This window comes from Medicago truncatula, chromosome 6, assembly GCF_003473485.1.
Source record: "Medicago truncatula cultivar Jemalong A17 chromosome 6, MtrunA17r5.0-ANR, whole genome shotgun sequence".
NCBI lineage: Eukaryota > Viridiplantae > Streptophyta > Magnoliopsida > Fabales > Fabaceae > Medicago > Medicago truncatula.
Window position 1 is genome coordinate 37,785,084 of NC_053047.1, and position 144,179 is coordinate 37,929,262.

The following is a 144,179-nucleotide window of genomic DNA, read 5'->3' on the forward strand; positions in this document are numbered from 1 at the left end:
GTACAGGAATTTGTTATTAATAAATTTTTATTGTTATAAAATCAAAAACAAAATATTTCCTATTTCCTGAACAATTAATTCTCTTTCATAAACATTTCAAAAAATAATAAAATTATCTCTCATAATTGTTAAGCACATTGATTTTTTTGTCTTTCGAAACAGTATGGAGAGAGAAGAAAAAAACACCAATTGATTGACAATCCGATAGCCACATTCAACCATATGGTGGATCCGTCCCTGAATATGGTGCTAATAGAAAGTTGCCTTTAACAATTGCTCACTTCTTTAAAAAAAAATCAATTGCTCACTTAAAACCTCCATAAGCAAAAATTAGTTAAAGACATACCTGTAACTTTTTAAAATATTTCAATCATAACTATTCAATTTATCCAATATAATACAAAGTTTCGATTATTATACTTTATTAAATGCACCACTCATTGAAATTCTAGGTCAAAGATTACAGAGTTTCATCACCAAGTACTGTATTGGTGGATTATATACTATGGAGTACTTATTATTTAGCTGAGTTTTGTTTCCACTTTCCACATAAAATTCTAATGGAGGGATTTAAACTACGGAGCAGAAACATTTTGGTCATGTGGATGTGCATTAACTTGGACTCCATTGCCTCGTACTCTTATTGCAGCCTTCTTTGCCTGAACAATGAAGATAATGTTGTTAAGAGCCATATAATTTATAGCAAAACTTATCTATTTGGTCCCATAAATATGCAAGTTTTTGTTTCTAGTACATGTAAATTTTTGTTGTTTTTATCCTAGCAAATACACCACATTTTTTTTTTAAACTTTGTCCTTATTGTTATGATTTAGTATTTGTGAAATTTGTTTATATTGGAATTGATTTCAGTAATATGTAGAATATTCGATTTGCAATCCCTCCAATATGATTGAGGTAAATGACTAAAATAAATATTGCTCACATATTATGTGGATCAATTTGATATTAACAAACTTTGCAAGGGTTAAAACGAAAAATAGTGACCAAGTAAAATTGAACATATTTACTGCGAGAATTTTTTTAAAATATTTTATATAAACAAAAAAAGGTATATTTTCAAGGACCAAATGCATATTTAAATCTAAAAAAAAAAGTATTTAAAGTATAAGGGAAGGGACATACTTCTTTTTCCCAATTGGTGCACAAGGTGACAAGAAGATAACACACCACTTGCACAACAAGTGCTATCACAAGTCCTAAATATAGCCCCTGTAATTATGAAGAATCAAGATAATATCAAATATAGTATCTCTAAATCAAATAGTTAACCACTTAGCAACAAACGAACATGATTAAAAATTGGTTAACTTTTACCTGTCCCTTCATGTGGAAGACAAAAGCAAATACAACAGAAATGGGAATGCCAACAAGATAATAAGCTCCTAAATTAACAAATGCACCAAGCTTCTGCCAACCACATCCTCTAGCAACACCTACAAGAATCAAACAATTAGCAAAGAGAAGGTTTATATATTTTTGGTCTATGTAATTTTTGGTCTATTAATAATACAAGAACTAACCTTGTAACTTTAAGGTGTTGAGTTTGAATATCCTCAGAGAAGATCGTAAAATGACTATTGATATCAAAAGCTACAATATTGTAGATTTTGCAAATGCAAAACCAAACATGGACTAAGATCTATTAAATCACATTATCTTATTATAGATATCATTAATAGAAGAAAATTTGATTTTTTTTCTTCTGATCAATAGAAGCTTTTAATCATTACCTTGGAGTGGAGTTTGAAATGAATCTACAAAGGCAGATATTGCAACAACCGGTGTCATTGAATTCACATATGTGACTACTTCATGCACATGGCTAAAAGCCTTTCCCCAAACTTTCCATAGTGACATAATGAAAGCAAACTCTAGAACTCCACAAGCAAATGACATGAATAAGGTTACTATTACAGCTAAATAAGCAGCATTTGGACATCCAGCTCCTAGTTCATTTGAGATTCTTGTACTGTTACATGAAAACATGTCAAATGAGACTCATTGTAGTCAATACTTATGAAACATGAACACTTCTCGAATTAGATGTGTTCCGATGTCGGACACGTATCGAGTATGACCGTCACATGATTACACTAAATTATGTCACACATTGCATTAGATATTAATACATTATAAATAGGCTATGTTTGAGTTACAAGTGTTGAGAGATATGAGTATATCATAGAAGCTAGTTTTGTATGGTTGAGTTAGATCAAACTCAAATATTAAGAGTTTTTTCGTCCTCATTTTTTTAATGTGTTATGATTTGTTATTGTTTTATTTTAGCATATATGATATGATTTACTTTTGCTTATGTTAGATGATGTAATAATCTTTTTAGAAGGTGTTTTTTCACAACAAAATTTAATAATATTAAGTCTCTAGACAAGACGAACAGGGACTGGCAAACATAAACTACAAACAAAGCCAATTTAAATAGGCGAAACACTCAAAAGAAAACCATAACAACACCAATACATAGACCACCTAAATTGAGGGCTATAACCAACATTAATAAGAAATCTAACCACCAAAATTAAACTAAACACCTAAATCAAAGTTAAACCTCCAACAGTTACTCCCAAGTGACCACGTACAAAATACCGTCACCTGTCGTCTGCTTCTCACGATGACCCCTCCAAAAAAACCCTTAAAACATAACCTTAACTTCTCACACCACAATTGAGCCCAATTAAACACCCAAACAATGACGTCTTCCAATGCACCTTCGGATTCCACCCCCACTTGACCCCTAGTTTTCTAGATAAGACACATTAGCAAGCCCACAAACTTGAGTCAAGAAACTGACTCTCAACCTCGAATCAAAAGGATTGACCCACCAAACTCTAGAAATAAATAAGTAAGGTACCCCTTAACTTCCGGTATATCGGAGAAAATGTCATAACAAACCCAAAAAGTTGGAATTAAACACTAACTCTCGATCTCGAATCAAAAGCGATCGACGCCACCTAACAGAAAACAAATCCCTAAGGCATTCTACAAATGGAGCAGTAGCTAGCGCAAACAAAGCATATCGGAAAAGGGCTTAGCTCGAAAACATTGCAAAACTAAGAAAAACCCAAAATCACTGTGAGCAGACAACGGCATAAGCTAGCGACAACGGATATGAACTCGTATCTAAGATCACTGTGAGCAGACAACAGAAGAAAAGCAAGAAACACCACACACTCTTCCTCATTATCACCACATCCAAAACCTCACTTCCATGCAAACAACTCCGTTAACAAACGAGTTATCCTTCTAGCACGCTTCAACCTTCTTCAACTACCCATTAATTAAAATCACACCTTCAACCCCATTCTTCACCATATCGATGCTTGAAAAGATCACAACATCCTCCACAACTAATATATTGTACGGAGACACACGAAAGACGCTAGAATCAAAACATTCAGCAAGCCCAACGACTGGCGAACACCTAACCTGCACCTCCGCCAAAGAAGCAACCATGAAGATGCAAAATTAGAACTGTGAGATATTAAATCACACGACCAATTTGACGAGAACTGAGCACAGACCAAACCCACACAGTTCTGAACATCGAGCGTGAACCACAAGACGAGGAGAACACCGGGAAACGAACATTGCTTAGCCGGTTGAAAGACATACACCAAGCCCCACTCGCACTACACATAAGACAAAATGCGACAACAGCCAAGACACATTAGAACACACACAAAGCCACACGCGACAGACCTAAAATAACACCTCCGCACCACCGCAATACTACATGAACCAACACAAAAACACCACCAGACCCGAACATGCGAGCAGACCTTAATCCTAATTAGTTGAAAACTAAAAACATAATTAAACAAAATAAATGTGTCACCATTTTTAATTTTAGTGATAGCATGTACATTATTTTGGTGTCTATTTTTTATTCTGATACAATATAAATTAATAGAGTTTAGCATGCACTACTAACCTTGCAGAAACACTAATTCCAAACGGTACCATCCAAAGCATACCGGATATATTAACACTGTAGATGAAAAAGTAAATTTAGCCACAGATAATAAAGCAATAATGGTTGTATCTGAGTTAGAAATAAGAACATAAAGTTTCTACAACAAATAGTGGGAATAATCCTCAGAACAATGACTAAAAAGAAACTAACCATATAGAAAGGACTGAAGTTTGCAACTGTGGATTGGGAAGAGCACCAGACAGGAGCACCATTATTTGAAATGTCCATGATTCTAAGCTGTAAAATGTTAGTGATACAATAGAGATGCAATTAGAAATTCTCAGTGGATAAATAACATAGTCTCATATTTGTATAACATTATATTGACATGGCACGATTCCTGTTTCAAAAGGTATATCTGCTAAATCATATTTAACGGTATTGTTATGTTGTAGTATTACATCTCAAAATTAATTCACACTATTAATAATAAAATTTGAGTAGACATTTATGAAAAACTTTTTCATACTATTGGGGTATAACGACTAAACATAAAAAAAAAGTATCATCTTTATCCTTATTCTTATTCTTATTCTTATTATTTAATCCTAGCAGACATGCAACCCTAATTACGAAACCCTTGACCCTAAACAATTGTTGGGAACACACATTAAATGGCCAGCTGATGAACACACATAGTAACGCACATGAAATGACTAGCTACTATGCTTCATTTGAAATTCAGCGTTAAGACACCTTTCCATCTTCCATACACGTTAACTTCTATTCTATTTCCCATGTAGAAAATTTTCTACGCACCTTCCATTTTCAACGATGACCTTTCCCTATTCCAACAAACATTAATAACATACACTACACTTTCCAATACATAAATATCTCAAGAAATGCTTTACTTTTTGTCCAATTTTATAGAAAACAAAGAGGCAAGCATTATTCAAACCTACTACCTCCGTTCCTTTTTAATTATCATATGTTGACATTTTACATAAACCAAGACAATCAATAATTGTTACTACTTTTGATACAATAAGTTATACTTTTACTATAATAACCTTATTCATTTAATATTCTGTTTCATATATTTCTCTCTCCGCCATAAATAACTAAGGGTAATATTGATAAAACATCATTTAATGTTGCATTGAACTTTGAAAGTAACAGTTAAATAGAAACAAAAAAATTTCTCTCTCTCTCTCTCTCTCTCTCTCTCTCTCTCTCTCTCTCTCTCTCTCTCTCTCTCTCTCTCTCTCTCTCTCTCTCTCTCTCTCTCTCTATATATATATATATATATATATATAGGGTTTTGCTAGAAGACACCCTTTAATATTTATGAAGATGTCTTTTAGCAGTCCACACACACTTCAAGGTGTGATTATCCACTTTTTAGTTGGTGTCTTTTAGCAAATACCTATAGGACAACTTGTTAAAAAGCACCTTCATAAAGAGTATCTTCTAGCAAAACTGATATATATATATATATATATATATATATATATATATATATATATCACAATCAAACCCTTCATCACTGCTTCTTTCTTTCATTCCTTCTCTTAATTCCGATCTTCAATCCCTTTCCTACATGACTTTCCTCCTTTACCCTACATCACCTCCACCACCACTGAAGACAAATCCCCCATCTTCAGCCTGATTTCATTTTTGCAGACTTCCTATCGTCGTAGTTCAATATCCTCCACACAAGCAGATAATTGGAGATCCTTCGTAGCTTCCAAAACTTCAAATTTAGGACCATTTCTTTCATGTTTTTTCTTCTTTTGATTTAAGTATTTTGTTAACCGTGACAAATTTCTTTTTTATTTATGAAATCTGTGTAGTGGTTTTACTTACTCCCTCCGTCCCTATATGTAAGAACTCTTTGCCTCTAATAAAAGGATGCTTACATATAGGGGCGGAGGGAGTGTTTTAGAGATCATGGTGTGGCTATATTTGAATTTGTATGTTGATGATGATGGTGAGACTCCGCATAAATATTCACCACAAACCATTTATTTTTATCAACACCCCACTTAAAACAAACATCTATGTATCCCTTTGCCAATAAAAGAAAAAAGCAAAGTTGAATTCGCGTTTCTCTTAATAGATAAGATACCTCCATTAGTTCCTTTCGATGGTCTAAAGGGCCAATCACAATCCGTGTCTCCCCAAAGGCTAAGACAAAACTCATCCGACTCCAATTCATTTTGTAGTTTCTTGTAGCACCAAAATATCAAGTTTGTGAGCACTCTACAATTCTTTTATTCTTCTCATTTTTATACTACTCCCCAACCATCATAGAATTAAAAGAGAGAACTAGCAAGGGTTCACTATAGTTCTCTCCTTTGTTAACTTATTAACATTTATCTCCTCCATAATAACCAATTCTGATACATTTTCCCCATTTTTCTATATAAATGACAATCCAACTATTTTTTGTAAACCTAGAAATTTTGACGAGTCTAAAGATTTTTTTGTGACCCCATCCATTGGGCTTTAAACAAATGTGGGACCTCTTAACATTTGTCTCTATTTATCAAGAGAAGTCTCGAGTCAGGTACAAGTATTTGGTAACACAACTACCAACTCAAAATTGGGATCTTTACTATCCGATGCCACAACCTCCACATCCACACTATTCCATAAGCATCGATTTCACCAAAAACTTCTTTACTTCTTCGCCTTCATCCATCTTCTTTCATTGAATTTACCAGATTGACAGACTTTGACGAATCCAGCATATTCCTTACTTCAACGAACATGCTTCTATTTTTCTTTTTCCTCAATTTTGTATCCCTTTTCCCAGCCAGTGTAACAAAAGTGCCCTTTGAATAACATATACTCTAAAACATCTATCTTCGCACAATTTCATTTACTACACCCCATCTGTTGTATCATCTAGTGTATTTTCACTAGAAAATAGTTGGGTCGACCATAATTCTTCTTGAGAAACCTGATTATTACTTTCACACCACAACACATGAGTTGGGTCCAACCCGTTATGTAACTAATCTGCATCGTCCTATTGACTATTAGCGCCCCCATACAACTGTTAGCCACCTCATTGTCTTTCTCTCTCCAAAATGTCTTACCTACCCCATCCTTAGCCATCCACTATTATATCCCGTCAGCCACCTTTCTCGTAACAACATACCTGATTCCCCTTTGACCCACATTGTCAACCAATGGGTCTTAGTCAGTTGTCACACCATCCTTTTATACACCAAATGAAGCTAAATGATTTTGGAATCGTGTGTATGTACCATTAGCCTTTCCTTAAAAAACATTCATCCTTATCCCTTGACCTAGTACTCCTACTAACATCACATGATATATCATTATCATAGAGTCACTCACCATCCAAACCCCCCAACCTCCACACACGCCACCTTATTTGGAACTTTCCGACTGAGGTACCAGAAATTTCAAAATCAAACCGTTTTTCTAGATCCTAGCACTCCCTCCTTCCGTTGCCCTTTTCAACCACCCACGAGTCAAAATTGATCCGCTTTACCACTAGATGCCGATGAAGAGTGGTCCTCCTTACCAAAGATGTGATGATATTGATTCTCGCCACCATCACACTATTTCCAGCCACCGTCTCTTCATCAAAATCTGAAAATGTCAAGTTGTTCTGCCACCTTTTAAAAACTCCCTATCCTACATATTCAAATTCCATGACCCCTTATCTTTAATCATCTTCCTCCCCACCACAAATTCACCATTTCCGTGCAACAAAAGTAAACCACCACTCATCTCTACCATTATGATGTTTGGCCCTCCTTGGATCCAATAACTAGTTTTCACTATCAAGAAATCTTCTTCATGGACTAGGGTGCTCACATAAGTTTTTTGCAGGTTGTTGAAAATGGATGATTCATCTATACCTCAAAGACCTCCGCCGACTGTATCCTTCCCACCACCTACTACCTCATCGACCCACCATCACTTCCATCTCAGATGAAACCTCCTTATTCACAAACACTGTCAGAAAAGACTTACCTTGTTGGACCTTCCTCTCCTTCCCTGTAAAGCCTCGCCATTCGTTATTTCCTTTATGTTTGCCACAGTCCTGTCCTAACCCCCAATCATTCTTATCAAGCCTTGAGAGGTTGACCTTGCGATTGAAACACCTACACCATACCGATTTCAGTTTCTTACTCCACACATCTACTTCCTTTACATCCCTAAATTTCAGTTTCTTATCAAGCTTTTTTGAAATATACACCTCTCGCACTCTCCTGAATTTAGAAAGAAAAAAAACCCTCAAAGATCCACCACTCTATCACCATCTGAGAAGTTTGTGAAGAAAAATAATGTGGTAATATGAGAAAGATGATTGATGTAACCTATCACCGTCCCCTAACCTCCGCTTTGTGTGAACTCTCTCTCTTCTTTCTCCTCTCTCGTATTGAAATTTACTCACATCTTATAAAGACTAGTTTCAATATGAACAAAGTTAGAAGAACTAAAACAACAAAACAAGGAGCAAAAGCAAAAATAATATATTTGTATAAGGACTGACAAAAAAAAATATTGGACTAAATGCAAATATTTGTAGAGAACAAAATATATTTAAACCTTCTTATATAATCATCTATATTCTATCAAAGTAAATTTTAGTTTAGTAGAAATTATCTTACCAAACCATGACTGCCGAAGGAAATGCGAGTTTGAGAAATTGAGGGATGTTGTGCAAGGATTCCATTGACAAACCAACCCAAGTCTTTTTACATGAAGATGAGAACTTCATGTAAATTGCCAACATTGCCACATTAAGCCAATTTGAGATACAGATTGCAATAGCAGCTCCTTTAATACCAAATCCAAATTTTATAACCAAAGCCCAACATAGAAAAACATGTATCAAGCTAGTGACTCCATTAGCAAGCACCATTGGAAAAATTATATTTTGTGTTTGTAGGAATTTAACAAGGCACCTAAGAAGGGCATTGGCTGAAAGGCTTGGAATTGAGTAACGAGCAAATAGTTGAGCTTGTGCTGCAATAGTTTTGTCTTGACGTAAAATTATCAAAATCGGTTTTAAGTATGCCAAAATAAATGATAAAGGTATACTAACAAGGGTGGTTGCCAACATTGCTCTTTGTGTATATATTCCAACCATATGATATTGTTGTGCTCCATATGCTTGCCCACAAAATGTGTCTAATGCACTTGACATACCCATCTAAATAAACATAAATTTGAGTTAATTAAGAATATAGTTTGATATTTTGACAAAAGAAGATACATATATAAACAAAATCATAAACTTGTAAGTCCCATTAAATCTCATGGGTATATAACTACCCATTCTTGTATGAATTTGTGCAATGTTATGTAATGAGTGTGTTATAGTGCTCGTTTTGCTACTCGTGTACAAAAAGAGCTATATCCATTTTTATTTTTTTACCTTTATGCTTTTATGAGAAAACATTACATAATGTATTTTAATCCAGATTTTATTTTCTTATTTAATTTTAAAAAAATATAAAAATATTTGGTGCATGAAGTAAGTTTTATAGCGAACTGTTCACAAAAAAAAATATAGAGGAAAATGATATCAATTTTACAATCCCAATTTGAGTAATTTGTATATATTGGTTTAAAAATACAAGATCTTAACTAGTTTTCTTAGACTTGTTAAGAAATTAAATCGTGAGAAATTCTGCTGTCATGGAATAAAAACATTGAACCAATTATGTCATAGTGAGCTTAAATCAGTTGGCAGAAATATTGTATATAATATACAGGGGTTAGAGTTCGAACCCCAGACATCCATATTTTGTTGTTCTTGGAAGCACTCTGAATTTTATTTTATTTTAATTTGTTGTGAATATTGTAACTAAATACATGGCCACTTTTTTTCGGAAAATTAAATATAGAGAAATTAAAGTGTGTAATAATTGAAATTTTGTATTTAACATCTTAAATACTACTCCATATGTATCTGGTCAAGTAATGTAGATATGTTCTTTGTTGTAAGAGATAATTTATTTTTTAAATTTGTTGAATAACAGATGCATCTGGTTAAGTAATTTACTTGTTAAATTCATTGAATAACTTATGTATATGGTTTTTATTATTGATCAGTTATTCAATGAACTTAAACAGTGAATTGTCTCTTATAACATGAATTATTCATTGAATAACTAATATTTATGAAAATATATAAGTTTCTAATTATTTTTTAATAAAATATCATAAAAAAAATTGTAGGTGATTTCAAGACTTTCATGCATGCATAGACAACTGAAAATCAATAAAATTAATGGAAATTAAAAGTGGTTTTCATAAAAGCTAATACTAGTTGTATAGTGAAGATTTCTATATGTCTTTCATACATGCATAGATAACTAGAAATCAATAAAATTGATGGAAACTAAAATGAAGAAAACTCAAAACATACCAATACATTGAAGCCAGTAACATTGACAAATGAAATAGCCAAAGAAGCACCAGCAAGAAGCAACTCATCTAAACGTCCAACAAACATGAGAGATATAATTTGTAAGCTGTTTTGAAACACACACACAAATATCAATGGCCCTGCTAGCCATAGCTGCTTCTTTGATTCTTCAATAATCTCCCTTCTCCCTATTTTCATTGTGCCCTCTCTTTTTCTCTCTCTCAAGTTTCCAAGACAAAAACACAAGCCTTGACCAAAATGATGTCAACTTCCCGTAAAGACCCTCTTTGAATGTGTCACTATTAATTACACCAAAGTACTATCTTCAATTCTTATTATTATAAGAGATTTTTGGGAAATATTTTGGGTCCTATCTACCTACTACGTACTAATATACAAAAATTAATTATTTATCATACTAAATTCTTTTATTTTTTTGACAAATTATCATACTACATTCTTATCCTTCATTCAAATAGCTTAAAACAACTTTCATTAGGGGTAATTTGGTATTTGCTACATTTTTCTTTTTCATTCTTTTGTTTTTCTTTTTCTATTTTTCTTCTCTTTCACATTTTGCAATTTTTTATTACTTTTTTTTTTGTCAAGTAGCCTAGTGGCCAGAGAAATTCACCTTAAAAATAAATAAATGTGGTGTCCGGAGTTCGAACCCGGACCCCTACACATATTGTACATTATCCCTTACCAAATGAGTTAAGCTCATGGGACTACTATTATTTCTCATAACATTTTCATTCTTTATTACGTTTTCATTCATTATTTATTATTTTTCATTTTGACTCTCTGTCTTTCTTAAAATTTCATCATATTGAGTTTATTTATCAATTACACCATCTGGTCACTATTATAAGCAAAAATTCATTTTCTAGGTTCATTCATTAAATGTTGTATGTGGTCTATATTTAGGCTACATCAACATTTAATGAATGAACCTAAAATATGGTTTTTTACTTATAATAGTGACAGGAGGGTGTACATATCAACGGGACATAAAAATTTGTGTTTCCTAGATTTTTTTTTTTATAGGGAAATTTGTGTTTTCTAGATATTAACACATAAAATCCACAATGGGACTCAAGTGCAAATATTTGACAGAATTTTACATATAAAATAAACAAATATTTTAGAAAAATACCACATTAATGTTTTAAAATGACTAATGAATTTATTCCAATCTATAATATTGACCTTAAATATCAAGTACAAATCTCTCAAAAAAAAAAAATCAAGTACAAATAAATAGATCTATGCAAACGAAAGAAACTATTACTAGTTTTATGACAAATTAAAGTAAAAAACAAACTACCCTCCTTTAATTTTTTTTTTGTCTTTTTAATATTAATGGGCCATTATTTAATTATATTCATTGACTTTACTATTGAATATTTTGACACCTTACAATTAAGTTCAAATTTCAAAGTTGTCATTAAAAGTGTAAGTGCAGCCTACTTAAAAAAGATGTAGGTGTACTCCATTTTTACTTTCCATTTTTACTAATGGGCCAGGTATAGGGGGACTACTACTTGTCTCTTGGATACCCATTTGTATACCTTTGCCTATATATAGCATTGCATACCTAAATGTTTGATTTCCAGGTATAGGGGGACTACATAAATGTTCAAAGGGGTATCTTAAGAAGAGTGAGGCAAAAGTGATGAGTGTTTTCATAAATTTTCCTAATGTATTATTCAATGTTGGGTAGTTGTATTTTAGTAATTGTATGAAATTGAAAGACTAATTTTGATCGGTCTATGGAGTGCCTTGTAATATATGAATCATTTGTTTTCTTTATATTATTTGGTAGTTCATGTATTTGATGCAAACTCGATAATTCAAGAATATTCTACCATATAAGGTAGTAATTACATATTGTTTGCTTGTTTGGTTATAACTTTCATTTTTGAGAAAATCTCAATCTTTATACCTTGGTTTTGTTTAGATTTGTGTTATTTGAACATCTATTTATGTGATAACTTTTGATACAATCAAAGCTTTATAAAGAAAATGAGGTATTGATACAAAATTCAAAGCAATATATATATATATATATATATACACACACACACACAGAGAGAGAGAGAGAGTAAAAAGATAGATAATGTGAATATGATAGAGAAAGTTGTTACAAAAGCTGTCAAAAAATAATTGTTCAAATATCATTTCTCTTTTTTTTATTATGCATTTATTTTATGGTAGGTAAAATTGTGATTTAGATCATTGAATATAATGATTTTGTAATATTTATTAGCACTAGAAATATGATTTTATGTTTGGATAATCACCTTCGATTAGAAGTTTTACTTGTAAAACCATGTGATTTAGAGACAATAATGTCTTTAAACCACATGTATCTTGAGAAAAGGAACAAGATTTTGAGGCGCAAAAAATAAAGAAAGGTAGATGACTAATAAGATAAGAAAGAAAATTGATGTACACACACTAAACAAGGCTAATACATACATGTAAAAGATGGAAATACCCTTCAACAGTTAACTGCCGTCGGCTGTTTCTTCCTCGGCAGATAGTTTTCGTCGGATCTTATAATTCATCGATGGTTAATTGACGATGCGCGTTGATACCTCTGCATTGGCAGAAGTTTCATTTTCTGAACCTGTTATGTGTTTAAAACATCAATTATAATAACTACATTCATTTATCAATTCCTAAACTATACATGCAATCATCAAAATGTCAATTCATACATAAACTCTAACCACATGCACACTAACAAAATTAACAAAAATAAACCTACACAAACTAACATTATGATTACAAATGATTAACACTACTTACTTGTGTTTTTGAGGAGATGATTGAGTTGATTTTCGTCAAAATGGAATTGGGAGGAATTTTAGAAACTGACGCTTCTGTTATGCAGTTTCTGGATATGTGCAGTACGCATCGGTCGTTAAATGCCGATGAAACCAGCGGTGTCGAGGAAACTTCGATAGTTAACTACCGATGGGGTATTTGCTTCTTTTACATGTGTTTTTAGCCTTCTTTCATGTGTCAAGAGCAATTTTCAATAAGATAAGGGTTGGTTTTTCAAAAGTAAATACATTGGCCCGTTTTTTTAGTTTACAATATTTTCGGCCCATCATACTATCATAGGTTCGTTATCCTTTCTTTTAAAAAACTATTATTTTACTTTTCAGTAAAAATTTTTTAGTACTAACCTTAATTATTTACTGTATTTCTTTGTGAATTTTATGAATTTCACTCTATAAATTATGATTTGTATATTAAATATTATTCTTATTTATAATTTCAAATTCTGGCGCGTTAACTTTCAGATATTCTATGTGACGTTCCAACACCAGACACAAAATACGAAGGTTGAATGTAATGTTTAGAACATCGTGCTAACAGAAATAAATAAAACAATGCAAACGTAAAAGACAAGAAAGTAAAATACACAGGAAGATTGTTGAACCAGTTCGGTGACAAACACACCTACTCTAGGGGCTACCAAGCCAAGAAGGAAATCCATTAGTGTAATTCTTATTCTAAGTTCTCAGCAAACTCCAAGTTTACAACTCTAGACCTAGGACCTACTTGTATTGACTTCAACCTAGGAACTTCTAGATCTGAGATCCTATCTCACTTCCACTCAATCAATCACAACCCCTGTGATTATCAAATTACAACTCAATAAGATGAAGTTACCTTCAAACACAAACTACCTCCGTGCTTCAAAGCTTAGGAGTAGTACAACTTACAACTCAATAAAACACAGTTCTTAACATGTGTCAAGGTGATACAAGAAAGGCTCATCAATAACAATGACTCAAAACCCTAAAAAGCTATTTCTTCAATGACGGCTTGAATGATGAATTAAGTCTTGCAGTCTTGTATATATACTAAAGCAATACGGGCTAAATAGTCTTGTTGGGCTCCAGAACAATGTAGATCCACGAGCTGATCCACTTTACACAAATCAGTAACAAATAAAGCAATTTTTAAAAAGTCGGAACATCTTTAGGAACTACCAATACACCACCAAATATTCCTAAAATATTGACAATACTTTAGGAACAAATCATCTAGTTGATTCTGGACAAAAAACATGCTACTTGGCCAAGAACTAATAAGGCGTGAATTCCTTTTAATAAGATAAAGCGCGCGCAAACCAAGGCACAAGAACATGACACATTGAACTGTGCCAAGATGTTGGAACATCATATCCAACACCATACAAGATGTCAAGATGTTGGAACAACATATTCAATAAATATTTATTTTAGCAATAATGAAGTCAATACACAAATATCTAACATAATTTGTTTATTTTTTAATTTCTTTCAATCGTGGTTGAACCCATTCTATTGATTAAACAATAAAAAGTGGCTCTCACATGTTTGGTCTTTTTGGTTTAGTTTTAAATATATACATTTTACATAAGGTGGTTACTTAACGTGTCTCTCGACTTCATATCTCCCAATCCCATACACTAAAACGGGCTTTAGGCAATTAACATCTTATTCCAAACATTAGTTGATTTAGATTATATTCTTGTATAAATAAAAACTAAGCTAAGGTTATATGAGATATAAAATTCAAGAGCACGTAAATGAATTTATCAAAAAACTTCATTAAACATTTTAGATCAAAACGCATCAAAATCAAACATCATTCTAAGAGGAATCATATTAATACAAAGGAATCATTAGTAGAAGATCGTTTTGATTTCATTAAAGAAAAATTACATATTATTCTTGTTTGTAGATCATTCTTAAACAGAAAACTTGAGGCTCATGATTGCCTCTCATATCTTGAACTTTTTTTCTTAAAAAAAATGTATATAGTCAGTTGTAAACATAGTTTTAAAATTCGGCTCGGTCATCGACTCGGACAGGGTACTGGATCAATAAGTTAATGGTCGAACCACTAAGTCACTGGTTGAACCGCATGATTGAATCAGATTAAACCAAATAACTCGGATAGATGACTCAGTCTCATAATTAAATTTTTATAAATATTTACCCTTATTAAATCAGATCGAACCGACGACTCTATCACTTAAAAATTAAAAAACTGACAAATTAAAAGTATATAGCAAACTAAATTTATTTTTTAAAGCCATAGAATATCTAGAATTAACAATTATTCAATTAGAAATAACAAGTTATTTTATAATTTTTTCTTGAAAAAAAAATTGCTATAATATTATTTTATTTTTAAAAGATGCTTTATAATTTTTTTTTTTAAATAGGCTTTGTAATTGGTCGTATGTGAATTGGGCTTATTTCACAAGCCCACCAACCAAAAGTGAAAACCCTAGTTATCGTATTGTTGTAACTTGTAACAACAGCATCACAAATAACAGCCGCCGCTCATAAGTTTAGTTTTTTTTTTTTCTTTTTCTGTTAGTTTTTCTAGTTTAAGTTTTAAATGTAGTTTCAATTGGAGTTTCAATTGAAAGCATGCAGATTCTGCTTCCTCTTCACATCTTTCTTCTTTCTGTTTCCGTTTTTTTCTTCTTCTCCAGACTTTTCTTCTTTCTGTTTCGTTTTTTTTTTAAAGCTAAGCATTGGACCGGCTGTTCCGTAAATCGGCCGAGTCACCGATTTTAACCAAGCCGTTCCGATTTTCATCGATCTAATTACATAACCGATCCATTAAGTTGTTCATGATCCAATCGGTCCGACCGGCCGGTCCGATCCGGTTTTTAAAACTCTGGTTGTAAAAAGTCATTTCTTTTTCCTAGACAAAAGTTCACTTAATTACCCCATCAGTCTAGAAAACTCATCATTAACACTCTCCATCAAATCTCACTTTTTTTTCTATCTTTCCAAAAACCATTTTCGCTCTTATCTCTTTGAAAAACACAATCTTCTACATCTTCCATAAAACCGACGATTTCTTCATAAATATAGATTAATTACCCCATTAATCTAGAAAACTCTTCATTAAACCACTCTCTATCAAATCTCACTTTTTTCTCTCTTCCCAAAAACCATTTTTGCTCTTATCTCTTTGAAAAACACAATCTTCTACATCTTCCATAAAACCAACGATCTCCTAATCAATCTAGATTAATTACCCCATCAATCTAGAAAACTCTTCATTAAACCACTCTCCATCAAATCTCACTTTTTTTTCTCTCTTTCCAAAAACCGTTTTCCGCTCTTATCTCTTTGAAAAACACAATCTTCTGCATCTTCCATAAAACCAACGATCTCTTCATCTTCTTCCTCTCAAATCACTACCACACTCCACCACAAAAAAAAAAAAATGACCAGAACCAAATGCTACGGGAAGAAATGTCCCTCAGTCCGACCAACTTCCCCTTCCCCTTCTCCATCTACACCATATGCTCTCCCTCTCCTCCTTCAGCGCCTCTAAGAAGAACACTTTTTCCTCCCTCTCTTTCAAGAAAAAGAACCCATACATCCATCCCCTCACCTATCGATTCACTTAAACAAACACCCTTTTAAAATTCTCTAGATGTTTTACCTTCACCTCCAAAACCTTCAAAACACTCTGATGAACCACAACTCTCTTTTAAATCATTAAAAATAACACAAACTCAACCACCTCCATCTTCACCAAAACTAAACCCACCTTGTTCATCATGCCCCTGGAACAAACCATTACGTGACCCTGGCATTGACTCCTGATGGAACTTAATTACCCTTACATGACCTTGACATTGACCCCATCTACTTTAATACTCTCGCCAGGATTCCATACACTTTTTATCAAATTACTCCTCCAAATCTTAACCAAATGGCCCCCACCTCAACAAAACCTAAACCAAAAAGAGTCAAATCAACCCAAACCACACGAGCGAGAAGATCCCAAAGGATTATTGTTGAGATTGGAATTCAAAAAACCAAGATTGAAATTTCAGATTCAGATGATGAACCAAAAACAAAACAACCCAAGAAAACATAACCTCCCGAAAACAAACCAAAAGCTTTTGAAATAAAAAAAGGCTTCAACAAACAAAACACTCACTCCAAAGAAGCCTGACCCAAAGTCACCCCTAAAAGAAAAGGGATAACAAAAGGAAACGGCTCAACCATAATGTTTACTAGAACATTCTCCAACCTCTAAAAAAATCTTCCAAAAAACCACTCTAACAAAATATATCAACTTTTCAAACAAAAAGAATATTCCCTTTTTCAATCTAAAAAAGGAATTCAAGGAAAAACGGTCTTCTAGATTTGTAGGAGTTGCGAGATATTTCGACTTTGAGAAATTAGAAAAAGATAATATCATCTTGAAAGAATCTTTGACGCTCTAGGTTGAACAAAGTTCTTGAATTTTTTTGAAAGACACTGCCCAAAAGTCGTCCAAATTTTCTATTTTATGGTAGAATTCTTCCCAGGGAAGAGTTTGATCATGTCAAGGATCAAAGATGTCGAGATTTGTCTCACATAAGAGGTAATATGTGAAATCTTTGATATTCCTCTCGAAGGCCATATTGTATTTGGTGATGATCGGTTCACTAAATAAGTGCATTTTTAGAACACTTTAGGAATGATATATAGTACACTTTACCTCTAACAAAGATCAATCTCGGGCTCCGGCTCCGGCGCAGTACAATCGGGGTGGTGGGGTGGTGCTAATAGAAAGTTGCCGTCTTAGAAAGTTGTATATTAACTTATTTAAATTCCAATTCAGAAGATAACATAGTTCTGCATTGGTGGATAATTATATTTATATGCTAAGGAATAGTTATGGTCTTGCAATGAGTACATGATGCTGAATTTTGTTTCCACGTACATAAAGTTTCTACAAATAAAATTCCAATGAAGGTTTTTAGATCTATGGAGTAGCAGCATTTTGGTCAAGTGAAAGTGCATTCACTTGGACTCCACTGCCTGCAACTCTTATTGCAGCCTTATTAGCCTGAAGAATGAAGATAATGTTGTTAAGAGCAGTACAATTTATAAATAGGATGTATTTGTTCCTTTCAAATATACAGTTTCTTATTTTGAATGCATGTAAAATATCCTTTCTTTTGTTTTTTATTGTAGCAAATGTACCACATTTTATTACAAGAGGTAAAAACAAACCTATGTTAAATGAAGAAATCTTTATTTTTTATTTCTTTTACTGGTTTAGGGTTTATCCCTCCAAAAAAAATTGTTTATTTTTTCTATATAATAGTTTTTGGCTATATATATACAAAAACACCACATTTTGTCTTTGTATTGAAATTGGTCTCTCCAATATATAGAATATTTGATTTTAATTAGAGAAATGACTAAAATAAATATGGCACACATACTACATATGTATCAATTCTTATATTAGAAAATTTTGTAAGGACTAAAACAAAGCAAAAAGGACTAAAAGAAAAACCTAAAATATTTACCATGACCATAATTAAAAAATATTTATAAAAACACAAAAAAATATAATAGATTGCAGAGACCAAAAACATATTTAATCCTAACAAAAAAAATGATATTGAAAAATTATGGACTTACTTCTTTCTCCCAGTTGGTGCGCAATGTGACAATAAGAAAACACATCACTTGAACAATAAGCGCTGTTAAAAGCCCCAAAAGTAACCCCTGTGTTTAGGAAGAATCAAGATAATCTCAAACACAGTAGCTCTATACCAAGCAACGTAGAAACATGATTAAAACATGGTTACGTCTTACTTGTCCCTTCATGTTGAAGACAAAAGCTAATACAACAGAAATAGGAATGCCAACAAGATAATAAGCTCCTAAATTAACAAATGCACCAAGCTTCTGCCAACCGCATCCTCTAGCAACACCTATCAAAATCAAACGGTTAACCAAGAGAAGGCTTAAAAAAAAACTACTAATAAGGGCTGTAAATAAAATTTTCTGATTTTAAGGTCTAAAATCAAAATATTTTGCTGTGAAGAAGAAAACCGAAAAAATATTGAATGTTATTGAGACTATACATTATTTAATCGGTAAATAAACATGTATGCATGTTTCTTAAAAAAAAAATGGATGCAAGCCTTGACCGAAAAATTAAAATAAATAATGCATGCATAGAAAATGACTTATAAAGAAGGAGGTGTGCCTGCCCCGATTTCCCGGATGCGATTGCCATGCATTAAGTCTTTATAGTGGTTTGATATTCTCTAAGGTGGAGATGGTGGAGGCTCAACTGTTTATTGTGCGTGTGTATATATATTGTTGGTAACATTGAAATCCTAATTCATCACATAAATAAAGTTGCTCTATATTTGCCGAGATAGGCATCATTGGCCAAATTATGTGAACAATGATCACGTCTCATTGTCTAGTGGTTGATATTCTAACATTGATTCATAACACGATTCATTTTGCATTTAGGATCTTTCAAAACATTGTTTTGACAAAAGCAAAGTAAAATTGATTGTTTTTAGAGCACATTAATGCTTTTAATCATTACCTTGGAGTGGTGTTTGAAATGAATCTACAAAAGCAGAGGTTGCGACAATCGGAATCATTGAAGTAACATATGTGACTACTTCATGTACATTACTAAAAGCCTTGCCCCAAAGTTTCCATGCAGACATAATAAAAGAAAACTCTAGAATTCCACAGGTGAATGCCATGAACAAGGTTACTATAACAGCTAAATAAGCAGCATTTGGACATCCAGCGCCAAGCTCGTTCGAGATTCTTGTACTATTGTGCAGAAACATGTAAAATTAAATTCATTTTAGTCAATGATATCAACATAAATAGTTATTTATATTTATTTTTAATTTCACAATGTAACATAAATGTCGTTTTAGTTTATCAGCTTTGAAAAGTAGTTTTTGTTATGAGTTCCACATTAGATGACATATATCATATAAAAATGTTTATAAGTAAAAAATATATATCACCTTATTAAAAGTCAGTTTGGTATATGATTGAATAAGGTTGAGTTCAAATTTTGATATAGTATTAAAATCTTTTCAAGATTCATTTGACCACTCCTTACGCGAGAGAAATCAACAGGATGGAAAAAGAATGAGTCATTTATTTTCTTATGATTGATAGTCCTTGCAATAATCTTTGTACAAATGAACATAAATCAAATATGACCAAACAAATGATATGGTAGGGATTAAAATTATGAATTAGGATCAATTATAAAATATTTTAGAAATTGGACAATGAAAAACTTATTTTAATGTTTAGGGCCTAAAACTGACAACGATCCTAAGTTGAAGATTACATACAATTAAACCAAATAAATGTATGTCGCCAATATTTTTAGTGATATCATTCACATTTTTGTGGTATATAGTATATATTAATAGAGCTCAGCATGCAAGACTAACCTTCCAGCAACACTGACCCCAAATGGTATCATCCAAAACATACCAGATACATTAATACTGAGGATGAAAATGTAAATTTGGTCATATATAACAAAACAATAAATGTTGTATCTGAATATGAAATAAAATATAGTATCCGCAACATAGAGTAGGCATTAATCACTATGGCCATGACTAGAAAGAAACTAACCATATAGAAAGGACTGAAGTTTGCAATTTTGGGTTGGGAAGAGCACCAGAAAGGAGCACCATTATTTCAAATGTCCATGATTCTAAGCTGTAAAACGTTAGTGATACAAATAGAGATGCAGTTAGAATTTCTCAATGGATAAAATAGTCTCATATATGTATAACACTATTAAAATAGAACAATTCCATTTCAATGTAAATGTGCCAAATAAAAAGAATTTAATTTAAAGACAATGTATATTTAAAACAAATTTCACATTACACGTATATTGGGTGTGTGTCAATGGCACCTTAACAAAATTTAGAATAGTTATGTGCCATTGAAGGTCTAAATTTTCTCTTGGCAACTCATCCTTAGAAGGTTACCAACATGCGGCAATCTATCTAAAAGGGGAGTGTTGTTAGAAGAAGTGAATTCAAATTGTGTGTGGTGCCTTGGGAACCTAGAGGTCAAGGACAATTTATTTTGTAGACGTGATTTTGCCGGAAAGGTGTGGTGCTTGATCTTTAAGTAGATTGGTACGAGAGCGATCCTACCTGAAAATGAGGTTTAATTTCTCTCTTTGATAATTTCATAACTTCATCTTGGAATAAAATCCATTGAAAAGTGTTAAATCTTATTTCGCACGGTACAATTTGAAAGATATGAGAGGCTAGGAATAAGGTTATTTTTTCTTCAAAGAACTATGAAGCGGAAGAGATCATAGATGTTATAAAATTAACTTATTGGTGGTAGTTACTAGCTAGGAATGGGGGATTTTGGAATCCGCTTCATTGTCTTAAGATTTAACTAGACTCTTGACCCGCGCGACTCGCGTGAGCGCGGGTCTGTCAAAGATAGCCTATTTCAACATGTGTATTGATATGTTCAATTCATTGAACCACGCATCCCAACATTTAATGCAATTGTCCTACCCCTATATTTAGTTGGTTGCTTTGAGGAAATAAAACATATTAATGAAGTTGTTATCCTAAGAGACAAAGATAGTAAATGACAATCTAGTTTGTCCCTATAGTTAATTGAAACCACCAACTATTAATTCACACCATATTGGAATTAAAATGTGTGGATTCATATAGTAGGTGTAGGACTACTTAGACTCCCATGAACATACTTTATATTTTGCCCCTATAGTTATTTTGATTCTTTGAGGAACTAAAAGACTTATATTTAACTGTTATTGCAAAAGACAAATATAGCAAATAGTAGTATAGTTTGTCCTTATATTTTCTTGAGATACACAAGCAGTAATTGTCGAAGAGGGAAATGTTATAGTTGGAATAACGGAAAAACAAATAATTCATCGCCAACGGATAATGCAAATCTTGCTGCAAATATCCATGATATGTGCAAATCTGCATTTTAACATCAATTATATGCGCATATGTTGTTCCTTTGACAGATAAAAATAGATGAGTTTTACAATGTTAAGTATATAAGTTCAATTACAATCCAACAACTAATATATAAGTTTTAGCATGTTAAAAACTTAGATCAATACAAATGTAAAAAATAGATGAGTTTTAGCATGTTAAAAACCAATGAAAACAGATAAAAACATATGAGTTTTAGCATGTTAAAAACAGATGCATAGATATCTTCAATTATAATCCAAATGCCGGTATATAATTTTTAGCATGTTCAATCCGCTACTTGCACAAAATTTAGAATCGAACATGGACTCACACCATTAAGTTAGAACTGATTGTTGTTCATAATCTAGATGATACTTGAGTGGAATGAGTTCCTTCGATTTCTTAGATACAAATAATATACTAAACTCAGTTTATGTACAAATCAGTGAGATAATTCAATCTAAATTTATAAGGTAATGATTTATGGACAACTTAATGAGTAATAGCTCATTGCCTTATATGATAATGGAACTATTAAGAAACACACTATTAGGAATGCTATAAGGAGTTATGATTTAATTAGAACTTCAACTGGTTATCTATAAGCTCAAGTATTTTATCCAAACAAACTAAGCAAGGACATTACCGCATATAATACAAAATGCCTTCAATGAAAAAATACATTTCTGTAAAGAATTTACTCAGATAGCTTAACGAATTAACACAACACTGATCAGATTCAAGTAACCTATAAAATACACTAACAATATCGAATGAAGGAAGACGATGTAAAATAGAATGCATCTATCAAATATGGTAGATATAAACCAACACCATTGAAATTAAATAAAACATTACACAACGTTGCTAAATCCATAAGGCAATCCAAAACATTCCATATCCAAAAAAGCCAAAATTACATGCGATATAAGGCATGTTTAATTCAAAGAACAACAAAACAGATGAAAAAAGCAACTAAAGATGAACTGAAATTAAGCTGAAAACATCAAAAAACGAACATAGGAATGACATGCTTTTTGAATCTTCGAAAAAACTACTTTTCTGAGTCCTCCACCAAAAGCTTCAAGACAACTCCAACAGTTATGGGATATCAAAGGAAATCATGGTTCCTCAAACTAAAGTTTGTTATTTATATAGCAGAAGCATGGGTCCCGGGAGATAAAAGGCTGATAAAGGCATGGTTTATGGTTCTATTTAATGAACTTCGTTTTTGAAGATATTTGAAGTATACCAAGGAAGAAAACTGCTGTATTGGAGCAGCTCAATGCAAACTTACGGCTGTGGGGTGATTAGGGTTGTAAGCTTAGCGCCAAAATGCATTACGTGGGGTAGGGCTTCAATTAGGGTTAAGGATTACGGGAAATCAGACCACCTTTGATTAATAAGAAGTAAGATAAGATTGGTAGCTTTGTCTTAAGATTTAATTGGAGCTTTTTTCTTTTTTGGGTTGACTACCCCTTGTACTTTTTTGTACTTCTCTCCTTTTCTAATAATATTTTTTTTCCACTAGAAACAAAACAATGATAAAAAAGAAAAACATATATATTTGTAAGGGCTGAAAAGAAATAAATAAATTTATAGGAATAAATTCATGTGATTGCATATTTGTACTTTTGTAGAGAACAAAATAAATTTATACCTTCTTATATATTCATCTATATTCTATCAAAGTAAAGATTAGTTTTGTAGAAAATATCATACCAAACCATGACGGTCGAAGGTAGAGCAAGTTTGAGAAATTGAGGAATGTCGTGCAATGATTCCATTGATAAACCAACCCAAGTCCTTTTAAATGAAGATGAGAACTTGATGTAAAGTGCCAATATTACCACATTAAGCCAATTTGAGATGCAAATTGCAATAGCAGCTCCTTTAATACCAAGTCCAAATTTTATAACCAAAGCCCAGTGTCGCGTCATTTTTTGGAGATCAAGGCTATTTGATTAGCTTTTGACTCACTAATTTATTTCACGACTGAACATTTAATTTTATTATGAAAAGGGGAAAAAAGTTCAAACTACCCCATTTTGAAAAGATTTAGGGTTCGGGGGTTAGTTACATAAAGGGAAGGTATTAGCACCCTTTATGTCCGTAGTACTCTACGGGAACCTCTTGGTTTTATTTAATTCAATGTGCTATAACTTGCTTGCTTTTGGAAAGAAGGAATTAATGTGATGAAAAAGAAAATAAAGTGAGACCTAATTTATCTACATTTTTTATTGTTTGAAAGGACATGGTCCTCTGCCTACGTACCCGTGAGGGATCAAAACCTCGTAGTTCGGGGTAGAAATTGACGTTTGATTGGTGGTGTGTTTTTTATTAGTTTTGAAAAAAGGTTTTAAAGATAAAAGCCAAGTGGCAAATAAGAATTTGTTTGTGTTTTTTATTTTAAAAAAAGATAACTCGAAGTATGATTAAATTGATTGATATTTGATTAAGAAAATAAAATGAAAAAAAGGACGATCGCTTGATTTAGGATCAAGGTTTATTATGAAAAATGTTTTTTGTGATTTTTGGTTATTTGCATGTTTTGTGATTTTTGAATATATAAACTAACGGAGCATAAAGAATAAAAGCGCGGCTACCCTAAGTTAGAAATATAAAATCTATGACTATTACATAAAAGCCTATTTACATTCTAAGGTCTGCAATAAAAATTAAAATGCTAAAAATAAATAAACAAATACGAAAAGGAATAAATAAAAAAAAAATAAAAAAAAAGGGTCCAAACACAAGGTGGGGTGCAATAGTAAGCAGGGGTGTGCAGAAAGCAAAAAAAAAAGAATTGGGCTTTAAGTAAACGAACCGGGTCGCGGGTCATGGGTCATGGGTTGACCCGTTTGGGGGATATATAAGGGTTGTAAACCCTAAATTTCTCATTTTTCTTCTCCCTCCTTCTCTCTCTTCCGTCTCTTTCTCTCTCTTGTCCTCTCCCTTCTCTCTCTAAACTCTCTGTTCTCTCTCTTCTTCTCCGGTTGGAGATGGGTGGCTGGGGGAATTCCGGCGCGGTGGCCGGCGAGCCATCGCGGCTGCGCCGCCGCGCCGGAGCTAAAAAACTCCCTTTTTTTTTATTTTTCTTTGCTCTTTCTCTTCTACTTCCTTCCCTCCGTTCACTTCTAAACCTAGATGTTCAAAAACATACACACAGAGACCTAGATCTAAAGGTAAAGAAAATACTACCTCTTTTTGTTTTTTGCGAATCCGGTTTTGTTACGGTGTGCTTGCGGTTCCCTTTTGTGCGTGCGTTACCGTTTGTGTGTGTGCCCGGTTCCCTTTTGTGCGTGCGCGCCTCTGTGTGTGTGCCCGGTTCCCTTTTGTGCGTGCGCGCCTCTGTGTGTGCGTGTGTGTGTTGTGTTGCGCGTGCGTTTGTTGTGCTTTGCTGCCTTTGTTTTTCGTGTGCTCTGCTCTGTGTTGCTTGCTGCGTGTTCTGCTGTGCTCTGTTGTTCTGTTGTGTTGCCGTGTTGTTGGTGTCGCGGTTCTGTGCGATGTGTTTGTTGTATTGCCGTACTGCGGTTCTGTGCGATGCCTCTGTTTTTTGTTGTTCCCGTGTTCTGTTGTCGTTTTCTTTGTTATGCAGGTTATGTATTTATAGTGCTGTTTGGGGACAAGGATTTGTTACAAAAATTGCAGATTTTAGGAGATTGAGACGGAGATAGGCGCGTAACAGACTGGATGAGGATGAGGATGATGGTTTGTAATTTGTTACGCATGAACCTGGACTGTTCTTGGGACTCATGGACATTTTTGGGACTTAATAAAAAAGAAAAATTAATAATAAAAGGATTATATCTATATTTTTTGGTTTTAAATAAAATAAATAAAAAAGAAAAATTTAATCTAATCTTGGACTAAAATTAAAATTAGAATTCTAAAATAAAATAAATAAATAAAAAATAAAAGATGGAAATAAATAATTAAAGACTGAGAGAAGAGGGTCCGATTCGGAACTTTATGAGGTATTTCAAAATACCTCCCTGCCGAATTTTTCACTGAAATGTGAGTCTGATCCGAGTTCGGAGACGTGTGTCGGTGGGACCTTAGGTCAAAATTTGGGGTATGACAGATGCCCCTATTTAAGTTTCTTCGCTCAGTGATTCGAAGGTAAAATCTTTGACTCGACGAGCCGAAGAGACTTAAATACAAAAAGTGCACCAATTTTGACCTAAGATGTTTATGAATGCTCATGATTTAATTATGAATGCATGATGACAAAGACGGCTCGACTGGAATGAAAAGACACTGGGATACCCAAATTCTTCGAAGAAAGGGATCCGACTTTACTGGGGAATCTGGTTTCACTGGGGAAAATGGTTGTTCCTCATCGTCTCGATATCTCGAAACAAAGTGCAATGGTTCGGACTCCAATGTCCATTTGTGGACTTGGTTTTGAAAATGAAATAATAGAAGGATACAAGTTATTTGTTGGTTGAAATTGGCCACTTGTCACAGGCTGTTCGTTGGTTGGAACTGTTTGCTGAGCATAAAGATAAAAGATTGACATGAGTTGTTCGTTTGTTGGAACTAGTTGCTCGAAAAGTTGGATTGGTGACATCTCTGGAACAGCTATGCTGGGGATGATACTTAAAGTTGAAGTTGACATCGAGATTAACTAGCGCCATGACTAGTACGGCTTTCCGCCGGGGATGACATTTCGAAACTAAAGTTGAAATTGACGTTGATTAGTGACATGACCTAGCACGGTTTTTCACCGGGCATGACACCTTTGAAATTTGAAATGGAAGACGCTTTACTCGTAGAAACTTGCGGCTTGATGCCATGGTAAACTAAGACTGAACCGAAGTGACATGACCGAATCGATTGATGAGTTTATGTATGAATTGATGTCGTGCACATGTTGTGTACGCACGAATGCATGATTATCAGTAAATGCATGATTGTTATGAGTTTGTGGTTGTATGAGTGCATGGAAGCGTTGATGTGATGAATGCAAGATGATTTGACTCGAATGAGAAATGATAACGGATATCCAAATTCTTTGAGAAAGGGATCCGACTCTGCTAGGGGAATATTGTAGTTTTACTGGGGGAAAAAGGTTGTCTACTATCTGTATGGTAGATGTAAGAAAACAAGAGTTGTATTACCTTACTACCCGTATGATAGTTGTATGAAGGCAAGATGAAAGAAAACATTGTCCACTATCTGTAAGATAGCCGTATAAAGACGAATAAATGAGATTACCTACCACCCGTAAGATAGTCGTATGAAGGTAAGACACAGAAGACATTGTCTACTATCCGTAACATAGTCGTATGAAGACAAATGACATAGATTACCTACTACCCGTATGGTAGTCGTATGAAGGTAAGACGAAACAAGACATTGTCTACTATCCGTAAGATAGTCGTAGGAAGACAAATGACATAGATTACCTACTACTCGTATGGTAGTCGTAAAAAGGTAAGACGAAACCAGACGTTGTCTACTATCCGTAAGATAGTCGTACGAAGACAAATGGAAAAAACAAGATAAAAGGGTAACCTCAAGCGGTCCGTTGGTGGACTTTGATAGTTTGAAACGAGATAAAAGGGTGAACTCAAGCATCCGCTGGTGGACTTGGTGACTTGTTATAAGGTAAAGAGATAAATGCAAGCTGTTCGTTGGTTGGAACTTGTCACTTGTCATAAAGTAAAGAGATAAATGCAAGCTGTTCGTTGGTTGGGACTTGCCACTTGAAATAAGGTAAAAGTGAGATGCAAGTTGTCCGTTGGTTGGGACTTGCCACTTGAAATGTTTGATTGGTGACATCTCTGGAACAGCTACGCTGGGGATGACACTTTTGATAAAGAAAGTAAAACAAGACGTTCATTTGTTAGAAACTTGCGGGTTCACAAAACGATAAGTTAAGACCGAACTGAAGAGACACGACCAAAACGAAATTCTGGATGATTGATGCAATTATGTGTGAATTGATGTTGTGCATATGCTATGTACGTATAAACGTATGAATATGTGAGAAGATTGATGAATGCGTGATTGTATGATTGTATGGATGTGTGACTACATGACTGTATAGACTGTATAACTGCATGACTCGATGAACCGAGACAAGACAGGTAAGATGGGAGGTGGACTAACATCGCAGTACAAACACTCGGCAAACATCCTTGGAGATGATACTATTGTGAACAAATCGAGCCGTTGACGGTGTAAGATCTGGCACAGGGTAGCAACTGATGCCTCTTGGGGGTAAAGCCCATTGTTAATAAAAGATATGGAAGAAGTCGCCATTTGTGAACCGGCACAGAGTGTCTTTCCATTGGTATGCTTCAGTAGTCGTGCTTTTTCTGTTCTATTTTCTTTGAGAATCCCTAACTTTTGCCTGGACCGCCCTTTCGGGTTTTCAGTCCACCAGGGCGCTCTCTATTGCCTAAGTCGCCTTTTCAGGTTTTCGACTTAGCGAGCTTTGATTTTTTTGCATTTATATTTTTTGTATTTTTATTTTTGGACTGCGACAGCATTTTGCTCAAGACAGAGGTCCTCTCCACAATGCTTAGCCATGATTCTCTTTCAGAATATAATCGTTCTCGAGACGGATGCTGATGTATGCTCCATCTACTCACGAGTTCAAAGAGAATGTGTTTGTTGTTCACACTTTTCAAGAGATGTAAAAAAAGTTTTGTATTTTGAAATTTTTTTTGCTTTAAGAAGAAATTATGCAAATAGAATAAATGAGAGTTCCAAATAAATGGGCACAGGCTCAAGTTTGATGAATTGAGTGGTGACCTGCCAAGGGCATGGCTCCACGGATTTTTTTTGAAAATTTTGGAAAAATGGTAAATGTAATGGGGAGGGTACATTGAACACAGTAACCATTATTCTCCCTAACAACTTTGAATGCCCCTGTTCCGAGTCTTTGATCTGCAGATGCTTCGAGTCGGAGGTCTTTTGATAGCTGGACGCCCCAAGTGGATTGTTCCTGACCGAATGCATTTACTTTGTCTTTTGATCCTTAACTTTTGCATAGATCGCCCTTTCGGGTTTTCGATCTATCAGGATAATTTTTTGTTTATGTCTCTAATTTTTGCCTGGACCGCCCTTTCGGGTTTTCAGTCCACCGAGACGCTTATTTTTGCCTAAGCCGCCTTTTCAGGTTTGCGACTTATCGAGCTTTTATGTTTGACAGAGTATTTCTTGACTGCACCGGCATTCATAGGAAGTGCAAGTTTGTCACCATCCATAGTTGTAAAAGTCCCTGCACATGAGCCTTCATGGTTAGGCATCCACTTGCCCCTGGAGTCTAGTTGGAAATGTAGTACCTTTTTGGGCACAAAGTCTTCTTCTTGAAAGTCATGGGGACGAACCTTATTGTTGGAAGTTTGTTTCGACCTCTTGAGATTTTAAGTTCGTTCAAGCTTGGATTTCAGCAGAACTCCTATTGTTGGGACTTCGACCTCCACGAGAAGCACGACCTTCATGTTGTATACTTGAGGGAAGGAGGGGGGATGCCCCTGTTGAAATGTGTACTGAAGTAGGATATCTGAGCAAAGAAAATGATAGCACCTCGAGCTAGTCTTTGTAAGCGATTGCCATCCTCTGAACTATCTTCATGATTTTTTTTGTAGCTTTGACGGCTTATGATGCCCCAGTGTGCGAGAGATCTCATCGGGAGCCTCTTCACTTTCCTCTTCTTCAGCTTCGGATTCAAGGAACTCAAAGTTGGTAGAGAGTACATGGTTATTGTGTTCAACGGGTTTATTAATGCATGATTTAATTATTGATTTTGACAAGTAAGTATAAGTTATGATTATGCAGATATTTGAGAATGATTAAAGAAAGATTTTTTGGTTTTTTGTATTACCATTTTCCAAGAAAAAGCACAAAATAAAAGCAAAGTCGGGATCAAAACGACCTTTTTATTAATGATGACAATTTCTTAAAGCAAAAAGCCCTACACCAGTTCACTTTCATCTCGGGCGGGACGAAAGGATGTTTTTTTGAAAAGATAGTAAACAAACAAACATATTACCGGAAACAAGTTGAGTAGCAGGAGAGGACATAAATATCAACCCAATTGCAGTTACACACTCGGATTCAAATTCTTGAAAGGCAAGACATTATCGTCAATCAGTTTCTGGACTTCAATCTTCAAGGAGAAACAATGCTCAACGTCATGACCTTGTGCCCCTTGATGGAAGGCACAAAAGAGGTCAGGTCTCCACCTAGCCGGTAATTTCTTAGGTATCGGCGGAGGTGGTCTGGTCTGGACAAGGTTTCTTTCAAGCAATGAAGGAAGCAGCTCCGCATATTTCATAGGAATCGGATCATACTGCGGTGTTTTCTGAGCCTGATGAGGTGGATTTAATTGCGGATGAGCCTGTCGTCGAGGATGACCTTTCGCCATATTCACTTCTTGGTCTTTCTTTTTTGAACTGCCTGCGGGGACACTTTCGTTGACCAATCGTCCTTCTCGGACCCCTTCTTCCAACTGTACACCCATACCAACCATCTCAGCAAAATTCTTGGGCGTACTTCCGACCATCTTCTTGTAGTAGAACTGATTGAGAGTTTTTAAGAAAAGCTTGGTCATCTCTTTCTCTTCTACACGCGGGATGACTTGGGCAGCGGTATCCCTCCATCGCTGGGCATACTCCTTGAATGTTTCCTTGTCTCCCTGAGTCATTGCCTGAAGATCGCTTCGGTCTGGAGCCATATCCACATTATAACTGTATTGTTCCACAAAAGCTTCACATAGATCCCGAAAAGTTTGGATTTTTGCTTTGTCTAGATTCGTGTACCATTTTGAGGCGGGGCCAGTCAAGCTTTCTTGGAAGTAGAAAATTAGGACCTGATCGTCCCGAGCATATGCATACATCCTTCTTACATACATTTTCAGATGTTCCTCAGGGCAGGAGTTCCCTTTATACTTCTCAAAATCTGGAATCTTGAACTTGTGAGGTATCTGGACATTCGGCACCAAACAGAGATCATAAGCGGTCTTTCCAAATTTTTCTTTCCCGAGGAGAGCCCTCACTTCTCGATGCATTTCATCATATTTTTCCCGCAAGTCATTCACTCTATCATCGGGCTCCATGTTCCCTGAATGGAAGATGGGTTCTTCATTTTGTGGGATGGAAGTCATGGCAGCTAGAGGAGCTCTCACGGGAGGCGGAGGAACACAAGCTGTATATTGATGAGTAGGCATCCGAGTTTCAGAAGCAATAGGCTGGAATACTTCACTGAGACAAATAGGGACACCCCAAGGACGACTTTCTGGCATAGAATTTGGTGGAATACTGACAGGTATCGCCCATTCAGGGGCAATAGAGACAATTGCTTCGGCCTGAGTGCTGATAGGGGGAGGAGGTGGTGGCTGATTATGTGCAGCCGTCAATGCTTTCATCAATTCAGTCATTTCATCTATCTTAGTTCGCATGGCTGCCACTTCCTCACGGAGCAAATGATTTTCTTGTTCGAGAAACTCCATCTTTTCCTCATGATTGTTCGAGTGTTGTAAATGCGAGTGGGTTCCAGACGAGGACGCCATGACTCTTTTGAGATGGATTGACCTTTAGTAGAAGAGACACAGTGTAAGACTCAGACTTGAAATTATGAATGCAAAATGATGCATGATAAAAAATAGACATTTTTTATTTGAAGGACTTGTCAAAGTAATTGTAAACTTGATAAGGAACATTGTTTTATTTGAAAATTGTGAAGATGTTGCAGTTGGTTCCCTTTTCAAAAGTAAGAACGAAACCAAGGAAAAGTTCTTAACAAAAGCTAAAGCTTAGTTAAGATTTTTGAAGTTGTATTTCTTGGTGTTCCTTCTTATAAGGACCATATCTTTGATGTTTACAAGAACCTATCTAAGTCCTTCGATATTAGTGAGAAAAAGTTTTTATGAATGAATGCATGTATGCATGATTATGCTACACAAACGGTGAAAACACGGTGATGTTAGGTCCACAATGTCGGAGCTTAAGGGTAACAACGCCATTTGGTAGGGACTATGGTTTCAAATGTACCTGTATCACGGGTTCTACCAAGTTCCCAAAGTCTTTAACCACTTTCAAATATTTATCAGGTGACGGGACTACTCCCATTCCAATAATATTCGTAGGAAAGTCTCGTTTGGTGTAGTATCGCGTATCAACCAATTCAAGACTACTCTTGATTAGCCACCGCACTACGTCCTAAAAGGCCAAGATGGGTTAATGGTAACTAAAGGTCCTCAACATCGACGGTCACTTGAAAATATAATGCCAACACGACTACTCATGCCAACATAAATTACTTCCAAGATCCCTCCATTGAGTGGGGTTATACCACATGAACCAAAACACGAGACTTGACTCTCGGAAAGGCACTTTGGTTATACCACCATCCTATCTTATGTTTCCCTCAAGCCCGGGTGTAGGACTTATCTCACCACTCCCGTTTAGAAAGAAAAAAGAAGAAGGAAGAACATATATACACGTATTTCCATCTTTTATTTTTGTTTTAAGCAAGTTATAGCACAAAGAATTAGATAAAGCCAAGTTAGGCTCAACCCTCTTAGGGGGGGGTCCCCAGTGAAGTCGCCATTTCTGTCGCGTCATTTTTTGGAGATCAAGGCTATTTGATTAGCTTTTGACTCACTAATTTATTTCACGACTGAACATTTAATTTTATTATGAAAAGGGGAAAAAAGTTCAAACTACCCCATTTTGAAAAGATTTAGGGTTCGGGGGTTAGTTACATAAAGGGAAGGTATTAGCACCCTTTATGTCCGTAGTACTCTACGGGAACCTCTTGGTTTTATTTAATTCAATGTGCTATAACTTGCTTGCTTTTGGAAAGAAGGAATTAATGTGATGAAAAAGAAAATAAAGTGAGACCTAATTTATCTACATTTTTTATTGTTTGAAAGGACATGGTCCTCTGCCTACGTACCCGTGAGGGATCAAAACCTCGTAGTTCGGGGTAGAAATTGACGTTTGATTGGTGGTGTGTTTTTTATTAGTTTTGAAAAAAGGTTTTAAAGATAAAAGCCAAGTGGCAAATAAGAATTTGTTTGTGTTTTTTATTTTAAAAAAAGATAACTCGAAGTATGATTAAATTGATTGATATTTGATTAAGAAAATAAAATGAAAAAAAGGACGATCGCTTGATTTAGGATCAAGGTTTATTATGAAAAATGTTTTTTGTGATTTTTGGTTATTTGCATGTTTTGTGATTTTTGAATATATAAACTAACGGAGCATAAAGAATAAAAGCGCGGCTACCCTAAGTTAGAAATATAAAATCTATGACTATTACATAAAAGCCTATTTACATTCTAAGGTCTGCAATAAAAATTAAAATGCTAAAAATAAATAAACAAATACGAAAAGGAATAAATAAAAAAAAAATAAAAAAAAGGGTCCAAACACAAGGTGGGGTGCAATAGTAAGCAGGGGTGTGCAGAAAGCAAAAAAAAAAAAGAATTGGGCTTTAAGTAAACGAACCGGGTCGCGGGTCATGGGTCATGGGTTGACCCGTTTGGGGGATATATAAGGGTTGTAAACCCTAAATTTCTCATTTTTCTTCTCCCTCCTTCTCTCTCTTCCGTCTCTTTCTCTCTCTTGTCCTCTCCCTTCTCTCTCTAAACTCTCTGTTCTCTCTCTTCTTCTCCGGTTGGAGATGGGTGGCTGGGGGAATTCCGGCGCGGTGGCCGGCGAGCCATCGCGGCTGCGCCGCCGCGCCGGAGCTAAAAAACTCCCTTTTTTTTTTATTTTTCTTTGCTCTTTCTCTTCTACTTCCTTCCCTCCGTTCACTTCTAAACCTAGATGTTCAAAAACATACACACAGAGACCTAGATCTAAAGGTAAAGAAAATACTACCTCTTTTTGTTTTTTGCGAATCCGGTTTTGTTACGGTGTGCTTGCGGTTCCCTTTTGTGCGTGCGTTACCGTTTGTGTGTGTGCCCGGTTCCCTTTTGTGCGTGCGCGCCTCTGTGTGTGTGCCCGGTTCCCTTTTGTGCGTGCGCGCCTCTGTGTGTGCGTGTGTGTGTTGTGTTGCGCGTGCGTTTGTTGTGCTTTGCTGCCTTTGTTTTTCGTGTGCTCTGCTCTGTGTTGCTTGCTGCGTGTTCTGCTGTGCTCTGTTGTTCTGTTGTGTTGCCGTGTTGTTGGTGTCGCGGTTCTGTGCGATGTGTTTGTTGTATTGCCGTACTGCGGTTCTGTGTGATGCCTCTGTTTTTTGTTGTTCCCGTGTTCTGTTGTCGTTTTCTTTGTTATGCAGGTTATGTATTTATAGTGCTGTTTGGGGACAAGGATTTGTTACAAAAATTGCAGATTTTAGGAGATTGAGACGGAGATAGGCGCGTAACAGACTGGATGAGGATGAGGATGATGGTTTGTAATTTGTTACGCATGAACCTGGACTGTTCTTGGGACTCATGGACATTTTTGGGACTTAATAAAAAAGAAAAATTAATAATAAAAGGATTATATCTATATTTTTTGGTTTTAAATAAAATAAATAAAAAAGAAAAATTTAATCTAATCTTGGACTAAAATTAAAATTAGAATTCTAAAATAAAATAAATAAATAAAAAATAAAAGATGGAAATAAATAATTAAAGACTGAGAGAAGAGGGTCCGATTCGGAACTTTATGAGGTATTTCAAAATACCTCCCTGCCGAATTTTTCACTGAAATGTGAGTCTGATCCGAGTTCGGAGACGTGTGTCGGTGGGACCTTAGGTCAAAATTTGGGGTATGACACCCAGCATAAAATAACATGTATTAAGCTAATGAATCCATTAGCAAGCACCATAGGAAAAACAATGTTTTGTGTCTGTAGGAATTTAATAATGCATCGAAGAAGACCATTGGCAGAAAGACTTGGAATTGAATAACGAGCAAATAGTTGAGCTTGTGTTGCAATAGTTTTGTCTTGATGTAAAATTATCAAAATGGGTTTTAAGTATGCCCAAATAAATGATAAGGGTATACTAACAATGGTGGTAGCCAACATTGCCCTTTGTGTATATATTCCAACCATATGATACTGTTGAGCTCCATATGCTTGACCACAAAATGTGTCTAGTGCACTTGACATACCCATCTAAATAAAACAGAAATGAATTAATTAAGATAATATAATCTTCTACCCTTAAAACAAAAAGAGTAGTATGATATTTTGAAAAAAAAACAGAGAAATCCTATCAAGTGTCTTTGGGGTATTGTTTAAACAATCAATGAGATATGTGTGATTAGAGAAATAATTATTGGAACACAAATAAAACAATGATTAGGCGCACACACATAAGTTGAAAAAATTAAAAGAGAAAATAATCGAATGATGTGACTAAATTCTTTTTCATTTATTTTTCTTCATTTATGTGAGTGTGTCTAAATATTTTTTATTTGTATCTGTGTCTAAGCAGGAGTTGCTGATTATTACTTTTTCATATGTTTGATTTATGTTTCAAGAAAATATTTCTTTTTATGGTTCCCTGGAACAATGTCGTTAAGTTGTTAGCAAAACCCTTTTTCTTTTTCTGTGTCAACATTGCTCCTTGTAAAAAAACTAATTAAGAGAAGTAAAAAACATACTAATATCTATTTACTTTCTTTTTGCTACATTATCTCTATTTATATTCTTGACTTCTCTTAATTGTTTTTTGAATTCGGTAGTGAATTAATTTTTTGGGTTATGCTAACTTGTGTCCTAAGTACACATGTTAAGGAACCTAAAAAGAATAACTTTGTATTGAAAAATATAATACTAATATTTAAACTTTTAAGAAGTTGAATGTACGACTATTGATACGTATATTTTTATAAAGAGTTCCGTAACATGTGCCCTTGAGGGTACAAGTTAGCATTTGCCTAATTTTTTTCATCATTGAACACTATTTTTAGAATCAACTCTTATTTGACTACAGTTTTTATAAAACAGTTTGACTACATTTATGTAAAATATTATACAAAAAAAATAAAAAACTACTCGTTCCGTCTTACAAAATTAGTCATTTAAAGTTTGTGCACGATTATTAAGGATGAAATTGAATAAATAAGGGTATAATAGTGGAAAATAATACTCCCTTCGATCCTTATTATAAGAAAAAGTTGACTTTTTAGATTCATAGAATAATTAATGTATTTTATTGTAAATATAGACTAGATACATCACTTATACAATAAACCAAAAAAGTTAATTATTTCTTATAATAAGGATCGGAGGGAGTAGTAAATGTTGCATTGGTTTATTAATTATTTTGAGAAAAAAAAAATGTTAAAAGACAATAATTGTAAAGTGTAAATAGTCAACAAGGGGCTTGAAAATGTTCCTTGTTTTCCCCAAAACAAAGTCAATCAGTTGAACGACGACTGAAAATTCAACTGCAAGTAATTTACAGTTTCAAAAGAATAAGCAATATTTTTTTTTAACAAAAAGAATAAGAAATATTAATAGCATGATGTAAGTTTTATAGTGCATAAAGATATTAATTTTACAATCTAAAATATTATTTTGCATAAAAATAATAGATGAACAATGAACATTTCATCATGACATTCATACATGCATGATGCATAGACAATTAGAAATATCAATGAAGAAAATCATGAGACATACCAATACATTGAAGCCAGTAACATTGACAAATGAAATAGCCAAAGAAGCACCAGCAAGAAGCAACTCATGATCTAAATGTCCAACAAACATGAGAGATATAATTTGCAAGCTGTTTTGAAACACACACACAAATATCATTGGCCCTGCTAACCATAGTTGTTTCTTTGATTCTTCTATAATCTCCTTTTTCCCTATTTTCATTGTGCCCTCTTTTTATCTTTTTCTCTCTCTCTTTGAAATCTCCAAAACAAAAACACAAGTCTTTTATTAAATTGCAAAACATTACTCCTTCAGTCTCTTTTTATAGGACTATCTAAACAAAAAACACGGGTATTATGAAAAATTGTTAAATTAATAACTAGTGTGAAATGTTTGTGACTTACCAAATTATTCTTACATTCTTTTTTTTTGAGAGAAATTTACTCTTGCATTCTTTTAATATTATTTTCTTTATTTCAAAATAAATTGATAGTATAAAAATAATAAATATATTTAACAAGACAGTAATAACCTTTCAAAGTTGTCATTTATAGTGATGGTGTGACTCTATTCACTTTTCATTGATTTTCACAATAAAAAACACTATGGTGATTAACAGATTTATAAGCTCTCAAGAGAAGTAAGGGATATAAGAAACTCTCAGACCTTGTCCTATACATATATATGAATGAGATTCGGTCAAAAATTATATAAGAAAAAAATAAAACTATGAGTCTCTCTGGTCTACCTCATGTTGTCGTTTGGAAGGAAGAAAAAAAAAAATATGAAGAAAAAACTATATCAAATCTCAAATAAGTCTTTAATGTTACTAATGATTTATGAATATAATTGACAACTTAATAAGACCCTAAATTTTTAAAATATATCAAATCATAAATAAGTCTTTTTTACTTAAGATACAAAGTAAATTATCAAACTAACATAATTTAAAAAAAAAAAACTAATTGACAAATAAACAAAATTAAAGGTTATTTTCTCGAAATAAGCTAAATTCCTAATTTTATTCCACAATATAAAACCGAACCCAATAAAAAAAAAAACTCAATTCATCTTTTTTTTTTTGTTGTTGTCCTTTGAGGATTTATCACCAACTTGCTCGTTTTATGTGTGGAGGGACTGACTTCCAGTTGAAACCATATCAGCTTGCATAGCAGCAGCTTGCTTTAAATATTTCATCCTTTCCTCTGTGCTCATAGGCGATATTCTTTCTGCAATTAAAGAATAGAGTGACAAGTTAATCACAATGAATATATTTTAACTTGAATGCATTAAAGAACTTACGAATATAATTTTCTAGATAAATTTCTCTATCTAGGAGATCTTTAATAGTCTGCCATTTGATCTAACAAAGCGACAGCAGCTTTTTCATACTTCAAAAGCAGAGCGAAGTCATATCCTATCATGGATGCGAGCTCATCGTTCCAATAAAAGGGACAACCTCATACGCGAAATAAACTCTTTTTCCAAGATTTATAGTTAGAGCGAAAGAGAGGAAAAAACCTTTGTCTGGGTGCGCTGTGATAGACACCCAGGTCCCTTTATCTACCCCTTTTGTTCTATAGAAGCTGCAAAACTCACCTACAGTTCGCTAAAACCTTATTTCCTTTGCTAGAATTTCAAAACCCCGAATGAAAGCCCAACTATTTGGGTGTATCTGAGTAGGGGTGACATTCAGAAATTTCAATATCTCACATTCAAAATTCTTGAATGGAATCTTAACATTAAGCTCCTCTAGAACGCGAGAGTACGTATAAAATATGTGAGAGGGAACCCCATCCGGAAGTAAAATACATACTTTTCTCCTTTCCTACATGGTTCTATTATCACATCCTCTTCTCTCCCACTTGAGGACAACTTAACTTTATTTCTAAACCATAGAATTTTTTCCGAACTTGTGTTTAAAGAATCCAATCTCGACACTACAGGTGCGAAGTTACATAACCCACGATCATGATCCATTAATAAAGCGGTATCCTTCTTTGAGAGGTTCCTGGTACATAATACAATAAAACACAGTCGTTACTATCATCACTATCGCTACTGTAACACCTTATTTTCTTATGATAATTATTAAATAATGATAATTAGTAAAAAATTTTGATGGGTATAACACCTTATGTGGCAATACCTCTTGTACACCCCTTTAATTTAATTTAAAATAATGCAAACTCAATTCTCTCTCATCTTGTCACTCCCTCACTCCCAATTCACCTGTCTCTCCCAATTCACCGTCCACACTTTTCCTTCATTCACCCTCATTGGCCGCCGCCGCCACCACCACCGTCGCATATTGTCACTGTATTTTCGTACTTTCTGCTCCTTTTTCTTTTTCTTTTAATTTCTCTTTTCTCTTATCTCTCTGTGTGTGTGTAATCGCTTCCTTTCCGATGAGAAGGGACGGCGATGCGGTTGCTGATTTGGATTGCGACGGGAGTGAAACAGTGTAATCCCGGTGGGGTGATGCGAATTGGTGAGGATTGAATTCCGGTAAGATTCGAATCCTGTAAATCGACTCGGAAAATGCTCCACCAACCATCATCGGCGATTCTGTGAAAGAACACCGTTGAATTGCCTAACCACGTCGGCCAGCCACCGCATTCAGCAACCACAACACGATTCTTCGGGGGTGTATATTGGAGGTGTACCAAAAAGGATGTCCATGAATAATTTCCCTTAAAATTGTGACATTTGGCAATAATTTTAACAGTCATTTTCTTTCATTTAAACTTCTGACCATTGGATGGGAAGCCTAGAGATAAAAACGAGGAATAATGTTAGATTATATTTTATCCAACTAGCGAAATTACATTTCTTTTTTCAATCCAAGGAAAATATCACACTCATTGTGGTTTTGAACAAACAAATTACATATCTTCATCACTTCGTCTAAACTTGTTTAGCCTCGTGCTTGGGGGTTGTGGACCCTCAGATCTAGAATAGCACCATATTCCCATCCTAAATAATGAGTTGTCTCAATCACTTCGCCTAAACTAGTTTAGCCTCGTGCTTGAAGGGTTGTGGACCCTCAGAGGTAAAATGGCACCATATTCCCCTCCTAAAACATATCATAACATGGATCACATGCTCCACATGGGCAACTTAAGTGAAGAGGCTACATACTATCGAAGGGTAGAAGACTGAAGGAAAATCAAAGATAGAGTGGGGGAAGTTATAGGTCCCACGAAGGCATAGAGGTTAGGGATGTTTATAGGACGAGGGAAAGGATAAAAGGAAAAGGTAACCACTAACCCAAGGATCATACATTCATTTCAACGAAGAAACACACTTGTACACAAAATACAGACAACATCACCCTTCTTGGAGTTATAGCAGACATGTTAGGGATGATCGTACTCCTCACAAGTACAGTGATGAATGAACATTGTAGGTATTATGTAGGACATTTCTTCTTGAAACTTATTTGGTTGATTCACATCCTTATTAGGAGATTATGTTCGAAGTTTAGTTGAAAAGTTCTAAGTATTGAAGGAGCTAGGCTAGTCGTGGTTAAATCATACAACATATAAAGAGATTTGGCCACAACTCAAGAAGAAAGAAAAAATCATGAAATGGAGATATAGAGAGGAACATATATGGTGAGCGGGAGAAGATATAACAAAGAAGAGAGTGGGAGAAAGAAAGAATAAATTAAGAAAAAAGAAGGAAGAAGAAAGAAGAGAGAAGGAAGAGAAGAGAAAGAAATTAAACGAGAAAGAGAGGATGAAAAATGAGTGTTGAAATTGACTCAAAATTTATGATGGATGAAGAATATTGTTGTTAAAAATATAAGAGATTTGTTTCAAATATATTTTTTGCTTCCAGAAGATTGTTGCTGAAAATATATTTATGGACAAAATATATGTTTGTACCGTATAAAGGAAGATTTGATGCAAATGTATTTTTAAAAGAAATATTTGATACAAATATATTTTGCGCTGAAGAAGGAAAAAAAAGAAACATATCTTCAGCGTAATATCCAAAATTTTTGAGTTATATTTCTCTATCAATACATATATTGTATCAGATGAAATTTGAGAGAGAGGTAGAGAGCCAAAAAAACAAGGGTTTAGAAGCCAACATCAAAACTATGATTTGTAGAGAATTCTGTTGGCAACAAACACTAGGGTTGATATTGATTCACCTTGAAGAAACACTATTAGGATAGTCTTCTGGTCACGGGAAGAGATTCAGGACTTTGGGTAGATTCGGGACTTTGGGTAGAATTCGGGACTTTAATTAGATAGTCTTCTAATCATTATAGTGTAACGGAGAGCTGCTCTCTCCCCGAGACTAGGTAAGTATTGGACCGAACTGGGTAAACAAATTTTTGTGTGTTTTCTCTCTTTCTTTCTTTCGTTGTTTTCTATTTTTGCTTGTGTTTAAAATTGTTACCCACTTTGATATTGGTTTCTTGATTATTTTTCTCAACACATAAAGTATTTTTTTGGTATGATTTTTCAACGAATTCACAACAGTTGGCGCCCACTGTGGGGAATGATCAAATGGATAATCATGTATCATCGGTTCGAAGTGGGATATTGAGAAGTTTACCGGAAATAATGATTTTGGGTTATGGAAGGTAAAGATGGAAACGGTGTAGCTTTGAAGGGTTGAGGTGCATTACCGGTAACCATGTCACAAGCGGAGAAGAGCAAGATGGTGGACAAGGCCAGAAGTGTTTTTGTCTTATGGTTCGGGGACAAAATTTTGAGAGATATAGCGAAGGAACCAACCACGGCATCGATGTGGTCAAAGTTGGAGTCGTTGTATATGACCAAGTCTTTGGCTCATAGACAATTTCTAAAGCCACAACTCTACTCATTTAAGATGATGGATTTATACACCATCATGGAGCAACTTACGAAGTTCAACAAAATCCTTTATAATTTGGAGAACATTGAGGTGTATCTTGAGCATGAAGATAAAGTTATACTCTACTTGTGTGCTCTACCGAGATCTTTTGAATTTGTCAACGATACCATGCTCTATGGCAAAGAAGGCACTGTCACCTAGGAAGAAGTTCAAGTGGCTTTGAGAACCAAGGAGTTGACCAAGTCCAAGGGCTTGAGAGCCGATGAAAACGGTGAAGGCCTAAGTGTTTTATGAGGGAATGGTAGAGGTAGAGGTAACTGAGGAAAGAGCGGTAACAAGTTTAAGTGCTTTAACTGTCACAAGATAGGTCGCTTCAAGAAGGATTGCCTGGAGAACAATGGTAACTCCGTGCAAATTGTCTCTGAGGGGTTATGAGGATGCGAGTGTTTTAGTGGTGTCTCGTTGGGGAGATGAAGAAGGTGATGATTCTTGCCTTGGGAGTGATGCTTTGTAGAGCGGTGGTCGTCTGGAGAGACATTAAACACTCAACATCAGCATGGAGAGGCGGTGGGAAGAATATTCATGGTCAGTCTGAAGAGGCGGAGGTAAGAATACTCATGATCAATCTTTGAGGTGGAGTTTCAAGGTGAAAGTCATAGTGGATATACATATTTGGAACTTGAGGTAGAGAAAGGTCAGCTTGAGGTGGAGTTGATGACGCTGATAGTGGTACGACTATGGAGACATTGGGTGCTAGTCTCTAGTTGTGAGCAAGAGAATTCTTCAAGAGGACAGAAGGCATTCAGGGGTTTGAAGAATGTATGGCATGACTTGTGGGATTACCAAAAAAGAACAAGAGTAATTGGATGCAGGTGAATCTTCAAGAGGACGGATTTGATCACTCTATGAGCTGAAGAGGTTTATGTTGTAGAATTGTGGAACTACAAAAAAAATCCTAGTGTAGTTACATACAAGGAACTTCAAGAAGGCGGAAGGCATTCCGATGGTTGAAGAGGCAAGGATTGAAGCTTGTGGAACTACATGGTGTAGTTGGAAGCATCGAAAGAGCAGCAAAGTGATTGATGGTTAATTGACTTCATCACTAATTTAGAGTCAAGGTGGAAAAATGTTGAAATTGACTCAAAATCTATGATGGATGAAGAATATTGTTGCTAGAAATATAAAATATTTGTTTCAAATATATTTTGTGCTTCCAGAATATTGTTGCTGAAAATATATTTATGAACAATAAATATATTTTTGTACCATATGAAGGAAGATTTGATGCAAATATATTTTAAAAAGGAATATTTGATGCCTATATATTTTGCGCTGAAGGAGGAAAAAAAAAAACATATCTTCAGCGTAATATCCATTCCAAATTTACGAGTAATATTTTTCTATCGATACAGAACTTGTATAAGATGAAATATGAGAGAGAGAGAGAGGTGGAGAGCCAGAAAACAATGGTTTAGAAGCCAACATTAAAACTAGGGTTTGTAGATAATTCTCTTGGCAACAAACACTACGGTTGAGATTGATTCACCTTGGAGAAACACTATTAGGATATTCTCTATTCTCTCTTGGTCATGTGAAGAGATCCAAGACTTTGGGTAGAATTAGGTTTGAAGACTAATTCTTGTAACCCTTTGATATCTCTTTTGTAAAGTTACTCATCATTATAGTGGAACGGAGAACTGCTCTCTCCACCATACTAGGTCAGTATTGGACTGAACTGGATAATCTTTTTTTTTTGCTCTCTCTCTCTCTCTCTCTCTCTCTCTCTCTCTCTCTTAATTGTTACCCACGTTGATATTGGTTGCTTGATTATTTTGCTCCACACATAAAATATTTTATTGGTGTTATTTTTTAACGAATTCACAACAATGAGAGGATGTGAACTTTGTTGATTGTTCACTTATATAAAGACAACCACGACAATTTCTTTCCCTTAGATCAAAGTGCAAACATGTTGATTACATCTTAGCCTTTCTCTCAATCTTGGTCACCCGGCCATATTTCTTATTAAAGAAAATATGATGATTAAATATAAGCCATTAGATTGAAATAGTAAATACATGTGCTATAAATCTTAGCCATTCATTCTTAGACCATTTACAATGGTAAAACAAATTCAACAACCCTCAACACCCATTTTTTCAATTCCTAACACTCCACATCATTTTCTCTCTCTTAATTCAACACCCATTCAATTTTTACCTCTCCAATGATTTTTTCATTCAACACTCTACCCCACCACCTTTTATTTCTTATTCTTATTTAATTTTATATTTTTGTTTTTATAATTACATAAAATCACAATTATCGATTATAATTAAATTAAAATGAAGAAACACTTAACAATTTTATTTTTTTTGTAAAAACAAAATTTATTTAAATAATTTATTTTTATTTTCTTAACTTAAATTTGGGGTGTTGAATTAATTGTTAGTGAGATCCATTTCATTAAATAAAGACTAAAACTTCAAAAGAAAAGTTAATAGATAGCTAATAATAAGATTAAGAGAGTGAAAAACTTGATTTTTTTTTTTCTGTGTCAAAATCAAATGATCCAAGTCTCTATTTATAGAGAAAAAAAAATCACGAATTTTGGTTAAAAAAAAAATGTATTTGCAATGAAATAATTGAGTCCAAAATATTAAGATGATAAAAATTCAAGCAGCCAATCGAAACCAGCCCGCGTCAGAATTCAACATGTTTAATTCTTTCATCTACTCTCACCTCCACATCATTTTTTTACCATTTTCAACACCCACATGCAATGATTTCAACATGTTGAAGCTTGGTTTCAACAAGCCATTGCACTTGGTCTTACGTGGTCACCAAGTTAATTGTCGTTGTGAATAGACGTAGTTGTTAGTGATCTATGATAATGATAAAAATGTCTGAAATCATTTTTTGCCGATAAGAAAACTTTTTATTTGGGTATTTTATATATACGACGTGTTTTGATGAGAAAATATCTGACGGAGAAATTATTTTTATTGCATTAATATATCGTAAATAATTTTGTGAGTCTATACAAAATATTTCTCAGTAAACGGGGTTCTTTTCAAAAATTAAGTGCGGCAAAATTTTCCTTTATTGAAGAGACTGAAAATCGTGCTTCTAAAAAATAACCTAAAATATTTGAGTGGGGACTAAAAATGATCGTGGAATGTATCAATATTTTTATTTGATCATAAATAAAAATAGAATTGGGAACATAATATCATATTATGAATATTTATTTATTTTCAAAATTACGGGTCTTACAACAAAAAAATGTAAAAATTGTTACTTTAGGCTGAAGATGGAGGAGATTGTAGATGGTGTTTTGAGGTACAATGGGGAGGGATGAGCTTATATTTTAAGACAGTGGTAGGAGAGAAGTGATAGTGCGTTGATCATATTTTTTTTTTAGTTGAAGAAGGATGAATATGGAGTTGAGGAGATGAATATGGTTGAAGCGATGAAGAAGATCGAACTCTATTTTTTTATAACACATTTACTCGCAACATTTTATTTATGATTTTGGTTATTAAAAATTTAAAATATATTGATCAGCATAATTTTTCCTCATCCTTAAAATATATCCATGTAAAAATGAATAGTCAACAAAAGTATATGTCGACTTCAGCTCTAGGTAAGTGATATGGTGCCCTCATAGAGTAGTTTTAAAGGAATGCCAAGTGGCAAGGGAGGAATTTTTTAAAAAAGAACCAACGGACTAAAATCAAAACTTGCCCAAATATTTAAGCGCAAAAATGACAAAAACACATTGAAGTTTTAATACTGAGAATTTTTGTTAAGAAAATTTAATTCAATACATCGAGTTTATTTGTTAGTCTTATTCCAAGGAAAGCAAATAGGGTCCCCTTTTTCCGGAGTTCTACATGGTCCTGATTCGAATACATTCCAATTGCAATAATCACAATTATCTAGTTTTTCAACACCCTGTACGTATATATCAAAATGATGAAATTCACCGGTCCATGCAAAGGAACAGAAGTATAGTGTTTGGAAAAAAATTGGAGGAAATCTAGGACTAAATTTCCAACTAAAGCTTTGTCCATGATGCAGAAGTTGTTTTCCGAGATCATCATCTTTGGATTGGCAACGAAGGGTTAAGTCCAAATTTCCTTCCAACATATTGTTAACATTCACATGAACTCCAACTATATTGTTCACAAATAACAACGGTAAGACACATATCAAGACAACTTTATGAAGAAAGGGAGACATTGCACTCTTATTTGAAGGTGAATCGTATTTGATATATGCAAGAAGGAGAACATATATTTATACGAAAAATTGGTGACTAAAGATATTAAAAAAAATTAATTTAAATATTTCTTAAGTTTTGTTTAATTGAATTAGTTTTTTTTTTTCAATTATATCCTCAAATTAATATTATATCTATCACATTGAAATTTATATATATTTTCTTATTTTGAGTTTGACGAGATAATAATAATAATAATAATAATAAAAGTTGGTCAAATGCATTTTGAATTAATATTATATCTATCACTTTAAATTAATATTATATCTATCACTATGAAATTTAATAATAACTTTTATATATATATATATATATATATATATGCATTTAAGAAAATATGTTGTAACTTTGACTTTTTCAAAATAGTACATTAAAGTTGGTCAAACAAACATAAATATTAAAGTGTTAAATGTTGACTGTGGTTATTTTGTCATAATAAAAATATCGACTATGATTATGCATTTAAAATAATATATTTAAGAATCATATGTGAACTGTGGTCATACTTTTAAAATAATATCGACTTTAGTAGGCAAGGATGTGGTTGGTGTTTTGTAAATTTGACTTTTTTGAAACAATACATTAATGTTGGTGGAAAAACGATACATTAAAGTCAAAAGTGGATTTTAGTCATTCTTTTAATAGAGCTGTTAATGATGAATCGGGATGATGGGTCAGCCTGTTGGCCCATATTTTTAGACGGACTAGGCCTAAAAAAAAGATAGCTCACATACAATTTGGTTTTTATACCCTATCCCATTTAACTCATGCAAAATTGGGGTTGGGCAAGACTCTCCCTCGGGCTTCGGTCCAACCCACTCTATTCATCTACATTTACTTTTGTTAGAAATAAAATAATTTTAACTAATTTAAAAACCATCAATAAAACATATTTAAACATGTAAAATTAATTAAATGTATAAATTTAGCTATCAATTTTTAATTTTTAAAGTTTATAAATTATAAATTATAAATTTGATTCAATAAAAAGAATAAATTTAGAGTTTAAATAATATTTAACTTTTTTTTTTTAAAAGAAAAATGCTTATAGCATTTCCTTACTAATAAGTTGTTCAATACGACGAGGTATAATATAATAAGCAGTGGGACTAGTTGATAATGTGGCAACCCCTGCTAAAGTGTGAGCTACCTCATTTGCTTGTTGCATATTAAACTCAACCTTCGAGTTTGTGAAGTGTGATGTAAACAAACGTCGACACACAGAGATTATGTGACCAGTCTCCGTAACTCAACCCGTTCCTGATTGAAAGCATCTATAATAACTTTGGAATTAGATGTGAAGTCCACATTATCGAAGGACATGTCACTTAGGCATTCCAAAGCATAGTATAACACCAAGGCATCCCCCATTGGAATTGAACACAACAAATTGATAGGAACAATTTTTCCAATACAAAGGTACCTTCATCATCACAGAGACAAATTCATATCCATGTTTAATTAAATTGATCAGAAAAGGAGGCGTCAACATTCTATTTCACTCGACCCGTCGTGGCGGATGCCAACATAATTGCCTTGTCTCCAGACTATTAGTAGAAACAAGATCAACATGAGAGGTTGTGGTGGCATGAACCGTGCCCAAGATTCTAGACGGCACAACATATATACATTAGCTAATTTCCAATCCTCCAATAAACGAAGCACATGGTGGATTACCTAAGAAACGATTTCTGATATTTCTTGCTAAAAATCAAGGTTTCTATGCTTCCAAAGGCTCCAAATAGTAGCAGCAAAACATTGGGAATCTTCATGTGACACCTGATGCAAAAGTTGAAAGATAGATAATTGTAAAATAGATAATTGTGAGGAACTAATAGATCAAAGAGGCATAAAACACGTTAATAAATAAAAAATAATAATATAATGGGGCAAGCCGGGATATCCCATGGCCCATATGGATCAGACCAGAGTCGTTAATATGTGGCCGATTATGAATTGGTCTGATATACTTAGCCCATTTATGTAGTCAAGCCTCTCGGATCGAGTTAGCCTATTTGACAGTTGGAAGTGGGAGTATGCAAATTTGAATAGGGAAATTCAATTTCATCAAATTATAAGATATGGAGAATAAGAAGACACATGGATATCCTAAGAAAACACATGGGGTTAAACGCGGTTGGAGCTTATTTATCATAATGGAAGTAAATAAAGGATAATATAAGCAACCAAAAACACACAAGTGACCTAAACGATCATACCAAATCGAAAGAGACAAAGCTATTGATGTTAGGATATAGTTCGGCTTGGATCTGACGTCTCATTATAGGTATCTCCTCTGAAAGTCCTTCACAACAAAAGCAAATAGGTAAAATTCTACATAAACTTTGTCATCTATAGTACATAAATAAGGTTTTTGATTCACTAAGGGGCACGAAGTACATTTTCTAACACTAATGATGGGTGGGTTAGGGGGTGTAGAAACTCTCCAGTGATGTTGCTCCTTTTTCCATGTACCAAGACAAATATGGGAGATCAATATTCAGAGTGTGCATCACCTGTTATATGTCTGTTGGACTTGGTGATGCAGCTGCATTGAGCCAACTTTTGTAGAGGACTTGAGACAAGAAGGCCTAGTTGTTGAGTCATGTTTTCAACATTAGGTCTTACCTAATTTTATGAAGGATATGGGAACAAAATCATGTTCCATGGGCACTCACGCTTGTCGAAGAAGAACTGGCCTCCACTGCCAGAGTTACCTGTACCATTCCAGTCGCCTTTATCGTTGTTGTTATACATAGTGTGCTGGTTTTGGTAACTTGAGGAGGATGGTTGGGTATGTTGGAAAAAAAGTGTTTAACATTTCCTTTAAGTTTTGATGATAACAAGGTATTAAAAAATGACAATTAGATATGCTAATATTTGCTCAAGTGTTCAGGATCATAGACAAAAATTTGAATGTCTTTAAATGAAGCATAGGTTCTGAAGAACAAATGAGAGCAATGGAATCTATAAAAAGGAAGCTTTCATAGCAAGAAAGCATATGAAGAAAAGAGGTTCTGAAGACAAGATGTTCTGAAGATCACCAGAAGCTGAAGTCATCAGAAGCACTCTCATCAAAGCTGTTCACCAAAAGCTGAAGATCATCAGAAGCTGGAAGATTGGAAGCTTCAAAGTTTGTTAAATGTTGTTATTCTCATTCTTTTGTATGCATAAGGAATGGAAGCCTGAAGTAACGGTTATTTCATAGAAATTTGAAGGCATTGGATGCTTATCCACTGAAGAGCGCAGAAAAAGAACAATAGTACAATTATACAACCAGTACTCCACTACTCCACTCACCATGTCTGCTATTGTACAAGAATACAATTGCACCTACGCTGGTTTTTCTCTATACATGGAATGGATTTGAAATTGTTCCTTCATAGGACAATAATCAAATCAAGAAACAGATCATTGGTGATTGATCAAGCTTCTACAACGACTTTAATTTAATGTGCTGGCATGTTTCCAACGTATCAAGTTCTGAACAGTGACTTCAGTTTTAGGAGAAGAAAAATTAACCACAATTCAACCCCCCTTCTTGTGTTTTTCTCACCTTCAGAGTAATCACTTCATCAGAGGAGGTTGAAGTTTTGGCAACAAAGGCTCTTGATGACAAGTTGGATTCACGAGCAACTAGTTGGATCATTGTTTTAACCTTTAGATTGAATCAACAACCAATTCTTATCATGGTCCGTCCACACCAAATACAACCCATCAATACATAATAAAATGTAAAGACATAAAAGAACATTCGTAATTCATAATAAAATGTAAATCAATTAATATTTAAGATATTTAATAATTTAAATTAATCAATTATATATATATATATTTTACATATTAATAAATTAATTTTTTATTTTTTTGGTCAAAATACTTAATTAATTTATTTTGATTAAATTATATTTTTATTTAATTCATTTCAATTTTTATATTTCATTTCAATTAAATAAATTATTTTCAGTTTTTTTTATAATATTTCAGTTTTAAGATTTATTTTACGTGTATCATATTTTTTTCATTAATGTTTAAGTATACAATTTTATTTTAAAACAAAATAAAAAATAAGAAACCCATAAGATTAAAAACAAAAATATTAAAGAAAGAACAACAACAACAAAAACAATTCAAAAAGAAGTTATTTAATAACATAAGCAACAACAACTAGATTTTTTTTCGTAAAAAAAAAACCAATTGAATACTTATTTAATTCATGTTACTTATTTTTTTAAGAAATTTAATTCATATGCCTTCAAAATAAAATTAATTAATTCATATATTACTTAAAAACTCGATCAATACAAAGTGTCGTAAGAAAAAGACTACTTGTATGGCTAAATGAAAAAAAAAAAATGTGACAAAAAAAAAGTAGAGAGATTAAATGAAAGTTATAGAGAAGATGGGTGAAATTTGGTGTTTATAGACCATGATAAAATTTAATGGGTTCATATGATCTAATGGTACAAAAAATTGGTCCATCATAGACCAATATTATTATAGGTTTATTTTATACTTCACCCTGAAACAAATGCAGAGAGGTTGGCACACCTTAATATTATTAAGTTATTTTATATCTCGAAGGTTGCTTAATTAATTAGAATTATTGAAGTGCTTTTAGAAAATATAAACAACTTCACCACGAAAAAAAGAAAATATTAATAACTTATTCATCGTGTTTCTATAGTTCACATTAATCTTTAAAATTAATAAATTTTTGAATTAAAGTAAAAAAACTTTCTACACATGTGCGCTCAATTCAATCAAAAATGAATTCACTGGATTTAGCGCACATGTGTATAAAGTTTTTTGTCTAGAAGGTCATAAATTTATTAATTTTTGAGATTAATGTGAACAATAGAAACACAATGAATAAGTTATTTATATTTTTGAAACACAATGTGAACTTTTTTCTTTCAAAAAAAATATATTTTATCCATGCTAGCCGGTATGACAACTAAATCATAACTAATTGGTAGGTAAATGAGTTTCGCTAGAAATTAGCTACGATTTGTTTTGTAGCAAATCAATGATTTTCTTACATAAAATATTTTAAGTCGGTTTTTCGAATGATTTAGTTATTGTTGACTTAGTATGTCAAAACTCTAATAAATTTGTGATTTCAATTATAAACAAATTTAGCAGCGTCGAGCCGCCAACACAAGGACCAAAGACCATCATCATTAGCAAATCATCGTTCTAACACCAACCGATACTCAATTTTCGAGATAGTCTTACATAGATACAAATACAAACAAAATTATTTAGGCACACACAATAATGAAAAAAACTAAAAGATAAATAAATTAGTCAAATCATTCAATATCATTAAACTATTTTATCTTTAAAAATAAATAATTTTTGTGAAAGTGCCCAAAATTTTAAATTTGAGTTTGTCCTTATGCAAGAAATTGTCCTGAATTTTCAAAGAATTGAGAACAAGTGTATCATCAAACAAACACAAGAAGAAAACCAACCACAGAAGCAAAACGCACCCCCAAAAAAAGTAAATAATAAAACACAAATTAAAATCATATTAGATCAAACATCACTAGTCATCTGAAATGTAACACATGAGCCAACCACCAATATAAAAAGATAATCTCTGAGATTTTATTTCTAGGTTTTAAGATTAAAACGATAATTCAATTGCCTTCAAAAAAATAATGAAATGATAATTTTATGACCCACAATTTCCAGCAACATTAAAATTGATGAAAAACACAAATTTTAATCCAAAAATTGAATATTTTCAGAGAAAATAGGGATGGGTATTAGATGGTGGGAAACTCACCTTAACCTCAAGTATTGCCTTAACGTTTTCCACGTATATCACATTAACGTTTTCCTCATTACAAAATCAATGATAATTAAGAAAAGATTAAAATCCAATGAGGGAATATAATAATTACTTTATGGGTCTTGTTAACAAGTGGGCTACAGAACTGTGAGTATCTCATCCTTAAGGTGGATTTTGAGAAAGCCTACGACTCGGTGGATTGGGGTTTTTCGGAATACATGCTTAGGAGGGTGGGCTTTGAGGTTAAGTGGATAGCTTGGATGAAGGTATGTGTCTTTGGGGGTAGTATGTCTATCCTTGTAAACGGGAGCCCAACCGAAGAGATTGACATAAAGAGAGGTCTCAAGCAAGGAGACCCGTTAGCACCCTTTCTCTTTCTCTTGGTGGCAAAGGGTTTTAGTGGTCTTATGGAGAATGCGGTAAATCGCAATCTTTTTCAGGAATTTGAAGTTAAGAGGGGGGAAAAGTCATCTCTCATCTTCAATACGCGGATGATACTTTGTGCATAGGTGAAGCTTCTATTGAGAATTTATGGACTCTTAAGGCGTTGTTGAGGGGGTTCGAGATGGTGTCGGGGTTAAAAGTGAACTTTCACAAAAGTTGTCTTTTAGGTGTGAATGTGTCGGCGGAGTTTTTGGATATGGCGTCAACTTTCCTCAATTCTAGGGTGGGAGTGGTTCCTTTTATGTATTTGGGGCTAGCGGTTGGTGCAAATCCTAAGAAGATGTCAACGTGGGAGCCGGTCTTGGAGCGGATGAGTGCTAAGCTTAGTGCTTGGGGAAATAGGTACATTAGTTTGGGAGGTCGAATTGTCCTCTTAAACTCGGTGCTTAATTCTATTCATATTTTCTACTTATCTTTTTTAAAGATGCAAGCGAAGGTTATTAAAAAGGTGGAAGGCATTCAAATTAAATTCCTTTGGGGAGGAGTGGGAGCGCATAAGAAGATTTCTTGGGTTAAGTGGAGGAAGGTTTGCCAACCGAGAAGTAAAGGGGGTCTTGGGGTGAGAGATGTCAAGTGTTAACTCTAGCCTCCTAGCTAAATGGAAGTGGCGTCTTCTTGATGATGAGCCGGTGTTGTGGAAGGAAGTTCTAGAGGACATTTATGGGCCGTTGGTAAGCTATAGAAGTAGAAGGGAGGGAGAGGTGTGGGGGTCTCACTCTTCGCGTTGGTGGAAAGATTTAATGGGGTTCGAGGCGGTAGGGGAGGTACGTTGGTTTAGTAGGGAGTTGGAGAGGAAGGTGGGGAATGGTATGAAAACGTACTTTTGGAAGGATGTGTGGGTGTCTAATTTTCCTTTGGTGGAGGTCTTTCCTCGTCTTTATTCTTTAATACTCATCCAAGAGGAGTTGGTGGGGGATTTGTGTTTGATGGAAGATCGAGGGGTGAGGTGGAGGTTATTTTAGAGGAGGGAGTTGTTTGAGTGGGAAAAGGAGCATGCGGTAGATCTTTTGGTTAGGTTGGAGGGGAGGGCGATGGGGTTTGGTTCGGATGTGTGGGTTTGGAAACTGGACATAGTTGGTGGATTCTCCGTAAAGTCTTGTTACAAGTTACTCCTCAATTCTATTCATGTTGCGACTCCTTTGGATGAGGTGGAAAGGGTGATTTTCCGGGAAATTTGGAGGTCTAAGGCTCTGGCTAAGGTGTTGGGTTTCTCTTGGACTATGTTGCTTGATCGGATTCCGACAAAAATCAATCTTGCTAAGAAAAATCTTTTGGGGGTGGAGGAATCTAAAAGGTGTGTGTTTTGTGAGGGTGGTGATGAATCGATGACTCATCTCTTTCTTCATTGTGAGTGGGTTTCGAAAGTTTGGTCGGAGGTGATAAGGTGGTTGGATTTTACTTTTATCATGCCGTCGAATTTATTTGTCCATGCTTTATGTTGGACTAGAGAAGTGGGCTCGAAGAAATTACGAAGAGCGGCGTGGTTGATTTGGCATGCGGTGGTGTGAGGGGTTTGGAAGTCTAGGAATGATAGAATTTTCAATAGCAAGACTTCAGAGACGCAAGAGGTGGTGGATCAAATCAAAGTTCTAGCGTGGCAATGGAGTTTGGATAGATTGAAGATAGAGACTTGTTTATTTTACGAATGGTGTTGGAATCCGCATTTTTGTTTGCGTGGCTAATCCAGAATATCGTTCCTTGGGTGTGTTAGAGAGCTGTCAGCTGTAGGGTGCTCAGGTTGTGTTTGGTTGCGGTTAGACAGGTCGGCTGAGGGAGCTGGTGCAGGGGTACAGTTGCTGCGCTGATGGGTTGCTGGTTGTTGGTTTGAGTGTGGTGGAAAGGCAGTTTTGACACTGTCTGCTGCTGTTTTTTATGCGGTTCTTTTTTTTGGTGGAAGGCAGGTCTGCTGCTGTTTTTCTAGGAGGTTCTGTTGCCAGTTTTGTTATAGCTTAGGGAGCCGGTTGTTTTTATCTCCTTTTTCGTGTTGGTTGGTTGTTTTTAGGGGTTTTTTTTTATCGAGAGTATCTTGAGGGGTAGCTATTGTTATAAGGCTACCTCTTTGTATCTCTTTTTCCTCTTTTGCCGGTTGGTGCTCCTCGTGCTATCTTTGCCTGATTAATATATTGTTGTTTAAAAAAAAAACAAGTGCCCTTAAGGCACTTGTTAAGGATACAAAAATGGAAATAATTGATAAATTTTTAGTATAAAAAGTTACTTTTTAAAATTTCAATATATTGAATGCACAATTTTAAGAATAAATTTTCTTCTTTATAGTCTTCTTAACAAGTGTCCTTAGACACTTGTTAACATTTCCCTTACTTTTTTCATCCTATTTTTTAATTGAGGAGGGAGAGAGTCTTCTCATACCAGTACGTACCCGATTCCTGATGCGAGTCTTCTCTTTAGGCAAATGCTCCATCTCTTTAGGGTTCAATAAATTTATGGGTTATGGTTTCAATCAATTTGTAGGGTTCCAATAGATTTTTAGAATTTCTGAATAATGGGTTGGATTGATATTTGTTTTTGCCTTTTAGGGTTCAATGAGGGCAACAAACGATAGTGATTTCTTGAAGGATGGTGTTTGACGGAGGGAAAAGGAGGTCCGTCAGTAAAGGGCGAGGTTCGACGGAAGAGGGTTGGGTTCGAGTGAGTTGCGAGAGAATGGAGAAGAAGTTTCCCCTGAGTATTGTGTTAAAGCGTGAACGTGAAAAAGAAATATACTACATTGCGCTTTATCTACTTTTATTTTGGAAACAGGCATACTGCAACACTTTCACGAAAGTGCTAACAAAGGCATACCTTTTAGAGAAATGATATTTGAACAACTATTTTTTGACAAGGTTTGTGATACCTTTTGAAACTTAAAGGACCACTTTGGGAAAAACGAAAAACTTAAAGGACCTTTAGATGCATTTGACCAATTCTTTTTCATACCCACAATATTTGTTTTTACTTTCTCTCTTTGTTGTTTTGGTTTTTGTGTCAATACCTCATTTTCTATGTGAAATTTTGGTTATCTCAAAAGTTGTCATATAAATGGATGTTGAATTAACACAACTCTACCTTTTGTGGAAAGCAACTAATTCTAGAGAGCTATCATTCAAGGATGCTTTCATCTTTAAATCCAAAATTGGTCAGCAGCTACATTGGTCTAAAACTATTTGGTCACCTTATACCCCGCCTTCAAAATATATGTTAGCTTGGAGAATAATGCATGCATGATAGAGTACCTACATGATTGATTTCAAAGTGAAAGTATTTAATGGAGATCAACAATCAACCTAATAATCTCAAATGCTTCTCTATCAGTCAACAAGACCAAATTAGCTTCATCCGTAAATATCACATAATTTGTTATCTTCAAAGCTCTCAAACTAATAATTATTCATCCCCTAGGGCTCCCTTGATCAAAGAAGTTTTTATGTAACCCTCCCCTTAATCAATAGACTAGATTAAAGTTAATATTGATGGAGATGTGGCGAAGAACCCTACCAAAGCTTCGTGTAGACGAATATTCAGAGCTGCACTTGGTGTCTACCAAGATTTCTTTGTTCAAAATATTCCCTATTGTAATTCTGTTTTCACTGCTGAGATCTTGGCTATTATGCTAGCCATTAAGATTGCTGCTTCTAAACATTTGAACAATATTTGGATTGAAACTGATTCTCAGTTAGTCCAGCTGGTTTTCAATGATAAATTAATGTTTTTTTTTGTTAGGTGATGGTGTGGTTGGTGTTTTTAAAACTTCATTTAGTTACTGGGACATTTTTGTCATTGAGATTGTTCTGTTTAATATGTGTCTTTGACTTTGAGATGGTGTAACTAGAAAAAATCATTACTTTCTTATGGTGTTTTTTAAAACTATATTTCAATTTAAAAAAAAAAAAAAAAAAAAAAAAAAAAAAAAAAGAGAAAAAGTATCTGATATAGAAATGAAGAAAAGGGAGAGGAAAAGTGGTAGGAGAGAAGTGATAGTGCTCTGAAAAGTTTTTTTTAGTTGAAGAATTATATTTCTGTAGGTTGAAGAAGGATGAATATGGAGTTGAAGAGATATATGTTTGAAGCGATGAAGAAGATCACACTATTTTTTTTATAACACATTTACTCCCAAACATATTATTTAGGATTTTGATTATTAAAAATATGAAATATATTAATCAGCATAATTTTGCCACGTCATTAAAACATATGCATGAGGAAATGGATAGTCAGCAAAAGTATACATTGACTTTAGCTTTTGGTAAGTGATATGGTGATCTCATAATAGTTTTAAGGATAAATACATCTTTTCGTCCCTGTAATATTAGTGAATTTCGGTTTTAGTTCCCGTAAAAAAAAAAGATTTAGATTATGTCACTGTAATTTCAGATTCTTCAACTTTTAGTCTCTCATTTCACCACGTCAGCAGAATCTGCATACATGACACGTAAAATGAGAGATCAAAAGTGAAATAATCTGAAATTACAAGGACCAAAAGTGGGAGGAATTTGAAATTATAGGGACGTAATTTATGGAGATTATGCTAACGTGATGAAAGGAGAGACCAAAAGTGAAAGAATCTGAAATTACAATGACATAATCAATCTTTTTTTTTACGGAGATTAAAACCGAAATTCGCTAATATTACAGGAACGAAAAGAGATTTTACCCTAGTTTTAAAGGGATGTCAAGTTGCAAGGGAGGAAAATTAAAGAAAAAATCAAGGGAATAAAATCCAAGGTTGCCCAAATGTTGAAGCACAATAAGAACAAAATATGCATAGAAGATCTAATATTGAGAAATTATACTAATAAAGATTTAAGATAATAAATCAAGTTCTCCCTAAATTGAGAACAACATTTATTGATTTGAAAATAAGTACTTATTATATTATTTCTTACTTATCCCAATGAAAGCAAATAGGGTCCCCATGTTCCTGAAGTCTACATGGTCCTGATTTAAATACATTCCAATTGCAATAATCACAATTATCTAAATTGCGAACACCCTGTATGTATATATCAAAATGATGGGATTCACTGGTCCATGCAAAGGAACAAAAGTAAAGTGTTTGGAACAAAATCGGAGGAAATCTAGGACTAAATTTCCAACTAAAGCTTTGACCATGATGCAGAAGTTGAACTCCAAGATCATCCTCTTTGGATTTGCAATGAAGGGTTAAGTCCAAATTTCCTTCCAACATGTTGTTAACATTCACACGAACTCCAACTATATTGTTCACAAATAACAGCATTAACACACATACCAGGATAACTTTATGAAAAAATGGAGACATTGCACCTTCAATTAATTTCTTATTTGAAAGGGAATAGTATTTGATATATGCTGGAAGGAGAACACATATTTATAGGTAAAACTGGTGACTAAAGATATTAAAAAAAGTTAATATAAATATTTCTTAAGTATTGTTTAATTGAATTAGTTTTTTTTACAATTATATCCTTGAATTAATATTGTATATATCACTTTGAAATTTAGATAAATTTTCTTATATTTTGTTTGACATGATAATAATAATAATAATAATAATAACCATTTTGAAGAGATAGATATAGTATACTCGGTCAAAAAAATTAGCCAAAAAATTAAAACTGTTTTTTTTTTAAGAAAACAAAAACATTCAAACTGTTATTAAAAAAACTATGCCTAATTACAGTTTTTGTCCCCTTAATAGTCACTCAGTCATGGAATTGAATTGACCCCCCATTTGATAGTCACATTGTTTTGATGCCTTCATAATTTTGTAAATAAAAATAATGATCTAAAATATTTTAAATGGTAGTTGATAAAAAACTCTAGAAGCAATTATAGCACACTTTTATTTATGAAAATTAATAGGTAACTCATTGCTCGACACGCAAAATATGTGTATCTAAAGGGTTAAGATCCTCTCAATTTATAAAAATAAATGGAAGATGTAATTTGGAGAGAGATATATACAAAAAATAGATGGTGAGTCCTGAGTAAAAATTCTCTCCATTTACATCATCCGGTCAATAATATAAGCAAAAATCCACTTTGTAGATATATTCAATCAATGATGTATGTGATATATAATAAAGACCACATACATCATTAATTGAATCTATCTAAAAAGTAAATTTTTGCTTATATTAGTGACTGGAGGGTGTCTGTCTTTCTTCATTTCTTCTATTTGGAGAGATAAAGACACATAAAATCTTGAAAAAAGTAAAATATAATTAATAACGGCGGGACTCATTTAATGGTAGGATGGATCCATCAACTACTTTTTGTGTCTATCTTTCTCCAAATTGCAAACTCCATTTATTTTGTCAAATGGAGATGATGTTAACCCGTGGATCCTATCATTAAGTAGGTCCTACCATCATTAATGATTTTTATTTTGTTTTTTGTGTCTTTATCACTCTAAATGGAGGAAATGGAGAAGGAAATAAATGGAGATGATCTTGACTCCTAACTAAAATGAATATCAGCTTCAATTTTCAATTCAATATTAATTAGGATGTTCAATTGTATACTTTAATTTATAGGGTCATGTTAACCTGTGCCCTTAAGAAACTAAAATTGAATTAAAAGATAACTTTTGTATTAAAAATATAAAATTTTAAACTTTTAATACAATGAATGTACAATTTTCAAGAAATTTATTTTATGTTTAGTTTTTAAACTTATATCCCAAGAACACAAATTAGTATTTCTCTAATTTATATTATACCGTCACTTCAGAATTATTGAACCATCCAGAACAAAATATAAGTAAAAAAAATCCAAATTCATTATGAGTCATATGTGGAATGTGGTTATGCATTTGTAACAATATATTGAAGAGTAAATAACACTTCCCTCCCCTCAAAGATGCTTGATTTACACTTCCCTCCCCTCTTATGTTAAAATATACACTTCTCTCCCTTGAAAAGTAATATGTATACTCCCTTCCCTTATAAGATACTTGAATTACAACCTCCTCCCTTAATAATTAAATATGCACTACACTTTAATCTATTTTAACATAAATAAATATTTTTATGGTATATGTTAATTTTAATCCACCATTTAAGAAAAATTAATTCATTTCTTTATAATTTAAACGTCAATGGTAATTAAATTCAAATATTTTTCTATTGATTTTATAATTTAGAGTATAAAATTAACTTTTAAATAACCATGCTTTATTGTCTTTAGTAGTTTTTCACATATTTTAATTTTATTTTGGGTTGTTTCATATTTTATAATAGGGTTTAAAACTATATGTTAAAGAAACTGTGAATAAAATATAGTGAAAAATATGCATTCAATTTTTTATTATATTAAAATAGACCCGAAATACTATTTTTTTTTTTAAGTGAGTTTGATTATTTTTTTTTTGCTATATTTTTAGAAATAAAAAAAAAAAATATATTGATGGAGTAAAGTGTAGATTTTAACATAAGAGGGGAGGGGAAAGTAATTCAAACTTCTCTTAGGAGAGGGGAGTGAAAAGTTTTCTAATATGCTTTGAATAAGAGGGGATGAGAGTGTATATTTTAATATAAGAGGGGAGAGAAATGTAACTCAAGCATCTTTGAGGGGAGGAAAGTGTAATTTACTCTATATTGTAACTTTGCCGTTTAAAAAAATACATTAAAGTTTGTCAAAGAAACACAAACATTAAAGGGTTATGCGTGGACGGTGGTTATTTTGTCAAAAAAAAAAAATGTGGACTGTGGTTATGCATTTAAAATTACATTTAAGAATTATATGTGGACTGTGGTCATGCTTTTAAAATTATGTTGACTTTTTTAAGGAGGGTGTGGTTGGTGTTTTGTAAATTTGACTTTTTTTTTAGACAATACATTAAAGTAGGTGGAAAAACGATAAATTAAAGAGTCATATATGAATTGTGCTCATTAAACGATAATAGATCCATTAATGATGAGTCTGGAAGATAGGTCAGCCCACTGACCCATATTTTTTGGATGGGCTGGGCCTAACAAATATAACTCATTGACTAATTCTATTCATTTCCATTTCTTTTCTTAAAAAAATAAAAATAATTTCAACTAATTTAAAAACTATAAATAAAAAAATATTTAAAAAGTAAACTTAATCAAATGGATAAATTTAGCTAACACTTTTTAAATTTTAAAGTTTATGAATTATAAATTATTAATTTGATTCAATAGAAAGAATATATTTAGAGTTTAAAAAATATTTTCACTTCTATGTCCTTCCAATCATAAATCATAAAATATATAATTGTGAGGAAGCAATATATCAAAGTGACATAAAACACGTTAACAAATAAAATAAAATAAAATAAAATGGACCGGGCGGTGATATCGCATGGCCCATATGGATCAGACCAGACTCATTTATATGTGACCGATTATGAATAGGTCTGATTGGCTTAGCCTATTTATGTAGTCGAGCCTCTCGGATCGAGTCGGACTATTTGACAATTGGTAGAGGGAGTATGCAACTTGAGAAGGGAAATTCAATTTCATCAAATAAGACATGATGATAAATGATAATTTTTATCTGAGGATATATAAGAATATATAACCACAATGATTTGATGGATATCATAAGAAGACACATGGGGTTGGAGCTTATTTGTCGTAATGGAAGTGAATAAAGGATAACATAAGCAACCTAAAACACATAAGTGAGAGTATGATTAGTCTTTTTAATATAGTACTTTCAGAGGTGAGTGGTAGTAAATATTTTTACATTGGATCTATTTATTTCTCCTAAGGATATAGATTGACTTTTGTTATCTGTAATACATAAATAAGGTTTTTGATTAATTTATGGGCATGAAGTACATTTTCTAACACTAATGGTGGGAGGGTAGCAGGGTAGGGGGGTAGGGGGGGGGGGGGGGGGTGTGTTATTTCGCACCACCAAGACCATGAATTGGAATAGAGTGACCATTGCAAGAAATTATAAGATGAGAGATTACTTGGTGAATGTCATATGTGATGTTTCTCCTTTGTCCATGTACCAAGACGAATAAGGCTGATCAATACTAAGAGTGTGCATCGCGTGTTCTATGTCTGTTGGACTTGGCGCTGCAGTTGCTGTGAAAGTGACTTTTTTTTAAGGCCTTGAGAGAAGAAGACCTGGTTGCTGAGTTTTGTTTGCAACATTGGCTCTTGCCCAATTATGTGAAGGATATGGGCACGAAGCCATGTTCCATGGAGCCCATTGTTTCCACAGGTTGAATTGCTGCCAAGTTAGTTTCGGACTATGACCACCGTTGCTGGAGTAGAACTGACCTCTGCCGCCATAGTTACCAGCACCATCCGGTTGCTGTTGTTTTACAGAGTGTGCTGATTTTGGCAACCCAAGGAGGATGGTTGGGTAATCATTTCATCATGTAAATATTTTTACTTGGTAAAATGTTTAAGAGATATGTGGCTATTTGTAAAGCATGATGCCAAAAGGATGATGCAGTGATACATGAATTAATAATGTTCGAATGACATTGTTAATGGAACGAAACTTTATTTTGACCTTACCGTTTTGTGGCAATGTATGAGGACACAATAATCGAAAAGAAATTCCTTTTAATTCACAAAGATATTGAAATTTACCATTCACATATTCTCCACCATTGTCACATTGAATATGTTTGACTTCCCATTGAAATTGAGTTTTGTTATAGGCTCTTATTTTTTGAAATGTTGAATAGACTTGATATTTGTTTGAAATCACAAATTTCCATAAAATATTTGTGTAATCATCTAAAAATAATAATATTTGTGACCCAAGAATAACGGGAGAAGTTCACACATCATTATGTAAAATGTCAAATAACATATTTGTAGAATTATGGAAACTAATAAATGGTAATTTATCATTTTTTACCAATAGGACAAGAATGGCTAAAAGATGAATTTAGATGTGGAATTTTATTGCATTGGATCTATTTGTTTCTCCTAAGGGTGTTTATAACATATGCTCCTTGATGACTTGCACGATCATGCCAAGACAAACCTAGTGTTATTAGGATATAGTCCGACTAGTCATCTATAGTACATAAATAAGGTTTTTGATTAATTTAGAGGCATGATGTACATTTTCTAACACTAATGGTGGGTGGGTGTAACATCCTGAAATTTCATGATTAAATATTTATTATTATTATTATTAGAGCAGTGCTAGACGGTGCGAATTGTTTTTCGCGTAAAAGGCACGACCGTGTAATTGATTATTGAATGCATAATCCAACCAACACGTGTGTGTTAAAGCATTCTTGATTAAAAAATTATATTCAAAACCGTCAAAAAAAAATTTCACGCTTGTTGCATCTTATCTTTTGCTCGACAGCATATTCAAAGTAAAACCAAACTCCAATTACAATCCTTAAACCATAAGAACAATTCTTATCTCTTGCTTGATTACATAAACAAAGTACAAAGTCATAACTTTTGCCAATGTATAAACAGACTTTGAGCACATTATAGATAAATTCATGAGTTAAATATGTTTTTAATCTTTATAAAATTACAAATTTTCAAGTTTAATCTCTATAAAACATTTATTCACTCTTAGTCCCTACTTACATCTTATAGACACTATTTTCGAGGACTAAAATTATAATTTTTTTGTCAAAATTTTTTAAAATAGGGACTATTCTTACAAACTTCAATATTATGGAAAACTAAAATTACCATTAAAATTTTATAGGATCTAAAGTTGAAAACTCTTAATTTTATAGGGACTAAAAAATATTTAACACTAAATTTATTTTTAGTCCTTATAAAATTACAAACTTTCAAGTTTAGTCTCTATAAAAAATTTATTCACTTCTAATCCCTACTTACATCTTATAGACACTATTTTGGAGGATTAAAATTATAATTTTTTTGTCAAAAGTTTTTAAAATAGGGACTATTACTTCAATATTATAGAAGACTAAATAAAATTATATAGGAACTAAGTTGAAAACTCTTAATTTTATTAGGACTAAAAAATATTTAACACTAAATTTATTGATATTTCTCAATGCCAAAATATAGTTCAGTATAGTTAAAGTAATCAAAGAGCTGCACCATAAAATTAAAAAAATAGTCAAAGGCTTGTTTAGTGTGAATCATAGTTATTTGACTAGTTCGTGTGATTCCCGCGAATTAATTGTCGTACCAAACATCATTTTGCTTATTATTATTATTATTATTATTATTATTATTACACGTTTTCAATGCATGCCTATTTATATTGTTAACAAAATCCTACTTCCTTCCTCCCTATATCTAAACATCTATTTGACTTTATTTTTGTTCATAAATGTAAACTTCTTTTCAAATTACTAGATGCATTTATTATTTTTTTCCTAAACATCCCCTTAATTAATACTACTAACTTATCTTGAAATATGAAAAGTCAAATTTAATACACATACAAACAAAAGATAATTTGGTAATATTAACACACAAAACAAACATATTAATTACACCGACAACTTTTGTTAAGAAATGTAAAAAAAGAAACAAAAAAAAAAAAACTTACATACAGGGACGAAGGTAGTATACAGGGACGATGGTTACGACATCATTTCATCAGTGAAGGTTGAAGTTTCGGCAACAAAGGCTCTTGATGATGTGTTGGAGTCACAAGCAATCGTTAGATCATTTTTAACTCAGTGAATCAACATTTTTTTTTTTTGTAGTGATATTATCTGGATAATCTTAAGGGAATATATAAACCGAATTGCAAAACCACTAAAATCCCTATAGAGGTGTAAATTTGGTGAGCATGGATGTTAGTTGTAGATATGAGATCCACATCATAAATTGTATATTCCTAGATGGAAATCTGGTGTCATGGAGAAGAAGAAGTAAAATGTAGTTGCAAGGTCAAGTCTAAAGGCGGAGTTTTAAGCTATGACTCAAGGGGTTTGCGAGTTTATATAGATTAAAATTATTTTGCAAGTCGCAACTATAAGTCAATCATTATAATTGGACATTATCCAATTTAACATTGCGTGAAAAAAAACATGGAAATAATTTCCCACAGTTCATTAAAAAAAATTCAGACATTATTGGTCTCATAGGTTATAGCTACAACATCGAGTACATCCTTTCAAGGCTTCATTTTCCACATGTATTCCCCAAGGAAATTCTCGTTGAGTGATTTCAAGATCCCAATTACACGCAAGTCAAGAATGATCAATATTTATGCACCTACTTGAATAAGAGTTTTGTATAATATGATTAATGATCTAAAATCATTAGGAAATATTTGTTTCATAATTTGGACATATATAACCTTAATTAGGTGATCAATAGTCTACATATTAGATATTATAATCTTTGAAATGATCTAATGAGAAATATTTGGAGATATGTTATTTTCTACTGTTATATTAGAAAATCTCTTATTTCATTCGCTTGTATTTTAGATATGACATTACAAAGCTGATATATAAATAAACTCGCATATTTTAATCCATTTTTACTTGGTCATTTGTAGCTTTGTTTAATCGGACATTAGGATTTGTTTGCTATGTGTGTTAAACTTGGATGTACGAACTATTGAGTGCACTGATTTCCATCCACTTAATATTGCCAAATATCAACATTGTGATTTTTTGTTACTATGGGTAGTTAAATTTAATATTGAAACAAATACAGAGAGGTCAGCACACCTTAATATTTTATAAGTGTTTTTATATCTTGAAGGGTTGCTTGGAATTCTTGAAGTGCTTTTAGAAAATAAAAATAACTTCAATACCAAAAAGAAAATATAAATATCTTATTCATTGTGTTTCTATAGTTCACATAAATATCAAAAATTAATAAATTTATGACTTTTAAAGCGAAAAACTTTCTACACATATGCGATTGATCCAGTCAAGAATAATCCAAGTTTAACACAAATACACTACTGCAGAAAAGACATTTTAAGTCGGGTTTTCGAATGATTTAGTTATTGTTGACTTGGTACGTCAAAACTCTAAAGTAAATTCGTGATTTCAATAATATACAAATTGAAAAGCCAGCAACATAGAGTTATGATAATTCTTTTAGGAGAAAACACTACATGTTAGAAAGAAAACAAAAACACATTAGCCACATAAGCACATGTTTAAGTGGTATCCATGAACTATCTTGACCCCACCAACAAATTGCTCATTTTCATTGATTGGTGGGTAAATTACCCACCATTCTTCAAAGGTAATCTAGAAAAAACCAAACAAAAAAGGAAAACGCTAATGAGCAAGCAATGTCTATTCCCAAAATACATTTTTATAAAAATCATTACATTAAAAGATATCCCAATTCCCATGTAAGTACATTAATTAAGGAAATAAAAGTAAAAAGTCATATATTCTTCATGAGACTAAACTCTCTGGTGTTATACATTTATAAACTCTATCTTTAGCCTTGTTTGCCTGAAAATAAAATAAAGGCATGTCAGTATCAAACAATGCATCACATGATTTAGTACATGTTTAGATCGCGGCTACTTGGACAAAATCGTGATGGCACATGATTCTCGTGAAGTCGTGAACAATTTATTTATTTTTTGGTTAGGAAGTCGCAGACAATCTTAACATGCACTTGATGAAAGCTGAGGATGCATTAGATCAATTAACAAAAAACCAGAAGTTAACCTCTTTCTCCCAATCAGTGCGTAATGTAATGATCATTAGAGAAAAGGCTTGAGCAATGAGTGCACATATGATCCCAAACCATAGCCCCTACGTGCAGCATTTATTTGAATTAGCAAGTTGAATGAAATGAAATCATATGATAATTATTATTTTTTTGCAAAAGAATGCACCATTTTTTAATTACCTTAACACCAGTATGCAGTACAAAAGCAAATATTATGGCTGCTGGAATCCCAACTAAATAGCATGACCCCAAATAGACAATCGCACCAGCTTTTTGCCAACCAGATCCTCTAGCAATGCCTGAATTTGTAGCCAAGAAAGAAAATCATTTGAACTGATTGTGTTGTTGCCATGATACAACAAAAGATGAAATTATGATTGAAGTTCGCATAGAGAAAATACTAAAATGTTAGCAAGCACCATTGTTGGAGCTCTTGTCATTATTTTCAAAGGACCAACCAACAATATTGTAGTGGTAAGCAAAGGAGATTGAGAATGAGGATTAGAAGCAATGGATCTAGTCTTGCGCCACAAAAGGTTCTACTATTCTCTTGGAAATTGATTTTAGGAAGACTTCCTACCCATGATAACTTATTAAGACGAGGTGTGTTATTGGAACGAACGAACTTGTATTGTGAGGTGTAATGCGAATCTGAAGTAGAGGACCATTTATTTTGTCGATGTAGTTTTGTTGGAAGGGAATGGTATTTGATTTTTAAGTGAATCAGAATGGGTGTGATTTTACCTGGAAATGTAGTGTCTATCCAAGAATGCTTCTCATCCTCATCTTGGTCGAAAAAACACACAAAAGGTTAATCCTTATTTGGCACACTACAATTTGGGAGTTTTGAGAGTCTGTAATGAGATTATTTTTACCTCAAAGAACCCAGAGGTGGAAGAAATTGTGGAAGCCATCAAATATACTTCTTGGAGGTGGTTTCTTATAAGGTTAAAAGGGGGTCTTGTATGTATTTTGAATGGTTTTCAAACAGCTTCCTTTGTCGTAATTCTTGATTGGAGGGTTTGTTTTTTGCGGGTCGGGTGCCCTTTGTACTTTTCTAAAATTGTGAGTTAAGTACTCTTTATACTTCGTTCCTATTTCTAATAAAATTTTGCAGTTAATTAAAAAAAAAAAAAAAACTATATGGATCTAATTAAGCTTTGCAAACTGTAGGTACCATGATAGAGTTTAATAACATAAATAAAATGAAAGAAAACCAAAAATGATTTTTTGAATTGTAAATGATATATTCTTTTAATTTTATGCTTTGTAAATGATATCCGTAATTTTTATCATTCTGTTCCTCATAGATACTTTGGTCGGTGAGAAGAGACATTGTACGAGTTCTGAACACAAATGTCATGTGTTTCATCTTAAAAACTAAGATAAACATTAACTTACTAATATTTACCTATGAAATAAATAATTTATTAAGCAAGCACATGTAGCTGGATTCTATGTTACTCAAGCACATCAAAAACATTCCATCATTGTATTGGTGCTTTTAAATCAAAGAAATGGTGATTAAGAGAAATTAACCTGCAAGAACACTTTGTAGTGCATCAATGAGGTTGCCAGCTGCAAGAATTGGAAGCATAATTGCTATTTGTTTAACCACTTCAACTTTACTGGTATAAGCATACCCCCAAATATTGCGTAACAGTATCATCACTGTTCCGACTAAGATTGCTTGGGTAACAACAATCACTACAACAACACACACTGCCAAACGTGCAGCCCTAGCATTACCTGCTCCAAGTTCATTTGAAACACGAACGCTGCAAGAAGAACATACGCAATTATGAAACTACTACACTAAAATAAGGAAAATTTGTCCGCGAAGATAGTAAAAGACTATAGTTGTATTTGATGTGTGAGGATGTGGGTTTGAACCTACAATTTCTCTTTTCTGTTAGGCTCTTTATAAGAAAGAAAAAACAAAAGAAAGTTGTGAGGTTGCATTGTACTAAAAATATTTAATACTGACCTTGCAGCTCCACTTAGTCCAAAGGAAATCATCCACACAACTGCTGCTATACTCATGCTGACGAAAGAAAGCCACCAACAATAGTTTAACAAAACAAAAAAAAAAAAAAACAACAACAAACACAATGGTGTATTGCTTAGATCTGAACTAAAAAACTTACCATAAAGAAAGTACCGATGTTTGCAATTTTGGATTAGGAAGAGTACCGGATAGGAGCACCATTATTTCATACATCCATGATTCTAAGCTGCAAAAGTATAACACACAACACAATTAGAACTTATGAACTTTGGCTGTTTCTTTATGTCAAGTGTCACAAGTAGTTTAGAAACTAACTTTTTATTGGTAAAAACTTAACTCCACAGTGAAAAAAGATAAAGTCTGAAAATAATTTATAAAGAATGAATCTATTCATATCACTACTTGATTTTGTAAAATTCTGTTAGTTCCAATATATAAAAAATTTATTTTCCCTTTTTTTTAGAGCCCTTTGAATTTTCATGTTAGTTAATTATTTCTTTTAGGCTTTGATAGAGAGTTCGAAAGGGAAAGGAGGGGAGGACTTTGGAAAATATGAAGGGATATATAGATGAAATAGATGGCTTTATAAGGGAAGGGGTTTGGGGGGTTCAGTTTCCTTCATAATACAAAATCCTCTTAGTTTGGGAAAACTTATAAATTGTATTGCAGAAAGTTCTAGGGGGCTTTTTAGGGTTTATATGAATTTTTCAAATATCAAAAGTGATGTAGTTACAAAAGCCAAGGACAAACAATATGATATTCTTTAGGGTTATTACCCTTTTATATTACTACTTTTGTAACTATATATATGATATTGTTTGTCCTTGGCTTTTGTAACTATATCACTTACAAAAGGAGTAATAAATTAATGCATCTAGAAATTTGCAAATGAACTTATATTTTGGGACAAACAAATGTTCTTGAGAAGACTCTAGTCTCACAATTAAAATAGATAAAGTCTGAAAAAAGTTTAAAACTCTTCCCGCACCTTATAATAAGTCGATTTTGTAAGGATAAGTCAGATCAAATTTTAAAATTAAATTCTTGCAAGTTTTCATCCATATCGATATAAAAGCCAATTTTGGTTCAGTAACAAATATCATACCAGACCATGATTGCTGAAGGAAAAGCAATCCTGAGGAATTGAGGGATGTTATGCAATGACTCCCTTGAGAAACCAGTCCAAGTACTTCTGCAAGAAGATGAGAATTTTATGTAAAGTACTAGTAGCACTGTGTAAAGCCAATTTGAAATGCAAGTTGCAATTGCAGCTCCTTTGATTCCATGCCTTAATTTTATAATCCAAATCCAACAGTTGAGAAAGTGTACCAAGCTAGTAATTCCAGAAGCTAGCAACATAGGAACTACTATGTTCTGAGTTTGTAGAAATTTTACTATACAACTAAAAATAGCATTTGCAAAAACGTTTGGGATCAAATATCTTCCATAGAATCCAGCTTCTGCAGCTATATTTGGGTCTTGATATAAAAAAATTAGAATAGGCCTTAGGTTTGCCAAAATAATGGACTGAGGTATAGTAAGAAGCATGTTTATCAATATGGCTCTCTGCAAGTGTATTCCCACCATATGGTATTTTTGTGCTCCATATGATTGACCACAAAATGTTTCTAGTGCACATGAGAAACCTACCTAAATGAGAGATGATCATAAGTTATCCCAAGGATCAATATAAATATATAAAAAGATTTTTGGTCCCATTGTGATTATAAATTATTAATGAAGTTAAAAATTTACATTCCTGCCTTTTATGATGCACGGACGCTCTTCGGATTAGGCGTATCCCGATGTTGGACACGCACCGGTATTCGGCACCGACATGACACTGACACATATGATTCCATTGATTTATGTGATTTTTTAAAGTTATTATCGGTTTTAGCGTGTCAGTGTTCGTGTCATGTTTGTTGTCCGTATATGTATCCGTGCTTCATAATACTCCATTACTAAAATATAATGACAATATTGATCAAAGCAAAATTTTCTATTTAGCAAGAACTAAAAACAACAAACATTTTAGAGGAAATACTTCAATGACAGAAAATATGACATACCAATACACTATAACCAAAAACACTCGTAACTGAATTTGCCAAAGCAGCACCAGCTAGAAGCACCTCATCATTCATATGGCCTATAAACATGAGAGATATCATTTGTAAGCTGTATTGAAACACACTTGCAAATATCATTGGCACTGCAAGCCATAGCTGCTTCTTCACCTCTTCTGTGATATCTTTTCTGCATAAGCCAATTATCATATCTTTCTCTTATTGGCTATGCCCTAGCTAGCTACCTCCCTCTGCTAATAGCTCTCTTTTGTAAACCCACATATATAACTATCAATATATAAATAAATACAAGTGAGACCTTATAACACTAAATAGCTGCATATATGTATACAAGTTGGAGACTTGTACCAATTATTTTAAAACTGAATGCTACAAATTTTAAACACAAAATAATAATTCCTAGCTAGAAAATTATTATACTAATGCTGGATGAAAGCCCCTTAACACTCCCCCAAATGTCACTTCTAGTAGAAAATAACAAAAAAATATGCCTCGGTTACAATACTATTTTTCTTTAATGGATGGTTCTGTTAAAAAAATCCGAAGTCATCATCATTGGTTTGCTGTCCAATCGTGAAATTCAAATATACAATAATTTTATGATTGATATTTTACGATTAGTTAGCTAAATGATGGCGACGTTGAAATTCTTTTTAACAGATTTCTTTCATATGAAACACAAAGTATTGCAATTGTGAAGTTTTTATTTATTTATTTGTTATTAATGATTTTTATATTGCAAATGGCATTGTAGAAACTGCTGGGAGTTTTAATTCCACATGACAGGTTATGGGATAAAATAAAGATTGGTAAAAGACATAGTTTAAAAGGTTTTTTGTAACTTAATAGGGTGATTGTAATAGCTGAGATCATGACAATATGTCATTTTTTGTATCATGATTTTTGTATTATAATTTATGAATAGGTTGTCAGGGATGAACAATGTAGGTTTATTGTTAAAAAAAAAAAACAGAGAAACAATATAGCTACATTTTTTCAATAGAATAAAAATATTTTAGATATGATAAGCAAACCATAATCATATAAGAACATTTGTTCATACTCTTTTACGGTCTGCAATGATGTAGACCTCAAGGCTTCTTAAGAAAATGAGAAGATTTGAATCAATTTTACCAAATGTATATTTATTTGCTTGTTTGTAATTTTCTTGTAACAAATGAAACACTTGTAGGTGTGTAGCTTTCTTTTGTATAATTTCCTTTTATTTGCAATTTAGGTCAAAACTTTGTCAAAATAAAATTTGTTTTAATTTATTTTCATTTTCTCTCACTTCCTCACTCGTGTGTGTTACTCTCATAATTTGTTACTTGCTCTCAAAGAACTCACTCTCACAAAAGAACTCTTCACCCATTTTCTCTCACACTCACAATCGCTCGAAACACTCCTCTTCCTAATCTCGAATCCTTCCTTTAGACAATCGATTGCATCTTCCTTTTGAGAATCAATCATGAGCATGTCAGAACACAACTCAGTTTTCCTCTCCCAAATCTCTTGAATTCAAAATCAATTTACAACTGCTTCACACCAAGGAATTAGGGTTCTCGACGCTTTCAAAGCATTTAACTATCGCTTCACACCAAGGAACTAGGGTTCATAAATCACTTAACAACTAGGAACTAGGGTTTCAAATTGTAACTGAAGTCACAAATCACTTTTAAAAACCATCTGTCCCTATTAATCTCGTTCAGTCAACTATTACCACTTATCGCTTCGGTGAGTTTTTTATTTTTTTTTTGTATAAAAAAAAGGGTTTTATTATTTTCTTAAAGCACTTTAAGAATCCTAACCAATTCTAAGCTATATGCTTTAACTTTACTTCCCTTCAAAAAAATACAAACTTCCAGTGATTTTTTTCATTCAAATCCAATGAAAAACAAAGTTAAATTGATAAGTCAACAGAGACTCAAACACTCACAATCACAAATGAGATTACACTTCGAGATCATAAATACATAACACTTGAAACACAAACTAAAGCACACATCTAATAGCACTTTTAACACTAAAAGCATGATGAAAGGAAACATGGATGCATATTTTAAGATATGCGCTATATGATATCATATTTCATTCAGCCGAGCAGTAAAGTACTTACACATGATTTTTCAGGTCCCCTATTCAAACCCCTGTGTTATAACGGGATGCAAGAATAATGACAATAAATATACATTTTGTAAAATTGATCAAACTAATTGGATAATGGGCTCGAATATCTATCACTTGTGCCACATTGATTTCTAGAATTAACATAATTATTTTTTGGAAAAAAACACTACACAAGAAACAAAAAAACACTTCATAAGAAAAGAGAGAAGAAAATTATAATGAGTACCAAATATAATTCATCAAAACATCAAGAGCCTGTATTTCCTAACAAATTTGTTTTATAAAAATCATAACATTAATAGATATCCCATTCATTTTTTTGGTAGAAAAAAGATATCCTATTCTAGTACATTAAGAAGCTAAAATATAAGTAATATTCTTCATGTGACTAAGCTCTCTGGTGTTATAGATTTATAGACTCTATCTCTAGCCTTGTTTGCCTGACAAAAATATAAAGATATGTTAAACACACAATTATCAAAAGGGTCAAAAATATCAATTAAGAAAAATTCATAAGTTAACCTCTTTCTCCCAATCTAGTCGTAATGTAATCAACATTAGAGAAAACGCTTGAGCAATGACTGCACATAGGATCCCCAACCATAGCCCCTAGATGAAACATATATTTAGCATGAATGAGGTGAAATCATATGAGAACAATATGTTACAAAATAATTCACTATTTTTTATGAGAAATAATATTGACATCAAATTTTTTTGATGTCAAATTCCATCAATTGGTTTTTACGTATAATTTTGAAATAAGTGTAAGTTGTAAAAGATAAAAAGTAAGAGATATAGAGATAAACAGTATCACATACGAGGTATCCATGTTCACAATTCATTTTTTAATTACCTTCACACCGATATGCAATACAAAAGCAAATATTATGGCTGCTGGAATCCCAACTAAATAGCATGACCCCAAATTGACAACTGCACCAGCTTTTTGCAAACCAGATCCTCTAGCAATGCCTGGATATAGCCATGAAAGAAAATTGTTTCAACTAATTGAGTTGTCGTCATACACCGTCGAACTTGGAACATTAAAGTATGTCTAAAGTTCAATAACGGAGAAAAAAAAAACAGTAAAATTAGCATGTATCACGACGTTACAATTATAGAGTTTTAATCCAGGACAATGTCTTGAAATTGGGATTGAGTTTGCCCCTATGTAGACAATGAATCAAAGAAACTGGGATTGAGAGAAATTAACCTCCAAGAACACTTTGTAGTGAATCCAGAAAGTAGGATACTGCAAGAATTGGTAACATAATTGCTATTTGTTTGACAACTTCAATGTCTTTGGTATATGCATAGCCCCATATATTTCGTAACAATATCATCACAGTTCCAACGAAGAAGGCCTCAGTAATATTAAGCACCACAACGACACACACGGCCAAATGTGCAGCTCTTGGATTACCAGCTCCTAATTCATTTGAAACACGAATGCTGCAAGAATGGCGCAAACACTAATGGAACTACGGACTAACACGCACTGAAGCAAAGGAAAATTGTGAGGTTATGATTGAACTCAAAGCTGTATAATAAATACTAACCTTGCAGCACCAGTGAATCCAGAGGAAAGCATCCACACAACTGATGCTATATTCATGCTGACAAGTCCAAGTGACCAAAAAATTGATGATGATCATAATAGTAGTAGTTATAATGACGAAGGAAACAACAATAACAGTATGATTTAATTGCCCTTTTGGTTCTCTATTTTGTAACAACAACAATAATAGATTGATGTTTCAATTATGGTCTCAACTTAGATTTTTGGCCACGAAAAACTGGTGACATGAAAAAAAAGTTAGCGGACATTACAAAAATATGAAGTTAAGAACTTTAATTTTCAAATCTCATGAGTCAAAGAACCCTAAATGCTTTCAAAAGGAAATGAAGAAAAAGAATCAGAGAAAAAGGGAGTGCTTCAATTTTTTTTTTCACACAAAAGCTTATAAAGTAGATACTTTAGGGACCAAAAAACTTGATACACCACCAATTTTGGGACGAAAAATCTAGGTTGGGACCAAAATTTCTACAAGTGTGATACTCGATGGACCAAAAAATGCAATTTTAAAAGGAGATATTATTTCCATGACTGCCATAAGCGTGGTAATATAAGGGAGTAAAAATTCAATTAAATTCCATCATCTAGTAATAAGGATGGCATGGTGTCATGATATTCAAACAAATAAATATCAATGTGATTATGCCATGCTATATATCACAATCATAACACACAATGGGACATTCCTTATATCTTAAATAAAAAAACTAACCATATAGCAAGCACTGAAGTTTGCAATTTTGGATTAGGAAGAGTACCAGAGAGGAGAACCATTATTTCATACATCCAAGATTCTAAGCTGTAAAAGGGAATACATTGAACAATTAGAACATACGAACTTTGGTTGTTTATTAATGTACTGTCACAATTAAGTGTATAGTGTAATTTTTTTCACAGTATCCAATCAACTCACACTATAATTACACTTTTTTAGGCTTGTTTCTAAAATATCTTTGCAAACAGACATAATGATTTTGTTTGTTGTGTGTGTAAAAAAGTATTACATTTTCGATGTATACAAATTAAATTTTTATGATATGCCTCTAGCACACTTCGAAAAATGAAGTTGGTGTCTCACACTTGCTGATATCCAACACACACACTCTCCTCTATATACTTCTCATTGTTGAGGTCATATACTCGGTTTTCTAATTATGTAAATTGAAAGTAATACAAAAACTTACATTAAGTTTGATTTTGTTTAGTAAAAGTGGCATGGAAAATCATTATTAACGGTCAAATAGAGATGCATCTAATTTATTTGAGAAATTGTATTAAAATTTCATGATTCTAATATTTATGCATTTAATTTTTTAAAAATATATGACTATATATTATTAATTAAAGGTAAATAGTATGCACTCAAGATTCTGGATACGCCACTACATTCAATCACTTTCATTTTTGAAGAAGAATATTAACTACTTCCGGTAACAAATATCATACCAGACCATGATTGCTGAAGGAAAAGCAATCCTGAGGAATTGAGGGATGTTATGCAATGACTCTCTTGAAAAACCAGTCCATGTACTTTTGCAAGAAGATGAGAATTTGATGTAAAATACTAATAACACTGTGTATGTCCAATTTGACATGCAAGTTGCAATTGCTGCTCCTTTGATTCCATGCCTTAGTTTTACAATCCAAATCCAACAGTTGAGACAATGTAACAAGCTAGTAATTCCAGAAGCTACCAACAAAGGAAATACTATGTTTTGAGTTTGTAGGAATTTAACAATGCATTTTAGAATACCACTTGCAAGAATGTTTGGAATCAAATATCTTCCGTATAATTCAGCTTCTGTTGCTATCTTTGGGTCTTGATGTAAAAAAATTAGAATAGGCTTTAAGTTTAGCATAATAATGGACTGAGGTATAGTAAGAAGCATGTTTATCAGTATCGCTCTTTGCAAGTGTATGCCCACCATATGATACTTTTGTGCTCCAAAGGACTGACCACAAAAAGTTTCCAGTGCACATGCGAAACCTATCTAAATGAGTGGTAAGTACAAGTTAGCACAAGGAGAAAAATAGATATAAAAGAATGATTTTCTGAAACCAATATAAATCTAACACATGTGGATTGATGGTAAGTTTGACAAAACCACTGTATTTTACCGTTATTTTAGGCAAACAGCACTTTAGAGCTTCAACAAAATCATGGGGTCTCTGTGACTTCGCCAAATTCAGTGTCAATTCAAACATAAACTAAGTAAATGAATCGTTTAGAGAGAAAAAGTAAATAATTTTAGTGTTCAAAGATAATTTCATTGATTGATTTGAAAGAGATACATGTAGAAAGAACAACTTAGCTAAGCTTCTAAAGAAATGTTCCATGTGTTCTCCTCACGAGAAGAAATTAGTAGGGTAGCAAGTCAAAAACTCTTTAGCTTAAATTGTTTCTCACAGGGAGATGCTTTTTCTATTTTTAATTTGTTAAGTCATGTTGGAATGTTTGTCAAAATTGATTTTGATTCAAGTGCTACAGTATTTGGTGCTGAAAGGGTACTCATTCTGTGCAGAAGTATATCTTTGGTGCTAGCTTTACATGATAATTCTCTGTTTAGTATTTTGTAGGTGCATGTTATTTTTTTTTTCATTTTATCATATGATTGGTGTACAAATTGTTGCATATTTGTAATTGCAATTCGAATGCCTCTATTATAGAATGTATAGGGAGGAGTACTATGTTATGACTCTTCCAACATTAGTATATAATATTAGACGAATCTTGAGTTATGATGACTCTTCCAAATGCTAAACTACTGAGGTTTTAAAACATGCATAAAAATGAGTGTGACATATCATATTATGTTGATAATAGTTCAAAAAATAACAAAATAAATCTTTTAAGTGAACAATTTAAATCACAATCACGACTTTTAGACATAGTTGAGAGAATAATATTATTATATGGTCTTGAGAAAAAAAATAAAATTATAGTATGGTATTCTATGACGGATTCAGAAATCTATTGAACTGAGACAATAAATTTTGTTTAATAATATAGATAGTATATAAAATTTTATCACATATTTTTTTATAGGCTAAAATATGGTTTTGGTCCCTGTAAATATGTCCCGTTTTGGTTGTCCCTGTAATTTTTTTTGTTGCTTTTGGTCCCTGCAAATATATCTCGTTTTAGTTTTGGTCCCTGGCCCCACTTTTGTGATAATTTGCGCACGTGACACATGATGACTGAACCCATTTATTAGAAATATAGTCCCTGCAAAATCTTGATTTTTAAAAAGGTCCCTACAAAATATTTTACTTTTGAAAATAGTCCCTGGAGAGACTATTTTCAAAAACAAAATATTTTGCAAGGACCAAAAACAACAAAAAAAATTTACAGGGACTAAAACCAAAACGAGGCATATTTGCATGAACCAAAACCATATTTTAGCTTTTTTTATAAGAACATAAAATAAAATAGTCACAAGTTTTTGGTTTTTGAAGGGAAACAATGTATATATATACTTGTGTGTGTGAGGTTGTTTATTTATAACCGATCAAAATGATGAAGGTGTAGGTTAGCAGTGCACACCTTCTTTATTTGGACAAAATAAAGATTCTATACTATTTAAAACACGTTAAATTGGAGGGTTAATTGTGAAAGTTTCATCAAACCATTCCAAAAAAAAAAAATATAAAACAAACGAAGGAAGAGAATTACTTTTACCCCAAACAACTTCCTGAAAAGCAAACACGTTTACAAAAACATTTAGACAAAAAAAAAAAAAAAAACAGTTTTCTCTAGATGCAATCATTTGGATGCCATCATTTTTTTTCTTTTTTCCCTATCCGAATGTGTACGTCGAGACGAAATCAATTTGTAAGAAGGAAATCTTAGAAACACTATCTTTCTAGAACTCTCTTTAACATTCATTCTCCTATTGAGTAAAACATATGTGGGTCTTACCACTTTATGTGGGATCCAGTATCAAAAGTGTGATACCCACATGAATATTACCAAATAAAAGAGTAAGTATTAGAAAGAGAGCGTAAATAACACTCCTCTTTGTGAGAATCATCGACAAGGAGGAAGTAGCTCTCCTGATGAACAATAAAAAATAATTAAATAAAATGCACACAAACACAAGAATGTTTAAAGATTTTGTTAGTTTTTAGTAATTGCATATGATTCATACATATATCAGTGATGGAAATACACATAATCCACATAATATAGGAGACTAACTTTAAAACAAATAATAGTCAAGATCAAAGCAAAATTTCCTATATTTCAAGAACAAGCAAAAAATTGCAGTGAAATTTATACTTGTTGGGAAATATAACTAAAGAAAATCTGAACGTACCAATACACTTATACCAATGACGTTCATAAATGAATTTGCCAAAGAAGCACCAGCTAGAAGCACCTCATCATCTAAATGGCCTATAAACATGAGAGATATCATTTGTAAGCTGTATTGAAACACACTTGCAAATACCATTGGCACTGCCAGCCATAGCTGTTTCTTTACTTCTTCTGTAATATCCTTTCTGCATATGCCAATCATCATCTCTCTCATTTGTTGCCTAGGTGCCCTAGCTACCTTCCTCTTCCAATTGCTATGTTTAGAAAACCCACATATATAAACTATCAACATATAAATACACTAGTGAGGCCTTATAACAATAAACAGCTGTAAGAATATAATTAATATATTATATAAGGATCAAAGGAAACTAACAAATCTGACAGTTGTATTCAAAGTTATTATAAAATAAATCAAACATATAAAATTTCATGTAAATGAAAAACTAATTGTCTCTTCTTCTAATATGCAATTTATTATAAATAAATGTTTCATTTTAGATAACAAGTGAAGAGTATCCGAGTTATTTGAATATACGAAGATAATGTTAACTTAGATTAGTTAGTTTTATATAGTTTTTAATTTTCCTGTATGCAACAAAAAAACAGCAACGCCTTAGACTATCACGGAGAGAAAAGCATTGCTGAAAGCTAACGCAACGCTTTTAGCAACTAAGGGTACGGTTTTCATCCGTAGTTTTAGACCAAAAATGTTGTAGTGAAATGATGTCTAAGAGAAGTTAAATATGGTTAATTCACAAATTTTTAGTCTAGACAACTTTGCAACACTTTTTACCATTTCTCAAAAATTACAAATATGTGACAATTTTTTAACGTTACTACTACTAGTGATACAAAAATATAAAAGCAACATTTTTTAATGTTATTGAAGCTCTTTAGTAACATGATCTTTATCTAAAATTTGTTCAATTGTTACTAGATTTAATTAGCAACATTTTTCTTGATTTAGTAACAATTTCGAATATTGTACATCTGGTTGAATGATATCATGACTAGACCCAACCACAAAAGTATCAGACACATTACCTACCCGCTGCATATAATACACCTGGTTTGATCTAAATGAGATGTGACACCTCGCTGGAACAAGTTTATCTTGGTTTGAATTATGTCAAGTTACAATTGCCAAGAGAAAATACAAACTTATGATGGAGACAGACTTTTCCAAATCTGTTAGAAAACATAGGACTCAAGATGTGACATTACTAGTTGGGGTAATTGCAAACTTACATGAAATGAGTACAACTACTTACTTGTATAAACCCCTCCACTGTTTCTATATTCCACAGCTACGTCTCATGTTCAGTGGACAACGTTGCCTCTGAAAGCAATAACATCAACTCTTGGACTAATGTTTCCACCCATAGAAAAAAAACACCTAATTAAGCCACCTCGATATGCAATGGCAAAATTACCTTCCCATCTACCAACCTTTCCTACCTTACACTCCTTCTGCTTCAATATCCAACGCCAGACACTACCTTCCCCTCAACATCCAACGCCAAATATTAAAAGAATGACTTAAATACACTTTTGATCTCCTAATTTTACCGATTCATGGTTTTAGTAATCACATTTTTAAATATGAAAAATTAGTTTCATATTTTTAAAATTTCAGAAAAAATTCAGCGATTGAATTTACGACTTATTTTTGTTGATATGTCAATTTGAATAATGAACAGGCAAGTCACTTAGTGATACGACATTGCATATTTTTTGAGAAAATCAATTTATTATGGCTTTTCATTTTCTTCATTTTATTTAAGTTTTATTACATTTCAAAGCAATGCTTTAATGAGAGAGAGAGAATAAATGATAAAATTTAATCCACATGTGACCTGCCAACCCATTATAAACTTGACACATTGGTAAAAATAGCCCTCAAATTTAGCGGCAGGAATTTTTTTTTCAAATAAACGTTCCAAGTTACAGATTTTCAATAACATATCACAATCTCATTTAGTAACTTTCATAACCAGCACATATTATTTTCCTTCAACATTTCATTAAAAGATATACCCCCTTCCAAATACTCTGAGAAAACAAAAAAAAAAAATTAATTTTCTTCAGGAGACTAAGCTCTCTGTTGTTATTGCATTATGAACTCTATCAGTAGCCTTGTTTGCCTGAACAAAATGAATAGGAAAAAATAAAGTCATGTTAACACCCCAGAATGCATCACATAAATATTTAATGAAAGGATGAAACACATTATAAATAAAAATGAATAACTTCACCTCTTTCTCCCAATCAGTGCGTATTGTAATGATCATTAGACAAAGCGCTTGAACGATGAGGGCACATATAATCCCCAACCACAACCCCTACATTATAAATATTTATTAGTAGGTTGAACCAAATCATATGATCGCAATTTTCATGAAAGAATGGACCATTTATTTTTACCTTCCCGCCAATATGTAGTACAAAAGCGAATACAACAGCGGCTGGAATCCCAATTAAATAATATGATCCAAGATTAACAAATGCGCCAATTTTCTGCCAACCACATCCTCTAGCAGTGCCTGAATTATAGTGAAGGAGATCATTTAAAGAAAAAAAGGCTACAAAACAAGCTAACCCTGTTTGAGTAGCTCGTATGTTAATCAAAGTGAAAAAAAAAAAAAAAAAAAAAAAAAAAAAGACAAATCACATAATAGTTTAACTATTTTATTTGTTAAAACTAAATATCATTGAAGAAGAAAAGTTCCTTAAGATTTTATTTGTATATTAACTTCTCCTATCACATTTAATTGCGTAAATAGGGTGGCCTTCTCTTTTTTACCCACTTAGTAGCTAGATGTGGCTCATAGTTGCTGGTGTTGTTCAGCGATAATGTTCTAATATGAACCATAGTATTTAAATACACAAGTTATATATCGGAAAATCAAAGTTTGAAATAATGGGAAGAAACCACAAACATTTTTAGTCTGGAGACATAGGCACAAATAGTCTAACGTTGTTATCAAATACGTGTATTAATTGTTTCCGTTTTTTGTATCTTTATTCTTTTGCACCGGTTGATTTTCCAAACAAAATGATTCATATAACCAAACTATCTCAAATTATTTGATTAGTATCCAAAATTAGTAGCCTTTTTGTATCATATATATTAGAAGTTCCCATATGTCTTGGTCTGTTTTTAACTAAAATCTTGTGAAGACGATCAAATCAAAAGTTGTTTGAAATAAAAACCTGAAAGAACAGCTTGCATGCCATCTAGTAAGTGGGATACGGCAAGAATTGGCATCATAGTTGCTACATAATTTACCACTTCTTCTTCATTGCTATAAGCGTAGCCCCATAAATTACGAACTAGTATAATCACTCCGCCAACTAAGATGCTCTCAATAACGGCAATCACTACAACGACGCAAACTGCCAAACGCGCAGCCTGTGGATGACCAGCACCAAGTTCATTTGAAACACGAATGCTGCAATAATCATTCAAGCACTACCGTATTCAAAAACTAAACAAAGAGAGTAAAAAATAACATGAAAACAACAAATAGAAAAAAGTTTTAGAGAGTCTATGTTTAAGTAAAATAGTAAGGCTGCTACTGTATTCGAAATTGAATAAGAATTGAGAAATACTAACCTTACAGCTCCACTAAGTCCAAAGGGGATCATAAAAACTGCTGCTGTTGTATTTAAACTGACAGAACCAAGTTAACAACAAAAGGTTAAGAAAATAATGACAACAGTAGTAGTAGAAATAATAATAATAATAATAATAATAATAATAATAAAAATAAAAACAATAATGATAATAATTAATAATAATAATAATAATAATAATAATAATAATAATAATAATAATAATGTAACAATAATGTCGAAGAGGGTCTCAAATATGCAACCAACCAGATAGAAAGCACAGATGTTTCCAACTTTGGATTTGGAAGAACACCAGAAAGGAGAACCATCAATTCAAATGACCACATTTCCATGCTGCTTGCCGCGACGAGGAAAAAAAAAGGAAACAACATTAGATTCTCTAAAAAGAAATGAAATTTTAATAATGTTCAATAAAGTAACAAAACAATAAATAAAATTCTATTATAATATGTTCCGTTAAACATTACTCAAGTATTAGAGAAGGTGATTACCAAACCATTACAGCTGAAGGAATGGCAAGCTTCAGGAAAATTGGGATATTGTTTAGCGCAAGTGCTTCCTTGGAAAAACCATTCCATGTTTTTTTACATGAAGGAGAAAACTTGACATAGAGTGCGAGTATGATAACATTCAGCCAATAGGATATAGAACTTGCTATGGCAGCGCCTCCACTACCTAATCCAGATTTGTATACCATAAACCAACATAGAGGAAGATGAAGTAATGTTGTAACAGCGGAGCTAAACATCATTGGAAATACAATATTTTGAGTCTGTAAGAATCTGTTGAGACATTGTAGAAGACCGTAAGCAAAAAGGCAGGGAACCATTAACTTAGCATAGCTTCCAGCTTCAGTAGATATTTCAAGATCTTGGCCAAGTAAAATCAGAATGGATCTTGTGTTTGCCCAGATAATCGCGAGGGGAATGGCGACGATCATGAGAATGAACATTGCTCTTTGCATGTGTATGCCTAACATGCGGTACTGCTTTGCGCCATATGATTGTCCACATAATGTATCTAAGGCACTTGCCATTCCTATCTATTAAATAAAAAACAAATAAAATCAAATTTATTTTTGGACGAAATGACAAAGGTTGAATCTTAGTGGATCATGATAACAACGCCCAACATACAATACCTTGTAGCGAATCAAATTGGAGTAATAATTTTAGCAAAAACAAATTAACTGATAAATAATGACCTTAAATTAAAGTTTGAATAGTGAAATTCCAATTATAAAAATTATTAGTCTTAGAGGTAATGGGAAAAGGGATCAAAGGAAGCTTTTAGAGTTGAGAGAAACATTTGAAAGATAATAGCCTGAGAAACTTAAAGTAAATTTGGACCTTTTTTTTCGCCAACATTTTGTTATGGCGTGTCGACACATGTGAATTCATATGGACAATGCCATGTTTACTTGTAAAGCTGGAAACCTTATGATTGACATATTCTTTACCATGATTATGGTACTTTTGACTTATTATTCATCAAGAAAATCCAAGTTGTCGAGAAAATCATAAACACGATAAACAAACCATCACATACCAGAAAATATTAGAAACAAGGGCCGTTCCTCAAACATCACAATAAATAAGAACCTATGGTTCAACACTTTTAGTAAGACTCAATGGAAAATTAGTTCTCGTATGTTTCGAAAACTGACAGATATCACATTTAAAAGACTCAACAGATTGATGTGAAAACAAAGACAGAAACATACATTTCTTTAGTGGAAATGGAGGATAACTGAGACGCTTGTGTTGAATACATATTTGGGAGCAAAAGAAGATTTTGACTGAGACTTGTTAGAAATTAAATCAAGAAATATCTAGAAGAGTATAGAAGCTTGGAGTTACTCTTTGTCATTAAGAGTTAAAAATATCTATATTATGTAGCACCACCTAGAATAATCTTGTAACCAAAAGAATAATCTAGTGTTGATTGTACACCACCTCTATAGGAATAATCTAGCACCATCCATAGCTAGAAAAATCTAGTAACCGACATTAAGTTTAAGAGCCTATAAAAGGCACATGCTTGTACCATATTGTATCATCAAGTCTTCGACAATAAAATTAGTGTGTGTTCAAAGAAATTCTCCATTGTTCTCTTAGTTATAACTTTGTGAGTTTGTGTCCCACTGATATCAAATTGGTATCAGAGCAGGTTAGGTCCTGCAAGTGTCAGTGTCAAAAATAGTCTAAGTGTGTGAGGAACAAAAGAGTTCTCATTGTGTCGAAATTATTGTAAGCATATTCTGAGAAAGATATGTCAAACAATAATTTCAATATCGTTTGGTCCGGTCCTAAATTGAATTCTGAATTAGATTTCAATTATTGGGAATTTATGATGACAACACATCTTAAAGCTCACAACATCTGGAGCTATGTGGAGTCTGGTTTGCAACAAGGAGCTGATGAACTTGCTCGTAGAAGGGACCAGCTGGCACTATCACAAATTCTTCAAGGAATAGATTACTCAATTTTCGGCAAAATAGCAAATGCGAAGACTTCGAAAGAAGCGTGGGACATATTGAAGTTGTCACATAAAGGAGTAGAGAAAGCTCAGAAATCAAAGCTGCATTCTCTACGTAGAGAATACGAAAGGTATGAAATGTCTAGTTCTGAAACAGTGGATCAATATTTTACTCGTGTTATAAATCTTGTCAACAAAATGAGAGTGTATGGAGAAGATATTCAAGATAGCAAGGTGGTGGAGAAAATTCTACGCACCATGCCGATGAAATATGATCATGTGGTGACTACGATATTGGAGTCCCATGATACCGATACCTTGTCGGTAGCAGAGTTGCAAGGAAGCATTGAAAGCCATGTCAACCGAATATTGGAGAAGACTAAAAAAGTAAAGGAGGAAGCCTTGAAGAGCCAGGTGAACCTCAACAACGTTGCTGAATCCAGTCAGATGGGTGAAGCCAGAGCTCGTGACAATTTCAACAATGGAGGAAGAGGAAATTTCAGAGGAAGAGGTCGAGGAAGCTTTGGAGGAAGAGGACGTGGCAACTTCAACCAATGGAGAGACAACAATTACAACAATTTCAATCCATCCCATCAAGGAAAAGGTGGAAACAATTTTGGTTTCAATAACCGTGGCAGAGGAAGAGGTTATTACAACCAAGAGAGAACAAATAATGGTTGTTTTAATTGTGGAAAGTATGGGCACAAAGCAACTGACTGCAGATATAAACATCAAGCAAATATGGCAGAGAATTCATATCAAAATTTTGGCAAGTCTTCTCAAAATCAACATAGTTTATTTTTAGCAAGCAATACACTTTCAGAAGAAGAAAATATTTGGTATTTGGACACCGGGTGTAGTAATCACATGTGTGGGAAAAAGGAATTATTTTCTTCTCTGGACGAAACGGTAAAATCTACCGTGAAGTTTGGAAATAATTCAAATATTCCAATTGAGGGGAAAGGCCAAATTGCTATCAGATTGAAAGATGGATCGCAAAATTTTATTGGTGATGTTTTCTATGCTCCCGGTCTTCATCACAATCTCTTAAGCATGGGACAGCTGTCTGAGAAAGATTACAACATGCAGATTCACAAAGGCTATTGCACGTTGATTGATGGAAATGGGAGATTCATCACAAAGGTAAAAATGTCTCCTAACCGCCTATTCCCTCTAAGAATTCAACATGATCAATTTCCTTGCTTGAGTTCAATAATTCCAAATGATGATTGGTTGTGGCACATGAGATTTGGTCACTTTCATTTTTCTGGATTGAATTATCTGTCACGAAAAGAATATGTTTCTGGTTTGCCTGTTGTGAAAATTCCAAGTGGTGTATGCGAGACATGTCAAATGGGAAAGAAGCATAGAGAATCATTTCCAACCGGAAAGTCTTGGAGAGCAAAGAAACTCTTGGAGATCGTTCATTCAGATTTGTACTCGGTTGAAATACCAACACCTAGTGGATGCAGGTATTTTATTACTTTCATTGATGATTTTAGCAGAAAGGCATGGGTATATTTTCTGAAGCAGAAATCAGAAGCTGTTGATTCCTTCAAGACATTCAAAGCGTTCGTAGAAAAACAAAATGGTTGTCTAATCAAAGCACTAAGAACAGACAGAGGCCAAGAATACCTCGTCGGCACAGATTTCTTTGAGCAACATGGAATCCAACATCAATTGACAACAAGATATACTCCTCAACAAAATGGAGTAGCTGAAAGGAAGAACAGAACAATCATGGATATGGTGAGATGTATGTTGAAAGCCAAACAAATGCCAAAGGAATTTTGGGCAGAAGCAGTTGCTACTGCAGTTTATATTTTGAACAGATGTCCAACAAAAAGTGTTCAAGAGAAGACTCCCGAAGAAGCATGGAGTGGAAGGAGGCCCTCAATCAGGCACCTCAGAGTTTTTGGATGTATTGCTTATGCTCATGTACCAGATCAAATCAGAAAGAAGTTAGATGATAAAGGCGAGAGATGTATTTTTATTGGCTACTGCTCAAATTCAAATGCCTATAAGCTTTACAATCCAGAGACCAAGAAGGTGATCATCAGTAGAGATGTGACATTTGATGAAGGAGGAATGTGGAATTGGTCATCAAAGTCACAAAAGGAGCCGATTGTAACTCCAAATGATTATGAAGAGGAAGATGAGCATGTAGATACAACACCTGATGAGCCTGATGAGCCAGAAACATCGAACAGAGAAAAAAGGAATCGAAGATTACCAGCTCGACTACAAGATTGTGTTTTGGGTACCGACAATGACCCATCTGATGAAGAGATCATTAACTTTGCTTTGTTTGCAGATTGTGAGCCAGTTACTTTTGAAGAAGCCTCGCGTGATGAAAATTGGATAAAAGCTATGGATGAAGAAATCAATGCAATTGAGAAGAATAAAACATGGGAGCTGACTGAATTACCACCAGACAAGAAGCCAATAGGAGTGAAGTGGGTGTACAAGACAAAGTACAAACCCAGTGGTGAGATTGATCGCTATAAAGCGAGGCTGGTGGCTAAAGGCTACAAAGAAAAACCAGGTATTGATTATTTTGAAGTAATTGCTCCTGTTGCGAGATTAGATACAATTCGCATGCTTATTTCACTCTCATCTCAAAATAACTGGAAAATACATCAAATGGATGTTAAGTCTGCATTTCTTAATGGTACTTTGGAAGAAGAAGTGTATGTTGAGCAGCCTGCAGGATATGTGGTTAGAGGAAAGGAGGATAAAGTATATAGATTGAAGAAAGCATTGTATGGCTTGAAGCAGGCGCCAAGAGCATGGTACAAAAAGATTGATTCTTATTTTATTCAAAACGGCTTTCAGAGATGTCCATTCGAGCACACACTCTACATCAAATTCATCGATCCTGGAGATGTTCTTATTGTGTGCCTCTATGTCGATGATCTGATATTCACCGGTAACAATTCAAAGATGATCGCTGAATTCAGGGAGGCTATGATAAGTTATTTTGAAATGACAGATTTGGGCCTGATGTCCTATTTTCTCGGCATTGAGGTCATTCAACAGAAGGATGGAATCTTTATCTCTCAGAAGAAGTATGCAAGTGATATTTTGAAGAAATTCAAGATGGAGCATTCAAAGCCAATTTCCACGCCGGTTGAAGAAAAGTTGAAGCTGACAAGAGAAAGCGATGGTAAAAGGGTAGACTCAACTCATTACAAAAGTTTGATTGGAAGTTTGAGATATTTGACTGCAACAAGGCCAGATATAGTATATGGAGTTGGTTTACTTAGCAGATACATGGAGGATCCGTGTGTTAGTCACTTGCAAGGAGCCAAGAGGATTCTTCGTTATATTAAAGGTACTCTGACCGAAGGAATTTTTTATGGTAATAATAGTGATGTGAAGCTTGTTGGATATACAGATAGTGATTGGGCAGGAGATACAGAAACAAGAAAAAGCACGTCAGGGTACGCATTTCATCTAGGAACCGGTGCAATATCATGGTCTTCGAAGAAACAACCTGTGGTTGCTCTTTCAATAGCAGAAGCAGAATATATAGCAGCAACCAGTTGTGCTACTCAAACAGTGTGGCTGAGAAGAATTTTAGAAGTGATGCATCATGAGCAGAACACTCCTACAAAGATATATTGTGATAACAAGTCAGCAATTGCATTGAGCAAAAATCCAGTTTTTCATGGACAGTCCAAGCATATTGACATCCGGTTTCACAAGATACGAGAGTTAATTGCTGAGAAAGAAGTGGTGATCGAGTACTGTCCCACTGAAGAGCAAATTGCAGATATTTTTACAAAGCCATTGAAGATTGAGTCATTTTACAAATTGAAGAAAATGTTTGGAATGATGAAAGCTTGATTTAAGGGAGGCAATGTTAGAAATTAAATCAAGAAATATCTAGAAGAGTATAGAAGCTTGGAGTTACTCTTTGTCATTAAGAGTTAAAAATATCTATATTATGTAGCACCACCTAGAATAATCTTGTAACCAAAAGAATAATCTAGTGCTGATTGTACACCACCTCTATAGGAATAATCTAGCACCATCCATAGCTAGAAAAATCTAGTAACCGACATTAAGTTTAAGAGCCTATAAAAGGCACATGCTTGTACCATATTGTATCATCAAGTCTTCGACAATAAAATTGGTGTGTGTTCAAAGAAATTCTCCATTGTTCTCTTAGTTATAACTTTGTGAGTTTGTGTCCCACTGATATCAAGACTTAAGTGCAGAAGACAACAACTTCTGACCAATTGGTACATGAGAGAGATAATTTAACCGGATGCATGATCCTAAATGCACAAAGAGAATCAGAAAATATTACTCCAAAATTATTATGAACAGAGAGAACGTGTTCATCACCCGGGATCATGAAGCACATTTTCAATTTAAAGGAGTGTAGTTCAATATCTCCACAAAAAAACAGCAAGAGTATGAGAACCATATGCAAAAATTATGCAAGGAATAACTGAAGAAGAAGAAGAAGTATACTTCAAAATATATTTAGAATCAAATGTCATGTGATGAGTGGCACCAAAATCAATAATCCAAGTATTCCAAGAATAACTCTTATCACCCATTTCCAGATAAAAAACTTCGAAATTGTTTCCATTAACTTTTTCCATGACAGAAAACAAGAGATTCCGAAGAAAAAAATGCAATGAACAAACCAACACGAGACCAACACCAATAGCGAACAAATAAAAATAAAGAGGTTACAACAATGATCTTGATGCCAATAGGCTGACGGCTTGTGGTAACAACCAACATTAGATTAAAGGAGGATCCCATGATGAATCCCGGAGATTTTGGAGATGAACAACGGTGAGAAGAGTGGTGTGTGATATTAACGCGTGGATAATAACGACTCGAGTGGGCGTCACTTGCCGGCACAAAACCAACGTGTGGAGGGACCTAAGACTGTTGACGGTGTCGGGGTTTCTTATGTTCGACTTGGATTTCTGAGGTGCTGCTTATCGTATGATGATCGGAGCAAAATATGCAGTATAGGTCTTCCTAACGCGCATGAACCGTAACAAAGGTTGTGTGTTCAAACACTGCGTATTGTTGTAAATAAAATGAAGAAAATTCTATTTTGAATAAACACAAACTGGCCAAAGGGAAAGAGGAAAAATGCCATGAAGGCTATAAAACAAAAACACAAAATTGTGATAGAAACCGTAACAAAGTTGGATAGAAACAGAGGAAACCGTGATTACGACTATTAGGATTTACGCGGAAGCAAGACCCCAAAATCGGGAGCTCGTGATACCATGCAAGGGTATACGATACGCACCACCGAGGTGGAGGTGGCCGACTTAATTACATCAGTCACTATATGGGACGGTCGACCCACGAAGACATTACTCGGCCTCAAGCGGGAATTGACAATTAAGGGTGTGTTTGGATGGAGGGTTTAGGAGGGGAAGGGAGGGGAGGGTTCACTTTTCATTGTTAAATTAGGACAGTATGAAATGTCTTTTAAAAAGTCAACATATTAACATGATAAACAATAATATAATACTTCAATCACACTTGATTTATTTTATAAAAACATGTTATATAGTCCGTAGTTTAAAAAATAAAACTAAACCCTCCACTCCCTTCCCCTCCTAAACCCTCAATCGAAACACACTAGCATGTGTTACTCTCAGCCACCACGTAGTAGCATAATAATCTTTGGGACAGGTTCCCCACCTGGATTTGGACATGACAATGAAACTGAAATTCATGGTTCTGATAGCCATAAAGTTTCTTGACTTCCCATGGAGAATGAAGAAGAGAATCCTTTTTTTTTTTCTCGCTATATTTTTCTTATCTTCTATTATTACTTTTAGAGAAGAGAAGGAGGAGCTATTAGTAGGTTTAATGGAATGAGCTAACCTCTTACAACATAGCAAACAGTTTGAATCCCGATCGAGAGAAGTGCGTACATTTAGTGTCGAACAACTCTTAAATATGATTTCCTCCAATGAAAAATGAAAAAAGAAAAATAACAATGACGATGCTTAAATATGAGTTCCTCCAATGGACTCATAATTGCAGCTCACATAATAAAAAGTTACTGGAACATTATGTTTGAATGCGACTTTGATCTTAGAATCTCTAGACGTTAAACTCTTTAAAAATTAACAATGCAATAAATTGGTAAAAAAAAAAAAAAAAATTTGTGTTCACCCTCCAGTTTTTTGGGACTATAGTAATTTAGAGTTCCGTAAAAAAAAAAGTAATTTGAAATTTAGCTGGAAGATACATAAAGTCTAGGGAAAAACTCATACCATAAGCATAATTTTTTTTTTCGGTTACAAGCGTAAAACTTTTTGTTACATATTAATATAATTATATATTAAATGCAGCTTTAGTCCTATAGTTTAACTTAAACATGGTTTTAGTCCTCTAAACCTCTTGTTTCTAAATATGAGATTTTAGTCTATTTTTAGAAGTTTCAAGATTGTTTTCACTACTCAATTCAATCAGTAAACAAAAAATTTCGTCCGAATTAACATTGTTACATTATATATATAGTGAATAAACCATAGTTAGTTAATATGTAAATTATGGTTTGTTGGTTGGTTAGATAGTTAAAAGTTAGTTAGACTAACTCACCCCTATAAATAGCTCTCACCATTGTAATCTCTAGTTATCTTTTATCAATCTATTCATTCTATAATGAGTTTTTATCGGTATCTTCCACATGAGTATTTTTATGCTTACTTTCTTGCTGATTAATATGATCTTTATCCTTGAGATTCCATGATTAGTAACATATACCATGATTGAACCCATGATTCTTTACTGACTCAAGTTGATTACTCCTAATCCTTAAAAAAAGTTGATTTCCTTGTGTTAATGTTTTCCCGCAATCTTGATCGAACAACAACCACCGATTCTGATTGCATGAATGCATGAAATTGCTTACTACAACAAATCTTTAACCTTAGTTCACACAAACTCGCATTAATACATTAGTTATACTGAAAAATAAGTTAGTTTGTTCTGAATCTGAAATTTTTGTAGGAAAAAAAATGGAAAAGAAGAGAAACTTACCAATAAACTGAAACCAGTAACAGAAGCAAAAGAAGTAGCCATGGAAGCACCAGAGAGAGATAACTCACCAAGATGACCAACAAACATAAGTGAAATAATATTGATACCATAATTTAAGAGTGTAACTGATATCAATGGTCCTGATAACCATAATTGTGTCTTCACTTCTTCAACCAATTTTCTTCTTTCTTCTTCCTTGTTTTGTTTTGTTTCTTCAACAATCAATGAAGAATGAAGAGACATGTTTTAGTTTTGATTTTCTTTCTCTGTGTTTCTTTCTACCTCTTGTATTATTAGTTTCACCTATTTTTTGTCCTGTCAATTAATATCTGTCAGAAATCATTGTCAAAAATAAATCTGTCTGAAATAAAGTCTCAGACTTTGTTCGGTCTTGATTTAAAAAATATGGAATAATAAAAAAAATAAAAATAGAGAAAAAATAATTAAAAATGGAATCGGAAGAAGAATCACGGTGGTTAATTGGTAGTTTTGATTATAATGTGCATGCAATTTATGCACTTTGTTTTCTCCTTTTTTTTTTTTTGGGTACAATTTGTTTTCTCCTTTCTATTCAATGGCTAAACTGGCTAAAATATTATGAGGGGTTGAATTGAAAGAAAATAAATTATTATTTGAAAATTAACATGTTATTAAACTATTATATAAATAAAATAATTCACCTTGTCAAAAAAAAAAAATTAATTCAACAAAATTTAAGTAACACAAGGAAAGAAAGAAAAAACTAACATTAACTATTTAAAAAATAAATAAATAGTTTAATTATTTAAGGCCTTTAACCAGCGCCCCGAGCACCGGTTAATATTTCCTATATTTTTATCGTGTCAACAACCTCGAACATACTCCATATTCTTTTGGGAGTCTTAGAAATCTTTCAAACATTCCAAATTGACCATAAGGTGGAGTGCCAAATCAGTAGCAAACAAGCAACAACTTTCCAAGAGAGTAAAAATGTTGAGGAGGGCACTACCATGGAAAGACCAAGCCAAGGAAAAATCATATATCACACAACTACTTTTAAACCCACATGTTGTAAATAAGTGGTCCTCCGTCTCCAACTTGGCACCACATACAACTCACTACAAGAAACAAAAGTGATTTGCTTCGGTGCGATTAGTAGCTAGCTCGTAACTAATTTCTAGCAAAACAAGTTTAGCTACTGTTTATTTGTGAATCATACTGATAGTAGCATGGATTGGGCGGAAAATTATCTACCAAAATATTTCCTAGCTAATTGGTAACTAATATTAATAAAATCCTAGCTACTTCCATATTAATACGAAGCATTGTAGTGTTCAACAATTTATGTTTCCTAACTATTTCGCTGAATATTGCCAAAATAATTCCACACTAATTCCGAGAACAAGAAGTCTGAGCGTGTTGCAATTCTGAAAGAAGATTCGGTGGTTCTGAGGTTTCATACAATAGAAAAATAAAATTGAAGTTAATCATAGAATAAAATTGAAGTTAATCATAGAAAATTGGATGAAAATTCTGCAAAGAAGTGAAGATCAGAGGTTTCCTACCGATTACACACCTCACCTAGCCACGTTGGATAAAAAAATATCGCATATTTGTGACCCTATAAAATTTTCCAACATGTAGTTTTAATCTTTTTTTATTTTTATGAAAGCATGTTTACAACATTAATTGGTTAGATATATTTTTTATGCCTCTAAAAATTTCCTTTTAACCTTGATCTCTCTAAATTTTTTAGTTACCAATTTATTCCCTAATTGTTTACAAAAGATCATATTGCATGTCCCAAGCAACTCTTTTTATGGCATGTAATTTGATAACACCTTATAATATTACTAGCTTAATATTTAAACTATTTAATCTTTATTTATTTTTCTATAAATAACAATTAAAGATTATATTTTTAAACAAAAAGTTAAGTATTCGGTTAATAATATTTTATGGTCTTAGCAACGATATGTCATTAAAAAAGGTAACTTAGCATATGTAACGTGATCTTTTAAACAATGAAAAGACTGAAATTGTTAAGAGAAAATTTAGAGGAACCAAAGTTTAAAGTAAATTATTAGAGGGACTAAAATAAATTATATTTCTTAAATTAAAAATTGGTATATTTTAAGGGACTAAAAACATATTTATCGTTAAATTAAATATTAAGTTCTAAATGATGAAAGCTAAAGATAAAAGTAATGAAAATCTAGACCTAGAAATCAAATTTCCGACTTGTGTTTTCTTGATAAACTTTTTCATAATGATCTAAACATGGCACTAAATGTCGTTGGTTGTACCCTAGGAAGCCTGATTCGAATAACAAAGATACAAATGGTAAGGGTAAAGAAAAAGTACCGATGAAAAAACCTGCATGGCTGCCGTTGAAGGACAATCCTTCGGGAACGGGTTCCTCCAAAGCATTTGAAGCCCCCCCCCCCCCCGTTCCAACCAGATCAGCTTTGACTGATGCCCCTAAGAGTCCGCAGCAAAGTGCACCACAAGACACATCTTTTTCATTTGCACTGGAAAATGTGACTGACGACATTATTCCACGCACTTTGCCGTCTAGTACGGTGTTTGAAGTGGAACCCCTTGTTGAGAATGTGGAGCTGTCTATTCCTTCCCCTACGACACATGATGATGTGCAAGATGTTGCAGCAACAACACTTCAAGATGTTATGGTGGTGGAACGGTCGACACACAATCAAGGAATACCAATTGCTAAATCAAATGATGTTATAGCTGAAAGTGATGACACAAATGTTTATACAAATGATGTTACAGCTGAAAAAGTTGTTAATAACATGGAGATTAGCGCATCTGCTATGCCCCTTGACATCCAAATGATGCGCTGCAGCACCCAATCCCCACACTAGCTAATGATGGGCATATTTTGCATTCTAATGATGATGCAGTCGTCCAGTTTTTGGAGGCTCAACGAATTCAGCCACTTCAAGTCACTACTGTGCAACAACAAGAGGCACACATCAGCAAAAACATTCAGAGTGGTTTGGATTTATGGGCTAGAATTCGTGAGTATGACCAACGGACTGCCGAGGAGGGATTTACGCAAGTATTAAGCAAGAAGCAAAAACAAACAAGGAAGAACCAAGTATTGGGAAAGCCGCCGTATAACACTCGTACAAGCGGTGGTCCTTCTCCATCTATCCAATGAATTTGGTTTATTGGAACGTCCGAGGTAAGTGCTGTGCTGATATGGTTAGACACCCTTCCGGCGGAGTTACATATGGATCTCTTGTGTGAAAGGTTGACTTGCTTAAGTACAAATTTCCATAGTCTTTTGTAGCTTGTTCTCATTTTTTTTCCTTTGTTTTTTGAGGGTTTTGGCCTAGTCCCCCCTCTTGTATATATTTTTTCCCCTTTTTTTAATAAAATTTTGAGTTTGGCGGCATAGGATGGAGGTTTTCCGGTGTGCCAATCTAATTGCCATGTCAATGTCCTTACTCCTTGCTTAGCAAAAAAAAAAAAAATCGTATAAGTCCTTACTCCTTGCTTGTCAAAAAAATTTTGAGTTTGGCAGCATAGGATGGAGGTTTTCCTGATGCATGTCCTTACTCCTTGCTTAGCAAAAAAAAAAATCTAAACATGGCTAAAAAAAACGTATTAAAAAATTTACAAGTTTAATGATCATTAAACAAAGGGTTAAATATGTTTTTGGTCCCTATAAAATTGGGACTTTTTAAGTTTAGTCCTTACTTAATTTTAATAGTTCTTTTAGTCCCGAAAAAAAAAATCTGCATTCAGTATAAGTCCTTACTCAATTCAAATCTGTTTAATTTATGCTTAAACTCTTGAGTTTTTTCAGACGTGTTAAGAACATTACTAAAAGTTCCTCTGCTAAAAATTGTCGCAAAATTTATTTCTACGTCCAGATTTTGTTTATTTTATCTTTAACTTTTTTCATTTTAAAAAAATTATATTTAACTCGTTTCATGTTAAAAAATTATAAATTTTAGTAAATGAACCCTTCATAGTGTTCTAAACTTGTCTAAAAAAAATCGTTCAAAAATTTAAGAGTTTAAGGATAATTAAACAAACTTAGTTGTAGTAGAGACTAAAATTAGAGATAATTTTTTTTTGTATGGAGTAAAAAACCTATTAAAATTAAGTAAAGAATAAACTTAAAAGTTCCCAATTTTATAGGGACCAAAAACATATTTAATCCTTAAACAAATTTATATTTAATGGCGGGGGAGTAAATTTGGGTTCTATTGCAAAAAAAGAGTTGATAATTTCCTAGGCACGGAAAACTTGTTTACCCAAAGCTACCCCATCATATCCTTGAAGCCTCCTCCCCTATATTATGGTAATAAAATCGCAATCAAAGAGTCTCGTAATTAGCCGACCCTAGTTTTTTAGTGAGAGAAACTCCAACCTCTCTTTAAGTTTTCTTTTTCTTTCACTCGTCGAAGAGGGTGGTTTTCGGTCATTTTTTGACCTAGAATCACCCATGCATCTTTTTTCCCTTTCTTTCAAACTAAATAAGTGATTTCCACATATATCAAGTGTTTTCTTTTGTGTTTTTCGTGATTTCCTCGTCTGAGTGCGGTGTTGTGTTGTTCGTCGTCTTGTGCAGCGTTGTTTGATTTCGTATCTTGTTCTGGTGTTCGTTTGGTTCATATTGAAAGATCAACTTCAGTCAATCTCATATTCAATCAATGATTTGGACGTCAACGTTGCAAATCCGGAAGCATGGGTATTTTGGTGATTTATATTTTATCATGTTGTTTGTAGGCATTTTGCCGTTGTATGCTATTAACCTGGGTGTTGTGAATTTGTTCGCAGATTCACCCTTTACGTTTTTAGCGATGTTAGATTCTGATATATTCTATCTATTTGAATGAATGAATAACGTTTTATTTTTGTCAAGAAAAGAGTCTCTTAATTTTTTTCGGATGGTAAAAGATCCATTTGCTTCTCAAGCCTTTTTTTTTCCTTTGTTTTTGAAGCCACGCACAAACAGAGTTTGTCGTGGCTGGATTAGGACAAGATCTGAACACGAATGTTATAAGCTTTTTAGCTCCTTTATAAAATTATTTAAGAGTAACAGCAGCAAGTTTATTTGTATTTTTGTTGAGTTTGTATAGGACTCAATAAAAAGTCATCGAATGAAAAATATTAGAAAATAGCCTTAAAACCATCAAAAATCACCTAAATCAGGTATCATTAGGATCATGCTGTGCTTTTTCCAAATTTATCATTATTTATACTTTGGTCATAGTCGCCACAGATGTTTTGGTGAGAATAAAGGGAGCAGAGTGTGAAGAAAAAAACATGAACAAGCTCGTCTTAACCCGTAATGCGCACTACAAGTCTCAAATCGCAAAGTCAGCATAGAATTCACTACTGGTGTGTATGGTTAACCAAATCATTAGAACCAATCAACTTAAATGGTTTTAGTTTGATAACCAAACCATTTTTAAAAAACCAGTTCATGAGGCAAAGTGGTTCCATCCCAGTTCAAAAGCGGTTCAAACCAATTTTAATTAAAAAAAAAAACATGTTTACAAAATGATTCGTTACAAAATCCCGTTTTTCTTGATTCCATATTAAATCCTCTTGTGCCAAAAAAATATAAACTTCAAAAAATTTATGCCTAAACAGAACTTTTCCCCCTAACTTTCAAAAAGTTACGATTTTGGCACCCTATGTATAAAAACTATGATTTTGGCTTCCTAAGATTTAGCCCCTTTGCAATAATAGTCCTCTTAGCCAATTTTGACCCAGTCAACGCCTGCGTGGCATGCCGCATATGTACATAATGAATTAAAAAATGCCACAAAATCATTTCATAAATTAAAAATAAAAAAAGATATTAAATAATAAAAAAATCAGAAAAAATTTAAAATTAAAAGGAAAGGAAAAAGGAAGAGTCCCCAAAATCTAATATGGAAAACAGAACACTTCTCTTCATCCCTTGTTTATGTGTTCTTCCCAAAATCCAAATCTGAAGAAAAAAAAAAAAAAAAAACTTATAATCATCAATTTTTTATTCCTGAAAAACTATAATTTTCATCAACAAATTCGAATTTTAAACAAACTTTTAGAAGCCATCACTCAAACCTTCAAACTACCACTTTCATAAAACCCAAAACAATACATATTCATCTTTCTTCATCTCAATAGTATAAATCTGAGGATCTTCTTATGTAATTGATACATTTCATCTTTTTCCCTATCCTTCAAAGACGAACCTCGAGCATCGGAAATTGCAACGGCGATGGGAATGGTGTTGATGGAGTGACGGCGAGTGAGGGAGAAAGGGAAAGGAATGAATATGGTAATATTGATCTTTTTGTGTCTTCTGCTGCTTTTGTTTTGGCCACGGCATTACTCATGCAAAAAGGAAGTCCTCGTTTTGCATAGCTAAGCAGAGCCATCTTTGGGTTATTTTATTGGGTTAAGCTTCGATGTGGCTTAACAGCTCCAGCCACAACAATACCATAATGGTTCTGGTGAACCCAGTTATTGGGTTAAGCTTTTATTGAAGGTGTTTTTTTTTTTTTTTATGGGTTTGGATTTTGGATTGGAAAAGAGAAAGAATGAGGAATCTTTATAGTTTTGGGTTTTATTTTTAATTTTTTCTGATTTTTTTTATTATTTAATATCTTTTTTATTTATTTAATTTATAAAATGATTTTATGGCATTTTTTATTTTTTAAATTTATTATTTACACACGTGGCATGCCACGCAGACGTTGACTAGATCAAAATTGGCCAAGAGGACTATTATTGCAAATGGGCTAAATCTTAGAGGGGCCAAAATTGTTATTTTTGTACATAGGGGATTAAAATCGCAACTTTTTGAAAGTTAGGGGAAAAAGTGCACTTTAGCCAAAAATTTATTGAATATGCGATTATCGCCAAAAGCTCACGTGCACATCACATGACACATATGAGTACCGAAACGAGGTTGTTTCTCACCACGATCATCTATGACAAAAATGAACACGTCAATCAAAGATGAAAAAGAGATCCGGTTCTCGAAAAATACTTTGTCAAGTATTAGCGGAAAGAGGAGGAAACATAGATTATGACGACGGACGATGTAGTAGTGTTGATGATGATTCAATGAAGAAGATGATATTTATGAAGGAATCACATTTTTGCGAAGAACGCTTTGTGAAATCGTAGTAAAAAGATTTACAATCGAAGTGAGACTTCTAATCCGCATTTAATTGTGTGAGCCCTAGCCACTAGGCTACTTGACCCAAAAAAAATGATATTAAAAAACAATATGACAATAGATTTATTGACTTCAAGAGTATTCAAAGACTAACTCCACATCTTGACCTATAGTTTTATATATTAATTTTTTTTTAGAGAAATTTTATTATTAATTAGTCGATGCATCAAATTAATTATTAAGCATCCCTATAAGGCTTTGTTTCGATGACGAAAGAAAGTGAAAGGTAAGAAAGTAAAAGGAAAGAATGTTTAGGGAAAAATAGTGAGTAGAAAGTGAATGGAAAGTGAGATGATTGTTTTAGTTGTTTGGTATGAATGAAAGTGAAAATAAAGTGAAAGGAAAGAAAGTTATAATTTTGTGAAACGACATAAATGTCCTAATATTAAAATGAATATGTATATATTTTTTTCTTTGGAATGAATACATACATGAATATAATATGCACAAAAGAGTGACGATATAAAATAGAAATAAAACAATATCTTGTCAAAAAAAATAAAAAATAAAACAATAGTGTATCCTTATTTTTGTTATCAGGATGGATATGATAACAAGCTTGCAGCCTTGTGAGTCAAAAGCAAATTAATTGGTAGTAAAAATAATTGCACTGTGTAAAAGAAAGTTTTTAAAAGCGAGGGCTGTTTAGTAATTATATCAAAATGGATGGGCAGCTCAAGCTTTCTGCGCATTTTAGAGGGGGAAAGTTTTTTATGTGGGACCCACCCAAAGAACACTTTCTTTCCTCTCTGACAGTGCAACCAAACAATGGAAACACGAATTTTGATGAACTTTCTTTCCTTCCTGTTTTCTTTCCATTCACCTTCCCTTGAACCAAACAATGCCTAAGGTGCTCGTTTAAAAACGAGCTCAAGCTTTCTGCGCATTTTAGAGGGGGGAAGTTTTTTTATGTGGGACCCACCCAAAGAACACTTTCTTTCCTCTCTAACAGTGCAACCAAACAATGGAAACACGAATTTTGATGAACTTTCTTTCCTTCCTGTTTTCTTTCCATTCACCTTCCCTTGAACCAAACAACGCCTAAGGTGCTCGTTGAAAACAAATTCAAAAACAAAAATCACCCCTAACGTGAGATTTATGTGCATGCTCCTCATATTGAAATCCACTATTTATTTTTTGAACGGAAAAAATTTATGAATAACTAAATCCCTGCACAAGATGAATAGGGACCGGCAGACACATCCTACAAAGCAAAGGTGTTCTATATAGGTGGAATATCCAAAAAGAAACTCATAAAAACATCAATACAAACACCACAGGTAGCACCAACACAAATAAGAAAAACTAACCACCAAAAACTGACATCAACACCTAAATCAAATCCAAACATCCACACTTCCTCGCAAATGACCACATAGACAAAATCTAATATCCTAACGGCTGCTACTCACCATAAGCGCTCCAAAAAACCATCCAACCAATTAAAACCCCTGAAAACATAACATCATCTTCTCATCACCTCACTTGAGCCCAAAAAATACTTTTTCCAACACTCCTTTGGATTCCTCCACCACTCGACCCTCGGTCCGCTGGAGAAGACACCATAACAAGAACTTAACTTAAGAAAGTTATTCCCAAACTCAAATAAAATACGATTGAACCACTAATTAATTCATGTGAAATTGCACATCAATTTAAAGTTTTGCAGGTTAAATTAAAAAATTATGATAATGCAACAGAGAAACCAAGAAAGTGATGTTAGAGCATAACACATTTTTCTTTTCCTTCAAAAAAACACTGCAGCTTATCTTTTCACTACTCCAAATGAGAAATTTAATGTGTAATCTGAGCCATTAGATTAAAAGAAAATAGTGGACAAAGATGTGGAGTAAGTCTTTAAACTTATTATTTGAGTCAATATATCTCTTCTAAAAATAATATTGTAACAAAGATTCCTGGTTATTGCATAGTGATGAGGATACTAATCACAATAGCTAGTTTACTCATTTCCTTGTTGTACAAGTAACAGATACTAGGGTTCTATACGCTACTGCATGCATAGTTTAGGTTATCATGCACTGAGATCCTTGTATATATACACATTGTAATCATTCAATCATCAATGAGAATTCACATTTCTTCACTCTTTCTTGTTTCCTAATATGGTATCACGCGCCTTCTCCCACGCAGGAAAGGTTGTTTCGATCCATAACGGTTTCGAACCGTTTTTCTTCCGTTTTGTTTTCTTCTCTGATCATCTCCTTTGATCGTTTTTCCTTGATCTTTGGTGTAATCTTGTTGATTTCACACCTTGATTCTTGTTCTTTGTTGCAGTTTATGCTTTTGTTTGATTGAATTTCTCATTCAATCGTTCTTCTCTTTGATTTTTCATCTTCTTCTTCATTGTTGAGCTTTTCACCTTGTTCTACTGTAATCTCTGCATTTTCTTCTCTTTTCCATGGCTCCACCTAATTCTTAACCAAATACTGAATTGGTATACTTTGTTCATCACAGTGAAAGCCCCAATTCACTCTCTATTACTCCCAAACTCAACGGTTCTAACTACATTGCTTGGAGTCGCACCGTTGAACGCTCATTGGGAACGAAGAACAAGCTAGGGTGCACTCTGATTCTCAAAATATAAAATTGGTAACTTGATACACTAAACTTGCAAGTCTTTAATTAAGTATAAGAGCCATTGAAGTTCATAGGTGTCAGCAACTAAAGCACAATATCATGGTTCAGAGGAGGACCTAGAACAGTGAGTTGTTTCTTTGTTCTCCAAGATATTAGAGAATATCCAAGGAAACAACACTGGCAAGAGATGGACCTTATGGTATCCAGACAATCTGCCCAATCAACTTCAGAGAACTCTTGAAGGTAAAGGGGGGAATTTATGGGAAAGAAAAAACCTTTACCAAGACAAGTCTTGAGATATTTGAGCACTCTGAGAGGTGCATTGTAATAAGTTTGTGTAGGGTTAGATAAAAATTGGCTCATTTGTCGGGTAATAATAGTGATGTCAGGTCTGGTTGCATTGAGATAAAGTAATATGCCTACAAGCCTTCTATAAGCTGGAATATCAGTGTATGGATGTGAGGAATCATTATGTAATTTGATGGATGGATTGGACGGAGTACATACTTGTTTAGAGTCCAGGAATCTTGAATTACTGAGCATGTCTAAACAATATTTCCTTTTACATAAAGATATGCAAGCTTAGAAGAGCCACTTCTAATCTCATAAAGTATTTTAGTGTCCTAGATCCCTGATCTTGAATGAATTATTCAAAATGTTTTTGATAGAAGTAACTGAATTTCTCGCTAATCTGACATCATCAACATGTACTAACAGTTGGATCATCCAAATATTAATCCAAAGAGTCTTGGTACGTAACAAACTCCAGATTTCAAAACCCTTTCAGAAAGAATCAAAGGTATTTCTTCCTTCCTTCTTTTCTTTCTTCTATGTTTTTATTAGTTCTACCCCTTTTATGCTTAAGATGGAGAGAACTTGTGCCCTTAGAAAGCCGGAAAACACTACTCCAATGATTAGGGAGTAAAATTGAGAGTGGGAGTAAAATGATTAAGGCTTATATTCGTAAGAAGGTAGGTACTTGTTCTTGGGCAAACGTTTCCTCACATGAAAGAAACCCCTACTCCAATGTCAAACACAACACAACCCTCCCACCTGCCAACCTCTTCATCCTTACACCTACTGCGATATCCAATTTAAAACACTTCCTTATTCCTGCATGAAACCCCTTACATGAAAGAAACCCCTTCCTGACGCCAAATATTGAACTAAAGACTTAAATACACTTTTGACCATTTATTTCTATCGACTCGCAAATTTAGTCCTCTCCTTTCTAAATTCGTAAATATAGTTTTTAGGTGCTTACAACAAAATAATGTAACAAACTCAGTTGGTAGCTGGCTAGCTGCAACGACAATATTATGCAGGGGCCGATGTTCAAATCTCAGATTCTCCACTTCTCAAGATTTAAAATGTGTGAGTCTCGATTATTAAATTACTTGACATAAAAATAATCATAAAAAAATACCGCCATTGAAATTTGAGACTTATTTTTGGTGAAATGTCAAATAGAATAATGAACATGGTCAGTGAGTGATCTGACATTGCATATATTTTTGGCAAATATAATTTATTAAGACTTTACATTGTCTTCATTTTATTTTTTCAGGGAAGGCCTCAAGACTCGACAAACGCTACAAAGATACTTACAAATCACCTAGAAAAGAGGATATCACATCAACAGTCGAAGTTGAACACACGATCTTGCAAGTGAGTCAACTTTTAAGTTTTATTTTTCAAAGAAAAATTTGATTTAATTCCTATATTCATTATCACGTCACCATGTTCCCCCAACCCATTATTAACTTGACATATTGGTAAAAATAGGCCTCAAATTTAATGGTAAGAAAAATTTCTCAAATGCCTTCACAGTTTCAGGTTTTCCATAACATATCATATTCTCATTTAGTGACTTTTTTAAGCAGGGCTTGTTCTTATTCCTCAACATTACATTAATAGCTATATCCCCCGCCAATACACTGAGAAAACAAAATGAAAAACATATCTTTCATGAGACTAAGATCTCTGTTGTTATTGCATTATAGACTCTATGAGTTGCCTTCTTTGCCTGAACAAAATACATTAGAAAAAATAAAGGCTTGTCAGCACCCAACAATGCATCGCATGAATATTTAGTGAAAGGATAAAACATATCATGAAGAAAAATGAAGAATTTCACCTCTTTCTCCCAATCAGTGCGTATTGTAATGATCGTTAGACAAAGTACGTGAACAATGAGGGCACATATAATCCCCAGCCACAGCCCCTACATTATAAATATTTATTAGCAGGTCAAATCCAATCATATGAATATGATAGCAATTTTCGCAGAGAATGGATCATTTTTCACCTTCCCGCCAATATGCAGTACAAAAGCTAATACAACAGCTGCTGGAATTCCGACTAAATAGTATGATCCAAGATTGACAAACGCGCAAATTTTCTGCCAACCACATCCTCTAGCAGTGCCTGAATCATAGTGAAGGTGATCATTTGTAACGACTGATCATTTCTAACATATGTGTTCATTGTTTCCGTTTTTTGTATTTAATATCTTGCGTCGGCTGCTTTACCAACAAATGATTCATAGAACAATATTATACTTCAAATTATTTGCTTACTTACTACTAAACTTTTAGCATCCAAATCTAATAGCATTTTTGTAGCATATATTTCAGAAGTTCCCATATGTTTCTATCTGTTTTAAATTCAGCTCTTATAAAGACCATAAATCAATAGTTATTGAGGACAAAGAGAAACCTGAAAGAACTGCTGTCATTCCATCTACTAAGGCTGTTACTGCAAGAAGTGGCATCATATTTGCTACATATTTGACCACTTCTTCTTCATTGCTATAAGCATATCCCCATATATTGCGAATTAGCATAACCACTGCTCCAACTAAAATGCTCTCAATAATGGCAATTACTACAACGACGCAGACTGCCAAACGTGCAGCCTGTGGATTACCAGCACCGAGTTCATTTGAAACACGAACGCTGCAAGAAACATTCAAGCGCTAATGAAACGAAAGACAGAAACTTAAGAAAGAGCATTAAAAAAATAAATCAACATGAAAATAACTTTGGAGAATTTTCGCTTAGGAAAATAGTGAGGTTGCTAATGAACTCAAAGAATTGAGAAATGCTAACCTTATAGCTCCACTTAGTCCAAATGGGATCATCCAAACGACTGCTGTTGTATTCAAACTGACAAGCCAAGTCACCAACAATAGGTTAAAATAATCAAAATAATATCGAAGAGGATCTCGAATATATATATATATATATATGAAACTAACCAGATAGAAAGCACCGATGTTTCCAACTTTGGATTTGGAAGGAGACCGGAAAGGAGAACCACTAATTCAAATGACCATATTTCCAAGCTACTCGCAACAAGGCAAAAATAAAAAAATGAAAACAACATATGATAATTTTCAGTAAAGAAACCAAATAGTTAATAAAATTATATAATAATATGTAGTGTTATACAATACTGAACTATTAGAAAAGGTGATTACCAAACCATTGCAGCTGAAGGAATGGCAAGCTTCAAGAAAATCGGGATATTGTTCGGTGCAAGTGCTTCCCTAGAAAACCCATTCCATGTTTTTTGACATGAAGGAGAAAATTTTACATAGAGTGAGAGTATGATAACATTGACCCAATAGGATATAGAACTTGCTATGGCAGCGCCTCCGCTACCAAATCCAGACTTGTATACCATATACCAACATAAAGGAAGATGAAGTAATGTCGTAACCGCGGAGCTTAACATCATTGGAAATACAATATTTTGAGTTTGTAAGAATCTGTTGAGGCATTGTAGGAGACCATAAGCAAAAAGGGATGGAACCATTAACTTAGCATAGTTGCCAGCCTCCATAGATATTTCGTGATCTTGTCCAAGGAAAATGAGAATGGATCTAGTGTTTGCCCAAATAATAGCGAGAGGAATCGCAACAATCATGAGAATGAACATGGCTCTTTGCATGTGTATGCCTAGCATGCGGTACTGCTTTGCGCCATATGACTGGCCACATAATGTGTCCAAGGCACTTGCCATTCCGACCTAAAGCAAAAACAAGTAAAATCGATTTTATATTTTGACGAAGTAACAAAGATTGAATCACAATGGATCATGATAACAATGTTTAGTACATACAATACCCTTTAGTGTATTAAACTTGAGTAGTAATTTGAGTAAAAACAAATTAACTGACATACAAAAGACTATTATCCATTATCTGGTCATAAATTCAAGTTTCAATAATTAAATCCCAATTATGATCAAGTTTAGTCTTAGGGGTAATGGGAAAAGGGAACAAATCAAAGGAAGGTTTGATTGTGTAAACAAATATTAAACTTAAATTTGGACAGTACGATCTTAATCAAATAACAACGGATATGTGATTGCATGAGTGCAGGGATTTGCTTACTATAGCAAATCCATATCCCAAGATCACGACTCACGCCGTTTTATTAACATTGAGTTGAGATTCTTTACGGTTTTCAAAAGAAACTGAGAGCACAATTTATGAGTAGACACAAGTAGACTACTGGTGAAGTCCATTTTTTAAATATTTTAAAAATTGAATCCCATGATCATATTTGTGTTTATCTCTCTAAATTTTATTCTTCATTTTCGGAGAGATTAAGAGGATCTTGACCCATCACCATTCACGTTTAGACACTATACATGAACACATATTTCCGGCAATGATTCGAACATTGTCTCTTAAGATAAATTCAACCTCAGATCTTAGTTCACTCAAACTGACATTAATATATTAGTTATACTTACTGAATTAATAATGGTTTAATAACATTGCAAAAAATAAAAAACAATGAGCACTATTGATGAAAATTAAATAGGAAAAGAAGAGAAAATTTACCAATAAACTGAAACCAGTAACAGAAGCAAAAGAGGTAGCCATGGAAGCACCAGAGAGAGATAACTCACTAAGATGACCAACAAACATAAGTGAAATAAGACTGATACCAAAATTTAAGAGTGTAACTGATATCAATGGTCCTGATAACCATAATTGTGTCTTCACTTCTTCAACCAATTTTCTTCTTTCTTCTTCCTTGTTTTGTTTTGTTTCTTCAACAATTAATGAAGAATGAAGAGACATGTTTTGGTTTTGTTTTTTTTCTTTCTCTGTGTTTCTTTCTTGTTTTGGTGAATTCTATGTGTCTCTTTCTACATCATCTATTATTAGTTTCCCAAGAAAAGGATAAAGATTGTTTATGCAATTAATAGCTGTCAGAAATCAAATCTCAGACTTCATTATTAAAAAAAGATATTGCTAACCAGTGTCTTAAAAAGTACGTACTCTTGGTCTCTATTTGACACTAGAATTTAGTCCCTAAATCTAAATATAGGATTTTAGTTTCCTATTTTACAAGATTTTTTTAAAACATTTTTATGTTGGTTTTTAATATGTCAGTGCTATGTTACATGTGAATATCGAACATTTGACCTCCTTATCACTCAACTTCTTTACATCTCTATTGATGTTATCAAATCAACCTTGTATCGTCACGATCCTATTTTATAAATTTCTCCTTCGTAATTTTTTTTATTTTATATTTTATGTCGTTTCATGTTAATTAATGATATGAAATTAAATTTCGCAGTATGAAACTGCTGATTTGAATAAAAAACAATGATACTCAAAAGAATAAATGTACAATGATATTAATCTCTTAGATCTTAGCTCAGTAGGGATATTGCATGCTATATATGAAGCGGTTGTGGTTCGAATTCCGAACACCTCACTTATCCATATTTAATTGTGTGAGCTCTAACCACTAAGCTACTTGACCTAATGATAGTAAAAAAAATATGAGAATATATTTGACTTCGAGAGTATTCAAAGACTAACTCCACGTCTTAACCTATAGTTTTATTTTTTAAGAAACCCATAAATCTTGATCTATAGTTTTATTATTAGTTCTTTTTTAGAGAAATTTTATTATTAGTGGATGGCTCAGATTAATTATTAAGCACCCATAAGGTGCTCCTCAAAAACAAAAACAAAAATCGTCCCTAATGTCATATTTATGTGCATGCTCCTTATATTGAAATCCAGTAATTATTTTTTGAACGATAAAAATTTATGAATAATCAAATCTTTGCACAAGACGAACAGGGATTGGCAGACACATTCTACAAAGCAAAGACGTTCTATATAGGTGGAACATCAAAAAAGAAGCCTACAAAAACATCAATACAAACACCACGGGTAGCACCAACACAAATAAGAAAAACTAATCACCAAAAACCGAAATCAACACCTAAATCAAATCCAAACCTCCACACTTCCTCGCGAATGACCGCATAGACAAAATCCTAACAGCTGCTACTCACCATAAGCGCTCCAAAAAACCATCCAACCAATTAAAACCCCTACAAACAGAACATCATCTTCTCATCACCTAAGTTGAGCCCAATAAACCACCCGAAAATACTTTTTCCAACACTCCTTTGGATTTCTCCACCACTCGACCCTCAGTTCGCCAGAGAAGACACCATAACAAGCACAAAAACTTGAGTTAAGAAACTTATTCCTGAACTCAAATAAAAAACGATTGGTCCACTAATTAATTCATGTGAAATTGCACATCGATTTAAATTTTTGGAGGTCAAATTAAAAAATTATGATAATGTAACAAGAAACCAAGAAAGTGATTGTTAAGAGTCTCACATCGGATAGGAGATGGCCTGACAATGTTTTATAAAATTAATGGGGACAATCCTCACCTAACAAGTCGGTTTTGTAAGGATGAGTTAGACCTTTAAATTTAACATGGTATCAGAGCCTCTCCAAGATGCATTGGGTCACCTGCTATCAGGTTTCCCCTATCGTGCCACCCATTCTTTATGTCTACGAACCAAGCCCAACAGTGATGGTCATGAGGGGGGGTGTTAAGAGTCCCACATCGGATATAAGATGGTCTGACAATGTGTTTGTAAAGTGGGGACAATCCTCACCTCATAAGCCGATTTTGTATGGATGAGTCAGGCCCCAAATTTCAACGGTGATGTTAGAGCATAACACATTTTTCTTTTCCTTCGAAAAAACACTGGAACTTATCTTTTCGCTACTCCAAATTAAAAATTTAATGTGTAATCTGAACCGTTAGATTAAAAGAAAATAGTGGACGAAGATGTGGTGTAAGTCTTTAAACTTATAATTTGAGTCAATATATATCTTCTAAAAATAATATTGTAACAAAGATTCCTACAATGTTATGTTATAAACAACAAATGAACCTACAATGTTAACAATAATAAAGTGTATGTTCCTGTCAAAAGTAATATCAAAAGTTCAAAGATTAACCATCTCTGTAAGTCTTCTTGTTTATATTGACTTGGCCTTTTTTTCAGGAAATTGATATTAATTACTTAACCAACTACTTGTCATTTTCTTTTTTTTGAAATAACCAACTACTTGTCATGTTAATAAACAATTATACTGAACAGTTTATACGCCACGGTTTAGCTTTTTTAGGTAATTAAAGACCTATCACGTGCTAACAAAGTATATATAGTAAGTGAATTATTTTATATATAATATAATTTACCGTAATATGGGTCACTTGATGAGCTTCCATGTATGTGAGATAGTAGATTGATTGTTTGACATGCTGTTGTGAGAAATGAATGGTATAAAATATGCCATCGATTTTGAGCTGACGAATATGTCACACTAAGAGTTGACGATCATTTCACTCCTCCATTAATTAAAGAAAAATGATATTTAAATAACTATTTTTTTACAACTTGACAATTTTCTCTTTTATACTTATATTTTGTATTCACTCTCTATTGTTTTGGCCATTATGTCGTCAATAACCAAATTTCTTTATGTATTTTAGTTCTCTAAGAGGTATTCCCAACAAATAATTGTTAAAATAACATTCCTCTTAATTAAAGTTGTACAAAGTGAGACCTAGTCGGCCGTATGGCGTTTATTATATAAGAATAATGCACTATGGTTAGAATCGAATGCACTAAATAAAACAGGATCGTGTGAAAGCTAGAACTAGTATTTAACACCACATGCCATTTAAAGCTTTAAAATGTATTTAACACACGAAAAACAAAAATAAGTGTTTTTTAGCCAAAATTGGGTAAAATTGGTCCGTTGCACTTTTTATTAAACTTGAATTACGATAAAACATTAAAACGGGGCAGCAAGCCCGTGTGTCACGCCTTGGTCATGTACTTGCATGATAAATACTTCCTCCGTTTCAAAATATAAGCAAAATGATGTATGTGGTCTATATTATGAACCACATACATCATTAAATGAATGAACCTAAAAAGTGAATTTTGCTTATATAATTGATACGGAGGGAGTACAAATTTTGCCTTCTTTCCTTGAATTCTATCTCTACACCCTCCATTGACTTTGTCATGAATTGGACTAGAGCGTCGTTAACTCTCCTAGCATGTGCCCTTGTCATAGGACCTCATAAGCGCCGATTTGTATCTTTTATCTATTGATGACTTGTGTCTTCATCATAAGCTCAAACTATTGTCTCTCTAAATAGTACATGAACAATATGAATTGTTGCGCCTCAATTTTTATATCCTTGCGATTACAAATTTCAAATCATTTGCAATTGGGGATTCTCTATATTAACGCAATCATGACATCAGTGGTCATTTGATCAAGAACAAACAATCTATATTCAAGCTTTTATTTAATTGTAAAACATTAAAATTTGCAATTTTTTTGTACCGTCCGATCTTGACCAAATAGCTTCCGTTGTCACAAATGAGCAAATGCATAAGTCAACCGGTGCAGGGAATCTCGTGACACAATGGAGGACTCATAAATCATATTTAATTTCAAGTATATCTATTATCTATGATTGCGACCACACCCAATTTTATAACATAGATTCTTTTTTTATTTTTTAATTATCAACATTTCAATTTTTAGAATATTTAAGTAATAAAACAATTTTACACTAAAAACTATGGAAATAAAATTAAGTGGCATCAACTTAGACATCAAATGTTGATTAATTAAAATCATAAAAAAGCTGATCATGTGAATGAAATTGGGCTAAAGATAAATTGATCATATTTTAACAAAAAAAATAAGTGTTTAGGCATAAAAAATAAATTGATATTTAGACATAAAAAATATATTACTTTAATAAAATGCATGAGAGATAGGTTCAATGAAACATCAATCTAATCACTAATTAATATTTCATACACCCATCTGAACAACACAATTTATTGATACACCTTTGCATATTTTAAACAAAATGATAGTACTCCTTTCCATCGATGTGGGCCTTTTCAGTTGCCCCCGTGTCTTTAAATTGGTTGCCAAGGGTTATAAAAGTGTCAGAAATGAAGGTTTTGTAGCAATGAAGACAAAACCTATCACAATTCACAAAGGCAACCAAGGTTTTTCAATTCTGGCCGGCAATGTAGTCGTGAGATCATGAAATATATGATTGTGGATGCTTATAGAATCGACGAATATTTCGTATCCAAAAAAGTCATAATTTCAAAATTATATCTCTGTTCTATTAATTTGTGTCGATTGATGTATAAATCTTCTTGATAAAGGTAATCTATAAGCACTTCATATACTTTTCTCAAAAAAAAAGCACTTCATATACTATCACCGTTATTTCTTCCATGAGACTTGAAAATCGTTGAACAAAGAAAATTATACCTTTTCTCTTTGAATGTTTTCATTTTGTAGGAATGAAGACATATCCAAATGTTTTTGGTCGAAATAATTGCAGAGGCTCAACACACGTGTCTCAGTCTAATCTAAGGTAAACTTAATATACCATTAGAAGATTGAACTCTAATTGCTTGCCATTGCCAACGTGCACTCATAGTTGTATGGCTATGTGATAGTGATTTTGATCTCAGGATATATTTTTTTGAAGAAGCATATGCAGGATATATTGTCATCCAAAATTGAGAATAATCCAGATGATTGTAATTTGTACCAATAAGTACTTTTGGAAGATGACAGTGAGGTGAATATGAACATGTTCAAACTGAAATGCTTTTCTTATAATATTGTTGCTTCAGTTGTGACAAGTAAGTAACCTTTATACCATAGTTTATCACTGTTAGTAGACATTATAAAAACCAAATTATGAAATTACATTTTCTTAAATAAGATAAATGGTCAAATATGTTACCAATATTAGATGATCTCACGATGGTCGTTGGTAGAGCTTTCTGGTCGGATGCCTTTGAGAACCAACACAACTATTATAACTTTTTTTTCTAAGCCAGGAGCAAGGACATACATCAAGGGGAAGCGACGACATCCCAACTAAATTGGCACCTCGAGAAACCTCCGTATAAATAAATAAATAAATAAAATGGAAAGACAGATTTTAAATAATAAATAAAATGGAAAGAAAGATTTTGTAGCAATTAAGACAGGTCCAAATGTGTTAGCTAAAAAAATTTTGGTTTCTAGTTCAAATAATATCATCTATTTTGTTATTGGGTCTTGTTAACGAGTGTCTCCGGAACACTCTTTAAGCATACCAAAATAAGCAATTATTCTTTAAAAAAATCAAACATTTCGATTTTCAATGCATTGATTACATGTATTTTTATAAATACTTGCTATTTATAGTCCTTAAAGATTGCCCCGAAGGCACTCATTAACATTTCCCTTTGTTATTATATAAGTTCATGCCTTCAATCTTTTTTCTTTCCAGTATTTCTACGCTATTGTAAACTTATTTGAGAATTATATGTTGTAGATAATTACAATGTTCAAGATTTGATAGTGACTCGATATGAATCAATAGAGAGAACAACATTGATAAATTTATTTCTCATGATGCAAGTACATAAGACAAAGGTAAACATTGTGACCGTTCAAATCCTAGTACCTCGAAATTTTAAGTATTATGATGTATTTTTATCAATAAACTTCTTCCATTGATCTAAATATAAGATTTAAATTAACACACTTGCATACAAGATCAAACAACTTTAAAGTTGTTGTACTAATCCAGACGAACTGATCGCGTATTGTGGTATAGAGATAAACAATGTGTAACGTTACAAGATATCAGTAACATGGATCACATTCACATGTACTAACTTTTATAAGCAACACATGTTATTTTCCCTCCACATTACATTAAAAGATGTATTCTCTGCCAATACACTAAGAAAACAAATCAAAAAATCTCATTCTTCATGAGACTAAGCTCTCTGTTGTTATTGAATCATAAACTCTATCAGTAGCCTTCTTTGCCTGAATAAAAGGAATCAGAAAAAGTAAAGAAATGTCAATATCTTACAATACATGACATTAATATTTATCAAAACGATGAAAGAGATCGATAAGAAAACATGAAGAAATTATTCACCTCTTTCTCCCAATCAGTGCGTATTGTAATGATCGTTAGAGAAACTACTTGAACGAAGAGTGCACATATGATCCCCAGCCACAGTCCCTGAATTATAAGTATTATTATTAGCATGTTGAACCAAATCATATGTTAGCATTTAGCAATTTTTTCAAAAAAATGAACAACATTTATTTACCTTCCCGCCAACATGCAATACAAAAGCTAATACAACTGCTGCTGGAATCCCAACTAAATAGTATGACCCGAGATTGACATATGCGCCGATCTTTTGCCAACCAACTCCTCTAGCAGTGCCTGGATCATAGTTAAGAAGGATATCATTTGCATTGTTAGAACAACAGACCATATTGGAAGTAAAAGATACGAAAACAACGCAAATAGATAACACATGATTTTTTATCATAGTGGCTTCAATACCTTTCTAATGATCAAGCTTTAGGGTTTATAGAATACAACTTGTATTCAGATACTATGGTTCGATTTACAAGATTAACCCTTAACAACACATTTTCTACTAATCATGCTTAAGTTTTGCTACGTTTGAGCGACCTATCCACTTATTAGTGACTGTGATCATATCCAATACTCCCTCCGTCCCAAATTGTATGACGTTTTGGGCATTTCACACATATTAAGAAATGTAATTAATTTTGTATGGGAAAGAGATATTATGAGTTGTTTTACAAAATTGTCCTTAATAAATGAAATGGGAAAGATAAATGAATGACTTGGAAGTAGAGAAGGCAATAAATAGTGAAGGATATAATAGGAAAAGTAACATTAATGATTCATTGGTATTGTAAAGCGACATACAATTTGGGACAAAATTTTTTTCCAAAGTGACATACAATTTGGGACGGAGAGAGTATGTAATTACAAAATTAAACTAATAATTATTTTCTTACTTACACTACTTAAGCTTTAGCATCTATTGCAAGAACCATCTTTTGTATGATATATATATTAGAAGCTCCCATTTGTCTCTATCGTTGTTTTTGACTCAGTCTCTATGAAGAAAGAAATTAAAAGTTATAGGGAAGAAGAGAAACCTGAAAGAACACTTTGTATTCCATCCAGAAAGTTGGATACTGCAATAATAGGCAACATAATTGCTACATATTTGACAACTTCTTCTTCATTGCTATAAGCATATCCCCATATATTGCGAATTAGTATAATCACAGCTCCAACTACGATGCTCTCAATAATGGCTATCACTACAACGACATACACTGCCAAACGTGCGGCCCGTGGATTACCAGCCCCGAGTTCATTCGAGACACGAATGCTGCAAGAGTCATTCAAGCATTAATGAAACTACATACACAAACTAAAGCAATGGAATTTTTCTAACATGCAAAAAAGAAAGAGACTGCCACTGAATAGAAAACTGCAAAAAAACTGAGAAAACTAACCTTATAGCTCCGCTAAGTCCAAAGGGGATCATCCAAACAAGTGCCGATGTATTCAAACTGACAAAACAAAGTCACCAACAAAAGGTTAATGAAAATCATAATAATAAAGTCAATAATATTGAAGAGAATCTTCAATATGAAACCAACCTGATAGAAAGTACTGATGTTTCCAACTTCGGATTTGGAAGAAGACCGGAAAGAAGAACCATTAATTCAAATGACCACATTTCCAAGCTGCTCACCAAGTTGTCGGAAATAAAAATGGAAACAACATTAGAACCTCTAAAAAGAAAATTAACTATGTTGTGTTATGTAGTCCTTAATTGCCAGAGAAGGTGATTACCAAACCATTACAGCTGAAGGAACAGCAAGCTTCAGGAAAATTGGGATATTGTTCAGTGCAAACGCTTCTTTGGAAAAACCAGTCCATGTTTTTTTACATGAAGGAGAAAACTTGACATAGAGTGCGAGTATGGTAACGTTGATCCAATAGGATATAGAATTTGCTATGGCAGCACCTCTGCTACCTAATCCAGATTTGTATACCATAAACCAGCAAATAGGAAGATGAAGTAACGTCGTCATCGCAGAGCTAAACATCATTGGAAATACAATATTTTGAGTCTGTAAGAATCTGTTGAGGCATTGTAGAAGACCATAAGCAAAAAGGCATGGAACCATTAACTTTGCATAGCTGCCAGCCTCTATAGATATTTCAGGATCTTGGCCAAGCACAAGGAGAATTGATCTTGTGTTTGCCCAAATAACCGCGAGGGGAATCGCAACGACCATGAGAATGAACATTGCTCTCTGCATGTGTACGCCTAACATGCGGTATTGTTTCGCGCCATATGATTGTCCACAAAATGTGTCCAAGGCACTTGCCATTCCTTGCTATAAAAAATAAAATAAAATAAACCGCATTAATTTTGGACGAAGTGACCAGAGCTGAATCTCAGCAAGTCGAAGCGACAAGAGATGAATCTCGGTGAACCGAAGCGACAAGAGCTAAGTCTCAGTGAATCTTGGCAAAAAGACCTAAAGCTTACAATATCTTGTATCCTATTTAAACATGACTAATAAATTGAGTAAAAACAAATTAACTGACAAACAAAAGATAGTCGTTCATTATCTGTTCATAAATTTAAGTTTGAGTAATGAAATCCTATTATGAATAGGTATAGTGTTAGGAATCAGAGGTAATGGGAAAAGGGAACAAATGAAGTTTTGAGAGCCAGAGATAGAGTAGAAAATTTAAGGTTTCATTGTAAAACTAAGCTGAATAATTAATGAGATGCATGGATCATTCTGCTAACTATGAAATGAAATTACTAACTAACTATGGAACCAATTAACAGAAAACTAACCAACTCTAAGTCGATATAATCTTGTAACATTAAGTAAGGATCATGAAATTCCAATGACACTAACCAACTCTTATTCATATAGAGTATTGAAAACATGGTTTAAGAATGTAGTTTGCAACCACAGTTGCAGTCTCAATATAAATGTTTTTAGCATTACAACTGCGGCTGCATCAAAAGTATTTATGGGTCATTTTCTGCTGGAAAAAATCGCGATGCAACCATGATCACGAAGACAACATGACAGTAACAACAGTTGAAAAACTTGTTGAAAATTTAGTCCATGAAACTCAACTATTTCCTTGAAAATACATTTTTGTAAATTGTTACGTGGACCATAAGATAACTCTCATTCAACATTTTTTCTAGATTTTGCCATCTATCATTCCTTCAACCAGTGTCAATCAGTGTCGTACCCTAAGGATGTGTTTGAGAGTTTAGAGAAAAGGGTCTACCACTAATGATTTAGTAGTATTATGGAGAAAAATATCATCCAACCTCCGCATTACTACGGAATTATTAGTCGTAAGTACTCTTCTCCATTTCTCTTTCCTTCAAACTCCCAAACACACCTCAAAGATTTTACTTCGACACCTCTCCCAAGTAAGGATTCAAACATCGATTCGTCATAGATGACTATTACCAAATCAAAGTCAATAACTATCAAACATTACACATAAACACATCTTTCTAGTTAGGATTGCAACATTAATGATTCATCACAAATAGATATCAATTTTACACTATATATACCCAATCTCTAACCATACTTCACACAAACAGTGATTCATCACATGTGACTTTTACAAAAGTGAGTCACTATCAGACACAATATGTTAAAACCTCTTTACGGTTGAGATTCAAACATTGATTCGTCATAAGTGGCTATTATCATAGTCAATCACTATCAAACACTATATTTAAACACATCTTTATAGCAAAGATTCAAACAATAATTCATCACAAATATCTATCAAAGTCAAACTCTTATACTAGACCCAACTCTACTCCACACAAAAATTGATTTGTCATAAGTAGCTATTACCATCATCAATCACTCACACACTGTATCTATACAACTTTTATTAGCAAATATTCAAATAACAATTTAAAACATCGCAAATAGCTATCAGTCTCTTACGCTAGACCCAACATCTAACCATACTTCACACACAAACTCACATTAATGTCTCCTAGGTCCATCAATGTTCTGTTTACAAAGATTGGTTTTTGCCATTTAAAAAGACTTAGCAGCGTATCATGTTGTCACGTTTGCCTTCCACTCACGTGTGATTTTCATACGTACATACATATAATAACACACACACACATATAACAATAATGATGAACAGAACAGAACAAGTTTGATATGGAAGCAAAGAAAAACATACCAATAAACTGAAACCAGTGACAGAAGCAAAAGAAGTAGCCATGGAAGCACCAGAGAGAGGTAACTCACCAAGATGACCAACAAACATAACTGAAATAAGATTGATACCAAAATTTAAAAGTGTAACTGATATCAATGGCCCTGATAGCCATAACTGTTTCTTAACTTCTTCAACCAATTCTCTTCTATCTTCTTCTTTCTTATTGTTTTGTTTTGTTTCTTCAACAATCAATGGAGAATCAAGAGACATGTTTTTGTCTTGGTTTTTTCTCTCTCTCACGGTTTCTTTTCTCTCTATTATTAGTGAGAGAGAGAGAGAGAGAGAGTGTGTGTGGCTATTAAAACCTTGTCTCAAGGGAAATCTCAGAATTTGTTTGGTTTTGATTAAAAATATACGGAAGAGTTAAGGAACATATATAGCGGGAAAAATGTGTTTTACTTTTCTTTTTTTTTTTGTTGTGGGGTATCTAGAATTAGGTGAATTAAAATTGGATTTGGAATATACAAGAATTAAAAGAAATGGATTGGGGGAGAAGAAGAATTGCGGTGGCTAAGTGGATTATCAATTATAAACTGCAGTTAATGGTTTGTGTTTTCTCCCATGGGAATAAAATCACAATGAATGAATGAGCACAATGGATTTGATATAGTAGGGTCACGGATTCTAATGCAACGACCTTTGGTGGTCAGATAAGAGGTACGATAAAGGTATCGTATACACCTTTAGTCATTATAATAAGCAAAAATTCACATTTTAGTTTCATTCATTCAATAATATATGTGATTTATAATGATTTTTAATATAGATCACATATATTATTTATTAAATGAATTTAAAACTTTTGTGTGTAATTTATTAAAAATATGATAATAGTCGATACACATTAAAAATGCCATAAAAGGGGCATAATTGTTTAGATATTACAATACCAATATCCATCACTCACATGAAACGAAAAGAAAATCAAAATGCATAAAAAATTATCCGAACTTCCTCCTCTTTCTGTGACTTGATATTGAGTGGCCGACTTTGTTTTATTGGTAATCTCCTGAGCAGCATAGAGATCGTCGCATGTGGTACGGTTTGCCATAAGGTCCGAGAAAATTCTTCTAACTATATTGATTGGTTGCATAGTATCCAAAATATCCTTGGAAGGCTCCTCCTCTATAAACCAAATTAACAATGTTAAACCACGCTTGAATCCGTGTTGGGTAACTCAATTGGTTTGGACAAAGGAATAATGAGTTGGATTCTAACAACTAATTACTAACTTTTGTCATTAAGAAAAACACATTGGAACCCATGATCTCATATTTCATGGCTAAGTTTTTTTGTTACCATGTATGTACCGTCATTTCATGATGACTAATCTCCGTCAATAAATTCATTGTGCACACATTGTGGATTCTCTCCTCCCAATCGGACTTTCTTCATATGCAAGAGTAAAAAATAGAATCTATAACCACTTACTTAAGTATCTTAGATTTCTTACAGCTTGCATAATTTAATTGATTTCAGAACCCAAATTGATACCACTAACATCACACCCGTTTGATATAAACATGTAATTTAATTTAATACTAAAAATGTAGATATTCCTGTCAAAAACCAAAGATCATTCAACTAGTTGTCAAATGTTAAATAAACAATTATACATATCAAGTTATAATAAGTGAGTTTTTACTCTCAAAAGAATAATAATGAGTGAATTTTTTTATATATAATCCAATGTAATGTTGGCCCCTCATGAGCTTCCATGTGACAAAGAAGGTGTGGACCTGTTTGAGTACGTCTGTTCTGTAGATATGAAAGGAATATAATATGCCATCGATTTTGAATAGACAAGAATTCTCACACTACAATCCAAAGATCACAATCTGCAAATTTTTAGGAAGGAAAACTACAATTGGCTATGATCATTGAATCATTTCCCTTTTCCCTCCATTATTTTATTCACTTTTTCATGTTTATCTTTGAGTACCAAAAGTCATTGTGAAAAAGTTTAATTAAAGTTGTGAGAAAGAAATATATAGGAAATGATTCCCCAGCTGTCCTCAAAATTGACATATATATTACAATTATGATTAAACCTTTTGTTTTTGGTCAAATTTTAACTTTTTATTTTAATCAAGCATACTTTAATTTTTAACTAGTTGTCATCAAAATTGACACATTGGCACATCATTTCAAGTCTAAAAGACTAACTTTGATAAAAATACATAAAATAGGATTGAGTAGATTTTGACTCCAACTATTAAAAAAATGATTTTTCTTTTTAAGGACAATAGAAAATAGCAAAAATGTCTTTTGGATTTGTTTTTTGTGAGATTTTTTGTTTTCTTTGTTGATGACAAGAGAAAATATCTAGGAGGCGATGAGTACGTAAGGTAAAGGAAAAGAGTGAGAACACTCGAATATGCGAACTAGGAATAGAGTGGAAAGTAAGTTGCCAATTCTAACTTTGCATCTTACTAATTATTACTACCAATCAGTACTTAACATACCCTCGTTTTATTTTAAATATAAGAAAATACTAACAAGTGCTTCCGAGATATTTTTTTTAAGGTTTTAAATAGTAAATTTTTATGAAAATTGAGTTTGGAAGCATCATGTATTGTTTAATTTGTATTAGATCGGACTTAGCATATGTGATTAGCATAGTAAGTCAGTATATGGCAAATCTGGAAATTATTCATTGGCAAGCTTTGAAGTGCGTTTTGAAATATTTGAATGGGATTTTGAAGGATGGTTTGAAGTACACAAGGGCATGTCAAGATGAAAATGCTTGACAGGCGTATGTAGATGCGGACTATACGGACAATGTGGATACAGAAAATCTCTATCTTATTTTTTGTTTATCCTTTATGGCACGGCTATTAGTTGGAAAGCAAATCAACAATTTGTGGTGGCTCTATCTACAACTTAAGTGGAGTGCATTACACTTGTTGAAGGGGTAAAGGAAGCCATGTTGTTGAAAGGTATGATGGTGAGTTAGGAATGATAGCCAAAGTGTCATTCATTTGGTGAATCATCAAGTGTATCATAAGAGAACAAAGCACGTTGACATTCGTTTGTATTTTGTTAGAGACATGATTGTATAAAAAGAGATTGTGGTTGAGAAAGTTGTAGCGGCAAAAAATCCGGCGGATGTGTTCACTAAGTCATTATCTAGATCAAGGTTCAAGCATTGCTTGGACATGATCAATTTTATTGACGTTGAAGCGAGTAGCAAGGTGGTTAATGGTTAAATTGGCATCAGCATCAATTTAGAGTCAATATGGAGAATTGTTGTTTTTGACTCAAAACTGTGTTGGAGCTTCATCAAAAATCGTGTCGCGGTTTGGTGAAATCATGACGCAATTTGGTTCAGGTTTTGGAGGTTTTGTCTCGGCAAAAATTGTGCCACGAAGGGAAGAAATCGTGACACAATTTAGTGGATAACGATCAATTTGTATTGTGTACAAACTGAAAATGGTGGCATGATGGTAGAAAATCAGGACACAATTTTCTTGGGACTTGTGTACTATTTAAGGCTTCATTTCAGAGAGAGCTTCAAGAGAGAAACTTGGGAAATCAAATGAGGGAACTTTAGAGTTGAGTGTCTTTGGTGAGAGTTTATTTCTTAGATTAGGAAACATTTGTAAATATTTTGGGTAGTGAGTGAGATTTCATTATTGGAAGGATCAAAAACTTCCTTTAGTGTTTTCTCTAAGATTCATTTGTGAGTGTGGGTAACTTGAAAAATAGGTAGAAATTAAGGTTTGTTCTTTGTGAACTTTTAAGTTAGTTTCATGTAACCTCTTTGTATCACTCTTATCATAGTGGATCAGAGAGTTTATCTCTCCCCTATTGATGAGTGCCACGAAGCCGTCGGAAGCAAATTATGAATATTGTTGGTGAAAATGGTGAAAAGACTAAAAATGAAGAAATGAAATGGATAGACAGGGACGCCACACTTTCTAATCCAAGAAAGTGATAAGTCTATGGATGCGAGGATCGCCACAAGAAATATGATTTCTTGATAAGATCAAGGATGGTTCAATCCAGAACCACAAGAGACAAAGCTCTCAATACACATATGTGTAAAATTCTATAATATTCAACCTTTTTTTTATTTCATAGAGAAAGTTACAATTTATAGAGTTTTCACAAAGTAACCTAATGGACTCTAATAAATTAAAATAAACTCAAATAAATGGCTGATTAGCCTTACATTTATTCTCTAGAAATAAATTATGAAAACGTCACTAAAGGGATGTGAGAAGCCAATTACTTCCTTGAGCTGCACCAAATAATTCTATGTAAGGGTAAATGAAGTCTGAGGCCGTTTACAACTTTAATTCTCCCATGTAGCTGTTATCATTCACACAATCACTACCATGCATTTCATTTCCAATTGAATGGGCCAATAGCAATTAATAATCTCTCCATTTGATTGTCAAGCCGTTACTTCTCAAAATGAAGTGAATTGGCTCATTTAATTCTTGAAGTGTGAGTAGTTTCCAACTGATTTATGCAAAGGAAATACCAAAGGCAAAACTGAACAATAACCACCATAATGCCAACGTGATTAATCATGTTATTGGCATTTTTGAACAGTACTAATAATTGACCATTCGTATAATAGCCAAATTATTTTACTAGGAAAATAACATGCTTGTTTGGAATTAAAAATGAATAAAATATTCATTTTTTTTATATGTTTCCTTCCACATGCTTAATGAGCTCTTGATCTCATCACCTATAGTAGGTTATTTTGGACCGAACTTGGTAAACAACAAGATGTGTTGTTTTCTTTCTCTTATTTCTTATCTTTGTTGCTTTAAATATGTTTATGGTGTTGCTTCACACTTAAATCTAAATATGTTTGTTGTTGTTGTTGTTTGAGACTATTTTGATCATTGATTACTATTTTCTTTGCTCCACACATTTAAATTTATTGGTATGATTATTTGTTCAATTTCACAACAGGATATTTGCACACAAAAATTAACCAATTTATTCTAAAACGATCTGTCATAATTTTTATTCCTTTCCTACCACCATGTTATTATCAAAGAGCAAAAAGATTACTTTGCAATAATAAGTTGTTTGTCGAGCCAAGCTGATCTAGCTTGACTTTATTTGCAGCTAATTACATATTTCGTATATGCATTAATAGTACTAAGGAAATTAGTTTGTTTAGATTAATATAAGATATTGAACATAATCATGATTTACTTGTCAATGTTCATGCCTCAAACACTATACATGTTTTTTTGTCGGTGAATCTACATCACATATGCTTAGCCAACCTAGCAAATTTCCCATTTCAATAGAAAATGCATAGCATGTTTTATTGTTGGGTTAAATAAGTAAATGGTCGTCTAAATATACCAACATTTGATTTTAATCTCTTTAAAATATTATTTAAGTTTTTGGTCCCTCTAAAATTTTTCATCCATGAAATTAGTCCATACATTTTAGTCAATTCATATCTAACATTCATATTTTTTAATAAAATTTTTCAGAAATTGGTAGAATATTATGACTATCTCTCCTAAAAAAAATTCGAATTTTTTAACAAAACATTAGTCCAAGGAAAATATAAAAGCAATATTATATATAAAATATCAGAGTAATTTTTTATTTGTGCATGGTTCATTGGAAAAGTAATTTTTTATTTGTGCATAGTGAAAAGTTACATGAGTCCAAGGAAAAGAATAAAGGCACTATACATGTTAACAAAACATGAGTCCAATGAAAACATGGTTCATTGGAAAAATTATTTTTTATTTGTGCATAGTGAAAAAATGAGTTGTATTTAAATGAAAATGTCAATATTTATATATTAGTAGTAATTTTTTTATGTAAGTCTAATGAGTCGTATAGATATGATAGTAAGTGAATTTAAAAATAAAAGGAAATATTAAATTATTATAAGAAGTACATACAAAAATATTTCATAGATGAAGATCCAGAATAAAAATAGTAATAAAAATAGTAGACTTTTTTAATATCATCTAGTTAATCTAAATACAATAATGATGTTCTTTGCCATGACGGGTCACATTTGAATTCTAGATGAGTCCCAGGCCATATTTTAATGATTAATCGGTTGTTCACATGTTTTATCAGAACTACAAATTATGGATTCAGATTTTCTGCAGTCACAATTCCAAGCATTCACATAGTCAGCACATTGATAATCATTGGATTGAGATCAGACAGTCTAGATTTCATTGCAGATTTTGATGTTTTTTAATAAATATAAAATACCGAGCTTGAAACATAGACCGTCCGACCTCAATCTAATAGTCACCGATGTGCGTGAATGTGTGCATGGAATTGTTGATTCCAGGCAATCCAAATCCAACATTCTGTCTCTTACAACAACTAGACATGTTAAGATATGATCCAGGCTATTAACAAGTTGACAAATCTATAACCACTATATTCACTTGTATTACCAAGTAATGTGATTCATAAAAACAGGAAACTAAGCTCATATAAAATAGATATATAAACCATGTAGAAGTCTATCTAGTGACACCAGTATAAACAAAAACTAACACTTTATAGCAAGGAATTTACCAAATACTATGAGTGAGTTGCTATAATATTAACCTCTACTTTTCTTTCTCTCTTTCATTGAGTGCCAAAAACTCAGATCAGCATTACATCCTTTGGTCAAATCCAATTTTTATTTTTCATGTTAAGTTTAAATTTTTAATATATAAGCTCCAAATGACGACAAAAGCGTAAATTCCTCACATCAACATGTTAGGAATGAATAGCTGAATTTTGAATTTGAACAGACAGTGTTAAAAGCTGCTGCATAGAAGTCCCACATTGGAGAATCAGAAAAAAGAAAAAACATACAGTACATGTCTGATATAAATGCAGCATTGAGCAGCTAAACAAATCATACCTTTCTCGACCTTTTGGCTGAGATCAAGTGTAGTATCTGTTCTTATCAGTTTAATATCTGATATGTGGACCATCGCCTCACACGATATTCAATTTATTTTTTGAGGGGGAGAGTCCACTACTATAGCTTGCTATTGGGTCTCTCAAGTGTCGTCTTTGCTTTGCACTATTGCATTGGCCTGGCGCACCCCACCCAAACCAAGTTCAAGATTTCTATAACATTCGCTATCATGTTTTAGACTTTTATTTTACATCATTTGTTGATTTACAGAATGTTATCTATCGCAAATCAAGAAAAATAGACAGCATATCTTTAAGCTAAAAAGTGTTCACTTGTTAATATACATAGTATTCAATACTCATTTCTCAAACATCATACAGCACATGAAGTGTTGCATACACCTTTTGACATAGCACATATGCTTAAAATCAATTTGGTTATCTTACACAACATGAAATGGTGCAAACTAGTTTTGGTGGTTAAATGGTTCTTCACATGATTTACCATAAATATTCTCATATTCTGTCTCTTCCAACAAATAGAAATGTCAAGGTATGTCTTTTGAAGCTGCATCAATAACTTTATTCTCTTCCTTTGAATCAAGCAAGGGCTTTGTTAATGCCGACTCATTCGCCTTTTTCTCGTTGGTTTTTCCCCATAGAACTAAGTATAGACCAAGCACAATGAGAATTGCACCAATGATCCTGTAATAAAATTGAATAAATCAGTTTAAAAAAATTCTATAATATAAAGTTGAAAGAGTGAAAATATTCAAGAATAAGTGCATGATTGTTTCTTTTTCCACCCTGTGAGTTTCTCACACGCCCTATGCAGTTCGGATTACTGCATAAAAACCTCATAAAACCTCCAAAAACACGTAAAAACATTTCGGATTTTGGAATCCGAATAGGGCACACAAGAACCTCATAAGGTGGGAAAAGTAATGGCGTAAGTGCATACCCTCCAGAGTATAACTGATCTCCAAGAATAAGTGCTGCCATGACAGCAACTAGGAAAGTCTGTATTGGTTGGAAAACAGCAACAAAGACAGGACCACCCTTTTGAATACACCATGTTTGGAGAGATATCACAATACCTGATGCTACAATTCCCTGAAATCATCACACACAATTGAATTCAATTCACCGTAAACTTATGAGACTGTTTGAGAGAGCTTGAAACAAACATCTTATGACATGTTCAAAAGCCGTTGTTAGCTTATTTGCATAAACTCTCCAGGATAGCTAATAAAAGCAGATTATAGCTTATATGAAAATAGTTTCACTTTATTTTAAATTTTGTTTTGGAAGTATCTTATACATAAGCACTTATGCCTTAAGCACTTAATTAAGTTGTATATCTAAACTTGGCTTAGATCAAATATTTGAGAGTTGAAATGAGGAGTATTACAGCATATAGGATGGTAAAAAGCTCCTCTGATGATTGTATCTTCCACTTTTCAAAATCATTTTCTGTGAAGGCTGCTATGATCAAGAATTGTATCAATCCAAAGAAACATGTAAATGATGTCAGTGTGAGTTTTGCTGGATACTTCTTCACCACCGGAGCCTGCATAAGATTATTCACTTTGCAATTTAGGTTATGAAAATTGATCATTTTGAACATGCCAAGTGCAATAGCATTAAACACAATGAAGTTACTTAAAAGTTATTTGTAAAATGTACAAGAATTATGGATATTTTTTGCTATAACCGAGATCGGATGGACTAATGACCTGACTTGTGTAGCACCAACACTCCAGATTAAAAGTGTGTCTCGTGTCTGACATGTGATGGTGTTGGATACAAGAAACAAAACCGACATACGTAGTCACGTTCAATTATTAATTTTTTTCAATGTGTCAGTGTTGTGTCTGGTGTCTATATCAGTGTTAGTTCTATATCTAATTTGTAGCTTGAGGTTTAAGTAAACTTCATAAACCATAATCATAGAAAATACCTGAAAAACTATCCAACCAGCCCATGATAAACAATGTCCAAGCAAGTATATGCAACCCCATGTCCAATTTTGCATTTTTGTTGAAGACTCATCTACTTGTAATAAGGTATTGTCTCCTTGTATATGGTCCATTTGAAGGTGAAGAAGAGGAGGACCTTTATAAAGAGTGATTATAGTGGCACCTCCCACACTTGCAATGGTTCCTACAACTTTTGCTAATCCATCTCTTCTTGCAATGTTGGTTTCCTCAAGTCTGGTAGAAAAACAAATTAAACTTATCAAAGTTGTAATATGAAATTAAAATAGAAACTAAAAAAGAATGTTACTACCTGTTTAGATAAACAACTTATTAAGCACTTAAAGTCATAGCATAAGTGTCTATCATATAAGTGCGTATGTCTTAGTTATTTTATAACAAATGATAAAATAATGTCAAATCGTCTTCATATAAGCTATAAGTTTTTTCATAAGCTATCCTTGAGAGGTTATAGAAATTAGTTGAAAACAGCTTATGAACATGGCATAAGTTGTTTCCATAAGATCTCCTGAATAGTTTACAAGTGCTTATGGAAGTAACCAAGTTCAAATAAGTCAATCTAAATAGGTACTTCCTATTTGGATCAAAAATTAATTAAGCTCTTATTGAAAAAGTGTTTATCATATAAGTGCTTTTGTACAAGTTATTTCCACAACAGAAGATAAAATAAAGTCATTTTGTTTTTGTATAAGCTATATGGTATATTCATAAGCTATCCTAAAGAGCTTATGGAAATAAGCTAAAAGCAACTAATGGACATGTCATAATTTGTTTTCATAAGTTTTCTCAAAGAGTTGTGCAAGTGCTTATGCAAATACATAAGCTCAAATAAGTCGATTCAAATAGGCTCTAGGAGACATGATTGATATATTACCTTAAAGCTGAGGCCAAGACAAATGTGATGGCAGGAACTGAGTTTTGCATTGCAGAAGCAAAAGTAGGAGAAGCATAGTATAATCCCAACAAGTAAAATCCTTGGTTTGCAGTGATCCTACATTACCAACAAAAAAGAAAAAGAAGAAAATTTTAGAACTAATATTAAGTTTTTGTTTGATTATACCGTGACGTAATTATTTTTAATCGAATAGATTTTATAAAATTGATTTTAGTTAAAAGTGACTTTACGTTCAAATTATTTATATTTGAACATGTTCATGTGAAAGTGAATTGAATAATAACTTTGAGCGTAAGAAACATGTTTGCAGGTAGAAGTTACAAATTATGATCAATTCTAATCGAGAATCTCGAAACATATCAAGACCGATTTTAAGTCTTCGGAATTATTTTTTACTTTAGGAAAGTGAATGCAGACCCTCAAAAGAAAATAAATGTGTGAAGTTTTTAAGTTTATATACTTTCTTACCCCAATAAAGCCAATAGGAAGAATTGAACCAATAAAGATAGAGTAAGGGGTGGTCTTTGATTCCTGATACAATAATATTTAAAAATGTTTCATGTTAAAATGTGCATTATTATGCTAAGAAAAATGAAATGAAATAACAAAACTAATTGGTAGAAAAAAGTGTAAAAAAAAATAATAAATGTTGTTGTGGAAACTCACTTTTCTAAAAAGTAAGCAAGTGGACTCAACAAAAGCAATGCAATTAAATTTCTATAAATAGGATAAACAACTTTGCTAACACCCATGTTTAATGCAAGTCTAGAGACAATGTGAAATCCTGCAAAACAAAACTGTAGAGCAAGTAATGCTACAAGAAGCTTCACTTTTTCTGTCATTATACTTCCCATTTTTTGTGTAAAACTTTGAATTGGTTATGAGAGTTAATAACAATGAAAGGTGCTTTTATAGAGAGAGAAAGAATAATCTTGAGGAAATATTAAAATTATTAGGGTTTTTTTAATGTTAATATTATAAGTAGGTGTAGTTGTATTATTTAGTTCCTTGGAATAGAAGTTACAAGTATATTGTAATTGTAAATGTTTAACATATGCAATCTTTTTTACCAATGTGACTGATTCAAAGTATTCATTGTTGTCGGTGACGGATCCAGGAATTTTGGAAAGTGGGGCACTATATATATATATATATATATATATGGGATTTGCTAGGATACACTCACTAGTTTTTATTAAGGTGTGTTTTAGCAAATATACAACTAAAAAGTTGTTAATACACCTTAAGGTGAATCTTGCTAAAATACACCTTCTAAAATATAAGTGGGTGTATGTTAGCAACTCCTATAGGCATTTGCTAGAATACACTCACTTATTTTTTAGAAAGTATGTTTTAGCAAATTATAACTAAAAAGTAGTTAAATACACCTTAAGGTGCAGCTTGCTAAAACACTCCCACATAAAAACTAATGGGTGTGTTCTAGCAAACCCCTATATATATATATATATATATATATAGAGAGAGAGAGAGAGAGAGATGATCCATTGACTCCAATAGTAAGTGTAAAGAGTTACTCCAAACCATGACCACTCATTTTAATAATAATTAATGGTTGTGATTAATTTAAAATAGCATACATTTTAATAGATTGGTGGATAACGGAATAGCATTGCTTTTTTTCGCACCCTATGAGTTTCTCGCACGCCCTATGCAATTTGGATTATAGAATCCGAACGGCATAAACATCTCATAAAAACCTCCAAAAACACGTTGAAACATTTCGGATTCTATAATTCGAATATGGCACGCAAAAAACTCATGGAATAGGAAAAGTATGGCCTACATTTTTTGTAAATTTCACTTCACTATTTCATTTCACCCAATATCAGTGATCCAAACATATAACTTATTCATAGACTACAAAATCTTAGACATAATTTCAATTTCTTATGTTTGTTGACTTTTAATTAAATAATGTATGGAGACAAAATCAAGTTGAATCATGTTAGCCAGGTAGTTAGAGAGCAACCAACCTATATAGTTTTGTGATAATGTTCTCACCATCTCTTATCTTAATATATCTATTGAGACTCTTGTCCCAATTATCAAGCTATGTGCAGATTAATGATTGTAGATTTAGTTTTTTAGACATAAATATAATCTAACAAGGAGTTGATTAATATTGACATAAAATTTTGAAGCCACATATTAATGATTAATAACAATGATGATTGGCTGCTTGAGACTCAAGGGATTCTTTTGAATGTATTTCATTGGGGGGAAGAACAAGAATATGAATCAAATATGCATGTGCTGATGTTTATAATTCATGCATATTTTATGATTCAGAGAATCATAGATTATTTATAAAGTTTAACACTAATATGCAACATGTGATTTGCTACTTCTAGAGCCTCCTTTAGAAAATGAGAAGTATTTTTCTTTATCCACCTTTCAAATCTCATTATTTGTTGATAGTAGATTCATAATTTTTCACTCTAAATTTTCGTAACTCTCACTTTTTGTTGTTAGTATATTTATATTTTTTCCCCTTTAAATTTTCGTCACTTGTCAGAATATAATTTGCATACAACAATCGATCATATAAAAGATTTTTAGAAGGTTGATGATCAATTGTAATTAGTCAGCAAAGTTCAAGGTTTACGTAAAATAAAGATAAGATTTAATTACAGTTTATAAAGAATGACATTCCTAATCTTACAAGTTGGTACTGGGAAAAACCTAAGTCCCACATCGGATAGATGAGACTCTTGATGAGAGTTTATAAAGAGGGGGAACTCCTCACTTCACAAGCTGGTTTTGTAAGGTTGAGTTAGGCCCCCAATTTCAACATGGTATCAGAGTTTGTCGAATTCAAGGGACACCTAACTATTCACGCACCAAGCCCAAAGAGTGTTGGACGTGAGGGGGTGTATTGGAAACAACTCAAGTCCCACATCGGATAGATGAAACTCTTGATGAGGAGGTATATTGAAACAAAAAGCATAAACACGACTTTTAGACACATTCATTCACATAAAAGCAAAATTTAGAATTACTATTTTTATTATTTTTGAAATAATTAAAAGATAAAAAGGTATAATCAACATTTTGTGAGTGTTCCTAATTAGAAATTTATATTCAGTCTTATGACCATGTAAGAATAATCCTCAAACAAATTCAAGTTCTCACATAGATTAAGGTAAAACTTAATTAGAACTTAATTCATGTGGTATGCATGGTCTTATGCAACTTGAGTAATTTTCCATATAATATCTACCTTTTTTAGCAAGTATAATAATTTACCTGTAGACCATATGAGTGATCCTCTCATTGAACAAATACGAGGGAGTCATGTGTGTAATCTCCACCATTCAATCCTCCATCTCTATATTAAAATACACTTTCTTTCATTGAGACATTAGATTAGATAAATTAAATGGTTGAGATTAAACATGAGAGAATCCATTCCCATAGACCACATTCATCCTAAACAGCACCGTAAGATCCTTTGTGACATCTACTGGTGGGTCCTCACTCCTCTCCTAAAAATGTTAGTCAACTATTCAACTAGATTATAGGAGGAACGTTATATTATTGCTTTATATGCTTGGTCATGAGCCTTATTGATTATGATAGATAAAACAAAAGTGCAAATGTTCTTGTAAGTTTATCTCAATTGATAGGGATATTGCATAATATATATAGGAGTTGGAGTTCGAACTTCGTACACCCCACTTCACCACTTTTAAAATATGTGAACTCCAGCCTTACATAAAGGTTGCATCATGAAAGAGATGTTACAAAATTTGTTTACTCAAATCATAAAATTCCATTCTATTATGTTCATGTGCCCAACTAGCAGCGGCAATTAGAAGAGCCACGTTATTTTTCTTATAAAAAAACAGAGCCATGTTATTTTATTGAATTTAAAATTTCCTATTCCAATTGAAAACTTATTGTAGTTTAATCACTTTTGGGGGTCTTACAAAAATTAATTTAAGCCGGTGCAATAGGGCAAAAACTGCTTGATATTTGGAGCTATACAGAAATCTTCTAAGTTGAACCTTTTTTCTTATGACTTTAGCATGTCATTCATTACATATGATTGAGTCTAATTGCTTGATTAAGTTTTTTTTATTAAGTATACCATAACATTTATGGGTCGGTTGAGTGAATAAGAGGTAACAAAGCTGCAAAAAGACCATAAATCTTTAATCAGTGTTAAAATCTGCTTTTCAAGTTTTAAACTATATATGCATTGTAAACCAATAGTATCGTTTTTCTTTTTTTTACCAAATTGTAAAGCAATAGTGTTAAAAACTGCTGCATCTCATGATTGGATTTCCATTTTTTTAAGTGAACACTATTCATTTAAAATGGTACAACGACCATAACCGTAAAAATGGGTATTGCAGCCGGCTTGTCAATTGAGGCAGGGAAAATTTTCCCCATCCATCCAGAGACCCATAAACATTATAGAAGAAAAAAAAAAAAAAAAAAAAAAAAAAAAAAGCAAAATACTATCATTTTCAATTAAATGTCAATCAAAATTGGTACTATCATTCGGGGACAGGAGACCGCAGGGGGTGGCTCGTCCCGGCTGGGGAAAAATCCTCGCCCACGGCCCCCAAATGTAGACAATACTCACGGGGATCTCCACTTGAAGATATCAATTGACATAACTAATTGTAGCATATACATGCATAACATATCATGGATCACAATAATCTCAGGTTCATCATATATATCAAATAATCTACTACTGCTTCAACATCAGCATCAGCATGTACTACAATTATAACAATCATGCAAGCACGCCGTAACCAAATAACTTTACTATCCGTTCAGTGTTACCACTTGTTGGCGGTGATTGGAAATTCATGAATTGCTTATAGAAAACAATTTTGAAAACAAAACTCATTTCTATTGATACGCCAGCTAGTATAACACATGTGATGGTTTAATTTTGCTTGAATACAATGACAATTGCAGTGCAGTTATCTTTGCAGCGGCGCTCACGAACAGCTTCCTTTACAAGACGGCGGCTCACAGTTGTTACAGATAGTCCCTCCTACAAATGTTTATTCAAGCTTTAGTTATTCAAGTAAAGCAACCTCCTCAGGAAAAAGGAATTTTAACAAGTTTACTATTTCATTATATTATTTCTTGAAATAAGTTGTGACAATTTTATTTACTGAAGTGAAAAATGTTAGAATATGATTGGGTGTCTATGTAAAATGTGTATCGGTGTATAATTACTTAACTCAAATGACATTTAGCCTAGTTTTGTTTTAGGTACAAATTCACCGGCATGTCCTACCTTAGAATTCTTCACTGAATGGAATGTAATATCAACCCCTATGGATTAAATTTGAGTCTCAATATTGAACCCCGTGAAACCTTTTCTCATACTCTCATTTCTCATGAACACCCGTGTCATTTTCATTATAACATATATCTAGAGTTTTTATATTCAAACAAAGCAAAACAATTACTTTAACTTTCTTCCAGTCTATGAAAATGTACTACCCAAAGTTAAACCAGGACACCACAGCAGTAAGAACAAAGCAATGATTTAACAGAAAAAATGTATTGGAATAATTATTCAACACAGGTTAAAAAGACGGAAACAAGCTCTTACTTTCAATAACTTCTGAACAAAATCAACAGCATCACTGGGACCAAATACCTGACACAAACCTAAAATGTCAGTTTTATCCTAGAACAGTAAATTCAAACCAGCAAAATGAGTTATGGTCCAATCTATGGACAAGAAAAGGACATACCCCCCACAAGCCATCACAACCAAGAATGATGAAACGATCTCTATCAGTAAGGTCAAAAGAATGGATGTCTGGGGTTGCAACAAGTCCCACCTGCATGACATATTACTCAGAATTACGAAGAAAATAGCGGTTTGTTCAAATTCTGCTACGCAACAGTGCTATAGCCGTTAATTGACATTTTGTACTAAATAGCACAAACCTAAACAATAGCAAATTGTTCAAATTCCCCTACACTACAGAGCTATAGCGCCGCTATAACCGCTAGTTAACAACAATGGGCCTAGTTGATGCTTATCGAGACATTTTCTTTTGCTAACTGAAAGAATGAACAAGTAATCATTTAGAAAAGTTTAGAGGCAAACCTTTTTGAACTGGCGATCTCCAAAAGCCCTAGATACTTCAAGACGCCCTTGTAATCGTCCATTTGAGCTCACAATACCACCAGCCTATAATATGTCAGGCTAGAGAACTAATTGAGGTGATGACTCCAACAGCACAAATATACATATAGATGGTAATAATTTCACTCTAACGTCACCAATTCTAAAATGAAATGCATCACAAAAATATGAATATTTCAATTACTTCAGGGTTCTGGTAGACCTGAGTTAGTTAAGTTGTTGACAACATAAAGAGATGGTTCTAGGCTTCTAGCAAATAGTAATAATATGTGTGCATAACTTAATCTAAAACTGTTAAATTTTGCTCCACAATGAGAGTGGAAAACATGTTACAGAGAGTGCAGTTAAATGTTCTATATAGAGGTGAAAATGGTAACTTTAATGGAATGCAGGGAGTTAAGGTCTTATTTGTTAACTGCATGCACAAAGAAATATCAAGTAACAGGTATTGGTAAATAATTTTGGTGATATAATTGACCATCATTGATGCATCTTAAACCTTCTGAATGCGTGCACGTTCCTGTGGGAATATAGGTTTATGTTCTCTTGTCAAAACAATGGCCTTGAGAGCAGGGACTCCATCTGAGTTATCTTTGGATCCATCAGGTATCGTTGAGCGAGCTAAAACTGCTTTGGCGTCTCCTACATTTGCGATAAAAACCTAACAAAAATTCGGCAAACAAAAACAGCCAAAATTTAGCACTTTTACCTGACTTGAGAGAGCACTAAAACAAATCAAGAGCAAAGGAAAAAATCATCACGAAAATAAACAACTCATATTCTGGCCCAATTGGTGCACGATTTATCGACAAAATATCCAACACTGTATTAGCGTATGTCCTAACAGATAAGTTATTCCTGAAGCAAGCAGCACAAACTACTTATATACTCCCTCCCCAAAATGTAAGCAAAAACGGGTCAACATAAGTTGATGTATTTGGTTCAAAGTTTGTACCAAATACATCAACTTATGTTGAGTCATTTTTGCTTACATTTTGGGACGGAGGGAGTACAGAGTAAATAAAATAAGTAACCGTAAACTTACTTTTTGTCCCAATACCCAAACACATACGGCTGTAGCACCATCCTGCCATCCCCCTGGAAAAGTGCTTAGACTTCAGCAAGAAATAAATAGCAACAAAATCATCTCTCAAAAATATAAGCCATCAACTTGTAAGTTGTATCCAATCTGAATGCTAAAACAGCATGGAGAAATATGAAAATTTCATGTAACATGACTTTCTACGTCGTTACCAAAACATGTGAAAAAAGAATGAAACTGCCGTATGTGCAACACATTCAAACTCGATTCAGCCATGTGTTGAACAGAAGATCAACAAATTCAAAGCGTTCAAATTGTACCTTCAGCACTTGCTTGAAGAAGAGACTCATCAGTTTTACGAAAACCTAAAACAGAATAAAAACACGAAATTAAAATTCTATATAAAAGAAAATGAAGAATAGAAGTATTCCGCACAAGACTCCATTTGGTAGCCAACGAAAAGGGGGTGTCAATAAAGAACTGCTACGTGGAATGCTTACCATCAAGTATAGATCTTTTAGCAGTCTTTACGTCCAACTGAAACACAACACAGGCGAGAGAAAAGATGAGAAGCCAAATATAAGAATTAGAGAGCAAGAGACAGGTGAGATAAATAAATCAAGTTTGAAACAAATCTCCAGAGAAGCCCATAAAAATTCATTTCCAAGTTCAAACATTCCATTTTTCATATTATAGGTCATCATCTGTTTTTTATCTATAATAAAATTGGATTTTGGGTTTCGTTACTAAACAAGCAACATTTAGAACAGTGTTGTCAATTGCGGATCACAGAAAATAGTGGTTTGTTCGAATTCCTCTACACTACAGTACTATAGCGCCTCTATAACCGCTATTTGACAAAACACTTGTATAAAATTGCATATTGCGGGACAACAGCAATTTGTTCAAATCCCGCTGTATTATAGCTCTATGGCGCCGCTATTTGATGACACTGGCTTAAAATTTATGATATCCTATTCCAACCCAATCATTTTTTCTGAAGAAAAAACTAATTTAGAGATTTAGAGTCAGTCATGGTGTTGATACATAGGCTCTAATATTCAATAGCTCGTGTTAAGTAAACCTGGTAAAATTATAACATTACAAAGCATATATATACTGATTATATTTAGTCACTCATTCAATTAGCTTATGTCTTATATCTAAATGCCTTGGCCAGTTAAAAGATAATTCAATTGGTTTATGTCTTATATCTAGATGCCTTGGCCAGTTAAAAGATAAATAAGTTTAAGTTCCCATAAATAAGCATATTACTCTCTGAAGTATGGTTGAACAGTTCTCTTTAACTGGTTTTTAAAAAGGACCTAACAATAAATTGATAACAGCCCAACATAATGACAAAATGTGAAAGTAAAAGACTTTTCAGTCAGCCATAGCCTTAAGAATTTAAATGATAAAATGTACATGAAATTAGACCAAGCAAACACACCAACTCACGTGGTAATCCTGATGCGAGGACGTTCCCATGCAAATGCTTTTGAGCATACTCTGCAGCTAACCGGCCCCCATGCCCATCATAAATTGCAAAGTGAGCACATCTGAAAAGTGAAAATCAAGAACTCAGTATTATCAATCAATGCAATAGAAAATAACTCCAGAAGCACACATTGTTGTTAAACAAATGTTACATATCTTTTCGCTCTAATTAGTTTCCTAAAGAAGAGAAACACAAAAAACAATGAGATGAAAATGAGAATTTGAATCCTCTAAATCAAAAAAAGTGTACAAATATAATCAACTATTGAGATTATAATAAGATTACACACGTGTAAAATAATTTGTAGAGTTGTCTTCATAAACGGCTTAATATAGTGTTTATTCAATAAACGCTTATCATATGAAAGCTTATATTACAAGGGATTGAATTCAATGTTATTTGTGTTGTTGAAAAGATATTTACTTTCAGTTGTCCGTATTTGCTTTTGCACTCAAAAATAGAATTTAGGATTCCAAGAGCGGACACATGTAAGCTCATCATAAATAGTTTTTATCGGCTAACTTGGAGATGCTATTAAAATAAGCAGAAAAAAGCTCATGTTCAGAACATAAGTATTCTTACAAGTTTTTCAAAACACTTACAGTGCCCATATCATGGAAATTTAAATAAACTCCAAATATAAGCTAAGTTCTTCAAACACCAGATAACATCTACTAAGTTGTTCAGCTAAAACCTCTTTGGATAAATAACTAATTAAGCGCTTATAGCATAAGGGTTTATCATATTAAGTGCTTATATATAAACTATTTCTATAGCAAAATATAGAATAGCGTCAATATGTTTTCGGGTCATGTTAGCAGGGCCATTGGTTAAGGAGTTAAGAATAGAAAGAAAAGACAAATTTTACATTGAAAATAACTCTTTTTTCAACTTTCAAAAAGTAGAATACACAATTTTCAAGTTAACATTTCCTTTTATAATCCCTATGTTTTCATATAAGTTATAAGCAGTTTTCATAAGCTATTATGAAGAGCTTATTCAAATAATCCGAAAACAGCTAATGAAAATATCATAGATTGTTTTTATAAGCTCTCCCAAACAATCTATCACAAGTACTTATATCAGTAGATAAGCTCGAATAAGTCAATCCAATATCCCTAAATGGATTAGGCTTATTTTGAGCTTGTGCAAAACAGCTTATGCAAATAAATAAGCTTTTATGTATTATTCATAAGTTTGTAAATGTAGTTTATGAAAAAGTGAGAACTTATAAATTAATATAAAAGCTTATTTATTTGCATAAGCTCAAAATAAGCCTAATCCAAACGGTGTATATAAGCATAACATACAAAAATAACATTGCAAAATAAAAATGACAGTATGATTCCCTCAAACAAATGACAGTATGATATAAACATTAAATAACATTGCAACAAAAAAAATCAATAAAACATTAGATGCAAGTACAAGATTTTCCTCATTGCATTGCAGCATTTGAACAAATTAACAAAAAAAAAATAATAAATCAATGTAAAAACTAAAAATGAAAAGAAAAACCTCAAATTTCCAGGGTAATCTTTAACAGCATCAATCAGAACAACCCATTCATCTTCCATAGTCTGTCTCAACCCTTTATCTTCAGCAGCATCCGCTTCAATGAGGAAAGTCACTTCCTTTGAACCATTTTCTTTCGAAGATTCAACCCTTAACTTCTTCGATGCAGAAATTTCGTCTTTGTTTTCTGAATCGGATTCACGTTTATGGGTTGTTATCAATTCGTTCATTTTCTTTGATTTTTTTTTTTTGAAATGGGGATTTGGGGAAATTGATGAAAACCCTAGAAATTTAGGACTCTCTTTACTCTTCTCTTCTTTCAACAAAAATAATTAGGCAAATAATTTTCTTTCTTAACTAAAAACTAATATCGGGTGTCCTAAATTCAGAAATTGTCATTTATTCACTTTATTACCAAAAATGTAAGCACTAAACAATTTTTAACTTAGTTATACTATGGATAGGGTTGATCTATATTATAGACCAAATAAATGAATTAATCAATGAATTTATAAGATGATTTTTAGTTTACATTAGGGATTGTTGGGGGTATATTTTATGAGACATAATTAATTTTGGTAAAATAAAATACTTCTTCTTAAAGTTTGATTTGGGTCTCTACGTATTTTGCCTAATCTCTTTTATCATTTCAATTTCAATTAAGAGTGCACAAAGACTCTCCACCAACCTAAACTTTGAATAACTTAAAAAACACGATAACTCACATGTAGACATGATCGATTCATAGGTCATTAGATAAAGTTATCAATTGCAAACAAGTTAATGAGATCTAGGTCGTGGAAATAAAATCATTGGAAATTGAACTCACCATAAGTACTAAATGTAGAGAGGGTGAGTTTATTTCTTAGACTTTTCGTTGCTCGAGTATACAATTTTTTAAAGCAAATGCTATCAAGTACCATAAGGTTTTTCTTAAAAAAAAAAAAAAGTGTCGTAAGGTTGTGTTTAGTAGTTTCAAAGGGAGGAGAGCAGAGGGATTTAGGGTCATCTCAAACTCCTTCAAACACCTACCCTTTAACCATAAGACTACACCTTTCAAGGTATTATATTTTTTCATGTTATGTATATGAAATAAGAAACATTATCTAAATCTCACACACATCAACGAAATCTTAAATTCAAATTGAGTGAAAATATCTAATATAGTATTATTAATATTGTTAATTGAGTCAGATATAAACATAATTTCGCCTATAAATTAAACTTAATTATTCTAACAATTCGTCTTTAAATGAAATTTATTCACAACTTGAGTCAAACCACATTATTTAATATCATATGTTGTAAGAAAATAAAACAGCAACAATGTTTTTTTCAAGGGAACACACAAATGTTATAATTTCAACTTTATGATCTCGTTTTCAATTTTTTTTTTAATTTCACTTCACTCTTCACCATCTCCGATTTCAACAAAACCCTAACACCTTCATCTCTTCAAACCAAACACCATTTTCATTTCCAAATATAAAAACCCTAACCCTAATTTCCTTCAATTTCATGAAACCACCGTAATTTTATCCCCAATTCCGAAAATGCCCCCACACGGTGGCGATTCCACCACCGTAACCGGTAACGGAACAATGGCGAATTCGAGAATGAGGCTGAGATTGAACCCTAACAAGGATCACAAACCAGAAGGTTACGATGATCTTGAATTGGATTTCAGTCCTTCGATTTTCAGCTCGTTGGAGAAACATCTTCCTCCGAATATGCTCGTTTTTTCGCGTGATGATAAAGCTAAATTCATGCGTGAGATTTTGCTCAAGTATCTTCCTAATGGTGAACGTCACAGAGTATGGTTTTTTCAATTTTTACAATCATTTTTTTGCAAAGTTTGTATTTTTTTTTTCGTTTTCTATGAAGCTCTGACACACACCGAATACAACACTGACACGTCGGCACCGATGGCGCGATTTAAGAAAATCACACAGCTGAATGTAATCACATGTCTCGGTGTCGACACTGGAGAATTCGATCAACATAACATAGGGTATATTTGGATAAACAGCTTGTTGTACTGTACAACCACTTATCATGATAAAAGCTTATGTATAAGTTTGCATAAGCTATTATTATAGCAAATGATAAAATAATGTTAAATTGTTTTTGTATATTTCACTAGTTTTTTTTTTTTTTTTTGGTACATTTTACTAGCTGCTTTTATTAGCTATATTGGAGAATTTATGAAAATAAGTTGAAAAAAGCTTCTGTCATAAGCTATTTTCATAAGTCCTCCCAAACAGTCTCACAAAACTTACGCCAGTAGATAAGCTATAAAAACAATTTAACGTTATCTTATCTTTTGCTATAAAAATAGCTTATGCAAGCTTATACATAAGCACTTGTGGGTTATAAGCTGCAAATAAGCTGTTATCCAAAGAGGCCCATAGTATGTTAATGTTTTGATCAAGTACCTTCCAACTGGAGAGCATAACATAGTATGTTTATGTTTTATTTTATTTTATTTTGTGATTTTTTTGAAGTATCTATGTTATGGGAAAAAGGAAATCAAATAAGGGGCCTGTTTGGATTGACTTATTTGAGTTTATCTACTTACATAAGTACTTATTAGACTGTTTGTGAGAACTTATGTCATAAGCTGTTTTCAGCTTATTTTAATTTCTTCAGGATAATTTATGAAAACAATTAGTTATAGATTATATGAAAACAAATTAATTTTATTTTATCTTTTGTTATAGAAATAGCATATACCAGGTGCTGATATATGATAAGTTCTTAGACTATAAGTTGTTTATCCAAACAGGGCCAAGGTGAAAGGTTTTAATTAAAAAAAGGTTGAAAAATTATTTTTTAAAATTTTTTGGGATGAATTTGATGAGTTGTGTTTTATGCATAGGCGTAATTTGATCCATGCAGCCGACGCCAATTAGTTGGGCAAGGCTTGGTTGTTGTTGTTATTATGTTCATTGTATAGGTGGAAGAATGTTGTTAACTTGTTAGGTTGTTGAGCTAGTGATCTGATATTAACTGTAAAATGTCATATCTACCACAATTGCAAGATTGTTGTGTTGTGTGGTGGATGGGTAGTCATGCTCTGACTTAATAGTAGCCATGCAACTGGCTTAATGAACTAAATAATTAGAGCAGCACAAACACTGGACATGACATTGACACATTGACACCGTTAGTAATTTAAGAAAATAACATAATTGAATGTTATCAGATGTGTCAGTGTCACGGACACGCCGTCAGTCAGAAGTATCAGTGCTGGAGATGATTTTTCTTAGGTGTTTATGTTCTGATTTGAAAAGTGAAAAAAGTTAAATTTAACAAGGTGATTGATTTTAATTACAAAAAAAAGTAGAAAGATCTTTTTTGGGGATGAATTTGATGGGGTGTGTTTATTCATTGCATAAGTGGAAGAATGCGGTTAACTTGTTAGGTTATTGAGCTAGTGATTTGATATTTGATATTTTTATTTTTCTTAAGTGTCTTGTGTTTTCATTTTTGAATTTCATTTTATGTTGATTAAGTATCTATCAAGTGGAGATCGTAATAGAGCATGTTTATGAATTTGGTAACTTATGTCTATTTATTGTATGATGTAAGATTGTTCTTGACTTGTTAGGTTGTTGAGCTAGTGATTTGATTTTAACTGTAACATGTCATATTTACCCCAATTGTGAGATTGTTGTGTTGTGTCGTGAAGGAGTATTCATGGAACTGACTTAATGGACTTGATAATTTAGGTCAATTACGCAAGTATTAAGATTTTGAGTAAACTAAGCATTTGGATTTTGAGTAAACCTGGGTGTTGAATTGCGTTTCGTTCAACACTCTCGTTTGATGCTTCGCAAAGTTACATTGAAAACTGAAAACCTTATTGGGTGCTTCATTTGTTGTTTCACACAGTTACGATGAAAATGTTATTGGACGTTGACATGCGTTTGTTTGGTTCAACACTCCCATTTGTTGCTTCACAAATTTATGGTGAAATGTTATTGGGTGTATGTATTGGTGCAGTAACTTCTTTGCTTTTTCTTTTTGAATGGGTGGTGGTGGGCTGGGGTTAAAGTGCCTTTGAAAAATCTTCCATTAATGCTTGAAAGTTGCTATGGAATTACAATATCATTACCATAATCATTATCGGTGATATTATTACCTCACTTTTATGGTTTTGAATATTTTTCAACATAATTTTAAGATGTTTCCAATGCTATTTGCAGACTCAGAAGCATAAAGAATACAGACAGAAGATAAATTCACATTATCAGGTATGTAGTAACCAAATATATATTTTTATACCATTATTTCTGGATGCTTTTGTTTGCCCGTATTACAACTCTAGGTTGGAGACATGTATAGAGAAAACATAAAGTGCTGTAAGAAAATGTAGATCTGAAATGAGAAAATTATATGAACGTGTGAGAAAGTGCAGAGTATCTTATATATAGACAAGTAGGTCACGGCATGGAGCTTTTTACTGTTTAATCGGTTCATACAGAAAGCTGGCTAAATGTTGTATGCTGACTGTACAGAGGGCTAAAGCTAATTCAGTAGTTCAAAGCTTAAGAAAGGGTAAAGCCTGCAAGTAGTACTCAATTATCCTGACATTAATGTCGAACCTGGTAGGTACTGTATGCAAGACAGTGAGGGGTGAGGGATGAGGGAAAGAATTATTATTATGATTAAATTCTTAAATAAATAAGGTAGAAAAACCTAACAATGAATCCTACTTCCTGATTTTGACATTTAACCCAGCGAAATTTCGAATGCAAATAATGTCTAAAACCTGAACCAAACTGTTGGAAATTCCGCCTTTATTGCGGTCCGCCCCTAGTCGCCTAAATTGCAGCCTTTGGTTTGCCTTCATTGTAGACTCCAACACCATCATTGTGTTGGTTTTGAGGGGGTGAATTTAGTCCCACATCGGATAGATAAGACTCTTGATAAGAGTTTATAAAGGCGAGACACTCCTCACCTTACAAGCCGGTTTTGTAAGGATGAACTAGGCCCCAAATTTCAACATGCTATCATAGCTTGTCGAATTCAAGGGCCACCTACCTATCCACGCACCAAGCCCAAAGAGTTCTGGGAAAAACCCAAGTCCCACATCGGATAGATAAGACTTTTGATAAGAGTTTATAAAGGTGAGGCACTCCTCATCTTATAACCCGGTTTTGTAAGGATGGGTTAGGCCCCAAATTTCAACACAAACTAAAAACCTTCATCTGCTGTTATTTGTCTAACCACAATATGAGGTTAACAGTTCTCTTTCACTGTATATCCATCCAGCCATTAGTATATGAATTCTCTTAAAAGGCGGGGATTTCTATGAAAAAAAGAAGAAGTAATATCTGCAAGAATACAATCTATTAAAAACTCTTACTCTTGTCACAATTATTTGGGTTATCCCCTCTCCTTCAAGGTCCTTTTGTACACACCAGTCCTTCATTGAGACAAAGTTGGGACTTGGGAGCATTCGGTTTGAAGAATATCCAGAAAGATGTTGATTGTTACTTTGGAGATACATTCAAATTGGTGCCAAAATAGTTTTTTTCTTCATTTGTGAAGCCAATGTCTTTGTGGTGGTCTTATTTCCAAGACTTACAAGAATTCTTATAACTTTTGCAGCCTTTGCATCACGAGTTGTACACTTTGAATCCTACGGCATTCTTTGTGCCGACATTTCTGAAAGCAATAAGTGATAATACAGAGCAAAGCTTTAGAAGCATAATATCCGAGCCCTCTCCAGACATTTATGTATTTCAAATGTTTCAGCCAGAGTTTTGTGAGTTGCTGCAAGCTGAGGTACTTATCATTTTAACTATCATTGTCAATAGTATAAGCAGTTTTCTGAACCCAAATTGTAACTTGTAAGTGTATTCTTGTGAATATACTAATGTTTTTTATATGTTAAAATCACTTTTGATCTATCTAGATTGAAAATTTTGAGAAATGGGTGGCTGAAGCAAAATTTCGGATCATGCGTCCCAATAGAATGAATAAATATGGTGCTGTACTTGATGACTTTGGCCTTGAACCAATGCTTGACAAGCTTATGGATGATTTTGTTCGTCCTTTATCTAGAGGTAAATGTTCTGTCACGGTGATCTGATCAAACATATTTATTCTATTAAAATGATTTAGGGGGGCTTTTGTTTTTCATATAAAAATTTCTGATGATTTGTTATGTTAATTGATTATTGTTTGTCATTCAGTCTTCTATCCAGAAGTTGGAGGAGCAACCTTGGATTCACATCATGGATTTGTTGTTGAATATGGTGAAGATAAAGATCTTGATTTGGGTAAGATTTTGGTTTGATGAGCTTTTCTAATAATTCCCATAGCTATATTCATAATACCGGACGTGTACAGAAGAGGGCTAATTTCTTTACATGAACTATACAACATTGCATCGTTGTTGCTATGCAGCTTTTTGATGAATATGAATTTTGACAACTTAAATCCTTCCTTTTGATTGAGGCCATGTGTGTTTTATTATCGGCGACCGATATTTTGATGCTGTTGGATTCATATACTGGTTAATATACACCTGCATTCCCGATGTTAATATTTCTGATTATTTACAATCTAGAGTCTTACTTCTGTAGGTTTCCATGTGGATGACTCGGAAGTAACCCTGAATGTTTGCTTGGGTAAGGAATTTTCTGGAGGGGAGTTGTTTTTTCGAGGAACAAGATGTGAGAAACATGTAAATACAGGAAGTCAACCAGAGGTAAGTCATGGAGATCGGAGCAATTTGGCACCATTGACTACTTTTCTATAAACTTATTGGCCTAGATAAAAGCAGTATGTGTATAGAAAAAGGTAATCTGATTTTAAAAATTTAGAACTGCATTTGAGCTTAATGAAATGTTGGCTTGGTTTGATTACCAACCCAGGCCCTTATAACATCATGCAAAAATTAAATAATGCTCCTCAGGTGTGTTTTGCAAGTTGGACGAGTTTGTGTATCTGTTTGTATTTCTGTTTTGATAGTGAAAACACATCCACATGATGCAATTATTCATTCAGGAAACATGTTCTGTTCCGAGGGAGTTATTAGTGTTGTCTATTTACTGTTGTAAAAAGATTTATGTACCATTCCTTCTTGCTATTTCTCATAGGTGGTTGTACACTTTTTTTACGGAGTCCATTATTTGAAAGCAGGAAGTCTTTGATTATTCCCATGTCCCTGGACGGGCTGTGCTTCATCGTGGTCGACACCGTCATGGTGCTAGAGCGACAACATCTGGGCATCGAATGAACTTCCTTATGTGGTGCAGAAGGTGATTTCATCTGTTGGTTACCATCAATTGCTACATCAGTTTGTCTTAATGTTTTTGTATCCTTTAGTAGCTAAATAAAGATGAAATTTTCATCATTTCATTGCAGTTCTGTCTTCAGAGAGATGAAACTGCATCAAAAGGATTTTTCCAGTTGGTGTGGTGAATGCAACCGCATGAAAATGGAAAGACAACGCTCCACATGTGCTGCTACCAGATTGGTAAGTCTTTTTCTAGTCTGAAATCCTCATCCATCTACATTTTCACTGCATTCCACGAATTCATGTTACAAGTTTTATTTACCTTGTGATTAGTATTTGTAGTTTCCTGGTACAAAATAATACTATTATATTTTACATTACTTGAACATTAAAGAACTTGGAAAACTCTTGTGCTGTCCTTTAATTTTTTTTTTTTGTTACAAGTTATATTGAACAAGTACTCGTATTCATAAATTGAGTTGTCCTTTAATTTTTTTTTTTTTTTTTTAGTTATGTATTGTTGAGTTTAACCAGATACTAAAATTTCAGTTTTTAAGAAGTCAAAAAAATTGAACCTATTTTATTCATGGCTTTTCAGAATATAACCATATGATTTCTA

The 144,179-nt window shown here is 33.3% G+C and overlaps 10 protein-coding genes, 1 long non-coding RNA gene and 1 other non-coding gene across 20 annotated transcripts in view; 3 read left to right on the forward strand and 9 right to left on the reverse strand.

Annotated features, from left to right (window-relative positions):
* Positions 1-349: 349 nt before the first annotated feature.
* On the reverse strand, positions 350-10,753 carry LOC120580832 (protein DETOXIFICATION 16). 2 transcript variants are annotated; one of them, XM_039834978.1, is made up of 8 exons: positions 10,377-10,748; positions 8,611-9,155; positions 4,163-4,249; positions 3,971-4,027; positions 1,752-1,990; positions 1,336-1,454; positions 1,144-1,230; positions 350-659 (listed from the first exon to the last, which is right to left on the reverse strand). In XM_039834978.1, exons 1-8 carry the CDS (start codon positions 10,572-10,574, stop codon positions 576-578), a joined length of 1,416 nt encoding a protein of 471 aa, XP_039690912.1. In that variant the 5' UTR covers positions 10,575-10,748; the 3' UTR covers positions 350-575. The 2 variants fall into 2 exon arrangements, with proteins under 2 accessions (XP_039690912.1, XP_039690913.1); XM_039834979.1 differs by lacking the exons at positions 350-659; positions 1,144-1,230 and adding an exon at positions 1,542-1,611 and having other exon boundaries at positions 1,335-1,454; positions 10,377-10,753.
* Positions 10,754-18,170: 7,417 nt separating this feature from the next.
* Positions 18,171-36,978, reverse strand: LOC25496782 (protein DETOXIFICATION 16). The gene is made up of 9 exons (XM_024786584.1): positions 36,778-36,978; positions 34,919-35,262; positions 23,917-24,117; positions 20,840-20,926; positions 20,650-20,706; positions 19,767-20,005; positions 19,016-19,134; positions 18,839-18,925; positions 18,171-18,254 (listed from the first exon to the last, which is right to left on the reverse strand). Exons 1-9 carry the CDS (start codon positions 36,976-36,978, stop codon positions 18,171-18,173), a joined length of 1,419 nt encoding a protein of 472 aa, XP_024642352.1.
* Positions 36,979-65,087: 28,109 nt separating this feature from the next.
* Positions 65,088-70,093, reverse strand: LOC25496787 (protein DETOXIFICATION 16). Of its 2 annotated transcripts, none has more exons than XM_013597489.3 (8): positions 69,785-70,093; positions 68,818-69,362; positions 67,852-67,938; positions 67,692-67,748; positions 67,244-67,482; positions 65,885-66,003; positions 65,701-65,787; positions 65,088-65,478 (listed from the first exon to the last, which is right to left on the reverse strand). In XM_013597489.3, exons 1-8 carry the CDS (start codon positions 69,989-69,991, stop codon positions 65,419-65,421), a joined length of 1,401 nt encoding a protein of 466 aa, XP_013452943.1. In that variant the 5' UTR covers positions 69,992-70,093; the 3' UTR covers positions 65,088-65,418. The 2 variants fall into 2 exon arrangements, with proteins under 2 accessions (XP_013452943.1, XP_024641586.1); XM_024785818.2 differs by lacking the exon at positions 69,785-70,093 and having other exon boundaries at positions 65,092-65,478; positions 68,818-68,904; positions 69,042-69,170.
* Positions 70,094-72,142: 2,049 nt separating this feature from the next.
* Positions 72,143-78,117, reverse strand: LOC25496788 (protein DETOXIFICATION 16). 4 transcript variants are annotated; one of them, XM_024785765.2, is made up of 9 exons: positions 77,825-78,117; positions 75,627-75,677; positions 74,955-75,499; positions 74,221-74,307; positions 73,492-73,548; positions 73,146-73,384; positions 72,786-72,904; positions 72,452-72,538; positions 72,143-72,369 (listed from the first exon to the last, which is right to left on the reverse strand). In XM_024785765.2, exons 1-9 carry the CDS (start codon positions 78,038-78,040, stop codon positions 72,310-72,312), a joined length of 1,461 nt encoding a protein of 486 aa, XP_024641533.1. In that variant the 5' UTR covers positions 78,041-78,117; the 3' UTR covers positions 72,143-72,309. The 4 variants fall into 4 exon arrangements, with proteins under 4 accessions (XP_024641533.1, XP_024641532.1, XP_024641535.1 ...); XM_024785764.2 differs by having other exon boundaries at positions 75,627-75,683; XM_024785767.2 differs by lacking the exon at positions 75,627-75,677 and having other exon boundaries at positions 74,955-75,495; positions 77,825-78,112.
* A 1,599-nt stretch (positions 78,118-79,716) lies between these two features.
* LOC25496789 (protein DETOXIFICATION 16) lies at positions 79,717-91,267 on the reverse strand. Its single transcript, XM_013597491.3, has 8 exons — positions 90,982-91,267; positions 81,957-82,507; positions 81,712-81,798; positions 81,446-81,502; positions 81,043-81,281; positions 80,254-80,372; positions 80,085-80,171; positions 79,717-79,973 (listed from the first exon to the last, which is right to left on the reverse strand). The coding sequence occupies exons 1-8, from the start codon at positions 91,222-91,224 to the stop codon at positions 79,914-79,916; spliced, it is 1,443 nt and encodes a 480-aa protein (XP_013452945.1). The 5' UTR covers positions 91,225-91,267; the 3' UTR covers positions 79,717-79,913.
* An 11,279-nt stretch (positions 91,268-102,546) lies between these two features.
* On the reverse strand, positions 102,547-105,963 carry LOC11419334 (protein DETOXIFICATION 16). Its single transcript, XM_003620301.4, has 8 exons — positions 105,630-105,963; positions 104,256-104,806; positions 104,034-104,120; positions 103,885-103,941; positions 103,493-103,731; positions 103,083-103,201; positions 102,912-102,998; positions 102,547-102,800 (listed from the first exon to the last, which is right to left on the reverse strand). Exons 1-8 carry the CDS (start codon positions 105,870-105,872, stop codon positions 102,741-102,743), a joined length of 1,443 nt encoding a protein of 480 aa, XP_003620349.2. The 5' UTR covers positions 105,873-105,963; the 3' UTR covers positions 102,547-102,740.
* Positions 105,964-110,064: 4,101 nt separating this feature from the next.
* Positions 110,065-111,241, forward strand: LOC112422450 (uncharacterized). Its single transcript, XR_003012741.2, has 3 exons — positions 110,065-110,338; positions 110,478-110,553; positions 110,654-111,241. It is a non-coding gene; the product is annotated as an uncharacterized lncRNA (long non-coding RNA).
* A 427-nt stretch (positions 111,242-111,668) lies between these two features.
* LOC11420220 (protein DETOXIFICATION 16) lies at positions 111,669-116,859 on the reverse strand. Its single transcript, XM_024786218.2, has 8 exons — positions 116,302-116,859; positions 113,890-114,440; positions 113,694-113,780; positions 113,547-113,603; positions 113,181-113,419; positions 112,307-112,425; positions 112,129-112,215; positions 111,669-112,013 (listed from the first exon to the last, which is right to left on the reverse strand). The coding sequence occupies exons 1-8, from the start codon at positions 116,548-116,550 to the stop codon at positions 111,954-111,956; spliced, it is 1,449 nt and encodes a 482-aa protein (XP_024641986.1). The 5' UTR covers positions 116,551-116,859; the 3' UTR covers positions 111,669-111,953.
* Positions 116,860-123,207: 6,348 nt separating this feature from the next.
* LOC112416150 (U2 spliceosomal RNA) lies at positions 123,208-123,403 on the forward strand. Its single transcript, XR_003006463.1, has one exon. It is a non-coding gene; the product is annotated as a U2 spliceosomal RNA (small nuclear RNA).
* Positions 123,404-123,522: 119 nt separating this feature from the next.
* Positions 123,523-126,994, reverse strand: LOC11414658 (WAT1-related protein At3g18200). Its single transcript, XM_003620305.4, has 7 exons — positions 126,769-126,994; positions 126,571-126,633; positions 126,082-126,198; positions 125,171-125,423; positions 124,622-124,780; positions 124,172-124,323; positions 123,523-123,915 (listed from the first exon to the last, which is right to left on the reverse strand). Exons 1-7 carry the CDS (start codon positions 126,954-126,956, stop codon positions 123,759-123,761), a joined length of 1,089 nt encoding a protein of 362 aa, XP_003620353.1. The 5' UTR covers positions 126,957-126,994; the 3' UTR covers positions 123,523-123,758.
* A 3,727-nt stretch (positions 126,995-130,721) lies between these two features.
* LOC11413148 (probable protein phosphatase 2C 8) lies at positions 130,722-136,732 on the reverse strand. 3 transcript variants are annotated; one of them, XM_039826632.1, is made up of 10 exons: positions 136,312-136,732; positions 134,746-134,854; positions 133,796-133,832; positions 133,616-133,660; positions 133,299-133,351; positions 132,753-132,914; positions 132,215-132,298; positions 131,853-131,942; positions 131,708-131,766; positions 130,722-131,137 (listed from the first exon to the last, which is right to left on the reverse strand). In XM_039826632.1, exons 1-9 carry the CDS (start codon positions 136,536-136,538, stop codon positions 131,710-131,712), a joined length of 864 nt encoding a protein of 287 aa, XP_039682566.1. In that variant the 5' UTR covers positions 136,539-136,732; the 3' UTR covers positions 130,722-131,137; positions 131,708-131,709. The 3 variants fall into 3 exon arrangements, with proteins under 3 accessions (XP_039682566.1, XP_003620354.1, XP_024642060.1); XM_003620306.4 differs by having other exon boundaries at positions 131,708-131,755; positions 136,312-136,725; XM_024786292.2 differs by having other exon boundaries at positions 131,708-131,755; positions 134,754-134,854; positions 136,312-136,722.
* An 893-nt stretch (positions 136,733-137,625) lies between these two features.
* LOC11422835 (2-oxoglutarate and iron-dependent oxygenase domain-containing protein CP2) overlaps positions 137,626-144,179 on the forward strand; it is a 6,902-nt gene continuing 348 nt past the window's right edge. The window contains exons 1-8 of one of the 2 annotated variants that reach the window (XM_003620308.4): positions 137,626-138,122; positions 140,517-140,564; positions 141,925-142,101; positions 142,232-142,382; positions 142,512-142,598; positions 142,905-143,029; positions 143,464-143,582; positions 143,689-143,800. In XM_003620308.4, the coding sequence (XP_003620356.1) occupies positions 137,862-138,122; positions 140,517-140,564; positions 141,925-142,101; positions 142,232-142,382; positions 142,512-142,598; positions 142,905-143,029; positions 143,464-143,582; positions 143,689-143,800 (1,080 nt within the window). In that variant the 5' untranslated portion in view covers positions 137,626-137,861. Of the gene's footprint in view, positions 138,123-140,516; positions 140,565-141,924; positions 142,102-142,231; positions 142,383-142,511; positions 142,599-142,904; positions 143,030-143,420; positions 143,583-143,688; positions 143,801-144,179 lie in introns of those variants that run through there. The other variant, XR_005642102.1, reaches the window with a different exon arrangement.

Bases quoted from the DNA above. Each gene is read 5' to 3' on its own strand.
- LOC25496789 (XM_013597491.3), bottom strand. From the start codon at position 91,224: ATGTCTCTTCATTCTTCATTGATTGTTGAAGAAACAAAACAAAACAAG. The intron at 81,799-81,956 runs GTAATCACCTTC...CGCGGCAAGCAG, and splicing joins CCTTCAGCTGTAATGGTTTG to CATGGAAATGTGGTCATTTG. The intron at 79,974-80,084 runs GTGAAGTTATTC...CATTTTGTTCAG, and splicing joins GCACTGATTGGGAGAAAGAG to GCAAACAAGGCTACTGATAG.
- LOC11413148 (XM_003620306.4), bottom strand. From the start codon at position 136,538: ATGAACGAATTGATAACAACCCATAAACGTGAATCCGATTCAGAAAAC. The intron at 133,833-134,745 runs GTGTGTTTGCTT...GTTGTGTTTCAG, and splicing joins CAGGATTACCACGTGAGTTG to TTGGACGTAAAGACTGCTAA. The intron at 133,352-133,615 runs GTACAATTTGAA...GCACTTTTCCAG, and splicing joins TCTTCAAGCAAGTGCTGAAG to GGGGATGGCAGGATGGTGCT.
- LOC25496788 (XM_024785764.2), bottom strand. From the start codon at position 78,040: ATGAGAGAGATGATGATTGGCATATGCAGAAAGGATATTACAGAAGAA. The intron at 75,500-75,626 runs GTAAAATACAGT...CCACTCATTTAG, and splicing joins GCTGTTTGCCTAAAATAACG to ATAGGTTTCGCATGTGCACT. The intron at 72,905-73,145 runs GTTAATTTCTCT...GGCTATATCCAG, and splicing joins ACTACAAAGTGTTCTTGGAG to GCATTGCTAGAGGATCTGGT.
- LOC25496782 (XM_024786584.1), bottom strand. From the start codon at position 36,978: ATGAAAATAGGGAAAAAGGAGATTATAGAAGAATCAAAGAAACAACTA. The intron at 20,707-20,839 runs GTTAGTTTCTTT...TTTCATCCTCAG, and splicing joins ACTTCAGTCCTTTCTATATG to TATTAATGTATCTGGTATGT. The intron at 19,135-19,766 runs GTAATGATTAAA...TGATTTTGATAG, and splicing joins ATTTCAAACACCACTCCAAG to GTGTTGCTAGAGGATGCGGT.
- LOC11414658 (XM_003620305.4), bottom strand. From the start codon at position 126,956: ATGGGAAGTATAATGACAGAAAAAGTGAAGCTTCTTGTAGCATTACTT. The intron at 126,199-126,570 runs GTAAGAAAGTAT...TTGGTAATGTAG, and splicing joins TTCCTATTGGCTTTATTGGG to GATCACTGCAAACCAAGGAT. The intron at 125,424-126,081 runs GTAATATATCAA...TTTTTCTACCAG, and splicing joins GTCTTGGCCTCAGCTTTAAG to ACTTGAGGAAACCAACATTG.
- LOC11419334 (XM_003620301.4), bottom strand. From the start codon at position 105,872: ATGTCTCTTCATTCTTCATTAATTGTTGAAGAAACAAAACAAAACAAG. The intron at 103,942-104,033 runs GTTAGTTTCATA...TTGGCTTGTCAG, and splicing joins ACATCGGTGCTTTCTATCTG to TTTGAATACAACAGCAGTCG. The intron at 102,999-103,082 runs GTGAAAAATGAT...TTTATAATGTAG, and splicing joins TACTGCATATTGGCGGGAAG to GGGCTGTGGCTGGGGATTAT.
- LOC11420220 (XM_024786218.2), bottom strand. From the start codon at position 116,550: ATGTCTCTTGATTCTCCATTGATTGTTGAAGAAACAAAACAAAACAAT. The intron at 114,441-116,301 runs GTATGTTTTTCT...TATTTTTTATAG, and splicing joins TCACTGGTTTCAGTTTATTG to CAAGGAATGGCAAGTGCCTT. The intron at 113,781-113,889 runs GTAATCACCTTC...CTTGGTGAGCAG, and splicing joins CCTTCAGCTGTAATGGTTTG to CTTGGAAATGTGGTCATTTG.
- LOC25496787 (XM_013597489.3), bottom strand. From the start codon at position 69,991: ATGATAATTGGCTTATGCAGAAAAGATATCACAGAAGAGGTGAAGAAG. The intron at 67,939-68,817 runs GTATGATATTTG...ATACTTTTGCAG, and splicing joins CCTTCAGCAATCATGGTCTG to CTTAGAATCATGGATGTATG. The intron at 65,788-65,884 runs GTAATTAAAAAA...TGCTGCACGTAG, and splicing joins TACTGCATACTGGTGTTAAG to GGGCTATGGTTTGGGATCAT.
- LOC120580832 (XM_039834978.1), bottom strand. From the start codon at position 10,574: ATGAAAATAGGGAGAAGGGAGATTATTGAAGAATCAAAGAAGCAGCTA. The intron at 9,156-10,376 runs GTATGTTTTGAG...ATGTTTATTTAG, and splicing joins TTACTGGCTTCAATGTATTG to ATGGGTATGTCAAGTGCATT. The intron at 660-1,143 runs GTATGTCCCTTC...TTCATTGTTCAG, and splicing joins GCACCAATTGGGAAAAAGAA to GCAAAGAAGGCTGCAATAAG.